Source organism: Sipha flava, unplaced genomic scaffold, assembly GCF_003268045.1.
Source record: "Sipha flava isolate LNK unplaced genomic scaffold, YSA_version1 76_pilon_pilon, whole genome shotgun sequence".
NCBI classification, from domain to species: Eukaryota; Metazoa; Arthropoda; class Insecta; order Hemiptera; family Aphididae; genus Sipha; species Sipha flava.
This window is the reverse complement of record NW_020273616.1, coordinates 3,434,750-3,578,928: the sequence shown is the minus strand read 5'-3', so window position 1 is coordinate 3,578,928 and position 144,179 is coordinate 3,434,750. Positions and strand designations below refer to the sequence as shown.

At 35.0% G+C, this 144,179-nt stretch overlaps 3 protein-coding genes across 4 annotated transcripts; 2 read left to right on the top strand and 1 right to left on the bottom strand.

Moving 5' to 3' along the window:
* The first annotated feature begins 34,652 nt into the window (after nt 1-34,652).
* Nucleotides 34,653-47,800, top strand: LOC112692787. The gene is made up of 3 exons (XM_025567574.1): nt 34,653-34,728; nt 37,299-37,516; nt 47,688-47,800. The coding sequence occupies exons 1-3, from the start codon at nt 34,653-34,655 to the stop codon at nt 47,760-47,762; spliced, it is 369 nt and encodes a 122-aa protein (XP_025423359.1). The 3' UTR covers nt 47,763-47,800.
* Nucleotides 47,801-61,021: 13,221 nt separating this feature from the next.
* LOC112692737 (headcase protein) lies at nt 61,022-110,364 on the bottom strand. Of its 2 annotated transcripts, none has more exons than XM_025567508.1 (5): nt 108,724-110,364; nt 97,930-98,029; nt 65,785-65,973; nt 61,958-62,146; nt 61,022-61,196 (listed from the first exon to the last, which is right to left on the bottom strand). In XM_025567508.1, the coding sequence occupies exons 1-5, from the start codon at nt 109,629-109,631 to the stop codon at nt 61,044-61,046; spliced, it is 1,539 nt and encodes a 512-aa protein (XP_025423293.1). In that variant the 5' UTR covers nt 109,632-110,364; the 3' UTR covers nt 61,022-61,043. The 2 variants fall into 2 exon arrangements, with proteins under 2 accessions (XP_025423293.1, XP_025423294.1); XM_025567509.1 differs by lacking the exon at nt 108,724-110,364 and adding an exon at nt 103,690-103,764.
* A 1,868-nt stretch (nt 110,365-112,232) lies between these two features.
* On the top strand, nt 112,233-113,178 carry LOC112692763. The gene is made up of 2 exons (XM_025567553.1): nt 112,233-113,047; nt 113,159-113,178. Exons 1-2 carry the CDS (start codon nt 112,291-112,293, stop codon nt 113,164-113,166), a joined length of 765 nt encoding a protein of 254 aa, XP_025423338.1. The 5' UTR covers nt 112,233-112,290; the 3' UTR covers nt 113,167-113,178.
* Nucleotides 113,179-144,179: the final 31,001 nt, after the last annotated feature.

The following is a 144,179-nucleotide window of genomic DNA, read 5'->3' as shown; positions in this document are numbered from 1 at the left end:
CGCGCGGGAGGACGTCTCTTTTCGACTCGTTTTACACGTTTTTTTTTTTTTTTTTGTTATCGCTCACTCGTCGTCATCGCCCGCGTCGATAAATAAACGATTCCCGCGCGGGTTGACGAGTGGCACGTGACGGACGGCGTAATGCGTCGATTTCCTCAGTGCTGCTGTTTTTGTATCTCGTTTTTTACTCGCGCCGCATATACCGTGTCCTGCAACGCGACGTGCATTGTTATTCAAAGTCCGATCAGGTGAAAGACGTTTGCCGATGTTTCGCCGTCAGTAATGAGCCCTGGGGACCCTTTTTACTGCGGCGGCGGCGACGACGTCCATTGTTTGAATTTCCAATGATTTCGCCGGCCGCGGAATACGACGACGCGGGAGAAAAAGGTCGTCGGCGCGCCAAATGCGTATTGCAAACGACGCGCGGCTGGCTTTACGCAAACGTATCGACGGGGAAAATACTGTAGGTACTCTGTACTCGGATGTCGAATGCGACGGTGAACGGGAAAAACGGTTTTGGGTGCGAGAGACGTGCCCGGCCCGAGAGATGATCGAAACGATATTCGCCTTTGAATATTTCATGCGTAAGCCCGTCCGTACAATAACACACGATGTGCCGTTACACTATTTACGTGTTTACGCGTACTTTTGCCCCGCTGCGAGAACGGTCGTGTAGCATATTACGCTCGTGCTATGAAGATTTTGCGATAAGAGATTAACTCTTAACCGAAAAATAGTTTTTAGTAGTAAAAAAATTTAAAAAAAATACATTTCTAGACTGTAAAATAAAAGTTTCTTTGATTTCTTGCAGTTGTTTATAACATGCGCGTATATAATAGTTCTTATTACATTTCTATAAAGTAATTAGTCCGTAAATTACCATGCATATGATATGTGTATGAAATGTGTAGTACTGTAGTTAATTGGGATAAGTGTTTATGTACGTGATTGTCGAAGATGTAAATTTTTAAAGATTTTTTGTCTGTAAAATATTAACGTATACGCTGTTATAAATATAAGTATTATTATAAGTATATAGTACAAAATTATATCCTGGACTGAGGGAATAAAACTTAAGTCGTTGTGGTATTTAATTCAGCAACTACGTTCTTTGTGACAATGACATGTATTATTGCGCTGTCAAATAACGTGATATTATACACCATATACGTTGCATGTTCCTATCAAATCTATTGAATCAATCATTTTTTTATAGAGTGAAAGTTACCCGGAGTACCTATAACATACATAATATTAGGATTAAACAGCTTGAAGCCAATTATTATACAAGGGTTGCATCAAAGACATAATGGACATCAAAGGAACCTATCAAACACAAACCTACAGTAAATATTTCATCCGTACATTAGATATCATAGCTAAAATATCAATAGTTATTATTAACTATATACAAATACCTATACGTATTTTGTGAATAGCCTAATTGGTTTCCTCTGGATGTTTCCAATTTAATTAACTCCAAAAATATGATTTACAATCAATCAGTATCCTTATTATTATGTATAGTAATATAATATTGATAATAGATACGTATTGGTATTTTCAGGCTTGACTGTGAATGAATAAAGTTTTGAAATCGCAAAAAAAATAAAAGGTTAAAAGAATTTTCAGCGTTATACATAGTGTTCGAAATTCAATTAGCATTTATCATCCTCATATCATTATTCAAAATCCATAGAGTGTGAAAATAATTATTCTATTCTAAGGCAGTTTAAAGAAACGAAATCAAACAGAAATTTACTATTGTAAATTTTCATCAATTTTTCTCAATTATTTAAAAAACGGTTGTCAAATTTAAAAATGACCAACTAAAATTATTAAAATTTAGATTTTCAATTCAAAGCCTTCCTCTCGTCTTGACGAGCACAGCAAATAATCTAGTCAGTATCATTTAAACACATTAAATCAAAAAAAAAATAATGAGAAACCCATCACGGTAGTAAAACCAATACATTCCTAGTTTCATCCATAATCTTTAAAAAATACACATTTAAAATTTATAATAAAGACGTTCAATCAGGTAAGAATAATTTATGAAAAACACAAATGCCTACAACAACAGTAATTAAAATATATGAACCGAAGCAAATGTGCAATATTTGTAGATAGTTAACGAACGAATTCGAGTGGAACATTTTGCCCTTTGCATAATGTAAACGTACGGCGGTTATTTCCCCCGGCGGAGGCGTACGAGGGAAATTTCCCAAAAGAAGATTGCATCAGATCAACTCGACGACAAAATTAACATCGTATCAAAATGCAATTTATATTAAAAAAAAATAAAAATAAACAAATAACATCTGCGTGTTGCGTCCCGGCGTGTCTTCCTCGTACTTAATATTATACGCCACTCTAAATCGTTCGGCCGTTTTCTCTCGAGCGGTGGTGTGCCGAAGCGTCGAAGTCTCCCCCTGAAGGACGAAAGAACGCCCCGTATTACTACATTTTCGGCATGTACAAATAAATAAGGTATACACCTTGCTGCTACCGGCGTCATTGGTATTCAAAACGTAACCAAAATTCATGGAAGGGACTTTTCAACAGGTCACCAGAGAATGTCTAATTTACATGTGCCCTTCCTTACGCAACTAAATCCCAATACGTATTATACACGTCCGATTGCATTGGAACACGCCCTCGCAATCGTCCGAGTATATGTACGTATTATATTCACCGTCGTTTCAAGAAAAATTAGTTTCGCCAAACAATGTTTACACTACTGTCGAGTATGATTTTAGTAGATTATAATATACAATATGAAGCAGAACGACAGAAAGTCAAATCTTATTTATCTAAACTTCTAAACAGTATTTTAATTGAATTTTTTTAACCGACCCCTTGAACTATGTATTAGATTGTATACGAATATAGTGGTTATTTACTTAGATTTTTAAATTTTACAATAATATGATTCAACTTCTTCGTTGATTATTATGAACTTTATTTATTTACTGTATGATTTTAATGTATTCATTTACAATTTATACCCAACCATTATAAACAATTTGTAAATTGGAACTTTTTGTTGACTATAAATACTCAATGTTAATAAATTACCATTTTCATAGGTTACATTAACTGAAATAACTTGTTATTAGCATAAAACAAAAGTAAGTAAATAAATAAAAAAATAATGGGTGTAAAAATTGTTAGTAAATAAAAGTATTTGAAAAAAAATTTTTCAATTGGAAGGATGACTGATAAAAAATTAAAACGCTACTGATCGACGCTCAAAAATCAAGAAAATGGTGCACTTTTCATTTAAAAACTTACATCAGCTATTTTGAAATTTTATGAAAATGAAAAATATTCAAAGTTATATTCTAAATCAGTTTAGGGACGAAAATATGTATTTGATGTTACCTTTTTTCATATGGACCTCACCATATAATTACAAGAAGAATTACGTAAATGAAAAAATACGCTGGTCTACTCTGCACATTAAATAGAGTTGGACGAATATTGTTATCTTGATATTCAGTTTAGTCGAGTCGAGTTTCAATTATTTCAAGTCAAGTAGAGTTCAAAATTTCGGTACTCTAAAAATGCCGAGTACGTGAGAAAAAAGTTGAGAACTCGAAAAAATTGAGTAGTTGAAAAATATTGAGTATTCCAGAAAATGTCATGATTACTAATCTGTATAATATGTCGTCATCATGATAATAAAATATTAAAGCAATAACAATCTACTTGTACTGTTATTAATGAAAACCATACGTTTTCCAGATATTTTCTATCAGATATTTGGATGCCAGCTATTTATAGTTTTATACATTTATTTTTCAACAAAGTTGTAAAATAAACGTGAGTACTTGATTCAAGTCGAGTAAAATCGAGTACTCGAACTCGATTTGAAAAAATGTATTAAGTCGAGTACTCGTCTCTAATATTAAGTTATTATCTTGTTCAAAAAAAGTAACTTGTAGTCATTTTTAGATTATTTTTCGTAACTGTAACATTTGTTCATAAAGAAACGAATTTATGGAAATCAGGAGAATAACTACTGATGCGTTTTAGCATTTTTTTAGTTCTCGATGAAATATATGATTTGCATCTATATTCCGTTGTCATACGCACATGGTTTCCCGATTATTTTAATAAAATATACGGCATAGTTCAGAGCTCTTGAATACGATGTAAAGACGCGTTTGTTAGATTATCATCGAATATTATAGTATTGAAAACGTATAGAATTTTGCCTCAAGTTTTTGTATTTATTATTTTGGTATTAAAATTCTTATTTTTTTTTCAGGCAAATAAAATAAAGAGTTGTTTTATTAAAGTGTGTACAAAAGAACAAAACAATACGATAACTATTCCGATCTTGTACGTAACATCTGTTTGATCTCAATACACATGTATAAGCATATTGTTTTTTTCTGTAAACGCATTAATAACACTCTATGTATGAAAATACGCTGTTCATATTGTGCCTCTTTGTTTTAACTAGAAATTCAAAATATTATATATATTTTTTTAACAAAGCAGAATGCTTAAGCACAAAACATCAAATACGGTACATCAATATAAATAATTATTACATATATATATACGTGTGTGTGTATAAGTTAGAAGTATATCAACATATTAATTCACCAAAAGAATTTGTATTTCAGTTTAATGAAAAATGTTATTTCTCACAACCAACACATGTCTTAACGGAACATATAAATCTTCGAGATAAACTACATCGCGTATAAGAAAACGAGTTGAATTATTTGATTTCATAGTCTTTTAGAACTCGTTCAATTTCTAATTTTTCGTTTTCTATATTTTATTATATTTTGAAAATGAATCGAAATATTTTATTAATAAATTAAATGTGCACCATGAACTGCTCTTAACCGCATAAGAACTGGACATGGCAGGTGCAATTATTTAATGTATATATAGGAAAAGGTAAACTCATTATTCTGCAGCTGTGGCCAGGACCCAAACCATCAGGAATACTGTTGAGGAAGGCTTGGAATCAAGTTTTAATGGAAGAATAACAGGACTGTACAAAGGCGATGGGGAAGCACTAGATTGGTTACGAAAAATTGTCATCAGTTTATGGCATTTTAGCACGTCAGCAATTCATAATTATTATAATTGTTATTACTAAGCTTGTAACCTACTGAATTAATTATTCATATTAATTTGTATTATTTTATCAATATTGACTTTAATTTTTTGTTATTATACACCAATATTATGCCATATGCAATAAAAATATAAATAAATAAATACATAATATTTATATAAATATTATTTTTTAGCATATATAATAATTGATATAGATAATAATTATTATACATCAATTATTATTCATGTAGTAGGTCATCAATAGCCGATGAGTTTTTTCGCGATTGCAAAAAAAAATATACCATTATGTTTATTGTAAAGCACGAGTAATTGCAATTTGTATAGCTGTTAGCATTATGGCGTCGAATCAAAATAAGCGTCGTCGACGAACCAATTTAGACAAGCACGCGATTGACATTCGAAAAAGGGAAATAAAAATAAAGAACGTCACAATGACGTCGTAGGGCCAAGTGGTGTATAGTGATCGATGTGACCGGATTAACGACGACGAGGATCTTTCGGTAAATTAAAAATAAACCGACCGATGATATCACCGCGGAAACTCGAGAGTCGATTCCGCACAAGACTTCAAAACGAATTATTATTATTATTATACATTTGTATCTATGTACCAAATTTTCAACGGTTATTTAACAGACACGGGCTTCGTTGGTCGACGCGCACATTCTTTTCGAAAATAACGAAAACAAAATGTATAAATATGTCCGTCAAATGCCCATGTGTGTACGTACGTGTGATCTCTATTATTTATCGGCTATTTATACTGCTGCGTGATACACACACACACACACACACACATACACACATGTACATACGTGTGGATAAGTTTTTCTCGTCGAAATCGTTACACGTATACATTATTGTTTTAGATAATATACGCGTGTATTTAATGGAAATATAGCGACATCTGTTCCTTTTGTTTCTATTTCGATCTACTATGATGACGGTATTATCCTTATTTATAAATTATAATACATGTATGTATACCGAGACCTTTTGGAATCGCGATTCAACGCGATATTTTACGACAGTAAGAATATAAGAACCTTAAAGGGTTTATTCAGATCAAACAGAAAAAAAATAGAAAACAATGAGTCTACATTACGTAGTCAAACGAACAGAATTAAAAAAAAAACCCATACGCATAAGTCTACGACAAAGTAAACATTATAGGAAAAAATAATGACTGGAGAAAAAAATATCCATACTATATTACACTGAGTACAATAAATATACGCTATAGGATTTGCTTAACTTTCGATATTATAGTCGCATTTGTATGTGAATAAATATAATATACCCCAGACAAAATGTCATAAAACCAATATGTTATTATTTATTTAACGTATACGTGTGCCTATACATATGTCTGTGTATGCGTGTACGTAGGTCTCGTTTTGAGTCGATCGAAAGTTATTAATTATTGTTAGGTAAATATGAAATATGTATGTATTCCTTGTTATTATACCGAAATGCTCCGAATGCCGGAAAGGGTTGTATCCATGCAACAGTACTGAATCCAGGTGAAAATACACATGTACATGGTACCAATTAAAATCGAAATGTGATCACCCTAATGTTACCTATTTCCATATTCAATTCTTGATCCAATGAAACACATCTAGACATTATTGGTGCAAAACTGATTACGGTATAAAAAAAAAGTACATCGCTTGTGATTCTAAAAATATAATATACATAATATTATTATGTTAACATGCATAGAAAAGTGTGTAGGGGCACGTTTCAAACCAATGCACGTAATGCACATTTCTGATTAAAGTTTTACATTTTGAAACATTATATTATTGTATCGTTTTTTGAGAACAATGACGGTCATTATTTAATAAACCATTTACTGCGGTCGCATAGGTATAGTCCGAACGGAAGGTTAATCCATAATAGATCCGTCAACACCGAACTCAACTGAAAATCGTTTTCTCAATTCGATATGGTTTATATTATTGCTTACAAATCTATTCGACCGCACGGAATTCGTCGGACTACTTAGTGATATTTTCATTTTCTACTCGACAGCATCATCACTTGACGTAGATTTAAAGGTATGTTTTGAATACCACGCCGTCCACTGGTTAAGCACCTACCCACGCGTGAAATCCAAGAAGAGTATGAGTAATGAGATTTTTGCGAACGCCGTAGCTCCCTTTCCGACCACTACTCATAGACAACTACAAGTACCGATCTCCAGGGCCCGTAGGTCCCGTCGCGGCGGTGCAAAAATATTCTTATTGTCGTTATGATCACCCGCCCTATGGGTTTCGAAATGTTCGCACGAAAAAATCACGCGTTTCGTCACACGTATATTAATTCGTCGGATTAATTTCGGCCGTGTACGCGATTTTGTGTATTATGCGGACACGCGGGGGTGGATCGACAGTACGGCAGCCGATTCAGCGCGAAGTATATACGAGTATTATACTAATATCTACACACGGCGCGTACGGTATAACAATATGTACACGGAAAGCGACGAGATTAATGATGTGCGATCGTTGAATTTGTCAACGCCATCGCAACATGGTGCTTTGCCGCCAGCGCGCATTAAAATCGTATTTGTAAAACGCTCTACACACGTTTATTCGTATACATTGGATACATGCGTGTGTGTGTGTGTGTGTGGCATTTTTTTTTTTTTTTTTTTTAATCTGCGTCCCCTATCAAAAGCACGCACGTATATTTTTTAATAACAATCGGACTAATATTCCCGTACAATATTACGAACAATTTGTCGTGTACAAAGCGTGTACACGCGTCCGTGTTTAAACGCACAGGATTTTTCCGATATTTACAATACGGGCGAGTGTATAACGACACACGCGCACCCACGCGCGTTCGGAACGACCAGCGATTATGATTGGTCACGAGAGGGGGTGCGAAATCTGAATGGAAAGTATATGTATTATAGGTAATATAAAACGCCAATATTTTTCATTAAACGCGTACGCTGCAGCAGCACACCCGCGGCTAATACACAGTATTACGCGTAGAGCCGTTTAAAATAATTGTAAAAAATAGCAATAATCCCCCTCGCGACAAAGTCGCGTATTTTATACGCACCACGCGTATAGTGTAATAACATAACTCTACACGTGCGATTTCGCTATTCGCTTTCATTGTAATTTCATTGTTATTATTAAAAATAAGCGGATCCGTGATTTTTTGAATATTTCAAATATTATTGCACATAAAAATACTTTTTTAATAACTGCTAAATTTTTATTTTATTTTTTTCGTTATACATTTAAACGTGCCTATGACGAGGAAATGTAAATAAAACAAATAATCGAAATAATTTCGGAATAATTAATTAAATGTAGGTACTATACATAAAATTCTAAAATGCACGAATAGTTATTTGGAGTTCCGCGTAGCGGTCATTTTAGTTTCAAATGAATTTTCCCCAGCCGACATTTTATAGTGAAAGTTGTATTGACATCAACGGGCATCGACTTTCAGTCCGCTTCAACACGACTAAAACAATATCATTCCTGTGCAGGCACAAAGCGACCCAAGTGGAAATTAACAACAGGCACAATACTGCGCCAGTACTGACTGATACTGGTGCTTTACTGGCAGTCAGTAATGGAACAGTACTGGCATATATCTGGGATGATAACGCTTTTCTGTACTAATTATCCACTACTGGCCCAGTACCAATAGTCGGTACCGACTATCATCTTGAGACAGTACTTCGCCTTTATTGTGTGCCAGCACTGATTATCAGTTAACTAGTAGTGGATAACCAGTACAGAAAAGTGTTAACATCCCAGACATATCCCAATACTGTCACTATTACTGACGGCCAGTAAAATGCCAGTTGTAAAAATGTGAAGGCATTACTACTCAATATTTGAAAGGCCAGTTCTGTTAGAAAATTAAAATGCTTCTAATTAATATTGCTTAAATTGTTAAACATATTAGGTATATCATAAAATATAAATAAATACATAAATATCTTAAAAAATTTAAGTTTATTTTCAGAATGAGAAAAAAATTATACAATATATTATATTCTGCAGTACTTAGCATAAACTCAAAAACATTAATAGTTGATAAACTTAGTTTGAAATTTTAACAAATGCATTTGTGTAAATCGTATATAACAAAATACGCTTATATCTATTTAAAAGAATAATAAAACATATTTTAACATGGAAGTAAATACCACTTATACCCCAAAACATTATTAATAATTAAATTTATAATTATTAAATTCCAAAATGATGGACATTTTAAACCTAATTAAGGAATGCAATTTTTTCCACATCAAAAAAATAAAGGCGTCTTAAGAAACTAAATTATGGAAAAGAGGGAAGTTGAAGTGGAAAAATACGGATTAAGAATTAAGAATACATACTAAGAAATAATATTAAAAAGTAAAATGTTGTTTATTTTTTAATTAATTAATTTGAAGGTATAACATAATTAAAATATGATCAATTTTTCTATTTAACAAATTAAAATAAATATATGAAATTAGGAAAAAATTGCATTCCTTAATCAGATTTAAAATGTCCATCATTTTGGAATTTAATAATTATAAATTTAATTATTAATGCCCTCTGTTCCATAATTTAGTTTCTTAAGACTCCTTTCTTTTTTTCCTCCTTCCCTATCTTTAGCACCAGAAAACTAACGACTAAGTGTGCTGCATATTTCTTTTTGGTTAGTATCTGGAAACTTGGTAGTAATAACATCTAAAGTAAAAATTAATATCATTCATTTGATGTGCATTTTGAGTAAGCTTGACTTTTTTATTTTGTTTTGGCAAACGGACGTGATATGTTGATGATGATGATGTGTTATTATCGTTTACTACTACATATAGGTACTTACAATAAATTAATAGTTGATTTGAATGTATACATACCTTTAACTTCTGAAAATCTTAAGACTTCGGAGATCTTGAGAACTTGAGGGTTGAGTTGTACAAAATACAAAATATAAATGTCAAACGCTCACTAATCACTGCGCTGTATAAAATATTAAAAATATACACTTGAAAAAGAAAAAAGAACTAATGAAAAAAACTCGAGCACGAACACAGTACACCACGGAAGAAAATACGAAAATACAAAGACGATTGATATTTGATATGATATTTCATTTGACGATAAAGACATCTATGGCGTTTAATGTATTGGTGGTGTGGCGATGTGGCGCAGGGACATGATCGCGTGAACTTTGTTGCCGGCGGATAGTATACATAGGAAAAACCCTATATTGTTGTGATATTCTATTATCGTTCTTCGTTACGGCTACACGATATCAGCACTACGAACGGACCGCGGCATTGCACGTGTTAAACATATTTTAGTTTAATATCAATGCATGATATTATGAAAATTGTTTAATCCCAGTGTAGATTGCAATTTCTTTTTATCTAGATGTTAACATTCAAATTACATATTTTTTTTACAATATTTCTAATATTGATTTGAAGACTTAAACTACTGTCACAGGGGATCTTAAATTTCTAACAAAGGGGCTAAAATAATATTTGGGGGCTAAGCCCCCTTAGCTCCTAGTCCCTCCCTAGTTACACCTATACGGCTATATGGGAACCGTAATTATTACGGCCGTAATAACTATTACGTATTTAATTATTATGTCTGTATTCCGCCAAAGTTGGCAGAACTACAAGAGTTATTTGCTGGCCTTTGCTCACAATTCTTACGAGGCACGTATAGAGCCAGTATTGAGCCAACCCTGGCAGCCAGTACTAGTTTTCCAGTACTAATGCAGTACTGGCTAATTAAAATAATCAGTACTATGCCCGTACGGGCTAGCCAACCGTTGGATGGCAATACTTGCGCAGTACTGCGCCTGTTGTGAGTATCGGCATAAGTAATAAATTTCCAATTGGGGAACATTGAATAAGTCTAATCGTATACGTGAAATGTATGGGATCGATGAAAGTTATCTGCCATCGGACGGGGGAACAAGTCGTCCGATGGTGCTACAGAAACGTGTGGCATACGAGCGAGTCGAGTGAACGAAAAATCGGTTTTTGATCGAATAATAATAAAAAAAAAAAAAAAAATGTAAAAATATATTCAAATATTATCCACGCGCGTGTATGCGAAACGGGGTCCGAAGTACCATCTCAAGTGGGACACGCGTGCGGAATACGATCCCGGTGACGATGACGACACACACCAAGGACCTTTGCACGCACTCACGACACTCACCGCCGCACCTGGTCGAATCGTTCGATTCGGATTCGATGGTGTCGACGGGCGTAAAACGCGGAGGCAACGATAGGTTGGTCGAACGAGATTTCGCGAAAAATCCGATTTGATATTCAAAGGTTGTGTGCACATTCCATACTGCGCGGACGAGCGGCGACGATGACACTTAAGCAACTCCGCGTGTATTCTTCGAAAACGTACAAATGTGTGTAGTACGTGTAGGCGGCGGACAACTGCGACCGTATCGCAAAAAGGGGTGCCGTTATTCCCGTTCGAAATGGATTTTCAGGAGTCCATGTGTGGAAAACGCGTTTCGACCTTTGCCGTAGATTAACCTCCGTTCCGTTAACGTCTTCTCTTGTTTTCTGTGACGTGACAATATGCCCGTACCCGAGCGTCCTGTGCACGTACACATGTTACTTTATGCCATTTTATACGGGGGAAAACGACTGCTATTCGTATACACCGAGTACGTTAGATTATTATTGTGGTTCGCTCGTAGTCTTAGTTCTAACTTCTAGTCGATTTTCAAACAAACGTTGTCATTGTTTACTCGAGAAACGGGAAATATTGCATTGATTCAAACTTTTAAATTAATATCGACACCAATTTTTATCAAATTTTTCAAACAGATTAAACATAATCTATTATAAAACTTTCTTAATTCGCTTAGACGCAGAATAATATTGAATAATAATATAATATTCCGGTTTCGACCGAGAACCGTTGATTTCTTTTCCTTTTTTTTTTTTTACTAACACGAGAAAGGAAAACGGTCGATAACTTATCGGCACATAAATGTCTATAAGCTTAAGTTTAATCGAATTCTCACTGGCACCCGTGCGCTTACCGTACCGAATCGGTATTATTATATTAGTGGTTCTCAAACCGTGCTCCGCGGAGCCCTAGGGTTAGGTTAGAAGTATAGGGGCTCCGTGGGCATATATTAACTATCTAAATTTAAATTTTATTATATTTCTTAGTTATTGAGGAAAAACACCGGTATGATTACTTGAATTGCGCAACGAATTTTACGTTTTAGTGACACCAATTTTATTTACAAGTAAGACTTCTGATAAAATTTGGTTATTATGATTTCATAACTTGGCTGGTATTTTTACAAAATTAAATGAAGTAAATTTATCGATGCAACGTAAAATGACGAAAGTTTTCACAGAAAACGTCAAAATCCGAACTTTAAAAAAAAATGAAATTTTGAACTGTATGTTTTTCTCAATATGAAATATAAATAATTATTGTTGTCTTGAATATAAATTCCTGATTTTAGGGGCTCCGTTATTATATAATGTAGTACATATATATATAAATGTTTTGATTTCGACAATTGTAAGACGATGATGATAATGATAATAGTACGAATTACAGGAAACCCGTCTTTTGCCAGTCGTAAAATATCAAGAAAATTGTTGAAATCGCGTCGGCCGCAGCCGGCATATAATAATATTGCGCCATCGCGTTTCCCCGAAGATATTTTAATTAAATTTACGTTAACGAGCACGACGGCGGCGGCGGAACCGGTGTGCAACTCTATATACTATTAAATTATAATATACGTATAGTGTTGTGTGTATACACGTAGCCGGGTATAAAACTGGGCTTGCACGTTTATATATTTACGGCGGTGTACGTACGCGTTTGATGTGTTTCCGAATCGAAAAGCAAAGGCGCTTTTAGACTTTTCGAGAGCTCCCCGTCACGGCCGCGTATTATATTTTGATTATTAAATTACGTTTAAAGCTTATTATAATTACCATTCTTTTGTGCCGCCACCGCCGACAAATTGCAACGAACTGTACACCGTTGTACGCGCACACTTCCTTGTCCCTCTCGTTCTCTCTAACTCTGTCTCTCGTTCCTTGGTCTTCCACGCGCGCGTCCGCTTTCGATTTCAAAACGTGTCCTCTGCAATAAATCGTATACATTTGCGCGTTGTGTTCCGCGGGCGGACCACTTGACGATTTTTAATTATTATTTTTTTATTTTTCTCGTGCTGCGAATAACCCCGCACGGAACGATTGACTATCACTGTGCAGCATAGCGCGCGTATAAATTATTATTATTTATTTACTATTTTACACCCTTTGCTCTCGCGTTTCAACGCTGAAGCTGCCGCCGTCACTCGCTCCGATGTACAAATACTTCGGTGATGTTTGAATAATAATCATTTCAAGTACCGCGGTACGGGTTACGACACGTGAATTAATTTCTTTCGTTTTTATTATAATTAATTCCGCTTATTCGTAAAATATATCAAGTCGGAAATCGGCGAACTTATTTCCGTAGCAAATCAATTTGTCTTTGTCCTCGCGCACCGCGTGTGTTGGAACGCTTTATCCCCGTGCAAATGGAATAAAAATAAATATTTTTACTCCGTTCATAATAAGCGTACATAATTTATTATTTCAGATAACAAGAAATAATCATTCCGTGAAATATTTAATATTCACTTATTCATATTGGTAATTCGATTGGCTGTCGAGTACGGCTTCAAAAACCGTAGTAAATCCACCACGTGTTTAAAACGACTACGCTCTTTGGAATAAAAGCTGACACTTATAAATGATTGAATGAGCATCTGTTAATTCGCTTTGATTCGCTTGGAAACCTTGTATCATGAACATACAATGCAGTTGATGATTATTAGTACATCGGCTTCACATGTTTTTTTTTTTTTTTTTTATAATACATCGACAACACAGAATTAAATATGTATTCACGAGAAAAATGCACCCAATACACGTTGATGGAAATCGTGTTCAACAACGACGGTGTTTTTATTGTGATTTCGTGCTGATAATATTATATTTCTAGTATCGAAATCAAACAGCATGGATTAATTTTTTAAAACGCAATAAGAAAAAAAAAAAACATTCCTATAAAATCCTCCCCTACGAAGTGCACGTAATGAAATAAAACTCGATTTATTATATATTTATGTATATATTGTACTGTATATTATTTAAAAAAGGTATTTTTTGTTTATATATAATTTTAAATACATACATCAAGATATTTTTACACAGATACGCTTGTACTTAAACAGATAATAAGATTAAAAAAATAATAATAATAGTAATATTTATGAAAAAAAAATCCCGTTGTGTTTAATTTGCTCAGCTCGTTTAATCTCCCTCTTTCTAGTAATAAATTTCGTTTTCGCTAATTAATGCTCACTTTTTTAAAAAATATATACAACTTTTAAAATGGCCGCAGGGGCACCAAACGACCGCATTTTACATCTGTATAAAATATGTTATACCACTTAAGGGTACTTTAGGGAAATAGGAAGGTGAGACAATTTTTTCAGCTTTACTGTTTATTTTCATCTTGTCACCGAGCGTTTGTCACAAGATTTCTCAAACAGAACATAGTATAGATATACACTCGCTACGAACTATGGAGAATATGGTTATATTTTTAATCAAAACCCGAAGCAAACATCAAAGCTGGGAAGCAGCATCAGTATCCGGTCACTAATCCGCTAGTCGACTTTAGGTTTTTGCCTTTTTTTCTTTCCGAACAAAATAAAATTAAAAAGAAAAAAATATCTTTTGAAAAAGACGCACGTTATTATTTATTTCCGTACTTATCGAATTCGCCAATAGAAAGTTGTATGAAATGTAAAAATATAATTAATTAATTATTGCCATGGCGTTATTTGTCCAAGAAACTTCGATTATATATATAGAATATTAATTAGTAATAGAACGCTTGAAAAAAAAAAAAAAACATTTATCCTTTACATATAAAAGTATCATTTTGTCTTCGTCTCTCATTTGTGCCCTTAAGTTTTTATTCTCATTATTTCAGTAACATGAAAATTGTTGATTCGCAATATGTTTAACAAAATATATGGATATTTTGTACATGTTACTTTGCAAAAACCATTGTACGGTGCCTTAGAATTTCTAGTAGAGTAGGAGATAATAACAAATTATTATCAATATCAAATGTCCTGTTTTTTTTTCTTAGATTCTGAGAGAAACTAACATTGTGCTGGTTTTACCATAATGCGTATTTTTTAATTATATTTATTATTCTATGAATACGATTTTGACTAGAAGTAGTGTTCTGATCATCACTTAATAAGAATTTCAAGATCGGTAACAGATTTTAATGTTGGTACTTTTGGGAAGTAATTTTATTGAACTTCTCAATAGTTCCTCGATAGTTTTCTTAATAAATGGGACAAATTGACGAAATGTTTTCAAAGTCTTTTCGAGAGCATTAGCAAATGCGTTTCAAGTTCAAAATATCAATACAGCAATGCGATGTACATGTTAGGTTATAGTTATGATATATTACGTCTGTATGTATTATGACGTATACGGGTATATGTATATATTATATGCATGCGTACAGATCGTTCGAATGAGGATTTAGATAAATGCAATAATAATACATCATTTCGCCGATAACGGACATAATAAACACGTATTGTTATAATAATTATTACAACAAGCACAATACACAATCATAATACGCGATGTGCGGTGTATGTGTAACGGAGGCCAAAAGAGCGAACTGTACTGGGTGCGGGTGTTCAACCACCACGAAAAGAATCACCTCCAGTGCGTTCGACAAAAGGACCCGAAACTGAAAACGCGCGCACAAGTGTACGGCCGCGACGGACAAGAGCAATAAAACTTTTCGCGCCGATAAATCTGAACACGTATACCTACACTTTATCAACGGACACCGCGGCCACATTGTAATAGCAAAACGTAATATTATTACACGAATCAGATATTTAAACCGCTGCCACACCGGTACGCATCCCTCGTGTGCGTTTCCGCGAGCCTTTAGGCCGATTATGTTCGGTTCGCCGATGGACATAAAGCATATCGGCTCGTATATTATACGGAAACGCTAAATTCGTACACGAATTATATTATTATTATTATTATTACACCGATAACGGCCGGGCGTGATATGTTTGCAATACACATGGGAAAAAAGCTCTGTGGGATCGATCGACCGCCGTCGTCGTCGCGTGTCGTTTCGATTGCAGTGCCCAACAATCGACAGTATTATATTACGATCGAAGGGATGCATAATATACTATTATCTGAACGCGCAGGGCGGTGCGCCACCGTGATTTTTAAAAGTGAATATTGCTATAGATATTGTACGCAAGATATGGAGTGGGTGTATTGAGAAGGGGTCGTTAAAAAATGTACTACTGTCGAATCTTTGTAACCGCCAGATCACACAATCATAAAACGACTCCGCTTGACGATGAAACCGAGAAAATGGTCTAAGATGTTACTTTACAACAATAAACCAAATTCAATTTAAAGATTGACAGGATTATTAAGATTATTAAAATACGAGTTTATATATATTATTATTAAGGTTGTTTAGTTATTTGCGTTCTATCCTGGCGTACCGTAGAGTAAAATAGAATGAATGTTTTTTTAAAACTGCGAATTAGAGAGCGTAGACTATATAGACTGTAGCCTAACATTTATGTTCGCATGTTTATGGACCCTTTGGTTGTGCTGAAATATAAAATTAATAAAAATATAAAACCTAACACGTTTATAACAATAACAGCTTTTTTTACATCGGGAAATCATGATCGATTAGGCTGTACACACATAAGTATGAGTGTAATCATTAAAAACAACATACGCACATCACAGATATATTAAAATAGCGGTTCCCAAAACTTTTTTTTCCACGGTGACTTTTTTTGGACTCAATTTAACCACAGTGCCCAGCTGTGAATAACATGAAAGACAAGACAAAAAAAATACTCATTGATAACTAATTTTATTAAAATTTAACTTCATTATAAATTAATGCATTTTTAAACCTAAAAATTAAATAAATAAAATTATTGTTATCATTATTATAATTATTACATAAAAATATTATAAGGTTAAAATGAAAATTTCCGAATATACAATAGAAAATATTTCATTATTTGATATAAAGTTTTTACTAGGGCACCGCGGTGCACAGTTTGGGAGCCGCTGTATTAAAACAACTAAATTGCCAACTGTGTCTACCGTTCTATAGTAACTAATGAAATTGGCTACCATTTGTCCACAGGGCAATATTTACATTTTGAAAGGTAGTGATAATAATTATGACAATTCAACAATTTACCAAAATCTATTCTGTATAAAATACGTTTAAGCACCGGCATTTCTTATACGAATTTACTATCCTAGCTTCACCTTTTTTTATGACTTTAAACAAACTAGAACTTCTTATTTCTAATAGTTAAACATGATATTTTGTACTATCTTACTGTATGTACTGTGAAAAATATTGATTTAGATTGTTCCTCTTGCACTAATAATTTATTAATTTAAATTTGTTGACATGAAAAATAGAGGTGGATATATTTCAGATTTAAAATCATTATTATTAATATTTTGGAAATGGAAAAAATGTTTTTACATTTAATTAACCATTTTAAATCTCTTCGTGTTCCTCAATTAATAACATATTTCCAATATTAAATTGTAATAATATAACTTTAACTTACTGACTACTTGAATTAATTACTCTGATAAAAATATTTTTTTTTTTTAAATTATGAGCCTATTATTATAAGATTTAAATAATTTGGAAATATATATATTGTCGCGAGCACAACACATACACTTATAATACTAAGCAATAATAAAAAAAAACAATATACGGTTTATTAATAATAATAATATCCATTATTATTAATAATAATAATTAGGGCTAGTTTATATTATATTTTCATGAATATTGATGGGTAGTTGTATAGAGGTGAGCCATGCATGTGTTAAGTAAAATATTTTCAATAATATAAATATCGTACACAGTTGTGTGCATTTTTATATTATTTTAAAATTTATATTGATTGCAAAATGCATATGCATGCAGTTGCATACAATAGTGTATAGCTCAATAGAGGCAGTCCGTAATAATCTACGGTAATTACCAACACAAATTTGTAAGTAGTTAAGATACCAGCTTGTAGTACTTTGTAGATATATCTTGTTTTCAAGCATAGGAGTTAATAAGTTAATAGTTAAGTTAAATAAACTTATTAATCTAACTTATTTCATTACTAATAAATTTACTTAACTTATTAACTTAACTTATTTCCTTACAAATTAACTTGAAATTAACGTATTATTTTTTCGTTTATTCCAATTAAGTTAATTGTGATTTTCAAGACCAGAAAAATATTTTTGTAAAATATAGCATTCGATAATAAATTCATGAAATTTTAAAAAATATAAAAATAAAAATGTCGAAGAATTTTTGATGAGACCATAATATTTATTTCGGTATTAACTATTGATTAGTTACTATTGGGGTCCCACCGTTCTCGGGAAAAGTATTCAACCGTCTTCAGACTATTGAGTAAAAATAGTCATGCCACCCATGAACTATAATATTACATTAACATTGTCATGAAAAGTGGTCGTAAATCTATATAATAAAAATAGGTACATATTATCATTGACTAAATAATTCTTAATAATAATTGTACTCTATTATTATTAAAATTATTCTATAATCTATGATATTATTAAATATTATTTAATATGAGAAGAAATTAAAGAATTTTTGTATGACATAAACCGTTTAATTATTTGTAAAGGAAATGTTATTTAGACATTAGCCATATGCATCTGGATAATGTTAAATATTGATGGATAAAGTCCGAAATTTAGATATTAGCCAAACGCAGTAGCTAAACTTGTGATTAGCCGGCTAAACTTGAGTTTAGCCATACTCCTAATACTAGCCGTAACATATATATCAGTACACAAAATAAATCCAGGAAACTAAAGTTAAAAAAAAAATAAATATTTTCAAATCAATAATACTACAACACAATCGTTGTAGATACTATATGATTAAAAATGAAAATATTCTTTTATTTTTAGTATATATAAATACATATTGTGATTTGTTTAATATACTATAGACTTACTTTGTATTTATAATCATTATTTGTATGGAACAACACTGTAATAATATACGAATATATCATACCTGAATAATTTAAATGTACTGTTGCGTCCCTGTTCGCGTAAAATGCAAAATATAAAAACACATTTTTCTCAAAATTGTTTTCTGTGACTACTATACTATTATAAATTAATTACATTTTATCACTATGCCGTGGAAATTCATGTACTAAAAACTATCAAAATATGCATACAAATATGTGCTTGAAATGATTAAATTAAACATTAAATTTTTTTTTTTTACGTTTATTCGTTTTAATAATAATAATTAATAATTAAAACATGGAGAAAAATATGCATAATTTAATTAATATGACATATGTTGTATTTACCTCAAGAATTATAATTTACAACTCAGGATTTTGACAGGTTTTCAAATAAAAATGAACGGTTATTATCAGCCAACATTTTTTTGTAAAGAGAATAACTCCGATCTACATCAAGAAAAAAAATTGGCGTATGCGTGAAATGTTTGATCATTAATTTTAAGATCTTTTATAGAGAATTTTATTGTTTTTTCTTCTCCTTACATGATTTTTTAAATATTTGTCGATGTAAAGCCTATACCCTGTTTTTTCTCGTTAAAAGGTTCCAAATTGCTGTAAATTATAATGCCTTTTAGAATTTTAATTTCTATATGATATTAATTAAAATTTGAATCACTTCGACTAAGAGTGTTCCACGATTTTCTAAACAGGTAATGGTTGAAAATAAAAACCATAGTTTGTGACATCATGTGTGAATAAAAATTAAATTTGACTGTACATTCTTATCAACTATTATTTTTTATTTTCAAAATAATGTTGTAGAAACATCACCGAAATATTCCATTGCACAGTGAGCATTGCCTTGTTACGATATGCTCAATTTTGCTTTATTCATATTACGGAGCTTTTCAGTTGATTTTGCATTTATGTGATGCATATCAATACCAATATTGTGTATTACTAGAGAGCCTTGCTTTCCAGACAGTTTTATCACTAACTTTATTATTATAATTATAATTATTAAAATGCTTAATAAACAGTTGGTTATGAGTGCGTCCCAGCGTGTGACGAAATTATGTATCCTAAAAAATAATAATCATTCCCAGATTTCAGTATATTATACGTGATTTTTGAAAGCCCGAGATTACAGTGAAGATATAAAGTTTACCGTTAAAGTTATCTTTTTTCGAAAAATATTTTTAATTTTATTACCCGTTTAATCTTATATAAGACATGCTCCATAAAATACGAAAATGTAGCAGCGTTTGACTGTAATAGGTATAAGTTTAAACTTTGTGTATTATTTATTTTTCGATGATTTTCAAAATACTTTATTTTTATTTGTACTGCTGTACGATATGAATATTTGCCTATACAATAGTCCTTAAAAACCAAAACGACATTCCGACGTGCAAAGAGTTAAATTATAAATTAATTTTAATCAGTGATTCTCGACAAGAATATTTTTAATTTTAAGCGATTATTTTATTCTAGGAGGTGCTAATTGAATGATTCTTCGACCATTTGAGTTTTTGTTATGAGTTTTTTTGTTTCGAACAAAAATATCTTTACCCGAAATGTTTGAAAGTGAAGTTACTAATCATGACTTTTCCGTCGACGTACTTCTTCGAAAAAAGCTTAAGGGCGGTTGAAAATGTTTTCAAAAAATTGATTAGAAATGTATGAAAAAGAAGATTTAAGACTAATTCAGACAACCGTTGATCAGATATAATTTAATTAGAAGAAAATCATCATGCTTTGCATCACATATACATATGTACAAAAATGCATGTATTTTTTGTACAGTATTTTATAATACAAAATTTGAAATCATATTCTCAATATATTTTTATAATTATAAATACAAATTGTGTAAATTAGCTTAAAATGAACTTTTTCAACTTTATTTGAATGGTCGATTGTAAATATTAAGCTGTCAGTTTCTTTTAAAAAAAAATGTCGTGTGGAGAGAACGAAATATTTTTGAAAGTCTGAAAGCATCTTAAAGTAAATTAAGGTCGTAGAGACCATTGTTCTACATCATCCGTGGCACAAACTTTACAAATGACTATTACGACCAATATTTAAATTGGATGCTTACCCAGAGAAGTCGCATACTGCATTTTTATCGGCCTAACTTAACGCGCGTTATCGGTTAAACATCAATTATTGTTCGTCGTATCGGCGACAAACAGGAAGAGCGCCTCGGCCGGAGCTCGTACAAATGAACGCATTGTCATTATAATTCGTTGATAGACCCGTATGGTTCGTCAACGGTACGCGCGTGGCCGTTCACAGTCGGTTGACTCTTTTGTCCAGACCTCACGGCTTTCGAAGGCCGTGGGCGTCGCGATTAAACAATCTGAAGTCTGCTGATCTCCACGGCGGCAGCAGGACTACCCTTGCAGGACGACCGAAAACGAATTAGACCCGCCGAAAATGTTAATGTCTCAACCCCAACGTGCCCGCGCGCCGCCGAGTGAACGTGCACTGACGAATGTGATACGGTCGCAAGCTCGTACACATGTGAACCGGAATGCGTACGATAAACATCTCTTGATTAACACTAACTAACTGTGCACGCTTGAGTGTATTGTATTACGGCTGCACGTGAAATCCGACACGTAAAATTGTTAAAACAGTCGCGGGCGCACGTGTAAAACGGGGTCGAAAAGGGTTACCCGGAATCGGGTGGACCCGGAGGTGAAACTAGGAATTTTTACGCCCGGAGAAAATGTTAAAATAACGCCTGATCATAGACCAATAATCAAATACTCTTCTCGAGAATTTTTTCCTAATAACTAATATACAATCATATTTTTGTATTAGTAATAGTCTTAACCTAATATCAGTATTTAATTAAGTTAAAAATATCAAATTAGTTGATAATAATTACAAAAATTACACCACCCTTCTAAAATTTTACGCCGGGGATGAATCCCCGTCTTCCACCCCCTAGTTCCGCCGCAGGGTGAATCACGGGCTCGGGTATCTTATCGCGAACGTACCGTCGTAAGCGCAGCACCGTTGGCGATCAATTGTCGTTGTTCGGGCTGGCGCGTTCGAGTTCGATCAACATCGATCTCGTCGTCTCGCGCGCGAACGCAGAAACAAAAGCCAACCGTAGTCGTACACCGTGACACGCATGACCGGTTGTAAAGCGCTTGGTGTTCATGAAAAAATTAACATTTCAACGACGACCGAATGAACAACCGTTAAAAGCACTAGAACTAATAGTGCTAAACATCGTAGACGCAATTAGAGCCCAAATATTGGGGGTACTGAAATCGCTGAAAATAAAATTAAATGATATTTAACTATAATCACTATGGATTATATAGATCTGAAAAAAAAACAGGAGTGCAACATTTGAACTTAGGGATGCTAAAAACCCTAGCACCTATGCTAAACATAAAAAAAACCAACAGAAATATTCGAACCCGACGTTGCTGTAATGAATTCAATCACATCAAATCGAAAGCAATCAAATCGACTAAACGGAATACAATGATACCCAGCGTTTATGTAGAATACGAAACTGATATCTTAAATTCTCGTAAACATCCTATTCCTGATGTCGGTGTCCAATACATTAAACGGGTGTCTACACCGATTTTCCGTGTGCGATTTCATTCGGAATACAAGAAATCAAACACCCGTGATAAATAATATTGTTTGTATCACGTATTATACGCTTGACTGCAATCTGCAACGCGAACTATATAATACGATATCAGTATAATAAATACTTTAACGCACGGTGACTCACTATATTATGATCCTTTAGGTTTCAGAACATTCGTTCTTTTGTACAAATTATTATGGTACAGTAACAAAAAAAACATTTCTTACATGTTTTTAATCGTACAGTAGAGGAATTGAACTGTTATAAGAAAACTGATATTCTTGTTCAAATAGTTTTATGTATTAGACGCATTATTGCGTTGACATTACATTTAATACAAATTTAAAGACAATAAATATACACTTATCGGAGTAAAACACATAAACATATACTTCTGATAGCCATTCATATTTTTTAATAATCATAACCCTGCGAAAAAATATACTTTCATATGTCAATGACTCAAGGCTCTAATTTAACAAAAAAAAAAACTTTCGATAAATACAATCGTGATAAGTCGAAACGTGGAAAATGCTATCAAAATAACAACATTTATAAGCATTCAAAATTACAAAACTGGATTATTGAACACGTTTGACATATTGTGGGCTGATACTACGATGAATAAATAAATATTTACAAAGATGTATTAAACACAATATAAACTGCAGATTATTACTATTTTTTCGTTAGTTTTGAAAATCAAAATCAATGTCGTACACGAGATCGAATACAAACCTGTTGAACACAACGAACAATTTGCACTTCAATTTAATATATGTGCTCACGTATTACTGTTATTATGTATTATGTATTATAATGTACACGACGTGTCGAAAATTCATAATTTATTTACACGTGAATCCTATAACATTGTATTGCATTGAGAGTGCGTTCGAGATCTGTATTACGTATGTATAATATGTTTTGCCGACCGACTCTATTTGCCAGCCGAACGAACCCTAAATTATGCAAATCCATGAATGCATCTGTACATATATACACAGCGTACACTCCGACGAAACAACTCTAAATCCATTTAATATCCATCTGACACGCCGAACATTATTTTATGTGTTTACAGACCGTAAAAAGTTGTAATAAAATATCATAGAGCACAATATAGAATACATTAATATAATGCGTTTTGTATAATCTCGTTTAACCGAAATAATAATGCATAAAATATAGAACGTAATCACACGACATAAAACCAAACGTGTGATAATCGCCGTGTTTAAAAATAAACTCTGATATTAAAACGGAACGCGTTACAGGACTCAAAGGGGCGCATCAACGGGTGACGACTAGCATGGAGGGAAAATTCTTACTGAAAATACAGAACACTTATCTACACGTCCGTACGTAAAACATATGATACATATTTCATTATGTGTAATGTTGAAATCGTATTATATTTATATTTGATCGCCCTAAAAATTATGTCAAATTGTAAACCTCAATTTGCATGAATTTGCGACTTACTAAGGGAAGCATTGAAAGAACACAATAAACGTATTTCTTATTTATCGACTTTCAGGTTATAACCTTTTCCCGGAAATCCTAATGACTCGTATATTTTTAGATTAAATTTTGTTCACGTAGAAATTATAATTCCCTATGAAAATATGTACATCATCATAGAACGTAGTCAATAACTGGATACGACCGCAGTCGTCCGAGTAAGGTGCATAATATTATAATATGCATTTTGGCGTTCCTCGCGCCGGGCGTACACAATAATAGTAATTATATACCCGAAGACACGAAGGGTTGAGGTGGAGAGGATAATTGATACATAAATTATTATTAAGCGACAATCCGCGGGTGTCTCGCAGACGGTTGCGATTTAAATGGCCACACGTCGATGACTATCGGTGGTGCGTAGGAGACGTGATTTAATGAATTTACGGTCGTAGCACCTCCCTAGGGTCGTGCTCTCGGTCCAGTCCGAGTTCCTAGTCCGATAATAATTACCATCATTATTATACATGTATTTGTCTAATGATTATATTTATAACGGCGGCGATAAATGTACACGTATACATTATTTGCGATATAAATCCGTATTTATACCGACGGCGGCACAGCGCCCCGCAACCACGATAGGGCTGCAGCGGCCATCATCCCCTCGCGGTCGTTACGTAATGATGGTGGTGGCGGTGGCAGGCAAGCCGGTCGTCGCGCGCGCATTGCAAATCGCTGATACGAGGATTATATCGTATTTATATTATATATACAGACACACACACGCACACGCATACATATATCCAAGCACACACAAACACGAACACGTGTACATGAAGAGACGAGGAAGTAATAATATTACAGGCGCGCTGCGTTGCACGAATTATTGTTAATATAACTTTTGTTATTGTGTATAAGAGCGTGATTTATAAATTATATGTATATATTATTGTGATGCGTTTACCAACAGTAGCGTGGCCGGAATGGAGATGAATTTCCCTCCTCGCGATACATCAGTCATTGTTTTTGATTCTGAGCACAATCGTAAAACGTATCGGTTTAGATCGATTCAAATGTCTACGATTCGTGTTGCAACGACGACTCGTGTTTTTACCGAATCAATTAAAAAGAAGATGTTACATAATCGTCTTACGTGTACATCTGCTAGGTTAATGGAGGTGATCAGATAGGTAAAAATAATTGATACCGTATAAACCTATACGGATAAAAATACTATGACTAATGATACGATTGACATGAAAGCACATGCGTGCGCGAAAAGAAAACCGTCCAATAAAAATAACTATCTCAGCATTTAAGCTTACACAATTATTGTAATTTTTTTTTTTTTAATTTCAGAATATCTCTAGCCTAGTGTTACTTTTTAATCGACGGACAACAATATTTTGTGGCGATACGAAAGAGCACGTGTTGTCTATGAAGGAGTTAGTATGGTTGATTAGTTAAGAACGGAATATTTTATAATGATCAGCTATTATTAACACAATCTGTACACCTTAGGATGAACTACACAATCGTGTTTTTAGTTTAAGTTCAAATAGAATTATGATTTGTAGCTTTTACCAAGTAAAAATAGTAAATCTTAGCATGAACCAGTAAAAAAATGCTTTACCTTGAGATCGGGCTTTTACGATAACACGTGCTTTTACCGTGTTAAAACTTTGTTATTCCGAATCTCACGTGAAAGGTATAATAAAGTTCACGAACAGGACGACTCGAATGAGGGCGGTAAGTGGTATTTCTTGCAGAGTATTTATCCCTCCGCACGAGCAGTTTAATGAATGGTCACTGCGCACGTCGTTTAGGCCCGACTTGCTGGCCACGGGTCGTTAAACATTTAGCCGCAGTCCGATTTGCACGGTCAGTGTCCAGTAAAGTTTTAACGGCGATCCCGTTGGTTTTATCTTCTTAATTTAAAGGCCGCACAACGTTTAAGCGTAAATCTACACTCCACATTATACTCGGACAACACGACCGGAATTAGTCGTGAACCAACGAGTCAACGTAAATCAATCTCGACAAGGTACGAGGATATTTATAATAAATACGGTATCCGTGCAATGACACATGGAGCGGACAGGTATTAGGAAAACGAAAAGTTTTTTTTGATAGAAGAAATACGAGTAATATTTCCTTAAGTTGCGCTTCGATTATACCAGTGGTATATTCCTTTGGTATTCAGTATTCCGTGCTAATCAGACTTTGGTCAGTTTTCGCTGTACATCACTTCAAGTTGTTGCCGTTTATTTGTTTATTTTTATTTATTTTGTTGTATCCGCGCTGCAGCACTCGACGTTCATCGTATTCGCTATGGTATGTGTTTCAATTATTTACCCGATTGTGTTGCATTCGAAACGGGAAACGTGGTAGGCAATAGCCGCGCTTGTTGACTCGTTCTGTTGACTAATAAACCAACTCGCCGTCCCTTCAAATAAACTTGGTAATATAGAAATAATATACCTGTATACACGAGGGTACGACGTGAAACAACGAGGACCGATGCCGACGACCGCTACGCTCCGATTATATTGTGTAACTCGACTCGTCCGTCTCCGACGTGTATCCGCCGTAGACCCGGCGAGGAGTTTGAGTTTCACTTAATTTTATTTGCCATCAAATACAGTACTCCGCGGCGGCTCCGGATCGATGGCGGAAAAACGATTTCGGAAGGGTAACAAGAAGGTATATACATTGCATAAGATGAGTGTATTTCTTATAAATTACATCACCGATATTCGGTATTGCTCTGGAAGAAGACCGGCCGCTATATACTGTCGTCGTTTTCGCGGTCCAGTGGACGCGCATCTTCTCTTTAAGCATACAAAACAAAATAGTTGAAACCACGTGTAAATAATAGGAAAAATGTTCATGTTATATTATACCGACGGCCACGGAACAAGCAGTTACCGGACAAATGATCAAAGAGTTTATGTATATACAGTAGACTTTTGACAATTCTAAAACCACTGTAAATCGAAATAACTGCTCTGAAAAACTTCTATAACTCGAAGATCAAAATGTATTTCGGATACACGTATGCTATAACTAAAAAAACAAGTATATATTAATAAGTAACTGTCAAAGCGTACAAAGGAGTGCCTATAATGTACATATATTAGACCCATAATGATGTACGCATTCGAAATGTGGTCTAGTACGCAAACAGACGAAGAAAAACTACAGTGTTTCGGGAGAAATATACTGAGAAAAATATGTGGACCAGTATACAATAATTACTTAAATAGTTTAAAAAAAAAAAAACAAATAAAAATCTATGTATGCTAGATAATAAGCCGAGTTTACGTAATTTCTTAGTTAGAAAGAGGTTGGAATGGGTGGGACACGTCTGGCAAGCAGAAGACTCACTCATTAAAAAAATTACCACTATAAGCCCTAGAAGAATAAAATAAAAGATGTATCTAGTGCATCTGTTGTAAATAATAAATTTAATTAAATTTAATATTAATTATGAACTGTAATTGAAATGTTCAACCCTCTTTAATTCGAATTGTTTTTCTTTTCTCTTGGTAACTCGAACTTTCGTTAAACTAAAAACATCTTTTTAAATCTCATCAAATTTTTAACTAGGTCTACTGAATTTCGAATTATCTGGAGTCTATTGTCTGTATATTTTCCGTGTCAAATAAAATATTTTCTTTGGTATACTTCCAATGAATATTAAATATATTTACTACCACGGACGCTCCAAGCGATTTCACTGTTTTCCCAAATCTTTCTTATGTTTTAAGTGGAAGTACGCTGTTACCGTCACCGTGATGGATACGTGCGATTATAATTACAAAATAAGCGCCGCGGTGGTCTGGCTCCGCCACCCGGTCCCTGTTTGGCCGTGGCAGACTGCGGTTCACGAAATTGGGATACTCGTCGCGACGTGCAGGCGACGCGCGAATAATATACATTTACATAAGTTATTACACACCGTAATAACTCGTGTGAATAATTCATGACAAATTTCAATAACTTCGTATCGAACGAGTAGACAATAATTAAAAGTTTTCTCAGTCGTCATCTCATCGTCATCTCGTATTTATGTATAGGTGCCTGTACATAATACACGCGTTATAATAATAACCGAGATGTTTCGCCGTGCCATAACTTTAATGGTAAGAAATGTCCCTGTCGCCGATTTAACTAATTTCCTCCTCCGACGTGCACGCGCATATTATAAATAAGTACACATATACATGGTGTGTGTATAAATTAATATTTACGTTGAAGTTTAATTTAAACAATAACTTCCTGCGTGTTCGCGCCCTTGCATCGTTTCAACAGCATAAAATATATAGTCACAAAAGTCTGCAGCCGCATCATTCATTTGTATACGTCCTTTTTCGTGTAACTTCATGCGGTTTTGTGTTGCTTAATTATAATACAAATTCTCGAAGACCACAAGAGCAACGATTATATTTTTATCCGCGAGTGCAATCAAAATTTATATTATAGAAACCGTCATCATTATTCAGGATCATCACCAGTAGGGGGGGGGGAGTAACGGAACTATTTAATGCCGGAGTGCGAAGAATGACAAAAATGCTATCCAAATTTACGTAAAAATTTGTTATCACAAGTATCGACGCGACAACATCCAAGTTCTAATTTTCTATGGTTGTTTATAAATTATCTAGGAATAAATGATTTTTTAAATTCAGTAATTGGTAGTAGGTACATTGTTGAAAAGTTATTAAAAATGTAATTCATTATATCGTTGCATTTAAATGACCTTGATTGGTCGATGTTAGAAATCAATTTTTACCAACAGTTTGCAAACTTAGAGTGAATTTTTTTATTATACTCGTATAATATTGAGACGATTGAAGGGACTCCGAGTTAATTTATCCCAGGCCCTAAAAATCCTAAGGACAACTCTGTAACTATTAAATTGATCGTAATAGGATGCACTGATCTGAATGTATTTAATCCACAGAGTCCATCATTTATATCCATTTTTCGAAAGGAGTTGTGATTCCTCCATTTCAGGTAATTACGCGATTTGGATAACATTTTATGAAACAGAGACAGACCCGTACTTGCCCACTGGGCAGATGCACGACGCGCCCATGAAAATTACGATGCATGATGCGCCCATAAAAATTACTGCTACATTAAGATTTTGGAGAGATATCCATTGTTTCTCATTAACAAGTAATAACCCGATGGTCTTCAGTAATACGTTATTAAAAAACGTTTACATTTTTGTGAAGACAAGCATTAAACCTTAATTATGGTTCTTTAATCTGTAATCTATTGGGCCATAGTTAATCTGAAGGATTAAATAACAAAAAATAAGACGCCCTTAAATATTTTCGTAACCACCCCATAAGAGCAGCCAGTACGGGCTTGAAAGGAGAGCTATACTATAAACGATGGAATTTGTTTTGTCATATGGATATCCAAATAACAAAATAAGTTTTCTGTTTTATGATAAATGCTTAAACGATGCAATATTTTATATTTCAATCACAATGACACTATGTCGTTTGACGAAAAAAATTAATTTTATAAAAAACTTGATTTGTATCATACAAAAAAAAAAAAAAACCAAGTAAAAACCCGTTGTACAATAGTATAGTAACAATTGTAAATTAATTGTATTCTGTTATTATTTATTTAGTATAATATTATTTTATATTTATATATTTCATTAAATTATTAAGAATATAATTGAAATACATTAAAAAAAAAAAAAATGTTAAATAAATTAAATAGGTAGTGAACAAAGAATTTTTTTTTAAAAAGTAAAGTTTATTTTTTCGTTATTTGGACATCCACATGACGGAACAAATTTCGTCGCCTATAGTTTAGGTATTCGTTTCGGGAAATGTTATTCACATCGTGTAATTACCTGAAGTGGAGGAATCGCGATTCCATTTGGCGAAATGGATATAAAAATTGTCCATTTCGTGAAAGGGACAATAACGCGATATCGACTACGCTATATACATACTAGTTATTATATTAATTATATATTTATATACTAGTTATAATAGTTATATACAATAACAATTGTACATGGCATACGTCCGAACATTACAGATAAAAAAAGTGTTTTTTTCTATTTAAAATGCGCACATGTCGGTGGGCTGCGCATTTCGATTGGTCGGACTTACACTGCGTAACAATGCGAATTTTCGCTTTGACACCTCATCAATATTCGCATGTATATATAAAGTATTTCGGTCGACCTCCGTCGTCATCCGCTCTCGTGGCCGTAATTTCGCGTCCGTAACAACTTCTCGCGACAGGAAAAAAAATAGTCCCTTCCTGTATTCCCGGAAAATCAGCGTCCCTTTGGCAGCCGCTCTCGGTTTTCACGGTCCTTTGAAGCCGTATGCGCGCGCGTATCTATACATGTATACGCGCACCAACGCGACGAGCTCGGCGTAATGAACGTGTCCGTCGTCCCTTTTGCGCGAACACAAGTAAAGGTGACACAAAGGGACGTGAGCGAACAGATAATGATAGTAATAATAATAATAATAATAATAGTAGTAGTAAAAAAGAGTAAAGGAAAAAAATAAAACAACAAACTACATCAAATTGACCCGCGGCCAGTAAACAACGAGCTGACGAACAGCGGTCGAGGGACCACCGAATTTACCCGACCCGAGGGCAAATGAGATTTGCCGATTTTCAGTTTGCGACCTGCACCGAGAACGATAACGGGCGAAAAATAAAACCTAGCCCCCGGCCGACATACTCATTAACGCGCTTCCGGTGCTCGAGCACCGTTTTTCAAACCACGTATGCATGCATATTTTGTTCATATACCTAATATATATTTGCAATGGAATATTTTCAAATTTATGTGAGGAAGTTTAACATTTTTCTAAGTTTAATAAATGATTCTATAATATTATAAAGAATGCGTATAAGGTATGAATTAATAATTATATTACTGTGTAAATATTTTTATGCAAACATTACAACCAGATGATATAAATTAATTTTCTCTTTTTTTTGTACCTTCGTAGCGAATCATTTATGACTTTTCAACCTTTTTTTCTTCTGGATAAGGGGGAGGTCAAGACCCGGGATCCTCCCTCCTCCTCGAAAATACGCCACTATATTTAATATATTATATGCGAGTGTGTATTGCACATGATTTGCATTGAAAAATTCATTTTCATTAGTAAAGCGACAAATATCCTATAGTATATACATAGTGATCCTGTCAACGCAATTGATCATGCTATTCGACAACGGGAAGGCAGCAGCGGCTGTATATATATATACTTTTTTTCTTAGATTTTATGTAATATATAGTATAATACAATCTATATTTCATTCTTTCTTCCGAACGCCAATGACAGCGGCGAAACAAATATGCGAATTTTTTGTTAAAGAGAATATGTCAATTAAGTTATGGTTTACTAGAAAAGCGGTTCCTTTTTTAACGGCCGTAATGTAACGGTTAGGTTATCCTATACTTATCACTTAATTCATCAAAATCAGTACGTTCGTGAAGTTGGGCCACCTGAGTATTGCAATTTTTTTCCAATCTGTGCCATTATTTTGCAAGTTATTTGCAAGTATTTGCAAATAAATTTTTAGCATTGGCGAGTCCAAATTTGGACTTTAACTTTCACCGTGAAACAAAAAAATTAAAAGTTGGGTTAAATTTCACGTAGCCCGTCTGTTTTGACCTAGAACTTTGAAATAAGTACCAAACGAAAACTATCGATTAGCAAGAATTTACAAGTCTATTTTTAGAATTGTAAGTTGTTCAACTGGCCACTAACTTTTAAAGTTGGTGTGATGTTTTGACCTGAAACCGTGAAGCGGGTATCAACAAAAGCTAATGATTCGTATGAATTCGTAAATCAAATGGTTAAAGAAACAACAAGAAACTTTTAACGGCATTTCGACGACGAACCGGTACGTTTTCCGTCGCGGTCAATTCTAACCGCGGTACATAATACATGCCACGCGTAAACGACGAGTTGACGAAACGGGTGGCTGGTAGGTATACAGTACACGTGCCCGGGCAATGATCGATGGGCATAATTAGATTGCCGACGACGGTGCGGCTAATCACCTTTTATAAAGAGCTGTTGTGTAGTGCACGCGCATAATGAAACCCGAGTCGTCCTGTATACACGTGTAAGTACGTGAACAGAGATGAGCTGCGAAACGGATTTGTCTGTCGGTTGTTCGCGCCTCGTTGCCCGTTAGGATTTCTACCAAAGGTGCACTTCGCCGCCGGCCTTTAACCATCAATATACGAGCCATGTAGTGTTTACCACTGTTGCGTCGCACTGCAAATCACCCGGAAGAGTGTGTTAACGACGGCTTAATGAATATCTTCGCCGGTCGATTATGCCCGTACACGCGTATAGTAATACAATATATGGCCGAGCGTACTGCCATCGTCGTCGGAAACAATCAGTTGCACGCACTGTTCTCTCTCCGTTCATTCGGTTGTACATGTACGTAAGACGTAGAACGCGCCCGTGTTCTTGTCTCCCGCGCTCCGTTACTGGAAATACGGGAGAGTACAAAAAAAAAAAATTAAATTAAAAAACATAAAATTATCGGTCGGAAAAAAAAACTCGCCCCTCCAGCGGTACAACAACCCTTTTGGCGGCCGCGTTTAATCGTACAACGGTTGTACATCCGCGATACACTCCCCCGTTCTCGAAATCCTATCGACTCTACGTATTAGAAACACGCGCGTACAGGCGCACACGTGACCACCGGTACCGCTGAGACTCGTCGAGTATTATAATGCACACGTTACGCTAAAACGCGATGTATTTCATAAATCCAAGACCAACACCGGTGGTCTATTATAGGAATATTTTCCGACACGTGCCGGCGGCATCTGCACGCGATGCGTCGACCGTATGATTTTGCAACTTTTTCTCATATCCACAACGAGTGAAATGTATTAATGAAATGAAGTATATCATAAATGAAGTATATTATATTTTTGTTCGAAGTTCGAGTGCGTGCAGACATGGGTGTTTCGGTTTGAGCGGCTAATCGAATGTTTTCGCCACGTGCGATATTAGAAAACCTACAGCATCATCCTTTGGGGCAACAAACACTCCAAAGCAACCGCCATTGAATAGTGCACGATGTACTGATTACTACTGAAAAGTTTGATAGGAGGATTTTAATCAACAATAAACTAGAATCAGTGGGAATAGTATAGGGAAGTAGCAAAATAAATGCGAGACGGGGGAGAAGGGGTTTTTACTTTTACGTTTTTTCTGTGAATAATAATTAACCGTTGTTATTGAATTATTTTTTATTTCAATAGTATGATTTTATGAGACTTTACGCATCAATATTATGCATATAGGTATAAATTAAGGAATATAAATAAAAATAATACCAAATTAAATCCTTGCCCGATTTTTTTATCAAGCTGTACATACGAGTATGTGTACATAATACACAAATCTAAAGAATAAATGAATATTCACTATACATGTAAATACGAGTATGTCTTTATAACATGTCAACATTTTCACAATTCTCGCGTTACAGACTTAACTGTCCAGTCGAATCAATAGATAATACTAAGTAACTGAAAAACTAAATACGATATTAAGTCATGACACAAATTTCCGTGGCATGGAATACTTTAATCAATAAAACGTACAAACGTCAAACATTACATACATAAAAATGTTACTTAAAATTCAACCTTGACAATATAATCGTTGATATCTGTCCGTCGTTTACGGTCACTTTTGATCGTAATGCTTTTCTCAACCTTTTATTAATACATCACTTCGCAAAAAACAAAAAACCCATAGGGCGCACATGTTAAATACCTCTGAATTTAAGTAAAACTAAAAATATAATTATAACTTTATTTCAATAATATTCGCGGTTTTTTTTTTTTTTTTTTGTACGAGTCGATTACATGGTATCAGCTAGTATTTAATTATAAGTTGTCGACGTTTAAATATATATATATATATATATATATCAGAGGCGGAATGGCCAAGGGAATTAAAAGATAAATCTCTCTGGGCCAGTGAAATCATCAAATTATGTGTCAGCCTAGAAGTATTAGAATAATAATATGAGTATATTATATAAATGTCTAACTGTTAGGTACATTTTAATATTATACTAAAAATACGTACTGACAATTATGTTAATTTACTCAGCAATATTATGATAGTTGATAATTAAAGATACGAGTATTATTGTATGTGCTTCGATCGATGCGGCGAGCACGTCGGCATAATATCGTACACAATACAATATGAATGAAAAAAGATCATTATGGGAACGATTCGAGATTTTGCATAGTGTAGAAGTTCAAAAAAGAGAAAGGAATAGTAACGATGAACAATTATTGATACAAAAAAAAAAAAATACTTAAATATAATAAAAACAAAATATGAATAGATAAAAAAAATCTAAGTACGTATGCTGCGAGCGCGTCACAAAAATATAATAATAATTACAATAATAACAAGCATGTGCTTAAAGGTGGTGGATTAAAATAAAAAAATAATACATAAAAGTTCGCGGCGGCACGGTGCAAATAAAAAACAAATAATACAGCAGAACGCTGTAAAATAAGACCGTTTACCTCGAACGGTGTTCGAATGGTTACACCCACGCGACCGTGCCAAAAACGCGCGATGAACATAAAGACCGACAGGTCTTCGTCGGCGGTGCGCAGGAAACTATTGAGAATATTCACACCACGGCCAGAACCAGGGCCGTATTTAGGAATTTGACACCAGGGGGCAACAATAAAAAACGCTTCATTATACCAAATATACATTTCTGCGGATTGAAAAAGATCTTTCTGAAGAACAATTCGTAACTGGTGTACACAAAAACATTCTAAGTGCAATGCAACATAAAGATAGATTGTTTATAAATCTTTGGATTTATCGATAGTACTCAACCGTTACCGAGTATGTGTGTGTGTGTGTGTGTGTGTGTCGTGACGCTGTGATTGGCGATATATATATTTTTTTGAGACACACTTTTTATTTTGTAAAGAAGTTTCACTTCAAAAATATTAGATCATTAAATATTGAAAATATAAAAAATTAGCCGCCTTCTCATATTCAGCCGTCTGGGGCAACAGCACCCTGTAGCTCCCCCCTAAATACGGCCCTGGCCAGAACGACGTTGTCTAAGAGCCGGGACGACTACGTCGAAAGTTGTGAATATAGTCGCACAGCAATCAAAAAGACGTTAACAGAGCCCATCCGGCTATATCGAAAGTTGTGGACGTGTTCACCAAGGGCGGAACTAGGGGGTGGAAGACGGGTTTTCATCCCTGGGCAAAAAATTTTAGAGGGTGTAATTTTCGTAGTAAATAATAATCTACTATTGACTGCTAGTTTGATATTTTTAACTTTGTTACTGATAATGTATTTAAAACTCTATAAGTGTTTGTATGCTAATAGGTGATATAGATATTTTATTCTTGGTCTATATTAGGGTGTAATTTTAATATTTTCCCTAGGCATAAAAATGACTAGTTCCGTACCTGGTGCTCGCACAATGTCAGAGCGACGTTCAAATGAGGAGCATTCGACAACGTCGTGAGTTGCTGACGAACTGTCAGGTATTTGAATAACATACTAGCTTTTCCGGTCCAGCGATAATCATAGAGGCGACGAGGCATCAAAATATCTCCAAAATGATGAGATGTCTACACTGCTCGTTGGACCGGTCTTCGCACGATGATCTCTTATGGTACGGACAATACCAATTTGTATCATTTCTGCGAACAAGAATTGTGTAATGTTGTTCAAGACTGAATGTGATCTACCAAAAGTTAATGTATAGATGTAAGTAAAATTTGTCGATTTAGTTTTCGAAAACTGTACAGAACCAAAGTTACTTTATAAATTATATGTTATTATAAGTTTGTCTCATGAAAATTATAAAACGGACCAATAGATTATTCTGAGTCGTTCTGTTCCCAGTTCGCTTCTGATATATATACCGTATATATATATATGTATATTTTTATATGTCATTTTTATATATGAACATACGAATACGTACGAAAACCTTAATTTATAATTTATGTATGCATAATGTATTGCATTGCACATACTTGAAAGAATAGTATTTAAACTTCCACATCCATAAACATACGAACTCATAATTTATTCATTTTTCGAATTCTGAATAGTTATATTTTACGTGCATGTATGCTTAACATACATGACTAAGTATAAACGAACTTCCTATTCATTCTCGACTCGAATGATTGATATAATTATTGTGGACAGAGCCGTGATAAAATTAAGACGCCGTCCATTTGTGCAGCCGCCAACCATAAGTATATATCTTGTTTTAAGGAGAAATTAAGCTTTATGGGTACGATAGGAACAAAATAAACGAAAGATTTTAACTTATAAAATATAATCTTCTTATCAACCAATAATATATTAATCTTAAACGATAACGTGATAAATAATAAGTAATATTCAGCTATGTAAATTAATAAAAAGGGAATGACCATGAAGATATTACATAAAAAATGTACGTGCGTTGTAAGAATCACGCCGGGTTTCGATTATTCTTACCTAACGTAACCTATAAGATTTGAATTGTATATACAATACCGTAAACCATAATATACGGTGTAAACCAAGTTGTATCCTCGGATCTGAATAATTGTCGGTTATCGCAGGATAAAAAATAACAATAATTTTAACGCTGCAAACGAACGTTACGTTTATTGTTACCGTGATGAATATTTTCGCACCAGGACAAACATTTTAAATATACAAGCAATATTTACTCTACGGCTCGTCTACATCCGTCTCGACGGCTGTAGTACTGCAAACAAATATTACGATTACGCGTACACGTACACGGGTGCACGTCGGATCAATTTAATTTAATTTTTTTTTTTTTTTTATTCCAGTTAAACTAACCCTTGCAGCAGTCGGTATCACGGGCGAATTTCATTCTTCCGGTCCACGTGCTGTCACGATTGCCCGTCGGAGGCAGCGGTCGTGGCGATTGCGTTTCAACAGCGCGTTTAAACCCGGAAGTCCGCAGGACCGAAATAACGCGAAGCGACGAGGCGGGACGGGCGTATATCCGAGGAGACGGCGAAGAGGACGTACGAGCTTAGATATGGTATTTCCTATTTAGAATGTAATATATACATTTGTATGTAACTGCGTATTATGCAATATATACGACGATGAATCTTTTGACCACCACGCCGAGTGCGAGAGAAATTAGTGGTGCCAAAGGGGTGCGAGTTTGGTTCGGAAGTGTATGCGAACAAACGCGAGGGTGGAGGTGATGGGAAATCGTCCATCTGGAAAATCCACCGGACACGGTTTCGCCTCCGCGAACCCCGTTGACCATTCTCACTGCATTTATTCGTAAAGGCGTGTGTGTGGACCATATACCCTTACATGCATGCATGCATTTATACGTGTTGTATATTTAAATATTTATACGAATTTAATATAACAATAATTAAATCCCAGTTTTTCCGGAACGACGGTTACGCTACCAACAGTAGCGCCGAGTACGTACTTTAGGCGGTTCAAATGAATCACTCAAATTGGGTGGGTGGGTGTTTGTTGGCCTAGAGTGGTACATAAAGTTATAATTAAATAGGTCTAATTAAAATTCGTATGAAATTTACATTCCGTTGAATGACTAATTGATTTATGCATAGTAAAAACTTGAAATAAATATACATAATAATATAATAATTAGCATGGAGTTATGTTTATTATATTTTTGATAATTTGTGTAATTATATAAAATATTCCGACCTTTCAAATAATTTTGAATTTCAATCGAATGTGCATGATAAAGGTTCCGTTTTTCGTATCTTTGTTGCGTTGTCTCCCGGGGAATTATCGGGACACTAAAATGTCCAGTTTTCAGAAAGTGGTAGAACATAACGACGGTCAATTTAAATTTGTCGATGAATTATTTTTTCAATTATATTTAACTAGTACCTATATGTGTATGTGACATGTTTATACTGCATTACTGCATGGTGGACGGTGACGAGTGACGATGGCAAATGGCAGAGGCTGTTCGTGGTGTATCGGGATAGATAACTACACTCATCAAATATATAAACACCGCAATATCAGTGCGAACACAAAACTATAAATCATATTTCATTATTTCGGTGTTACACTAACCGTTTTCTTTACGTAGACGCTTTTTGTTTTATATGTATATGAAAATAAAGTTGTTTATAATAAAAATAATTTACTTAAAAACAAGTGTAATTCATTAATTACGTATTTTTTGTTCCATATAACCATAATGGCACTTAATCATGTTAATAATTATTAAATAAAAAAAAAATCTTTTGTTATTAAAACTATGAAGAAATTTTTATTTTTTTGTGCCGTTTGTTCAGCTTAAGTATGATCATCAAGCGCGTAAAAATATATAATTGTATTTACGATTCGGCAATAACTAACCTAGTGAGTACCACTGCCTGAAGATGATTCTATGGTTCTTTCGATATGAATGTATTTATTTTTTTATTTTACGAATTTTCAGACCGAACCTTCAAAAATTATAAAATATCCACTAAAAAATTGTAATACCAAGAGATTTTTTTCGTAACTTCTTGGAATGAATTTTTAGCTCACTTAGCAATAAATCCAATGGTGCAAAAAACCCATGCAAATGCAATAACTTCCGAGCCCTAATTAATTACATTATTTAAACTGGTTTTCGATAAAATATGTTTTTTTTCTGGTCAATTAGTGCAAGAATAAAATATCCAGAGCGAATTCGACTGTTGCACGTTTTCTGACAAAAAGTGTTGGGGATCGTACGTTTGTATGTAATTTATTACATTCTAGTCTATTTCGAACGGATCTACATAGCTATTCTCCACAAAACCGTTTTTCTGGGTTGTAAACTTACTGGACGACCTTTGAAAAAAACCACAAAAGTAAAAATAAAAAAACCGGACAGCGATAAACAACGGTAAAGATGTTATGATAAAAGATACGGTTAGGACATCATGTTGCGCTCAGTTGTTGATTCGATTCGGGTTTACGTATCAAAACTCGCGTTTCGATGGTACGTCCTACGCCGGGGACAGACTATTATCAAATCACATACGTAACATGTTAAGTAACACTTAAATAATCACGCAAACATACCATAATAGAAGGCTAATTTTAGTGCAAAATAAATATTCAACAATAAATAGTAACATATTTAAAAAATAATAATAATAACGATAAATACTAAAAATGTTAATACGCAATAATTATTGTTTTATAGTACAAAATGAAGCAACGCGTAATCCACTACATTAATATATTAACATAAGCCCCGTATTTAGGAGGGGGGCACGGGTAGGAACATGCCCGGGGGCCTCAAGCTCAGGGGCGGCAAAATGTTTTAGCAAAATTAATTTTAAAAATGATTTATCTAATGAAAAAAAAATAAATAAAATAATAAAAAAAAGAAAATAGTATGTTTTATTCTGTTGTAATTTGTTTAATTTGTTAATTAAAAAAAGTATTAAACGATTATCATTTATAAGTTATATTTTAATATTAAAGAATCTCGATTAGGGAAAAAATTATTAAGTGTTATATTGTTATTATTTATTATTTTTTTTTTTTTTTTGAGAGGGAGGGTCATAAATTATATTCCCGGGAACGTCAAATTTTTAAATATGGGCCTGATTAACATTTTATAAAAATAGAGTAATACTGTTCAATAATATTCTTATCTTTATGACAAATGGATCCGTGGTACAACGATAGGAATGTATAATTATGTAAATATATTAAACGTCAGTGGTGTACTGCTGTAACGATATTTACCGTTTTAAACCGAATGAAATTCAAAATAAAATAGCATAACATAGCGATTGTCGATTGGAATAACCGTTTATTTTTGGATTACCGGGAATAATGTTGCACGTCGATTTTTGTCGATTTCGTGATTGGTTGTCTTAAAATAGAAATGTAAGAAAATACTCAAATAATTTTCAAAACCATATCACGTGTACGTGTTGATTTGTATCCGTATTATTTACCTATTATCTGAATTCTTCCGGGCCGACATAAAAAATATTTTTGGGCGGAATTCCCTAATACGTCGAAATACATTTTTCCTTGAAATCGCATGTGCGTTGTCGCCGGGTCGGTTACTTTTGACCCGTTTCCGATCCGATCCGATAATCCGACTCGTCGGAAGAAAAACAAATAAATTTATTTTTATAACCGACTAATTCGACAAGTGAATACTTTGGAAACGGACGAAACATGGCCACTTACCTATGATATACACGGTTTAGTTTTTCTTCCGATTAGTCGGATCGAGTCGGATCGGATCGGATCAAATCGGGTCCAATGTAGTTAGTCCAATTTAATAATTTCAATTAGTTTTTATTCTATTAACTTCTTTAGTAAGACTTTTTACCTTACTTTTAAGTTCTACAGGCATAACAATTTCAAGTGTCTAAATTGACTTATGAATAAACATAAAATAAAAAATATAAAAATAGTTTTAAATACGTATTGTATTTTAATGTTAAAAATGTACTGCAATTATTAAGGCTTAATTTATTAAAAAATAAAAACAAAATAAAACCTATGTTCCACGTCAAATCCTCTTATATTTTATTAATATAATTGAAAGGGCTATTTAAAAATTAAAAACCGACAACTGCGCTAAATATAAATATCGAAATCACAATTTCTTGAGAACCCCTGTTGTTTAAAATAAAACAGAAATAAAATATTTAAAAATATATTTGTTTTAACTATACTTCTCAAATTCTGCTGTAAAAACGATAATAAATTGGATTCAACGTGGAAAATGTGGAATGCTACACCTAATACACAATGATGATTTCGTACTTTTATTTAATCGAAAAGTTGTAATTAATGAAATAGTTTGACCCTGCAAAAAACTTTAAAACTGAAGTACTAATTTCCCTAATGAACATACTACAAATGTTCGTTGCAGTTTTTCATGATTGTTATATTCATATACATTACACTTTTCATACGTTTCGAAACTTTGGTATTATTGTTTTGAAACTTTAAATTGAGCAGGCTAGTGCATTGTGAATTTCATTTTAATTAACGTCAATTACTCGTATACAGTATACACTCAAACCGAAGTTCGGGTACGGATAATTGATATTTTATTAATATCGCAACAATAATTAATTAATTTAAAAATAAAAAATAAAATAAAAATTACTAATATAATACATAAATAAATAATTTATATATAGAAATAAATTAATAAATAAATGCTTAGTCCGGAGTAATATTTTATTTTCATTTCGAAACAGGTCGTTCATTACAAATATAATGATAGGCACTTAGCATTAATTTATTAAATTCTATACATAAACTATTTTTTTTTTATTTATTAATTACTGATTGCCTAACGGTGTCCGCTATTCGGTACGAAAACGGTTTTACTTTTCAGAAACGAATAATGCATCATTATTTTGATGTGTTCTTAATATCTTTTGGTTATAAACGTATTTGCTGAAAACCAATTTTTTTCTTCAAATTTATTTGGGTTTTAAAAAAGCATATAGAACAAATGATAAATAACAATAAAATCGTTACAGACGACGCAGATCGCTTTAACTGTGGTGCGAGATGTTAAAAACAACAATCCTTGTTTGGCGCTAATATGGTTTTAATAATCACGCTGAATCGTAATCAAGTATTGGCGTCACAGATCGACAAACATCTCTGTGGTGTCAAAACTCCGGGAAGCCAATCGATTTCTAAATTGTCAACAACAATATCCACCATTGTAAGACGGACACCGGATACGAAATTACCGCGGAGCGAACGGTGAAAAAGTCGAGAGAAAAAAATGATTGCTTTAAAGTTCAAGGAATTGATACGAACAATAGCGATACGTACCGCGGTTGTGGACAATATTTGCATGTATTATTATACCGTACATTCGGTGTTTATCTCAGACTTTCTAACCTGTGGGGGGGGGGGTATCTATAATTTTCGAAGGGGGATACACTTCCGATCGATCCTCATGTAGGGCCGTTCAAAGAGTGGGCAACGGGACCGTTTTGCCCCAGGTCCCATTATTGGAACATTTTTTAGGATGTCCCCATAAAGTCTTGATTTACAGTGATTAATAATAAAGTCTGGATTGCACTGAGCAGTTTTACACGCTGCGTGTCGGCGATTAATGTCGCGCGCGTGTGTAGCGACCTGTCCAATTACATTGAACGATTAAATTATAAATAATTTGAATAATATTCAATTCCATTATATAAGTATGTAATGCGCTACATGAAATTTAAATGAACTTGATTGGTTAAGGTTTGGAAAAATACGTTTGCACGAATTTTGTTATCCTCAGTGAGTACTTTGTTAATCATATCTTATTATTATGGTTGAAGGGCCTCCAAATTAATTTGCCCCTGGCCCCGAAAAACCATAAGATGGCCCTACCGCCATGAAAGGCCGCATTTAAGATTTAGCCGCTCCGTGCAATCAAATTCTGCTACCCCCATTCGTTTCAGTTTACATGAATATTAATAATTTCTTTAAAAAAAAATAACAAATGACGTTTACAAACAGCTTGCAGATAAATAAATTAAGAATCAAGAATTAACCAATTGAAAAAAGAAGACCTATAATATATTTTGATTTTTTTTTTCGATCAATATTTGTAACATATAGTAATTAGTAAATTTAGGTCACTATATTTATATAAATACGTTTAAATGGTTATATTCTGTGGACATTATCTTGTTAACATTTTTTCTTCATTTTATTGAAGCAAATTGTTCAATTACACCGTAGTAATCAATTTTTGATGTTAAATCCGCTTCTATGGTCATCATTGCCAAACTGTTCTATTCTCTTTAGAACATGATCTAAGATACGATTTTACTCTCTTTAGAGCTGAGAATATGTTCCGTTGAACAGTTGATAATAGATGTGCATAGCAACATTCTCAAAGAAATATCAATATAAGGATAAATATTTACCACATTTTTTTGCCTCATGAATGCACACATATCTTGTATGGTATTTGGAGCATCAGTACCAATACTTTTTAAATGGTTATAAAATGCAGGCATTCATTTATAAAAAACAGTTCCAAATCATTGAGATATTCATTTTATAATCTAGCTTATATATAAACGTCAGCAACTGACAAAGTAGTCAGTTTAAAAATGACATCTGACATATTAAGCTGCCTTTGTTCTACAAACAAATATCCTCTTCCCTACACTCTCTTGATTACTCAATACCATACCTGAACACAGCTCAAAGATGAATTAAATTTTAAAAAAAATGTCTTTGAAAATAGTGTTAATACATTTTTCATTGTTGTTTAAATTATGTGTTATATTATGTTAACAATAAAAGCCCAAGTTTCTTAAAATTAAATGTTACATCAAATACTTACCTAATTTTACAACAGAATTTATAACTATGAGCTTGACTGAATAAAAATTGTATTTGCATATTTATGAGGATTGTAGCATGTAAGCACCTATATCAAATGTTTTTAGCTGTCTTCCAATAAATTTAAATTAAATTTAAACATAAAAACATGATATATTATTTTAAAATATTAAATAACTTTACCAAAATAAATTTGATAAAAATCAACTATGTTTTTCTTACATAAAAACCTATAGACTGGGTATATACAGGATACATATGGACTGGTACACAATCACCCAGTAATATGAACTAGTAAAGATGAACTTTAAAATAATTATAAGGACAAAACATTAAATTAAAGACGAAAAAAAAATTAAACTTTTTCAGTTAACAAAAAAAAAAAAAAAAAAAAGAACAGTTACATATCATTATTATATAGTATTTTATAATTACATAGAATATATTATAATTTAACAAAATAGCTTATTATATAAATGTATAATTTTTTAACTTAAACAAAATTAACTTTTCTAGCTTTTACAGTTGAAAACTTTTCTATTATTAATAATATATTTTTCTTTTTGGTAGTTATTTATTAAAGTGAAAAATTGAATATCTTAGAATACCTCTCATGAAACTGCACGAGTAGAATAATGATACGCAGGATTCTAAAAATCTGGACTATTAACTATAAAGTAGATATCTATGTAATGGTTTGAACGACTGATAAAAAAAAGCAAAAAAATGATTCATTTTACCCAACTTATGTTTTTTAAGTACAAAAAGTATAAATATTATACACAAATTAACATATCAAAAATTAATTTAGTGAACTGCTCATAAAATTAAATTAAATATTAATTAAATTAAAATTTATATATCTAAATTTGCTACAACGCACTAGTATTTAATTATTTTACAACTTGTATACGTGTAAAAGAACACAAAAATAGGCCCTAGTAACAATTCGCATTTAAAACTTAAGAATTAAAAATTGTTATCCTCAAGCAAAATCTTACTCAGATCGGTCAGATTAACCCCAGTTTCTGGGTTAGCATTCGAGAAAAAAAATCATTAACTTTTTTAGTTTTGGAAAGCACATCCTCCAACATCTGTGCTTTCTCTTGAGATATTTTTCGATGACCAGCACCACTTAATCGCTTGCGGTTCATAGTAAATTAAGTGATAATACTGAAACACATGAGAATACACAATACACGTAGGTAACATTGGTATAAAATATTATAATAAGTACGAAAAAAGTTAACGTTTACCTATACTTTAACAAATGAATAATGATTAAACATTAAACATAGATAGTTCGATCGCTGAAAACACTGATGCACAGTACACGAGTGCACCACAAAAATAATTATTTATATATAGACATTTATATATTTATACATTTATTTGAATCAATAACCATTGATTCATATTTAATTGTGCTGTTTACTCACTATCGAGAGCATTGAATACTAGTGTACGGCTTATCTCGGGTAATCCCCGTGGACTCACGAATTTTTAGATTTAAAAGTTGTTTAAATAACTCTCTACAGCCACTCTTTTGAAGCTATATATCGTTAGTTACTATCCAGTTATTAATCATTGTTTTTATTTGTTATTGTATTATATTGTATATTTATTATGAATTTCATGTCAAAAATCTGTATCCATCTATGCTGAATGATAATTAGAATCTAAAGACATAATTATTAATTGCAATAATAACAAAAAAAAAATGAAAGAAAAACGAAATATAAAACTCTTCAGTTTAAATTAAAATACTCCCAGGACAATTACACATTGGCACTTTTTCTAGGACCACGACCGCCCCTTGAAATCTGCCGCCCGGTGCAATCGCACCCATTGCACCCCCCTAAATGCGGCCCTGCCATCATGAAATATACTACGTACATTCGTCGCTGTGTGGGGAGAGGAAATGCACTCGTATTGTTCGGGATGTCAGCATAGTTTGCGCGTCGAATACCAGATAGCGCTATGCTTATGAACGCACCCGTTCGCCCATTCGCTGAATGTTATACGGGGTAAAAAGATTTTCCCTTGAGCTCGTGGACGTCAAACTGCCGGTTTCCCTTTTGGTCTAAAACGTTCGTTTTTCTAGCTGGTTGTAATTATAAGTTATAAATATATATTATATTAACCAATAAGGGAAAAATATTGTTTTTAATGTTAAATGGAAATTTGAAAAATATAATACAAGAATATCAAGAAAATTTTCTCAATATGAATGTATTAATTTTTTTATTTTTCGAATTTTCATACTGAATCTTCAAAAATCATAAAATATGTTCTAAAAAAATGTAAAATCAAGATTTATGCTCTAAAATCTAAAAATCACTAAATATGCAAAAATATGTACTTAAAACTTTTGATATGTTTTTCGTAATGTATTGGAATTAATTTCTAACTCTCTTAGCAATAAATCCAATGGTGGAAAAAGACATGCAAATGCAACAACTTTCGAGCCCTATTCATAAGTATGCAAAAAAAATAATAATGATAAAAAACGATTATTATTTAAAAAATATTTTCAACATTTTATGTAGATATATAAATATACATATTACAATATTACACATAATATATAACATTTTTTTTTTATAGATACAGTGTACACTTTTTAATATAATACCTATATATTAAAATTAACTCTAAAAGTAATTTATTTTTTACACAAATAGGTTTTTTTTTCATAACTTCACTTGGTTCCCCAATTCTGTCGATTCAAATATCGTAAAACTATATTTTTAATTTTTAAAATATTATCAGGCCATTTAATATATTACTGTAACGGGCTACCAGGATTTGTCCCAATGTCCCGCCAGGCCAGTCCACCCTTGGCTAATAATATTCGTTTATAACAAAAAAAAAAATTCCGAAAAACAAATTAAAACTATCTCTTATGATTTTTTTAACAATAGGAAGGGTGACCCCTACATACATTTTGTTATAAATAAATACATTAATCATAGGAATCATCTAATTATTTGTTTTTAATTATAATTTATACTAGTTTTGAGTATCAAATATTGTGAGTAACTGTGAAGAAAATTAAATTTTACACGGAGGCCAAATGTAATTTTAGCTACCAAATATTTACAAAGAATTTGTGTAACAAACATCATATATTTAATTTTGTGATATGATAATTGTTAACATGAGTTTTCTCGCTCTTCCCCAAATTAATACCAATGTAAATTACAAGTATAAGTATTGTTAAAATGTCCCGCATTTTTAAAAATTAAATCTGGGATCCCTAGATCGCGTTCAATCTGTTTACAACCGCTTGTTACTGTGTTCGTATCGTAATGTATTGCATCACTAGTGGCAAAGCGGAAATAACACGGTCAAACCCTATGAGAAAAAAAAAGAATTAAAAAACAAACACTCAAGTTCAAATCTAAAGCAATGTCAATCGTCATATTTATTATCTGTGCGTGCAAGTACAAGGTGTTCGCGTGGTAAATAACAACGTAAACACACCGGTCGTGGTTGTTATGTAACGACTCGGCAGCATGTATTTATCTGAAGGCCGGCAAACGGTAAGTCGCTACGGTGGCGAATCGAACGTCATGTTAGGGGATAAATGGGCCAATGCGCAGGGCGACGGTTTTGAGGTGTGTTTTTTTTTTTTTTTGAACCAATATTGTTCGTACTGACTTTTAATTTTTGTACGGCAAAATTATTAGGGAACATCATTGCAGAAAAAAAAACGTTATACTCATGAATAACGCGATTTGTGTTGTGTACCGTGATTGTGTTAGCTCTATATTGTATACTAGCTTAATCAGACTAAATAAAAAATTTAATTAAATCACTAACCTTTATTACGTTTAAAGATTACTATGATTTGTCTAAGTTTTTGCTTCTGATTTCAGAAAATTCTGCAAGAATACATAAAACGGCACCGTCTTGAAGATTGCCCCATTACATCTACTGTAATACAACATTGATATAGTCAGGGCTGGAGAGTATCATAGATACTGGTATTTAAAATACGTGTCTGAGATAAAATTGTATCTTATATCTTGTATCGAGATACATTATTTTAATGTATCTAGTATCTTTTTATGATTAAAGATACTAGATACTCGTACAATCTAATGTTATGTAATAATAATTATTAATAATTTAGATTAAAGTTTTTTACGTCGAAGGCATTCACTTGATAGATGAACAATATGTACAATAATTACTCATAATAAAGATTATTTTTAATATAACCTTTATTATAAGCAAATTATGTAATCAATAAGTTATATAAATCCAGTTTATCGGCTGAATGTTTTCTTAATATTATCGCGCTAAAGATTTATTTTGGACTGTGTGATGATCGGTTACTTTTACTATAATTCTTTTAAATTTAAACATGTAATAGTAAATAAATAAACATTGTAATTTATAAATATATTTATATTCAAATTCATTGTATTTAATGTAAATGAATAAACAAATAAATAAATATTAATAAATGTTTAAAGTATCTTGTATCTTATATGTATCTCAGCTACCTGTATCTTGTATATAGTATCTTTAAAAATATCGAAGTATCTTGTATCTTGTATTTAGATAATTTTTTTTAAGTATCCTGCTCAGCCCTAGATATAGTGATCCTAGAGTTCAGGAAAAACGTTAAATATTATAAGTTGTCAATTACACGGTTATAAAAGACAATATTGTGCATACCTATTAAACAGAAAATTAATAATCCATCCCTGTACTAGTGATTATTATTTATACGCTATTTAAAATATTAAAATATAATTTAATTATTGAATTTTTCAAATTAAATATTTATCTTTTATTATTCAAATTACTTAAAATTATTAATTTGCATTCAAATCCTAGTCCTAATTATACTAAGACGTATTATATTAAATACTCCACTACAATCTGATAATAACGAACATGGTATTTCCAATACGCATACGAATGCGGCAGTATTACCGTTTGATAAATACGATGGATTTGAATCATAAATTGAAGAATTAAATATTATGAATATAACTATTTACTTTGAAAACAATATAATTACTATGCAAATTCATTTAATGCACCAATTTCACAATTAGTCACCTTAATTACTTTATTCTTGGTAATTTTTGTAGCTAATAAAAGGAAGTCCATTAAACTGTATATTTACTCACAAAAATTAACATTTTCTTCGAGTACGTTTACGATTTATTATTTTATTGTTTAGACAAAGGCTTCTGAAAATTATTTCGACTTACATTGTTCATTTTCTTTAAAATTTTCTTTTGATGTTATAATAGAGATCCATTCGTATAGGTGTTTAAAAAGAATATAATAAATTATGGTAGAACAAATTTCCGCGTACTACAGAAATGAATTCAACCCTAAAATATTATTAATCTATTGTATCTATTATCTATATTTATAAAAAAAAAACCATTTTTTAACTGACATTGTTGTTCTTCTCATGGTCAATCACACGTTGGTGCTTCTAGAGTCAGTTTTTTGAGTACTTTAGAAATGTTAACACGTCAAGATAAAACCCCAAATATAACTTATAAATAAATTCTTAGTACAATAAAATTATTTTTAAAGAACTCGAACATATAATATAGTATTTATCAGTGATATAGTTTTGATATAGATATTTCTTATTGTTGTTTCTATTACGATATTTTCTATAAAATAACAATTAACCCATTACTTGATTTTTCAAAATCCATATAAAATATATAAGTATTGGGCTATTTTTATGATGGTTTTCGAGGGTCTAACATTTTTTTCCATAAAATAATATTTCTCTTGGTATAAAATTCAGCAGAAATGTTCATCATAAAATAATATACATATTTTCATACATTTTTCTCATTTTTTCTATTCTTTCTAGATCTTAGTACTCTCTAAGAGATTTTACCACCAACCAGGGCCGCATTTAGGGGGGGGGCTGACTACAACTGTCCCGGGTACCAGTATTTTGGGGACGCTAAAATTTTGTAGTCGGACATTGCTCACTTGTGAATTATTGAACTTTTAAAATTATTTTGAAATTATCGCGTGCAGCGTGCCTACTACATAAAAAGAGCATTGATTTTAGAATATCTAAAAGATTCATGAGGATCTATCTCCTATATTTTCCGTGGGTAAGTCCCTTAAAGGGATGCTATATTTTTTTTTTTTTTGCGCCGGGGTGCAAAATTAATGAAGATATGGTTGCATTACTTTTAGTCTCATAGTTTGAAACATACATTTTATTGGTTGAACATATTATTAAAAACAATTAAAAAAACAAACAAAAAAGTTCTAAAGTAGATATCAAAAAGATTGCTGCATCTTTGACACAGCATTACAATCAAAAGTCAAGTTTGGTTTGGCCTTTTAGCCGTATTTTCTTCGAGTTCTGAACCAAGTTCCAGTCTTGCAAAGTTCAACCTGAGCCTTGCCCGTTTTCGATCCAACCTCACTCCACGAAAAATTCACGCCCGTTCACCATTTCTCAACAGATTTCCATACTCCCGTCATATCCATAATTTCTATTTCGTCCTTCAATCGGTTTCGTCGTCTAAATCCATATCGGTCAATCCTTCTGATCCCGTCATTAATCTTTCTAGTTCTAATTTTCTTTGGTCGTTCATGTCAGAACAGTCCTTCTTGTCGTCCAAACCAACCTCCATCGTTTCCAAACTAGCGTCCTCGTCGACGACTTCCATTCGTGCGGTCCATCCGTCGCAACCTTAACCCTCGTCGACCTCCATCGGTTCGTTACCGGTCGACCTCCATCGACTCGGAGACGTCGCCGAAGTCGATCTCCATCGGCTCGGAGACGTTGCCGGTCGACCTCCATCGGCTTGGGAGCGTCGTTGAAGTCGATCTCCATCGGCTCGGGGACATCACCGAAGTTGACCTCCATCGGCTCGGAGACGTCACCGAAGTTCACCTCCATCGTCTTGGAGACATCTTCTCCAATTTCCATATCCGTCGAGCCATCAAAGTGGCACCGACGGTAGTATGGACACGGCCAGCAGCAAGGAATGCCGTACAAACCGTAAGCGGTCGTCTGATTTCTGTGAAAACACGCAAGAGAACACAGAACGGTTAGTGCGCGAGTCGAATGAACGTCGAACGTGTGACTTGCAATCGAGATGATGTGATCCGATAGATCAGCGAACACTGTTACTTACCCAAGCGCCGGTGTCGCGTTCGTCAGATCCGATGACTCGTATGTCGTGGGGCGTTGGACGCAGTAACCACTAACGTAGGAATACATCGTAAAAATGTAAATCGGAAAATACGGTAAATACAACAAAAAAACTGTAATCTCAAGAAAATTAACGATTGTTAATCGATAGCAGCTCGCAGTAGAGTGAATATTTGCATTTGCAACAACAAATCGGTAACCGTTTTCCCGTGGTTACCGTGGTTGTACCGAATAAATGAACCCATATTGCTTATTTTCTTTGTGACCACGTATTATTGTTTACGAACGTACTTGTTAACACACATCAATTGATTGTTGTTAAAATTTTCGGAATTAATCTAAATCAAAATTGCAAACACATATTGAATGCTTTTTTTAGACTTCCGGACATTATATTTTTTAGTCGACTATATGATCACCGACTGACTATAGTACACGTCAGTGGCATAATTGAGAATGTTTCATGGGAGGGAGTGATCAAAATACATTTGTGGGGGCAATGCTTGTGAAATTTAGTATCACAATTTAGTCTGATAATTTTTAATATAAAGATATTATCTTCAGCAAGGCTTACTGCTTCTCTTAAATCAATTTTTTCTTTTTGTAGCAACTACGCAATGGTAATCCAAAAGAAAAAACCAATTGGAAAAATATTTTATAATAAAATAAAATAAATTATATTTATTAATTACTATTTACTTGTATAACTTCTAAGGATACAAGAAATTCTGAATCAATAGTTTTTAATAGTATATTAGCTTACGTTTCAGTGGAATCATTCTAATTAAGAATATTTTCTGTACCTATGATTCAACTACGAATCCAAATGTTCAATGAAATTTGTTACCGCATCATAATGCTGCACCCATTGTGTAGCACACAATCTTTTTAAAGTTTTAACCTTAGGATCCTCATTACTATTTTCAATGTTGGTTAAAAGAACATTTTTACAATTTGGTGTATTAAAGGATAAATATTAATAACCTGATTTTTTTTTTAGTTTCGTAATAATTTATAAGTTTGTATTTGAGCTATTTGTAGGTTTAAGACAATATATAATTACACCTCATGGGGGGATCTATCCCCCATATCCCCCACCATAATTACGCTCCTGGTGCACGTTGATCGTCTTTAGATTTTCAGAACATAAAAAAGGTCCACGATTTTTTGGTAAAATCAAAACAATCATATATTATGATCTAAATAAAATATTACGAAAACAATACGTGCTGAATGTTGTACGTCACTGTTGTTCTAAACATAATAAGTATTACTTTAGAAAAATGTATTTAAAAAAATGGTGGACGAGAGGAATAAACGATAAACATGGACTTTGTGTACATTATTCGGCCGAAAAGAAAGTTTTACTTAATTTTGTAAATCATCACGTATTTTAATTCACTGACGTTAAAACGTTTGGACATTTTTGGATAGTATTGTTTTATGTTTAGGTTATAAGCATACGCGAAATTGAATTCTTCGTCGTTCCCTAAAAAATAAAATGTGGTTCAATTGCCGATTCATATTTATGGTCGGTGAAGAAAAAAATACTCCGTAAAACACGTAAATTGCAATTTATCACATAAATGTATACACAAATGTGTCACAATAGTTTTTAGTCGTTTATGAACAACTAATGATAATTATTTCTTAGCGTTTTACAAGTGCTCAATACGAAATGAATACGTGTATACATGACGATAGAATCGTGCGATATTATGGTATAATCGTAGGACCAATGTAGGTTGTACGTTTTTGTTGTGTATTCATAAAGTTGGGGCGAAAAGGTAAAATTTTAGAATTGAATTTTTTTTTTTTTTTGTTAAAAAACGACAATGAAATACTACAACGGCACTCGTACAACAACACAGTTTAGTCCCAGGAACTCCTATTGTATTTTGTTTCGGTCGACCCGTGCAACACAATTATCTGGATTTCAATCAGCAGAAGAGGAGAAGAATTTTTTTTTTTACCCAACGACGTACGAACGCAGAAGGGCTAAATCCCTTCCGAAACCCTTTACGTGTGTTTGCATAACTTTTTCTCAACAACGCAGAACTCGGCGTCAAGAGCGTTTTGTATTGTTTCGGACGTGGGTGTAGGCACAACCGTCGCTCGTTACAACAACGGAAAGTGCTTCAGTACGAGAAGAAATTCGGTTGATTATCGTTGGAAATGGTTTAGTTAAGTTCTGTTGCGAAACATCAACAAACGCGGAAAAACAGTAAGCCTATATGCGAGCGTACAAAGTGATTCGGAAAACGGTAAAAATGCGCTCCTCCGGAAACGATTGGAAATGTGTGGACACAGTCGTCCATCGTCTGGAAGAACGTGTTCACGTAATCAATTGAGACCGTTCGGGTTTTTCGAAAACATTCGGTCGGTCGTGGCTCTCGGCGGGGGAGTTGAGAAGCTCCGCCGGCGTAATACGGTCGTCGGTTTTCGCGACTTTGTCCCGTCGGTCTCGCGGGTGCGATTTTCACGCGTCCGGGGGCGGCGCCGCGGGTAATAATTCTCGGCGGGTGCATTTCGCCCCGGGCGCACGGTACACGTACGACCCCGGTAAGAAACGGCGACGGATACGGTTGATTGCGATCTCGTTCCAGACGGTCGGAAATCGTTGTTAACGCTCGACGTGCTTAAACGTTTTAAATTTCAAGACTTGGCCGATAACAGTGCACGCGTGGTATATTTTATTTTACGGTGCAACATTACTGTATCCACGTAATATGTCCATAATACTCGGGGTGCTTGTTGCGACCAGTGCAAACATTTCCGCTTACAAACATTATTTATAAATCAATTTAAGCGCACTAGTACATAGTATAATATGTATACTTTGAATAGATTCCGACAGGGGCGGACTGGCCTGGCGAGACATCGAGACAAATCCCGGTGGCCCGTTACAATAATAGATTAAATGGCCTGATAATATTTTAGAAATTAAAAATATAGTTTTACGATATTTGAATCGACAGAATTGGGGAACCAAGTGAAGTTATGAAAAAAAAACCTATTTGTGTAAAAAATAAATTACTTTTAGAGTTAATTTTAATATATAGGTATTATATTAAAAAGTGTACACTGTATCTATAAAAAAAATATCTTATATATTATGTGTAATTTTATATAACAACATAAAATGTTGAAAATATTTTTTAAATAAAAGTTTTTTATAATTATTTTTTTTCCAACTAAATCGTTGGTCCCCTGGTAATTTTTGGCATAGCAAAAAAATTTCCCGGCCTGAAATGTTAACCCAGTCCGCCCCTGGATTCCGACGGGCACCGTGAGAACATTGTTCGCTCGAACGTTTTGTCGTGTCGTCACGGAATTTTCCGGATCGATGTAAATCACAAAAAATAAATTATATGGATAGAATGTTTCGTCGTGTCCAGCGAATCGGGCAGGCTACTATAGTGATGGTACGACGCGAGAGCTGTTGGCGGCCGACTGTTTTTACAGGTCCCCACAGTACTCGTTATACCGGGAAACCCTGCCGACGCATACACGGGGGTGTCAGAGTGGTGCTTGGCAGCGTCCTCCTCGAGTGGGGTTGCCGTCCGTCCCGATACGTCGGGACATTTCGACAAAACACCGAAATGTCCCGATTGAAATCGCCCGCGTTGTAAACTTCGCGAACTTTGCTATACCGCGTGCGAATACGCGATCGAAAATAAAATATTACGTCTTTCAAAATTGTACGGCAAAACGTATGCGTAATAGTTGACTTCACGAGTTTGGTCTCGCGCCGTCAATACCGTAGAGATGATCGCGTTACGTTTTCGTGACGTAATAACGATTTAACGTTGCGATCGATAAAAGGTTTTACCTTATCGTTACAGCAGATTTAGACCGAATGTGCTCTGCACGCCAACGGGCACGTTCTTTTTTCCTGACGGTGTCCTTTGTGTACCTTATTGGGCCTTCTCGTCCGAGCTAGCTTATCCCGGGGAACAATAACGCAACACAAAACCGACGTCGCGCAGCAGCTCGAGTTTCTATTTCTATTTTTTTTTTTTTTTTTTTTTACCAACATTTCCTCCGTTTCCGCTGGACGCGACCCCATTCGCTGTCGCATAGTATAATAATAATCGCATTCGCGTCGTCCCTCGTTCAAACAAACACGTACGACGCGATCACAACTACTTGTATCTCATACGTCGTTCGCACCTGCACGTTCTCGTCCTTGGACACGAGTGCATATAGGTTGCATCGTTTTAGACAGGTGTGTACGATTGCGATTTAAGCCGTAAGAATACTTATCGAGTGCAACACCGACCGAACAGTCGACCCTTTATTCGACAACGCTTTACTTACCGGACCTGTCCGCGTCGCCCACGGTTATATTTTATTGAACGTTTATAACTTTTTCTTTTTTGTCACATTTTTGCTGTTGCTCTACTTGCCCGTCGAATGTTAGTATTATACACTCGCGTTCGCGGCGAAAACACGGATTAACGGATTTAGAGAGCGGGTGCAGAAAACAAAAACACAACGTACATAAATAATAAACTGTTTTTATTCTAACATTGTAATCGTTTGATACATAATGATAGCAAATTATTATTGTTATTATTATTGTGATATATTAATGATTATAATCGTTATTATTATAAAATATTATTATTACGTAACTTAGTGCGATCTCCAGTGCCCACGTAAATATAATATAATCAATCCACACTCTATAAGTTAACTAAAAAAAATAATAATTATAATAATAAATAATAATAATCATATTAATAAAACAACTAAACATCAAACATATTAAAAAATATTAATCCATGGGAGGAAAAAATAATATACACGTATATTACATGTATTACGTAGTGTAATATACATACCTAAAAAAAAAGTTATATGCAATGAATAATAACAATATTTAAACAATATAATACATAAATTGTCCAAATTTTACATTGTCATATAAGCTGTTAGGGACCAAAAAACATACATTTTTATTTTTCAGGAAAGTAAACAATTTAGGAACATTTTTTTTTCTAGGTATTTATTCACAGTAAAGTAAAACCAAACACCGGAGATGTTGTAGTATTTCATCATCATATTATACAAAAACAACGATAAGTTTTTATTTTCAAGTTTATTAAAATTATATATTGAAAGAAAAAAAAAAGTACTTCTTGAGAAAATCTCTACAATGAATTGGTAATATAAAAACGAATACGTAACAAATTATCTAAAATAATATTAATATAAATAATAATGATAATAATAATAATAATAATAATAATAATAATAAAAAAAACAAACAATAAACATAGGATGTTTCCTACCAGACTTTATAAACTTCTTGTTGAAACTTTACCGTTTATATAAACATAAATATAATATGTATCTGTATAATTTGATATAATAATAATAAAAATGGGGATGGGCAACCTATAAGTCTTAAATCTTCTATGAGAAAATAAAAACAATTTTTAAAAAAAAAACTCATCATTAGGCCTTAAATTTATTAACACTAATCCGTTCTACACCAACACTTTTACACTTCTGAATAAATTTCAACATTTTTTATAATATATAATAAATACAATATAATAGGCGTCTAACACATAGTGGACAGGTGATTTTTTTTGTACTTTGAACCGACGAATTTTTAATACTTTAATACACATATAATATAATTATAATATACTGTACCTATTTATTAGTTAAAATTAATTTTATTTTTTATATTGGATTTGTTAGTCGAATGACTTTCTTATATTATTATTTTAAAATATCATACAAGTATTAAAATTATTTTTTAAGTAATACATTATATAAGTATTATCGTTACGAAACATAATTCACTCTCTATAATCTAAACACCCTACTGTTTATGTGTATATATATTTATAAAAAACTATACTCGTATTTTACTACTTTAAAAAAATAAAAATAAAATAATATTAAAAACAACGGTAACACACGATGCGTTTACGGATTTGAATTAAAACGAAAAACTCTGAAAGAATTATACCGAAAAATGAGAGTTTTGTGAAAATAACGAACGGAAATATAAACGGCACAAGATTAGTTGAAGAATCGGAAGGAATCAGGGTGAGAATGGATACAAGAAGGGAGTTAAATTGTTTTGATGTTAAAATGAAAAATAATGATTATAGACTTTTATTTTAAGTACAATATTGCGCTGTAAAAGTATGAAATATATTATAAAAATAAAAAGTTTAGGTTAGAAATCGTTCCGAGTATACGTTATGATATATTATAATTAAATTGAACCGACAACACGGCGAGAGAGGTAAGAAATATAGTATCCACAGAAAATATACGGTAAGATCTGTATATGTTGAATTAATAACATGAACCACATTATCCCGAATACGATTGTTCCTACATTAATCGTGAGCCAGAATTGCAAAAGTTTTATTCTTTTTTTCATCATTACATATTTTACTGTAAATTAATGTATTAAACACGAATTGTGTTTAAAACATACTTAGAAATCTGATTTATTATAATATACTAATTAAATACACCCTGGGCAGCAGCTAATCGACGTGAACCACTGCACTGCACGAAAACAGGACAAATATTTTCGTTTGCGCGGGTTTTGCACAACCAGGAAATACGATTTTAATAATTAATAATTTTGAACACATTTTTGGGTCATATTGTTTTTCCGTGAAAGTTTCATCGCCATGCAAGAACATGGCTCGAATCACGCAATATACGAAGCGCTAAACTGATTATTCTTGTCTTTTATTCTCCTTTATTTTTTGTATATTATTACTATCCTTTCTTCCTCTCTACACGCATATGTCACCCGATCCACTTAGAAAACATCTCGTTCGCCAGACGGTGTATAATGAAAATAAAATTACAAAAAAAAAAAAATCCTCAAAACAAAACGAGACGCCCGCGGCGTCACACTGTCGTCTCCCTACAGCCAGACACCTAATACTTAGCGAGTTAAAATAAAATTAAGGAAAAAAAAACCGTGACACCGTCACCAAAATTTAAACTATTGCTATAGATACACGCACAAGAAAAAAAATTAACTAAATTGTAAAAATGCTAACAAAAAAAAGTGCTAAAGGAAATATAAAAACAAAATGTGTAAAAACTATAAAATAGGTAGTTTGAATTGTTTTTTTTTTTATACATAAATATTCAAATACATTTTATTACTTTATTTAATATTTAAAAATTATTTATTTTCGCTTTAATGTTAATTTAGACACTGACTAGATAAAAAAAAACTAAGTTTTGAGTTCTTTTCTCGTAATCGAACAAAAAAAAAATATATGTATATGATCAGACAATTTAAAGGTTATTTAAAAATAAACTACTTATTTTATAGCAGGTATCTCTAATGTTCTCCTATGACGAGAAACGAAATTAAAAAAAAAAAAAAAAACTCTTAACAATTACACAAAAATCACAAACCACTCTAAATCTCTACGAAATACTTAAAACCTTACTAATAACATGGTTCGCACCCAATCAGAAAAAAGAAAAAAAAAGGAAAATCCTTTACACATACATAATAATAATAATAAAAAATATTAATGATGATGATAATACTCAATATAATAACTGTACACGAGTTAAAATCTAGTAGCAATTACAGCCATACCAATTGAAATATTCAATTATTCAAAAAGTATAGGTTTGATCATTTTGTAACACTATCTATACACTAACAAATGCGCTGTAACGAGTTAAACATATGTTTTTGAACAGGTACAGACAAAATATTATGTCGAAAATAATAATAATAATAATAATAATAATAATCACGGCGATAAATTAAAAACATCAAAAACTCTCCTAGAATTATGATTTAATTTGTTTAAAATAGTTAATTTCACGCCGATAATAAAAAATCCATATATTATAGATATAATATTGCTAATAATATTAATAAAATGAAGTATTCCCATTTGTACGATCCGTTCCGTTTTTTTTTTTTTTTACTTTTTTTTTTTTAATTTATAATCCTACTTATTTAGACTATATAAATAATCATTAATTAAAAACATAATTTGTTTAATGTTGTACTATTAGTGCATAATAACAAAACATAAAGCATAAAAAATCACGATTCACGATATATTTAACAATATAAAATAATATATAAAGGAAAGAAGTAAAAAAAAAAATCAACTTGGACTAAAATAAATTTAAAAATTAACTAAAAGAGTATTCACGTCCACATTATAATAAGATAATGTGAACACCCGAGGTAGCTGAGGTATATGTTTTCAAAAGATTTGTAATTTTTTTTTTGTTTTTATATGTATATTTGGCGTCCCCGAAGGATATAGAAACCAACAAAATCATACTGGTAATAATAATAATAAAAATCGAAGAAAGAAAAAAAATCCCCCCCCCCAAAAAAAAAAAAAAACAAAAATCCGTATACTATTATTCTTTGTTTAAATTAATTTTTTTTTCATATATAATATTAACACACGTTAAAAACTGTTCCTTCTTTGTTGCTTCGTTAATTAACATATAGTACGATTGGTAAACAAAACAAGAGGTAGCGCGTAATTGAGCATAAGAGCAAGAGTAATATATATATATAGTTTCTAAACCACACATTTCACGGACGTGCACGAGTACAAACCGCATTACAATAATGATAATAATAGTTTCACCGTTGTTGCTAGTGTCCAGTCGCCAAAGCTCGAGCGGCATAACAACCGCGGGCACGAGAACGAAGTCGACTAATATTATTATTACAAAACGCAATAGTAGTATTCATCAACATCGATCCGTGCGCGCGCAGGTACGTGTCGTATATAGACAAAATCGTTGGACACATTATTATATATATATATATATCGGTTTTACAGCTCAAATATAATTTCGATTTACTTCGTTATTTTAATATTGTACTCTACGTATTTAATTATGTTGTACTGTTGTTCTAAGGATACACGTGATTTTATACACAACCAGCAGTAGTCACGTAAATTTATTGAAAATCTACAAATCGACACCGATAATATCACACACACCACCGCGCGTATAACATACATTACGGTGTATAATAATAATAGTAACACTAGCTAAATACTCGCGCGGTCTTCTTAAAAACGCCGACGCTTTTTTCTTTTCACTCACTCGAAATCGAAAGAAACGCAAAACTACTCCTGATTCCGAGAACGATGTAAAAATTTTGTTAGAGAGCGACAAAGACGTGATAAGAGAACCACGTGGTATACTGAGCATGAAAGAAAGAAAAAAAAATGATAAACTAGGAGAACACAATATTCTACTCTACGTGTATAATCAACTACTGAAGAAGAAAAAAATAATCATATTCGTACAGTGCGAAGACATGTTGTTATACTATACCGTCGTCGTTCCGCAAAAAAATTGTCAACCGATACGGAAATTTTTTTTTCCCTCGGAGGAGCAGCCGATAGGGTCATGTTTTCACGTGAAAACCTGACCGAAAAACGTAATCGTCTTAATTGTACAATAATGATTATTGTTAAATATTTTCTCAACGGTGACCGCTGTACAAAACATCAACGAAAAAAAATACTTATACATTACTCGTCTTTTTTTTTTTAGAAAATCACTATGTACCTAATAATATTTTCAATCTTAATAAATATTAAATGTTTTTTTTTGTTTTTTAAATTTTTTTTTTTGATTTTCAAAAAACCACAAACGTAATAATGATAGAACAACTACAAAAAAAGAATAAGAAATACATATTTATATATAAATAACTATGAACACCTTATTTGTTTTGGAAAAAAGAAAAATCATTTTTTTATACTTGTCTGCATATTTAAAAAGGTGAGTAAAGCAGTTAAACTAAACCCAAATGATTGATAGCGGCCATGATGTCGTTTACTTTAGTGTCCCATATGGAATGGAGTAGTTTTTCGATGGCCACCGACGTGTAATCGGGTGCTACGTGTTGTTGCTGTTGTTGTTGCTGCTGTTGTTGTTGAAGCACTATTTCCGGTGGGCTCGCGATTGCGGCGGCAGAAGTCACTGAAGCACTGGCGGCGGCTGCCTGTTGGCGGCTACCGGCCCCGGCCATAACGGTCGGGGCCGAGGCCGTATGTTATGGCCACTGCCTGGTGTAGTGCAACGCGAGCGGCTTGACAAAGTGATACTCGACGGAAGCGCAGTGCGGGCAAGTGACTTTGCGACTGTAATCGCTATAGTAGTTCAGTCGCTGGTGCGGCATCATCAACGCTTTTTGGCAGCTGTTGCACTGCGAATGCAAAAAAAAAAAAAAATGGTTATAAAAAATAAATTTCAACGACGATGGAAAAATCATCCTTACGGTGGAAGCAAAAATGTTATTTGCTCCGACGTTCAAAAAAATAATTACTTACCCTCGTTTGTTTCCAGAACAATAACGATTAATAAGTGTTAAGACGAGATTATTGTATATACATGCAACTGATGCAGAGACTCGACGAAATCACACCTTTGGGGAAAACGGAATCTCAAGGAGAACTAGAGGAGCGCGGCACGCGATTATTTTTGGACTTCAAAGGCGTAAGAGTCTTAAAAATCCGTCAGAATTTTGCAGCCACGTGCATTTTGGTGACGCAAATTAATTAGCCGAATGACGAGAAATCGCGAGAGTTTTAATGCTGCGAAATTACTTTTACAATCCTTTTCGCTCGGGGGTTGTGTAACACCCGCTGCTTGCTGTAACATCATCCGCTGGCTTACGACAACGAACAAGGGCGCGGTCGCCCGTTTTCGATGAAAAGAGAATTTTCGGTCTTCGCTTAATTAGTCGAGTGCCATTCAATGATGTTCGGATGTTGTTCGCTAGACGTCTAACACTTGCCCAAGAACACGTCAGAAAAAGTCAACCGATACATACACACACACATACACCGAATGCTTCGAACAAAAGTCGGTACAAACACACACACATACAACGGATTAATCCGGTCAAACGAGCGAATAACGTGGTAACGATACGTTCAATAACGGAGTGAATAAAAGGGTACACACCTTGAGCCGTTCGTTGCAACACGGCATGGCGGCGAACACGTCATACGCGTACATGGTGCCCATGATGAGCGAAGAGCCGTCCCATTGGGTGGCGCAGAACCGACAGCAGAGTTTTCGGTCGGCGTCCTTGCCGTCCAGACATTTCATACAGACCGCGTTAAGGAACAAAACTCTTCCTTCGTTTTTCACCTGGCGAAACAGAGTAAAAAAAAAAAAAAAAAATAATAAAAAAATCTGCGCGTAAGACGGACAATATTATAATATATATAATAAACAATAACATAAGGAAAACAATGACGACGGTGTGCAGCGGTGTTCTCTCTTATCCCGGAGAACCAACGATTGTTTTACATTATTATTTGCCTGAAAACCACTAGATCGTTCACCTCCGCTACACACCCCCGCGTTCAACGGAAAGACTATTGGAAATGACGGCGGCGATTGCCGTCGAAAACGAAAAAGAGCCTGCGGCTTTAGCGTCGGTTTTTAAGAGACCTGGTAATAATAAACGCCCTTCTCACGCATCGCAGCCGTCGCCAGGGGATTTTTTTTCTCTTTTTTTTTTTTTTATAATAACGATTTCCGAGCGGCTTGATTTCTGTGTACGATTCTTCTCGGTCTATGTGAACTGCAAGCGTGTGCCGCGTACAAGCGATGCGTATACTACACACGGTTACACGCGATTCACGGCCTCGGGCGAAATCATTAAAAACGTACTCGTCGCGAAGGTGCGCAGGGCTTCGGGTGAGGCGGAAAGGATAAAAACCGGAAGATTTCCTAAGGTTGTTTTCCTAAGAAACGCGGTGTGCGGCACGCACCGCGAAGCGGAAATATCACGACGTTTAATGGGAAATCCGAAATCGACATGTTCGGAGAGCACAACGGTGGAAAGTACAAGAGGGGGAGGGGACAAGAAAAAAAGTCGCTGCCACCGTCTTTTCGTCCGTCCTCGTACGGAATCTCCCGTCCTCCCTTAGTCTGGGGAGGTTGCGCCGCGGCGATAGAAGGTCCATTAGACAAATAACGAAAGCGATTTTCAATGTTTAAGGGGGAAACCACGTTCGACTGTAATTACGATGTCCAGAGAAAAGCTATAACACACGCATACACGTACACCCGGTTCACAAAAACTTCTTCTCGTAATGAAACCACGGCGCGTTGTTAAAAAAAAAAAAAATAACCCGGCTTCGTAAGATATAATCATTTTATCTTTAATAACGTAAATTTAAACGAATATAATCAAAACAATAAAGCAGTATTGAACAGAGAAAACAATAGCTCAATTATAAAAAATGTATTAACCAGATGCGCGTTGTCCGTTCTTTTAAATCAGACGACAGTATAGGTCGTCGATGAATAAATTAATAAGAAAATCATCACGAAATTACTCAAGTATAACGGACAACTAATTGGCAAAGGAACGTTTTTTTTACTTAAGACGAGCAGCACAGTTTTAGGTTCCAATAAATTAATACCATTTAAACGGTTGGACATCCCAAGTGGAATGTGAAAACGAAATTCGATTACTTATCAAATTCAATCGATAATGAAGGGGAAAAACATAATAACTGTTCACCGTTGACCGATACAGAAATATTAATCAGTCAGCAAACTTCTCATGAATACCGGAGTCGAGTCTGATTCGTATCTAGTGCATACGATTTGGATGTATTTAAAAAAAAAAAATCGGTACAAGAAAAGGACCGATGCTATTAACGTTATTACTGGTCCACCGTTTCAGGCTAAGTAGCACCATTAAAAAATTCCACAGAAAACCTTTCCATCTTGGCTCGATGACCATTCCTAGGTCTATCTCTGTCTCTTTCCCGAGTTGTCGTCGATAATTGATATTAACGAGGTGTACGCGGCCAAAATACTAAAATAATTTCTTCCGCGCTGACTGAATGCAACGGGCACAGTGTTGCTCGTGGAATAACCGTTAACGAAAACGTGTCGACAAAATGAATACGAAAATAAAACGACATCGTTTCTTCGGTAACGGTGGAATGGAGCATGTTCATTTCAAAATCGTGATTTGGCCGAAGGAAGAGTGTATGCAAACACAACACTAAACTCGGAAGGGGTAGGTTTTAATTATAAACCTGGTAGATGTTTGCCTTTTTACCTCGTGTTTACTCGTGTGGCAGCCGCAGAACACCTTCACACGAATACACACACACACACACACACACACACGAACACACACACACACACTGATGGATTGTGTATTTTATCTCCTTCGCAGTAAACACCAAAATACGTCCAAAAAAGGCCGAAAATCGTATATTTATGCGCAACAACAATTTTAATATATATATATATATATATGTATGTATGTATGTACGAGAGAACTTTTTAATTGGAACTCGGCAAGCAAGGAGAAATGGCGTCTTTTTCGAAATCCTCTCGTTTCGCTCGCCCACGAACCGATGCCAACACTCAGTGGATCGCGGTGGCGAAGGTTGCAGGGCGTATATGATGACGATGATGATGATGTCGTTATTTGCATTTAGAAAAAGCCAACCGGGGCGTAATTAATTAGAAAAGCGCGCGTGGCTTAAAAGAAACAACCCTCGGAGTAAAAACTTGTTTGTTCGAAATACACACCACTCGATGCAACACTACCGACACACAAAAAAGTCTAGATATCACATAATTCGAAAGAAAGATAGGGAAGGATAGAATGAGAGAGAAAAATAATACAAAGTTTAAATACTTATGTATACGGGAAACGATAAACATTTACTTTGTCCAAACACCCCCTCTCCGTTTTCAACAACTGAATACCGCCTACGAGACGACTTTATTATAATATGCGTATACGCGTGTGATTAGCAACTGAATATAATAAAACGCGAACAGCGTTCGTGGCGTCGGTTGACTTTTAGATCGGTGTAACGTGAAAAGGAAAAATAGAAATATCATGACAACATCATGACGTTTAAACGTGTTTTTTCTTTTTTCCGACAACATAATGCACATGGGGAATACGTGGAGGGTGGCTGTAAGAAAAATGATATAACCTCCATTGTACGGCATTAAAATTTATACGCAAGAATATTGTCTTACGGCTTTCGAGAATTTGTGCGCGTACTCTGCAATATCCAAGAAAAACATGACGCACGTCACAGCTGAGGATTATCCCTCGCGGACACAGCTTTTTATCGGGAACTTTTCGAAAGCGTTCGTGTTTACCAGACGTCCGAACGAAAAGTAACTGGAGGGGTCAGATGTCTGGTCGGTAATCTCAACACTTCCTGCCCGACTAACATTGTGTGTGAGTTTACTGGGGTAAAAAGACCACGGATTCGACGAGGGTACGCGGTGAGAGTGCGAGGATACCACCGTTGTAGTAGTATGGAGTCGTGCACACCGTGCGTGAAATATGCTTTGACAAATATTACCTCGTCGTGTATATACAATAAGTACGTGTATGTATGTGTTTGTGTGTCAACATTCACGCGGCGCATACAAAAAAAAGTCCTTTTTACGGTCAAACGATCACGCACACATGTTTATAAGTCTTATTTATATCGGGTCCTTAGCGAGGGAAGAATGTATACATGTATATATATATATATATATATATGTACTTCAGTTTGGGTATTTTTCAGTAGCATATTTTTCCGGATTCCAACGAGCGGCCGCTAAAGGGTAGAAGAAATACCGAAGAATGAGACTTTATGCATACAGAAAATGAAAGGGTCGCACGTGAAAGTCGTTGAAGGATAAAACGTATATCAAAAGCGATCCGCAAGGACCGATTCGATATTATTGTTGACGAGTAAATCGCGCGTACCAATATTATTCATTGATAAGATATTTACCTCGACGGCATTTTTATTGTACTGTTTGGGGCTGAGGAAGAAAGTGCCATCCACCAACGGATAACGGTCGAACACCAACATTACATCCGAGCACAATACGCAGTTGACACGCGATTGATTTTGAGCCGCCAAAGACGACAGAATGAATGATCTAGTCTCGTCGTTGCCGTGGTTGCCTTCGTCTTCGATCTGCGACAAAAAAAAAAAAAAAAAAAAATCAGACGTTAATACAATATAAAATTTATAAACGAAGATAATTTCTCCGAGTAAGTTCGTTCACGGTAAAAGAAAAATAATTGGATAGAAATACGTTCAGAGAAAATTGCGAACGTATTAATAAAATATACAAAGGGCAAAAGTTATTATTACACCGCTCGTACACGTGCACAAAGAATAACAATACGCGTGTTTATCGAAATTGGTTTGGATTTCAATCAAGATGGATTGCATTCAATCCTCTTGCTCTCGGGACACGACTTTCATTGTTTTCTCAATATATATAATATATATATATATATACCGTGGGTATACTTGTCAATTGTCCACTGCTCTATATCCACAGACGAGTGTAGAGTGACTACAATACGTCCGGAGCTGCCCATTGTGAAAAACTTTTGCCAGCGCGTAAACCTAAGAGTTTTTTGATTAAACCGATTACTTTTACCTCTGACCTGCACACGCACACACACACACACACACACACACACATCCGATCCATCCGAGTCACTATAGACCGGTCGAATCGAATAAAAGCAGTCCATTACTCTTAGCCGTTTTTTTCTTCTCCGAACGAGATTTTCATCCAAAGGATATTTGTTCAAGACCCACCACCTCCGTCGATGAGCTGAGCGCAATTAGTCGGCCAGTAAATGGACCCGATCGGGAAGGAAAAGAGAAACTAGTGACGGGGGAACGGGGAAAAAGTGTATAAATGGAAAAAGAGATTGCCACTGGCAGACCTATTACAGCCCACGGGACAGGCGGGACGTGTAAAACCAACGAAGTGCTCACACAGGCCGTTTTCAGACGTATATTATTATCCGGGCGGGGTATAGCAAATAGTGTATCAAAACTTTTGTACTTTCGAATTAAAAAGCTTTTATAACATCAAGACACGAACAATAAAACCATATATATATATATATATATATATACACGGAGAGGGAGGTCTAAATCGAAACAAGATAAAGATTATTTTTCAAACTAATTTAATCGTTAGGAGATCGCGGTGAACAACAATCGAAAAATTACATAAACCTACATCATGAAAACTTGTCTATCTGACGTGTCGGAAGAAGCAAGTAAATACGCCTACGAAACAGTTATGAGTGGAAAAACTGCACGAATAGAGCGTTGCATTTTTTTTTTTTTTTTTTTTTTATAAGGCTTTAAAGGCGTTTTTGAAAATTGCATTATACCGCGCGTATGTAACGTTTCACTCTCTTATACGTAATCGTTTCCAATTACCACGGGACGGGGGAGGGACTTGGTATATAGCTGCTTCCCAAGCGTTTCGTTCACGTGTCGATTTCGTCATCTCGCGTACGTATGTAAAAACAACGACGAGAAATGAAAAAAAAAAAATGAAAAAAAAAAAAACCAATAAAATAATAAACGTTCCCGTGAAAAACACACGCTTTTGACGTGCGAAAACGAGGAAAACGATATTACGGCACTGCGACATTCTCGATATTAAACTCCGGAGTTGTTTATTTTACAACCGTACGCAACAACCGGGTGCATGGTACGTAACGATTATATACGCGCACGCAGATGAACAAATAAGGGTGAGCGTGGCGCATTGAGTGTGTGGCGTCGGGGCGGCGGTCCAATTTCATAACTGCGAGCGAAGAAGATACGTCGAGTGAAACTCTTTAAAAGACGCTAATAAACAACGCGACGTCGCTGCTGAGTCTTTTGCACCCGGAGACCTATAAACATGCGTTTCCTCTCCCCCGTCCCCTAGGTTTCCGAGCGCGCACTCGCTGTACTATAGACGTTGCCGAAATACTTATATCCTTCTCGTCTTATATATTTTCTCTCGGTTCTATTATTATTAACTCGGCGGCAAAGACGCGCGTGTAGTTTATATAGATATTTTTTTTTTTCTATGCCTCGCGTATATAACACCGGAGGGAATACACAATTTTCCGGATACATATTGGATTAACGGTGTGCAGCGCACCGTCGTCGTCATCGTCGTGGAAGGAGTGTCGGTGGTACGCCTGAGAGGGCGAACGATTGGGGAAAAAAAAAATTCACACCCGCCGCCGCGCGCCGTTTGATTTACAGTCGACGAGCGGTAGGTAGTGGTTAGTGAGTGAGAGGGTGTAGGCTCCCAATTGCGCACAGACTAGTACGTAAATTGTGTACACATAATACGTAAATATTCTACGGAAGAACCGCGTAAATCGACCGAAAAGCGCGAACAATGCAACGCGCTGCCAGCGATTAATACTTAAGCTCCGGCATCGTCTTAACGAACGCGTATTGTCAGTGCACTAGCGGTCGTGCACAATGCACCGAAAAACGAAAGGAGAATGCGTCGCGCGTCTCGTCTCACCGCAAAGTTCATCGGGGGTGGGAATGGAGGAAGAGTAGGAGAATCTTGCGGGTTCGGAATGTCTATGTGCGGTGAGACCTGTTCCGTTCAATATAATTCTGAAATGAAATTGGAAGAGAAAAAAAGAAAAATACCTAGACCGATTGTTGAAAAAGTTCAAGGTTTCTCGTCGGTAAACTGTGACCGGGTGTTGGCATGGTCCGCCGGTCCTGTGCCCGTTTGGACGCGTGAATTGCGCAGGAGAGTTTTCACATAAATATATATGTGACCGGTCGAACGGTTTTCCATGAATAAAAGAATAACATTAATTAAAATTTGACTAAAAGGGAATTAAACCCTTTCATAGAATCCCTCCGATCGAAACCACTCGAAACTTATACGTGCAGTGTTATGTACACGTAACACTCATTTCCAATTTAAATTTATATATATTTAATATACATACGTTTATACACGACATTATACGTATACGCATGACGAGGATACGAGGTGTATGATATATTCAATTTGTAGATTGAAAGTTTATAAGCGCCGAGTCCGTGTTGACTTTAAACTTTGCCCGTGTGTTTGCTTATCCATTTTATAAAATACGCGTTTGCGTGCAAATTTTCACCGCTCGCTCACGGCTCCGTTAGACGAGAGACTTAAGTGCGTCGATCCCGCCGGTGTGGGTTATGATCTGCTCTGCGACGACGACCGACTCGACCGAAGGGGTAAACACGCATGCACGTCGTACACGAAAACGTTCGATTTCGACAAACAACGACGATAACCCATTAAGTATATTAAAACGTAATACGTTAATGCGTCGTACAGTCAGTCGGCCGGTTCGGTTTCCCCGTCGGCGGTGGTCTGGGGCCATGGAGAGGAAGATGTAGCGAGGGAAGGAGGGACAAAGAGGGAGAGAGACCCCTCGACGGACTGCCCGGCGTGCCAGTACGTAAAATATATGTGTAAATGCGAGTGCCTGAGCGCGCGTGTATAATATATGTACACATAATACAACCACTAATTTGACCGACGAAAATTTATTCATTCGAATATTGTACGCGCACAGCGCGTGCGCACACACAAAGCGACGTCAAATTATTACCGTCGGCCGCGCGGCAGCTATGGGAAATTATTCATGTGCTGACCCAAACCCTCCCTCTACCCGGTCGTGTTCGTCCTGTACGTGCATGCACGGCCTTTGGGGCATTATGAATTCTGATCTCTGTTACGTTCGGTTTTTTTTATTTTTTTTATCTCTGTCCGTCGTTCGTCACTCTTTTTCTCCCTTCCACAACCTCGCTCGTTCCGTGCGCAGTAATTTTAACTACGTATACACAAAGTCAACCTTTAGGCCGCCACCGAAGATCATCGGTTCCGTGTGTACGGTCATTTAAATTGCAAAACGGCTTTTTAACCTTTTTAACAAAAAAAATGAAATAAAATTGCGGATGGTGTAATTTATATTGAAAAGCGAACAAAAAAAGTACAATTACCATTGTCGTTCGCTTCTTCGTCCAAATGCGTGCAGTACGATACACATTTGTAAATATTATAAATATATTTATAATACATTTATATATTTTTGTTATACACACGGTAAATGACGAGTAGGAAATGTCATACACAGCTTGTACATTTTTAATATGTCGGTGTTAAAACCGTAACGTAATTTGTGTTGTTGGTAATTTTAGCGTCGAATTTTTTTTTTAAACCGAAAATTCAAAACTTGCACTATTTGGCGACACATGCAGCATTCGATAGAGTTATTAAATTGTTGGTAATCTCAAATTATTTATTGACTATCGAGCTGTTCATCACTTAATGCACACAGGGAGAGAAAACTTATATATATATATATATATATACATTTATGTGTGTACATAAAAACAGTTAACAGTGGCAGGGGCAATATAGGCTCCGTAAACCATATAGTAAATCAACCTTTTTCGGTGCGCGGTAATCTCTCTTCTTTTTACACAAACGCACCGTCGTACCCGCAAGCTCCTTGAGAACGAACATAAAAACGACCGATGCCGTACACGAATAATGCGCACGAGAAGAAAAAACGGTTTTTCTAATCCGGAAAATAAGCAAAAACCCGGTCACAAATTACCGATCGTAAAGAAAACGATCATGCCCGTGCCGTGCGGTGTGGAGTGGAAAAATTGGAAAGAAAAAAAGTTTAACTGCGTTTTTATTGGACCGACAGGGTTTTATCGCGCACGACACACACTAACAGGCGCCCCAGCCCGTGCATACCGCACACGAACACGCATACAAGACTCCTCGGGACAGAAGTGGATAGAGAGGGTGGGGGAGGAAAAAATAAAAATCCCGAAAAACGCATAAAAATCCCGAAAACCCGACTGTATCGTGTACACGGCGAAACGTGTGCCGGGGGGCACTTAAGAGAATGACCCTTTATGGCAATAATATGTGCCATTGTGCAGCGCCGTTCCAATATATATTAAGTTTATGTCTCCTGTGCCACGAGTATTTTACGGGCTCTGGACCAATGACGTGCACTACTACACGGAGGACCGAAGCTTTCAATTTCTCAAAAACCCTAATCCCGGAAATAGGCCCGGAGATCGTTGGCCGGTGTTTGGACGACAACGACAAACGACACTGAAAATATCACATTAAATAAAAATCCGCAATATTAACAAAGCTTACGCACACTTTCGATTACAAGAAAACTTGAAATCATACATTACGTGGCAGTTAGATGACAGCTCAACCCTAAGTTTGCAAGTTTTTGCTAAAAATGAACACTTAACTCTCAAAGTCTGAAATTGTTTTCATTTTTCCAATTTTTACAACGGACAACAAATCGCACCGTAAGAAAACTTGAAAACTATAATATTTTCAAATAAATAATTCTGACAAATAAGTATAGCGTTTACCAATCAACTGCAACAACTACCCGGATTCAAATGGTTTACTTTATATCCGACCGACTTTGTTGATGGGTTTTCAAATATCATTTTAAAAGCATTGCACGTACCTGCGCCTAGAGGATAATGATTCCGAAGTTCCCGAGAGGCGCTCCGAGGCGAGAAAACGCGTTAAAGTGACGGTTAAACCTAGTCGTAAACTTAAACGTCCCTTCAATGCGAATGATATTAATTATTATGTATTTAATCGGTAAAGCAATTAGTTGAGGTTATAATAAGTTAATAATTAGATTGCCATATAACGTGACGTTATAAATTACATACACATGTAATATGAACATTGAATTGGTATATATGTACAGATCAAAATTCTTCTGAAAGTTCGCCTCCAACGCACGATTTTCTCGGGTCTGGTCGTCATGATTTTTATTGTTATCGGTACACGCGACGAAGACCGGACCCGATTAAAAATATATTCTCGAACGGAAAATATTCAATTGAAGACAATCAGCGGCGGGCGAATAGAGAAGACGTAAAACCTTATCAGCCAGCGGAGCTTATGTGCATTTGTCTCGAGAATTTCGGTAGCTGAATCAATTAAACGTTATTAAACGTAATTAATGGGCGGCACACGCAGCAATTGATTGTACGTACTCGCGGGAATACGGCGGCGGATGGCCTCCGTGAAACAAACTAACGAAATTTGTTCGTCTTCAATTGACATAATAACAATAAAAATAATAATAATGACTACGGAGACAGTAACGGATTCGATTTTATCGAATAAGCGTTCGTTTAATTTTTTCTTTTTTTTCATCGTTATTAAATTAAAAATTTGCAAACGAAATCGAACAATTTATAAAAGCGTTTATAATAAGTTTATGACACGAATGACCGTCGTAGAGTAATGTAGTATGTGCAAAAATAAAAACAGGACGATGAAATGGAAGGTCTGAAAAGAATTTTATAATACCAACCAGTATAGAGAGCTAGCTGCAGGAGGCGAGACAAAAGAGGGCTAAAGGGATTATAAATTAAATCAGTACTGCACAGGTACCAGCCGAAATAAAATGCGATTGTCGAATACCAAAATGACTTCAAAAGAATCGGTCGAATTTGCGTTTAAATTTACAAAGTGGAAATGTAGGGTAGCTTTTCCATTTACAGATACTTTCGTACTAGTGCAGAGAAACGGCGACGACATAAGGCGAACGTTCAAAATTATTTCTAAATCAAATTATCAACCCCATTGCACATGGAAGAAATTCCTCTCTTCTCTTTTTCGTGAAACACTTGAATTCGACGAATCTGCTTATGAAACACTGTACAAATACTGTGCAATATTATATATATATATATATAAAACAAGCGTATACTACCTGCGCCGCTGCTACAGATAACGAGGAATTGTTTTTGAAATATTTTGTGCAGATAGGAGGCAAAATTAATATGGAAGTTTTTCTTTTTTTTTTTTTCACAAAACGGTATAAATTCACAATTTAAAACCCATTTTTTTTAGAACAGAAAGAGAAAAAAAAACCACACAGGCATTATATTATATATTGTAATGGAAGTAGTCGGATGAAACGTTTCGGATCCGGTTACTCGATGGACGATCATCTGATTTCCATAACTGGCCAACTTTTACGAAAAAAAAATAATAACGGCACGAAACCGATGATAAAAAGCGATAGCGCGCGGCACGGAAAACAAATCGGAAGCGCCATCAAAATCGATGACACGGGTCGTTAGTTCGACGCGCATGTTCCACCCGCCCACCGGATCGGCCGAGACTTTTTTTTTCTCGCCACCGTGTAATCTCACATGCAATATCAATATATAATACGCGTACGTACACGGTGTATATACGTGCACACACGCTCGCGCGGACTGCAAATATTCCGCATAAATATTTCGGCGAGATGGAGAATGATAATAATAATATAACCGACGCCGGAGGAGAGCGCGGATTTAGCGGTTCATTCGGCACGGATATTGGCAGGGGCCGAAATCTGGTAAAGCCTTGTTGCACGCACCGCGGCCAGAAGCAATACAGTCCCTCTCTCTCTCTCTCTCACTCTCTCTCTCTTTCTCACTCTTTTTCTATACACGTATATATTAGACGCCGCGTAAAAGAGTTACATATATTACGTACGTAATATGTTCCCCTCTGCACACGTATACATACGCGCGTGATATACGTATGATAAAATGTATACACGCGCACGGAGAAAAAGTATCAAATTTGTTTCACCCGGACGGTTTTTATTCGATAAATATAAAGCGCGTATATATATGTATTTTGAAATATACGCGTGCGCGCGGGACACGGGCACGCTTCGTACAGCAGAATCCGAGACGCGCCGAGAGGAATAACTCTCGCGTATTACGAACTGTGTCTTCTTGGGAAAAAATAAAAAACACGCAATCGCGCAGGGGATGATGAAGGATCGAATACGTTTCGAGCACGATACACATAAACGCAGAAGAGATAGGACGGGGGAGGACATTAAATCACTCGTGCGGCCGTTGAATTGCCGGGGGGGGGGGGCATGGGGACTGAGAATAATTTTTTGCCGAGGGACCGAGCAAGTACTGTTTACGACGACCAGAGCCCGGTGCATTTTAATAACGCGATGGAAGATATATTTGGCGTCGTTGTCGTCGGCCGTGACAAACACGCAGGCGACGATATTATTCATTCGATAAACATTATTATGAAAAAAAAGTACGCACGACGAACACAATAACATTTGCATATAAACAACTTTAAACGGTATCCGGCCGAATTACATCCATGGTCAGCCGCTACAAATCTCATAATAATAATATGTTTTGTCGCTTTTCTCCGGTTGGCGGCGACTGCGGAATAATGACGCCGCTGCTAGTACCCTAGACACAAGGGTAACAATAACGATATTTAACCAACACTGGTTCCCGTCGACGTATAGGCGTAATAGATCACTATGGGGTAGCAGCGGTTCCAATTCGTTTTTCAACCGATTGGTCATATTTTACCCCCCCCCCCCCCCGTGCGCGGGGGTTCCGTGTGACCATGGCAAAAAACCTTGTCCAAGAGATGGGCGAAACAAAAAAATAAACAGCACCACGAAAGAAGGGATTTTCAGTAAAGAAAAAGAAATTCTCGAAAATCTATACGCGTAGCAAGTTTTCTGCGCCGCGTATTCACGCACGTCTTAGAAACTTTATGCTAAGTGATTTTTTGCGTAATCCAAAACTACTTTGTCGGGGGAGCGAGCAGTACATCGAACCTAGCAAAATCACGCATTGTGTGTTTTCAGAATTTGTATTCCAAAGCGGATCGTCAGTACACGGCGAGCGTTTTTATTTTATTCGCGGTTGAGAATAAAACTCGCTGCTACGTACTGCTACGCGTGCACTGTATAATATGTGTATTTCACATACCGACACACAAAAAAAAATATTGGTAATACCTAATCTCGAAGTTCCTCTTTAACTTCTCCTTCCCTCCCTCAGTAACACACTTTATTATAATACTGTGTACACACACTCGCGGCGGATATGTCATCGAAAGCCTAACGTGCAGAGTGTACGCGACACAAGCAATTGTTGTATCAGGTTAGAACCACAAGAGTAAAAAAAAAAAAAAAAAAAAAAAATAACGCGCACCGAAAACCGCAAAAGCTTGTTAGAAGCACGAAAAAGAAATCAGTCGAAAGTTCCATTGTCAAACCTAAACGCGTGTCCCGTGCAGGCTCTTTCTGATTGTAGTATGTTTTTTTTTTTTTATATATATTTATTTTTTAGTTTAGTTTGTTACCGTTTTCGGGCTAAAGGACATATCACCCCACCCCCCATCATGCGTACATAGATCACGATCGACAATCAGCCGGCAAACATACAAAAAAAAACGCACTAAAAAAAATCCCATATATATACATAATAAAAATAAACCGCCCGCAGCGAACAAATCAAACAACCGGCCGGGATTGATATTCTGTCAGTTACACGAAAAACGCGTGCGTGCGCGCGTGGGTAGAAAATATAATAACACTCGTACGACGAATGTAGTACATTTTTTTATTTATTTTTTATTATTATCTGACTTAGGGCGCTACCCCTCTCTCTACGTTCTTCGGCGGGTCGCGTACCGTCATACTTTTCTCGTATGTGCGGTACCTATACAACAGTAGTATCACAGACGTTTCAAGTAAATTTCAAAAGCTTATCTGCATAGATAAAAAAAAAAATACACGTGTGCATTGAACGACATTTATATTTATACATTAAACAAGTATATAATATTCGACAATACTACCGGTGGTACAACAAATCATTAAATGTTTGGAGGAGGAGGTGAGAAGAAAATTACAACAGAATTACACTATATGCATAATACGGTTACAAATCGAAAACAGTTGAATAGTTCAAGACATATTTATTCGAGCGCATATATCACATAGGTGAGGCCGCGACTCGAGATCATATAAAACAATTTTATCTTTCTCTCTCCGCGTGCGTTGAAATTTCGTTGCGGTTTTTTTTAAAGTAAAAAGAGGTTGTAAAGAAGTTCCTAGTGCTGCGCTTGAACTACGGAACAACGATGTTATTACGTGGTGTACTATCGTTGCACTTGGTTAAAAATAATGAATTATCCACTGCAACTCGTGGTCACTTCTACGAGAAAAATGTTTGAACGTATGAACAACGTCGCGCGCGAAATTAAATATTTATAATATCTCACCTTCGACGAAAGCATTATTTTTATTACTGCGCGTTCGTTCGGGTGGGCAGCAGAAAACACGAGCGTGAGAATTACTTTTTTTGCCTGACTAGAGAAAATTTTACCCACACACGTAAACGTTCGTTTTCGGAGTTGAATTTCAAAAAAAAAAAAAAATGAATTAGATGAAAAATAAATAACACGATAGTAAGAGAATTATATTTTATTGATGCGCAAATATAAAGATATAAAAAATAATTATATTCTAAATATCACCCAGCACCAGAGCGAAAAAAACACAGCTAACGATTGTTTTATGATTATCTACAACACCGACACAGCGATATCGTAGAAACGGGTTTCTATTATTGAATTACTGTGCGAAAGTAAAAAAAAAAACGATTATTTCCATAATGATACCCCGGAGAGTGCAACAGCTGATGAAAAAAATAAAAAACTCAAGTCAGATAGTACGCCGATACGCACGTGGCACCTGCGAAATAGCGAACGCACATGGAACGAGAGAGGTGTAAGGAAGAGAAAAATAGGTTTATGGAACTTAGTGACGAAGGGGAAAAAATTATTTAACGACCGTTATGCACCGGAGGGTTGATAACAACGTTATCGACGACGTTATTTACACACGTTTTGGACGATATTCTCAGGGAAAAAATAAAAAAAAGAGCGTCTGGTCGGTGGGCGCACGCGCGCGGTAAGGGGTTGTCGCATAATTTAATTGCACGGTAATTTTGCCTGCCACGCTGAGGGTCACATAAGATTTCCCCGTCCGACCATTTCCACCTAACCGCCGTCTTCACGTCGTTTTCCACGTCTTATCTCTCACGCAGGGGGATTCGGTTTATGCGTGTTGTTTACTTTTCGGACGTATATTGCTCGGGCTGTATATCGTTATAACGGCGAAACACCCTCGTCGTCCACCTTATCCCGTGCGAGCGCGAGCCATCATTGTTATTATTGTGCTATCTATTATCATAACGACGACCACGATGTTATTGTATTATTATTTATTTTATTATGAAACGCCATTATTCGACGGTGTGGCGAAAACTCGAAAGAAAGCAAAACTACGCCACCAGTATCGCAAACATTGTTAATGTTGTATATTATTATTATTATTGTATATGATACGTCCACGAATAACATTATTCAGAAAAAAAAAATCCTATTGACAGTCTACCACTATGGGACCGACGTAACGCGCGCGCTTCGTAAAATCATAGATAAGATCGAGAATCTATCTCTGCACACGATGACTAGGTACAATTTTGTGCACTATACCGGTGGTCGGTTTTCTCGTTTCCATACAAGTGTTATTTATTCTTTTTTCTATCCACGCGCGATTCGCATCATAATAACTAAGCTTAGGTACTTATAACTATAAAAAATACACACATATGCATGCAAATATGCTTCTTAAATCATTAAAATATGCATTATAATATACATTTATATGCATTGAAAAAAAAAAATTACTACATGGTACACAAAATAAAACATGTCCATCGGATGTAAATGTATCTTTAAACTCCGAAACGAAACTTTGTAGTCGGCTCTAATCGTAGATTGTTGTATTATCGGCATTACACAACATTAAAAAATATAAGCATACGACGTTTTACGTATGATTTGATGTGTGGTTGCGAGACACAAAAACAACCACGGATAATAATCGACTGAACTGAACACTAAACAAATAATGATAATAAAATAAAACAATAATAATCTATTATTCTATATCGAATATTATCTTTATCGACATAAGGTCGATACGGGTTTATAGTATTTTTTACACAAAAATTATAATGAGATATGAGAGGTAGTTTACAGATGGCATATTACTGGAAGTACTCTCAATTATATTATCATTCTACTAAATGTCCTCTTAATAAATTTTTTTTTCGATTAGTTGAAATATGTATATATGTATATGTATCTATAGTTTTTAATTTTAAATTTGAAAAATTTGTCAAAACATGCAAAATAAGCATAACAATTTTAAAATATGCACATTCAAATTTTAGATTTGATATCATGACACCGAGAAACGAATTTATTTCGCACTCTGCTATATTTAGCAATAATTAAAAAAAGTATATAAATGCTAGAAGTCCCTAAGCCTAATAATAACTTTCATTAAATGTAATGGCGATAAGGCGTTATTTACATGGCACCGCTTTATTAACATGCACAATCAAGGGGACGGAGAACTCTTTCTTTTCTTGTGCACTCCGGATCCTTAACAGTATTCTACGAGGTTACCAGGCTTTGAAACAAACATATAACTCGGAAAATCGTCACCGTCCTACGTTAGACGTTTGTTATTGGATCAAGCGAAATTTTCGTGTAGTCCGGAGTCGTGTTACATTCGATTCACGACGAAAACACCACGCACTCGAAAGTTCATAGAGCAGTGAGTCGTGAGTACAACGTTATTTCGAACAGGTCGTCGATTCTCTGATAGTATCCTTTGAACCTTATAAAAATTTTTTTCTAAAAGTTTCGATGCATACGCGTGCTACACAGTGTACGCGTGTGTACAATGGGAACCCGTTGACGGGACCGCGATTAGAAATACGGGCGGTCTCGATGTTGACCAAAGATAAACAAACGCAATACACAAACTATACGCGCGCGCAACAGACACATACGTTATTATTTCAGATAATACAATAACACTCCTTTTCTTTGGTGCACGGTTGTGCTTTCTGCTACTTTGAACCGCGGTCGCGTTATGTTTATTTAATTCAAATCGTCACCATCGTCGTTGAACGACAACAAAAATCACGTGCAAGAAATCCTTGTCTTAAATAGTAATAATGCAGACGAAAAGAAGTTTCGCGACCGTCCGCAAACAGACTACTACCACCGGTTCTTTGAATATTTAAAAAAAAAAAAATTCTGACGTTCATTGCGCTACAGTGTTAAAACAAATAATCGATTATTTCGATACACAAAAAAATAAAGAACAAGCCACACATTGCATCGGGCGACAACTTCTCGCCTCGTTGTGGAATTCGTAACACACAAAGAGCGATTAAAGAATTCGTCCTCTATCGCGCGCATTAAGGATACGACGACGTCACCGCGTAAACACGCCATATTGGCACGAGCGTAATGCCCGCTGTAAGTAGTATAAGTATAGTCATCGCCGACGTAGTTAGTAGCAGTCGTTATGGTAATAGAGTGTAATAATAGCTCCAGGGAAAATCTAAAAAAAAAAAAACTTCACTTTCTTTGCGCAACGATATACGTAGCGCATCGCCGGCAATTCAGTATGTACAACGACGGTACCGAGCGAACGGTTTTAATTACAATTATTCGTTTATATATATGCTAGAAGGAGCGGCTTTTCTTCTCTCGGCGATCGGGTCGTCTCGCACCGAAGGTCAGATCTTACGCACCTTACGACAATCGTGTAACGATGTGAAACGCACACAGGCCAATTCCACTGAACGCGTTTACTGTTGTAAACGCACTGTGAGTGCATCTTCCGTTTATATTGGAACACGTAAATGGTGAATCTGCAACTCGATCTAGCCAGAGACAATAATAAATCGGAGCTCAAATTTCCAAAAAACCTTTTATTTGGTAATCAATAGAGCCCGGATTTATATGCATTTGCGTGTTTATACTAAGTATATGCACGTCTATGGAGGTTTAAAATGTCCACGATTAATATAAAATTGAATTGAAACACCAATTTTAATATGGCAAATTATGCATATTTCGAGGGTTATTGCATATTTGTTCATAAATGGACATAACATGTATACATGGGTTTTTAATCAATTAAAATTTTTTGTATTTTTTTAAAGTTTTTTTTTGATTTGTATTCTCGTTTTTAAGTTTCTTAAAAGTTTTATATTGATTTAAATGATTTGAAATATAAAGCAGTAGATATTATCATTTTTTTTTTGTTTTTAATAAAATATTTAGAATTTTATAAAGTGTAATATAATGCATATAATTTATATATAATTACCTATAATTGCATATTTAGGCAGTTTTTTTTGGCATATTTGCATCATATTTGACATTTTTTAAATGTATATAAATCCGGGCTCTAGTTATCAATATCGTCAAAACTGATACGTGCGATCAAATTTATATCGGACAGTTCCATTATATTATTTGATTCACTTAATACAAATTAAAAAAAAAAAAATGTGATACGCAATAATTAAGGATAATCACTAATTTCCAAAGGCTGATGTTAGTAATTCGCCCCATCTCATTATCCGCTACTAAGATACACGCCCAAAGCAAGGACGCGGTAAAAGAAGGGTCGAGAAGCGAATAGTCGACCTTTAGAGAAAATACCGAAAGAAGACGTTGACAAGTCATAATAACGTCTACCGTTTCCGCCATTCCGAGTGTAAAACGTTCAGCGTCATCTTGACGCTCAAAATCATAAGTCGTTATTCCATTCCAACGATTTCATTTTTATTTAACTTCAACACGCCACGTTCGATAATTGCACACACCTGAGATACAAGAACATTACAATATATTCAATTTTATACGAACGCACAAACTACTCCATAGAGTACAGATATTATATACCTGTAAAAATTAAAATCGGTTTATTTGTAAAAAAAAAATACAAACAATTGTTTATGTTAAAATTATAAATGAATTTTACTACGATTAATTTCAAACATATAACAACAATAATTAAATATAATGAACGTTTGGCCGACACATATAGCTGATATGTATCGGACGTATGCATTTAAAAGTGAATAATAATAAAAACAAAGTTACGTTTTATATTTCTGTACTGTACGCATGACATATACTCGTATATTGTACTTGTTTTAAATAGATATTCATCAATCAAATGCACCACCATTCAGTTAATTAGGTAATATATTCTAAAATGATGAAAAAATATACACAAACACAATTAATTCACTTAACGCGTTTCCTGGTAGACATTTTTAGCAAATAATAGAATAATTTATATATGATATATCCAATGAATACATTGCCTTAACATTACATACAGTAACGGAACAAAAATCCATCGATTACACGCAATCCGTAAGTGAAGAAAATTAGAATATGAGTGTTGGATTAAGGATGAAAAAATTCAATCGACTGTGAGGGGTAAATTCGGGTTTTTAACGAGTTTCGACGTAATACAGAAAACTGGTGGGTGAATGATAAAAAAAAATGTAAAATCGGATTTTGTCTTTTATGTTATATATATCAGCGGCGTGCACACGATAAAGTAACGCAAAGATTATCCTTTAACTTCAACAAAGAGGACGGATGGAGCACGATCGGAGTGAACCAGAAAATACAAAATAAAAAATAACGTACAAATTGGTGCAGATTATTAAAACTTATTTTAATGAACCCGTAAACACCTGATCCCTTACCAAAAAAAAAAAAAACCTTTCGCACACAAAAGAAAGTCACATCCGGCCAAAAAAAGTACAAAACACGACGCATAATATTCTCTATCCTCGTGTCGCAACCGACGTGATCGCGCATGCACTTGCAGCTGTCTTCCCGTTACGAAATTACCAGATGGCCGTACTAGAAATGTATTTTTTTATTCCGCTTGTTGCCATTAAAATAATTTTTTTAATAAGACGATTTAAATAAACACACACTTATATAATAAATAAATATATTTATATATATGTATGCAAGTGTCTACGAACTGAGAGACCCAAAAAGAGCAATGCCGAATGGATTTAAACGAGTTTACTGATATACTTAACGATACGACCGGAGTAGAAAGAATATAATTCTAGTGATGCAGATAAGATGATGACGGGCATGTGCGTAGTGCTTTTTTAGATCGTCTAATAACCAGAGGTTATCTATGTGTAGACGCCATTATTATAGACCAACACACGTTGTCAGAAGAAAATAATCGAAGGAAAAAAAAATTAAATACATAGAACACACGCAGCAGCAGCACACATCGTGTAAACAAAATTACTGCGGCAATAATATTGCTTACTAAAAAGGGTTTTTTTCTCTGAATTCCGTGTACACGTAGTGTACGCAATAACAATCGACGTTTATTGTGTGTATGTGATATAACCAACGATGTATTAAAAAGAAAAAAAAATCGTATTAAATATAAAAGCTATCATATAATAAATGGATCGCAGTTGCAATAAAAAAAAAAGGGGGGCCGAGATACAGTGTTCGGGTAATATACAGATACGGGTGACTGTTGCATAGGTGCATAGTTCTGAAAAAATAATTGATATCAACGATTTGGAAAAACGAATCCAACCGATGAAGGACGGATAAATCATCATCGAACGTCCAAATATAGTTGACAACACGAAAATAATTAACAAATTATTTCGTAATTAGGTTGATTGAACGAACTTTTACGAGACGAAAAGATCATATATTAATATATTCTTTTTGATTTCGTTTTAACTTATTTAATAAAAACTGTAAAAATTATTATAATCGTATAAACACAATGCTAAATATCAAGTTTATATGTCAATTGATTTCTAAAATATGTATAAATATTCATATAATTTAACGAATTTCAGAGATATATAATATCTTATTACTTTTTTTTTTTTTTTTTCGTAAACTTTACATACAAATTAAACTTGTGAAGAATACTCTTGTTGGAACAATTTAAAAGTAGAACGCATCAACTAGACAAAAAAAACACATACCATGGTACAACCAATACATTCCTGGATTCACTCAGAATCTAAAAATTCAAATCACTATATTACCTACGTACGATGTTTCTATGGGTCCAATTTAGGCTTCGGAGTATGTGTGATAAACGATGTACGCGCACCGCACATACACACCTTATTGTATACTGGTATTGATTATTAATTTAATAGAATGTATGTGTGTGTGTGGTTACGTGACGATGTATATAATTATTAAATTTATATTTTGTAATATAACCCGTTACCAAGAAATACTGCTATAGTACTAATACTGCAACTACTATCAAACAGTCGCGTTACGGTTTTGTTGTTTTTTTTTTCAGAGATGGTAATATCGTTTTTCAAAGTCCTTGTATAATACTGTCGTCTAATTATAAATACAACGCGTAAAAGGACGATAGCCGAGGATAGATCCGTTTGTTAAATCAAATTACAATACATATTCGCGTAACGCAACAAATTGGTTTTCACTTTTACCTAAGCCAGAAGCTCCGCAGGCGGTATTCTGTTTTTTTATTTTTTTATATAATAATAGTTATTACTTATTGCCCGTGCGTGGTTATTATTTATAGGTTAAGTGTACATTATTACTGAATTACTATTTTATTTTTATTTTTACGACTCCGATAAAAACAAACGATTATATCTTTTTAGCATTATACACGTGTTACACGAACACTTCGTAAATTGGTCACTTATCGACGGGAAGACGGTCGGCTAAGAAAAAATTATAAAGGTATAAAGAATAACGTATTTCATTCATACAAAATTTATATTGCAGTACAGAAATTTCATAGAGTTAAAAGTAACAACAGTTTTTAAGTCATACATATACTCGTACATACAATAACGAACGAAAAGAAGAAGGGCTATTTTTTCCTGCTTTTAATTCATTTCCATTTTTTTTTTTTTTTCGAAACGATAATTTAATGATTGTATACAGTATTATCATCATAAACGTAACTAGTAGGCGGAAACAAAGGGACTCGTAGGATTTAAAGGGATTCGAATGCAGATTTGACGACGGTCGTTACCGAATTATTGTTTTAATCTTCAGTGGGAAACAATTGGCTTAGTAACAAAAAAGAAATAATATAATAACGAGAAAAAAAAATTGAGAAAATAATCAAATCCGCGAGCAGAGTGTCGTAACCGTTGCGCGAAGCAGTAGAGAGTGACAGAGGAGTGGATGGCGGCGCTCAGTTAATTTTTATGATTCCGGTGTAATATCTCGGCGTCTGGAATTAAAAACGCTGTTTTATATAATTAAACCGACCCCTCTTTGCGCAAGACGAACCCCTTCAAAGAAAAAAAACAGCCGCTGAAGACGACGTCATCATAAAACCCCCAAAAGTTAAAACGACGAAGCAACAATTAAGGTTTTGATGAGGCAGTGGCGGCGGCGAGTTAACGACCGTAAACGAGCGCTCTACTCCTGCGTTTCTGGTGCAGCTTTTAGGCCGATGTAATTAAAGAAAAACGGTAAAGTCCAAATTGTCACATTCCGTCGACGCGACAAACGGTCCGAGAAATTTGCCGATAAAATCTTTTTCACTATTTCCCATGATGCAACCATACTGAATACATGTACGCAAGAGGACGAGAGACCAAAATAATAACGATAATAATAACACCAAGACCACTCGAGTAGACGACGTTTTAAGCACATTAAAACAGATTATTATAATAATCAGATTTTCAGAGCTCCGAATCTACCCCTCCCCAACGTGCTCCCACAAGCTGTAGGCAAACTTACGAATTTCAAAAAGCGAAATAACACCAGCCTACCCCTGCCTTCACATTTCGAAACCGTTAACGACCGCAACGACGACCACACGCGACAACACCGAAGAACTGTAAACGCGTCGATTAAACGCACACCGGTACTCTTTGTTTAACTGTTGTACAATATACGATGCTGTCTGAACACCACTTGAGTCGTGCCACTGAACAATTTTTTCACTCGATATTTACTAAACATTGCATAACCTACAATTATAAAATCGAAACGGTTTTGCGAACACTGTTAACGCGGCTCTTCACTCCCACTGGAAACGGCATAGAAATCAATTTCTGAATAAAAATAATATGAACGCCCGCCCAGAGTGATATTGTACAAGTCGAATGTAATTCGCTGGATGTTGTACTACACACGCGCGCGCCACGTTGAACGTATCGTCCTCCGAAAAAATAATTTCATTCCGTTACAAGTAGGTTAGGCGTGTTACTATAAGTTAAAGCCCACGTTCGCGTAGATAACTGAATATCGTGTTCGCAATGTTCACGGACAAATTCGATTTTATCACGTGAATCAACCGGTCGGGGTAACGATCAAGTTTCAATAAATCCGTCCAAACGCCCGTGATCTGTTCCGTACGGATAGGTTTTCGGTTAATTTTTGGCGTGCATATCGTTATACTTAAGCGCATCACATCATATGACCGAAAAGTGCGCTGAAAAAAAAAACGCAAAGAAATTTTTTTCCCGAGCTTGTGAACGGAGTTTGTTTTATTTTTTTCGAAACAATATATTATTCTAAAACGAAATCTCGGTCACAGACGTTTTATTATTGTGATTCGCTCGGACGAAGGTCGATTGTCGTTAATAAATCACACACGTGGTGTCTACTATGTAAACGACCCGGTCACCTCGTAACGCCCGTGATCAACATGCTGCACGTGGACGGGGGAGGGGGGAAAGCTCAATCCGAAAAATTAGAAACAGAATTATTCGTCGTTAACATGTGATCGGTACGATACGGTTTTGAATACACATTATTACTGTACGTAACGTCACCGCCGGCGATATTTCGAGAGTGTGTATCACGCGAAATAATGAAATATTCGAACACCGAAATACTGCCTGATCGCAATATCCAATGCATTGGCAAACATTACGTGAATGAACGACACTATATTACAAAAGCGTATTATACACCGTGTATACAATACACACACACACACACACACACACACACACACACAACATTTGCATTGTATTTTAACGCAATCCATATTTTTATTTTATTTAAGGACACAAAAGAGTGTTCGGTGAAAATTAAGGTGTGCGTCGAAGACAGACGGTGGTGACCGATTACGTGAGTCTTGAACGTGTGTTCGTTTGTTAACAAGGTTTTTTACTATCAATGTGTAGATATTTGTTTATGCGAGCGTCGAGTAAAAACTTGAAACGGATATTTTACTATTAGTTATTGTTATAAACGTGTTATACAAAATCCAAAGAAAAAAAAACGAGAAACAAACAAATTTTGTACAAACGCACGCGCGAGTATTATTATTTATCACATGGTCCATATAATAACATATAACGTAATATTAATATAATAATTTAATGTATTAGCATTATTGTTTTTGATTTGTTTAAAAATCGAATAAAAGCTCGTGAACGTGTGTCAAGGTATATACTACCAAATGCAACGGACTAAAACAGAATCGTATGCGACTTGTTATCGTTGGCCAGCAATACACATAAATCGAAGCCGAAATCTAAATCTTTAACGGAACGACTTTTCACACGATTAATCACTCGCCGAGAACGCTCCGCCGGCCCCGCCATATCCGCCGTCCACCGAACGAAAATAACAGTGAAACCGTAACGTACTTAATGAAATCACCATCGTCAGACTACATAACTACCGAATATTGGCGGATTTTTTTTTTTTCAAGTATTTTTATTATCATATTCCTTTCTCGTCATTTCTCGAGCCTCTCAGTTGCCTGGTTGGCATATGTGTTAAAACAGTACAGAGAGCACTCGTGGGAACGCGCGATACTTATTTTTATATCGCACGTGTTAGTATAGCCATGACCCGGTCCGACACGTATGTAATAATATGAATTCAACTCCATCACCGTGTAGCACAGCGAGAGGGTCAAGCGACGGCTTTTGACGAATTTTTCTGGGGGGCCATTTCTCATTCCTCTTCTCGTCTTCTACGAAAACAACGATAATAATAATAACAACAAGCGCACGCACGTCCTTCAGCCGTGGTTTTCGTCAAAAATAATAAAATCTCTGGTTATTGTTGTTTGTTTTTAATAACACGAGAGAAACGTGCACGTCCACCACCGTCGCCGCGCCCTTTCATGACTGTAATAAAAACAACTTCACCCTCGGCCCGGAGACACACGCTCGCCGTATAATCCGACGACTACGGTACGCAGCCAGCCGGTTCACGGAGATTCGTACACGTATATATACGATATGTAGTAAGGACCGAGTGGTACTAGCTGCATTATTACTATTATTATTATTATTATTATTATTATTATTATTATTATGTATATTGCTTCCGGACAACGACGTGTGGAAAGGAAAAACTCATATCGCCCAAAAAGATCGTAAATTGGCCTTTTGAAATGCGGAACGTGTACGCCGAATACGAAATTCGCACGACTCGTGCAGTTCACAGTTCAAACAAAAAAAATGTACCTCGAAACATCGTCCGGACGAAGCAATTTTATATTTTAATGGAATCTCGGTCGCGTTTTCGCTTTTTGATTGATTTGATGAAAATACAATACTTGCATCCGCGAATACGTGGCATTTTAGTGCACGGTCTTTAGGTAATTTAGCTATACGATTAGACATTTAAAAATGCTTATGAATATGGACATATGTACATTGTATGATGAAAAAAACCAACAAAATATGATAAAACAATAATATAAAAAAAAAAAAACCATCAACCCCATGTGGTGATTATGACTGCGAAGTTAATTTTCAACAAGTGTCGACACGACGACCCACTTTAATACGTGTATCAATTATGAATATAAACGTTATAATAATGTCCAATACAAAACTATTTATCTTCCGAACGAAACCGACGACTGTAATAATTTTTTTTTTTTTACACACTCAAACATACATTACACTCAAAGGAGTTTCTTCGACATAGAATATAATTGTTTTCGGTCCGGTTTTACTTAAATAATATCTTTTCACTGAGGAAATTATTTGACAGACTTCGTGAAAAAAAAATAATAATAATAAGGTACATTAACAAATCCACAAGCAACGCGAGGCCACATCGTTTTAATCCAATTAGTGCCATGCCTTATTACCTAATTATGTAGAAAATGTGTGTGCTTAAACAGTGGTATGTCGAACAATAAAATTCGGTACCACACTGTGTACTGCACGACGTAAACGAAATAATTGTTTAACGTTAATTACTTGATTTTATTCGAGAAACCGATTAAAATTCAGTTACACAATAAAATCGTTTGAAAATATGGTTCGGAACACAACATGGATTAAAAATACGTGTATCACCACCTACTTTCGAAAAACAAACAACGTATAAAAACTAACCCCCCACCTTCTCTCGAGGAGCCGAGCTCTTATCCATTATTGTTTTAAGAAAAGAGAAGATAATCCTTCTCCTGCTCGTGAAACTGGTTCAGGCGACATCGTCAGAGCATAGTGGAGGTGGCCATCATCGTCGTCGTCGGATGCTTGGTCGCAATAATCTGCGAACAAAAGCTTTCGATCCGGATGAACCGGTTTTGTTAAGGCATGAATCGCATGAAATTCACCAAATTCGATCATCAGGAAAATCGTCCGATTGGGTTACTAGAATGGTCTAGGGGGGGAAAAATCCTAATAATAAACTGGTCTCCGTCGATTATGTGGGCGTAAACAGGTCGTGTATGTATGTTATTTAATTTAAACGCACATTTATAAGATTTCCACGCGGCGATCGAGGAAAATGGAGACGGTGGCATTATGTGCAAAGTGTTATGCATTGTATAAGTGTCATATTGTTACAGAGTAAAACACATTTGAATACAATAAGGATGAAAATCAGAAGACGAATTTTTGTACTTTTTTGAAAACGAAACACGTAGGGGTCATCATATATATATATATAATTGAATACATTTTATCGTTTTAATAGCTGTAGTAAAATGTTGCACCGGTTCTGCAGAATTAACCACCAGAAACAACCAAACTTGTTAAAAGTAGGTATTAATGTATTTTTCAACAAGTACGCGAAAAGCGTTACACAATATGTGTGTAATAATATAATATAATATTATATACAAGTTGACCCTCGCCACTTCGCTTATTTTATTTAATATTTTTAAACTATTATTATTATTAATAAAAATAGAATACATTTTTTAAGGTTTTACAGTTCGTGACAGTAATTTTATAGCTTTTTTTAAATAGCAAAATATAAAATCAAATTTCGGCTTATATTATTGAAGTTTTTGTAGATAGATAAGTATCCCTAATTTGTTTCTAGTAAAAAATATAGTCTATGTTACTCAGGGATAATGTAGAATTTTAATGGTGAAAGAATTTTTAAAATCCGTCCAGTAGTTTTTGAAATTTTTACGAACAAATAAACGCTGTCTATATAATAGTAAAGAATAAATAAATATATATATATATATATATATATATATATATAATTTACGTAATTAAGTACCTCGTTTGTTGTCATCGTCGAAGAAAAAATTAAATAAAAAAAAACCTAACGGATTAACGAAAAATCGATATACAACAGCAGCTGCACGTTTCGAACATCCAATTACCTTTTTATACGTATTATTTTCGCGCGCAAACATTATGGTTTTTGAACAAACGTCTGGTATCCTAATGTAAATACGAAAAGATTTGAAAGTACGACACGTAACACTCTGTACAATACCGCACGACGTGAATTCTTCGTCCCTCTTTCGTTCCCCATCAACTCTTTTACTCTTCTCTGTCCGTCTATACTTCGCAAAAGCGCATTCGGAAACGATTGGCACGTCTTCAATTTTCTGTAACCACTTATTATTGTCGTCGACACGCTATTCGACTGGAAAGCAATTCTCGGGGAAAAAAAAAACCGAAGTAAATAATAATAATAAAAATAAAACGAGGAAGCTATTTTTGTGACAATGGTTCGACCACCACCATACGTACTAAACACATGTGATCGCCCCAAATAATATTCGATCCTAATGCCGCGTATAATGCATTTACTCTTAACATTAAAGGGGAAAAAAGTACTACACTTATTATAGGCGCTTGTGCGTGAAGGGGCCCAATACACTGTATGTACGCAATGTATAAGAAGTGAACATGTAGAGCATATGTATCGCGAAGGACAATGCAAGAAATAAAAAATAAAATTCGTTTCTCGGGTGCGCGAGGCGCGTTTTAAACGCACTCAAGAAGTCAAGACCCGGTGCACGCGATCATTAAATTTAAACAGGAAGGCGATTTGCCCGAACGGTATAAAATAAATGTATGAATTTCATGGTAAGCGTACACTATTCAAAAGATCCATAACTGAGAAAATGTCGTCTTACGACCCCGCGACCTATTGAACGGTGGCGATGACGACTACGGGGGAGGAAAAAACTTTCTTTGGAATTCTTTCTTGCTTCCGTGACACACCCTTTGCCGCAAAAAAAACTTGGAGGAGAGTGGTTCGGTTTTTAATGTTGACACGTTCTTTCAGTAGAGAGTGCAAGGCGTTTCGTTTTTCTATATACACACGGAAATGAAGAAGTGGAAAACTCGCGAGGATGACGTGTAAAAGCCGCGGGTAGAAAAATAAATAAAAAATAAAAATGTTCACGCATATCTGATGACGATTATACACAACGGTGACAAATATTTGTTCGCGAACGTTGGAAATGTGACATTGCCAGATTGAAATCTGCGTCACGTACGAAACGAGGACACGCGCATTTATTCACAAAACCCTTAGGGTGGTAGTGGAAAAATAATAAGAAGAATACGTTCGGAAAGATTTTTTCGGGTGAATGAATGTACAACTAAAGTGCAAAAATCGTATTGTTTGACTAACTCACCTGATCCCGGCGTTTTATTTTTCGAATGATGGTTAGTTATCAACATATAGTGTTTGCTGCTGATCCCACGACAACTTACCGCACCATGTACACACTTACGTACACCATGTATAGGATGGATTATTGAAAATCAAATTAACCGTAACACAAAAATAACAATGTCACGATAACGAATTAAACTTTTTAAAATATCATAAAATATTACGTCGCGAGACGTGTAATGAAGAATTGACAACAGTCACATACGTCCTCGTGCACATGTATACCTACACAATTATATTACAATACAATGTTAAATCATACGTACAGGTAGCATTTTCCAATCGCGTCGGTTTCCATGCGGGTCGTCGTTAACTCACAAACATACATATTATTATTGTCTTTTCATTGGCGGTCATAAATACATATTCATATTCAATCGAGGGTGAAAAAATGTGAAAACCACGAAAAATACCGTCATTTCAAAAACGATCAATTTAAAATATTTATGTACGACATATATTGGAATATTTAAATGACGAAACTAACTCGAATCAAACAAATCGTTTTATAATAAGTCTAATAAAAATAAACGATAAAAACACGAACCAAACGATATTGTTGTTAATTATTACCTTTGTAAATGAAAATATTTGGATAAAGTGTGCGCACAATTTGTTAACGCTATTTTATCGTACATGTAACACGATTATTCACATCGTGAAACAACAATGTTTATCTTCGGTGTAAGAGTATTTAAAAATAAATGAAAAGTATAAAAAAATACTGGGAACATCTATATTTAAATGTGTAAACAATGATAGTATCGTTTTTATATAGTTTATAATAAACCGACCGTAGAACATGTATACACGGAAAAAAAAGATAAGCTTTAAAAAAATGTATAAATTATGGAAACCTCGACTTTTACACTTTCAAAATAACATCACAATTCAATGAACGGATCATTATATTATTTAAACGAGACGGAGGAACGCACGAAAAATATTCGACGTCAATATAACAAAGGTTACACCGAAACGTTATACACGATACGTGAAATATTATACCGCACGAGAACACGACAACGACATATTGTATTTGGTATCATCGTGATATTGTTGATGAATACCCGATAACAACAATTCAGCGAGATTCAAGAGCAGTTGGTGAGTGAGCCTCTCCGCTCCGACTCATATATAGTTAAATTTTACATTAACGGTATGCTAAAAATTTTTTAATTCGTTTCGTATAGTGAAAATTCGAGTTTTAAATGTAAAATGTTCACTCCAGAGAGACGAAAACGAAATCCGTATTCGCGTAGGAAAAAATAATATATACTACTTTACAGTGTAGTGTTTTAGTAAAAAAAATTGGAATAACAACCATCACTCCCTTTGTTTCGTGCGGAAAATGAGAACTTTTGAACGTGACACCGCAAGCACTTGAAATTACATAAAAGAACAAAACATACACCGCGGATCGGGAAAAACAACAACAAATAATTCACGCTTGCATTCCTCGATTCGATCGGCTAAAGAATCCGGAATGAATATGCGACGACGGGAAGAGTTAGTGGATAAGCAATGAAAAAAGTTGGCAACAAAATAAAATTAAAAAAAAAAAAAAATCACGCGCGGGAAGACGACAAAAACCGTCGAGAACAACATGCAACGCAGGACGAAAATGGCAATACCGCGACCAAGCGGCTGCAATGTCGGGCATGCGGGTCACGTGGCTCCGGAGCGGGATGAGAAATGCTGCTGCCGTGCATTTCGCGTGCAACCCCAAAATGTGTAAGGGAGGAAAAAAGGAGTTTCGCCCAGCACCGACGAGACACAACCGCAGCGCGCGCGCGATCGATAACGCACGACCCGCGCGGAAAGTGGATGATCGCGGGCGGGAGCGGCAAACACCGCGAATGCACGTTTGAAATACACACGGACAAACATACCGCACACCGCCACCGTTGGTTCTGCACGACCTGCGCGCGCTTACGAGAACGCGTACGCCGCGCGCGATCGTTCGGAAAACACGAATATCTTTGAATTTTCAACGGGTCAGCACGTGGTTTACGTGACGGAGAAAGGAAGTGTACGTAATGCGCAAACGATGAACGATTTAACAACGATATACGCGCAAACGGAAAAATAAGTGAGTGTACGGATATAACAACGTTCACGCGTTCGATGGCAACAGCGGAGTCGATGGACGCCATCATCATTTTTAACGACGGTACGGGCGAGTAAAAAAACCAACGGACTACGCGGTGTTTTCACAGGATTCGTTCATGGTTGTACGGAACGTGCGGGCAAACTTTACAGCGACCCTCAGAAAACGAAAACGGTTGTTTTGACGGGCGAAAACCCGAAGGAATACGTTTTCCGGGTTACCGTCGACGTCGCCGCAGCCGTCTGTCTCCCCCTAACCTGCCTTAACGGCGGTGGCGGCGGCGACTGTCTCGACGGGCTAATGGGGACACGGACCCTCCGAAAACGACGACCCGGTACCGAAAATACATTCGTCGGCGCAGCAAAGCGCAGGGGGAAATGATACGCGTTCAATGTCGACAAACGACTCGCGATGATCCACGAACACATCACATTATAATAAGAAGCGACAGGTTCGCATCCGTATTGCATTGGACGCATCACGTTACGGCGACCAAACGCGAAATCCATAACAATTCATACCCGTCGACGACGTGACTGCTGTTTATTGACATTTATCGGCGGTGCATACACGCAGCACGCGCCGTCTCCGTTCCGATGCTTTTAACGGGAAATTTACATACAATTGTGCACAGTCACACCTATGTCGCACTCCGCACACACAGCAGGGCCACACCCGTGCTTCGTACACAACTGATAAACGACGACGATCGTTCCCAAGGTCCACACATCGATAATTATATTATATATTATATTATTATATTATAATAATTATCGCAATCGTTTCTCGTCGTATCAATTACGCCGACCGAGTGCAACAGACGGAGACACGGTCGGCGAGGAGAGTTGAACGATGATCAGAAATTCGGCCAGTGTGCACGGGTATCCGCGGCGGAGCCGAAAATCGTGAAATTTTCCCTCTCGCCCCATGCCCGGTCCGATTTTCCGGGCTCGGGGAAGTGCAACGTGTCCGACACCGCGCGTGCAAGAGGCGTTCACGGTAGAAAGGCGTAAGGCACGGCGCGCGCCATTATTGATCGCGGACGTGCAGCGGCGGCGGCAGTCGGGTGTCGGCGCACAATCGCAACAGCGGCGGGAACGCTCAACCGGCAGACAAGTGCGTGGGACCGGCGGCGGCGGCGGTAGTGGCGGCGGTGGTGGCGGCGGAGGTGACGGCGACGGCAACGGCGGCATCGATGCACATTTCACTCGCGCAGTAGGGTGGAAAAAAAAAGACGACCGACCGGCCGGCAGCGATCAATAATTTGGTCATAGCGGCGGCGGTTCGGCGGTGCAACGGTCGTGTAACGAAACGACAGGGCGGAGAACACGGACAGAGATAACGGCCCAACTTTTAAGGTTGACGAGTGGTTGCGGGAGATTTTTTTTCGAGCGATGGGGTGAGGAGAGGAGATGAGAGGAGCGAAAAATTCGTCGACGTGCGACCACCGGGTGGCGCAATCGAGGAACGTCGGAAGAGCACGAGAGGGTTATGTGTCAACGTCGCGCAGCGGAGAAGAGGGAAAACGTTTCCGAGGGCTAAAATGAAACGAGCGATTTTTTTTTTACCGTCCGTCCGAAAAGTTTAACTTCGGTCCGACCGGGCGAACGGGTGGTCTGTTGATAGTGGTGCGTTCGCGCGCATGCGTGGGAGGGGGGACCTTTTCCGCGGAGTGGTTCGCGGCGGGCGCACGGGGGACGGTCGCTTTTCGCGGTTGGCGCGACCCGGGCGTGGGGCGGACGGGCAAGCGCGAGAGCTTTGGGCGCCCAACACGCAACTCTCCGCGACAACCGGGGGGTCGGCGGGCGGTACCCTAACCGCCCGGTTGGGCGGCGGCTCGCCAGCGCCGAAAAACGGTGGCGCGGAGTACACTCGCGCCGGCGCGTTCACCGCCGCCTACTCCGTCAACCGAAAGAATAACGCCAAAACGAGACGGACTGAAAAAACAAATCGAATTTCGGACACGTGAAGAACACCGAGTAAAGGCGTACCATAGTACTGTAGTAAAGTATACACGTTTTGTTAAAAAAAAAAAAAATTCAAAACCGCGTACACTCCCGATTATGAAAACCGATTTTGAACCCGCAGCTCACCGCCTACAGGATATCTATGTCAATCTCGCGAACGGTCAGCACGTGGCGACGCGGCGGTACACAATACCACAATAACGATTGCAAAAATAAGGGTAACGAACGATATCGTACACAGCATGCCGTCAACATCACCACGCGAAAAAACCAAAATATATTACAAGCAGTGGCGTTATTATCGCTGATCTTCGCGCGGCTGTTCTTGTTTTGCAAACACACACACACACACACACGAACCTGTACTTTGATTCGTACGAAATAATACGTTTTCGTCGAAATCCGGAAGCGCGTACACGGACCAAGATGGACCACAACGTGTCGTTGTGTTATCGTACGCCTACGTTGTGCGGTGACAGATCGCCATTATGACGATTCGTGTGCACGTTATAACATCGTATGGCAATGAGTCGCGTACTTTCACCGAAATTTGTTCGGTTGCCCGAGGCGGAGGAGGAGGCTGTAAATCCACCGAATCGCGAGTCCGCGTCAACCGCGTACGACAATCATCGCGGCGACTACGTGCACGAGTGCGTCAAGTTCGTCGTTTTTACGATTCGTATAACTGCCAGCGGAGGTTTTTGAGCAGTCATAAGAGGGGGGCGAAAATATTTTGCAAACATATTCTTATTGCTCGACACATGAGAAGTAATTTTAAGTTCTATAAAATTCATACCACAATGTGGCATAACATAAAAATATAAGTATCGATGGAAAAATTAAAACAAACATTATATTTTATTCAAACTTATAGGAGCAAATATTTTTGTAAACAGTAAACAGTTTTGACATATAATTATCATCAAAACGATTATTAGTAAACCGTTTGCTCGTTCATATTTATAGTTTTTACGCGGCTTAAGGAGGGTCCACTCCTCCTCACTGATAACCGCATAAGCACACACGGATCTACACGCTCACGTTGCGCGTGTGTCTAAGAGCGCACTAGCGTTTGCGACGAACAGCGAACCTGAACCGAACCAGTACTCTGCTAGTGCAAAGCGCGCGAAAACGTCGAACACACATGCACACAGGGCCGGGTTTTATCACTCACCAAGGGAGGAGCTAATGGAAGTTCCAACATTTAGTTAGTTGTTTTTAAATATCTATGCAATTTTAAATTATAGAATAAGTTTTTGAGTCCCTCATAGGTAAGTAATTTTTTTCACAAAAGTGACAAATTTTAAATAGTTACGTTATTTGTATCGATTTTCATCTGAAACCATTTGAAAGATATAGGTATACACATACTGTTAACAATAAAAATGAGATATTTATTTATAAAATAAATATATAAAATGGGTACTATTTCATCAATGACGATTAACGATATTCTACAATAATTATTAACATATCAATGCATCATAATACTTGGCTTTGTAAAGTAGTTAGCTTAGTCCCAAGGAGGGGGAAGGACTAATAATTCCCCCTTAGCCACCTCCTTAAACCCTCCCCTGCATACGCAGAGGTCTGGTGTGGACGCGGCTTATTGCGACGGGTGATGGCAGAGTCACGTCACCCAATTAGATTGGTACGCAAGCGGTGTCTAAAACGTAATAAATTACTTCCAAGCCCCGACCAATTAAACACGTTTAGGTGTTCGGCGCGACGGACTAGTACGCGGCTGCGGGACGTCTGGGTTCGTGAATTGAACGCCGTTCTCGCAGTGGAAAAACATAATAAAAACGTTGAGGAATTACGTTGCATCGTTAAAAAAACTTAACGTTCGAAAATGATCTGTCGTGTCTCTTTTCCTAATCCGCCGACTTGCACGACAACCGTGCGCGTCCTTGACCGTCGACCAGACGGAAAGTGAATTTATTCGAGGGGCCGTTCACAAGACCTAATAAAAATAATTGACTACATCGACCACGGAGTGGGTAATAAAAGAATAAAACCGTATACACTCGATACGCTAATATTTCTTTTATAATAAATATAATCCACGCTAAAAACCATATATCGTTGTTAATTCTCTTTCGAAGTCTACGATATTTGGTATTCGATAAAATTATTCGAACACTACAACTGTACTTCCGTTACGAGATTACAAATAATAATCTAAAAACGTTGTCGTTTAAAATGTGCTCGGCGTAGCTTTATAGCAGATACATATCGATAAAAAACATAAAAACGATTTGACAGAATTATAAAATAGTAGTCACTTATATCAACTTAATACACATTACGTATAATTCGACTAATTTAATTTATAATCGTGACAAATAATATAATTAGTACACCTTCGACAGGAAAATGAAATTTCAAGTAGTAGTATACATTTCGTATAGTAGCAGTATAATAATATTGCGCAAGTAAATTGCAGTACACACTGTGTTCACCGTCGTTTCAATCGTTCCGACATTACGAAGGCGGTTGTTTGAGTAACACTGCGGATCAATTCCTACTTGTCTTTATTGAAATAATAATTATGATTGTCGAAACCATAATTGACAGGAAATGTAAAAAAAAAACAATCTTTACATACATCCTGCGCAGAGGATTACGACGTGTATTTAAATAAATTATTTTATAAATACGCTCGACCTTGGGTAAATTTTTTATCAATTTGTTTCTGGTGTAGGTGGTGGTGGCGGTATCGGTGGCGGTGTCTCATAAATAATTCAATACGATTGATGTGGTCAACAATGTGAAATGCTTGCCACGTTGTGTTTTTGTTATTGTGGCGGCAACCGAAATATATTATTCTATCTATCTATCTATTCTATATGTTTACCCAGAAGTCGTTCTTAACCAACAGGAAACAACGAAACGAAAAAATAAATAATAATCGGTACGAATGCACGCAATTTTTTAATGTAACTCGTGTCGACTACGAGAATGAACACGTAAAAAATAAAACAATATTCGCTTATTCCATGTTGTGCGCGCGCGCGCGATGATCATCCATCCAAATGGAAGACGAACAGAAAGACTCGACACATTTTTTTTCGATACGTCAAGTTATAAATTTGACAAGTTCGAGTGAGCACTCATACTCGTACACGCGTACCGGGTGGTTGATAGAAAACAAAACAGACCACCGGAAACGGTGCATTAACGGAAACCAGTGAAAAGGCAAAAAAAACACTTTTCTGCCTCCACGTAACGGCTCGGTGTTACTGGGAGAGGAGGGAAACTAGTCTGTGTACACTCCACAGAAAACGTGTAACTTAAATGTTATAGTAATGTATAATATTATCGTTGTTTTTATTTACCTTTACGTGATAGGAGTTGAGCATGTTCCGAGGTAGCCGGTTAAATGTACTGAAGTCCAGACGGCGACAAAATATTCCATTGCCATTCATGGACGATTGCCTATTTGACAAAAAAATAAAACAACAGTATTAAACAATCAGTGGAAGAAAAAAAAAATAATAATAATAATAATAATGTATCATTGTGTGTACGCGTGCTTGTTTTGACGGCATAATATAGCGCGGTGATAGTCTGTAACGAATTATGATAACGGACGGCACGGAAACGTACACAACGATGACTTGCGGTCAATCTCGATTAACACCACCGTGGACATGGATTCTCGTAGAAAACCAGTAGAATAATAATAATCACTAAGACGATAGTAATAATAATAAAAAGCAGCTGAAGAAGAGAAAAAATAAGCCTTAACCTAACCCAACGGAGCGCGCGTTGTCAGGTGTGGGAGTGACCCGACCACCGGACGTGCGTTTTCGTTTTCATAGACTACCCCTCCACAGTATTAATCACACGCAATGCACCGCAGGACCCTTCCACACCGGGTTTTTAATTACCCTATACGGTACATAGATATGCCATCGTTCTAAAAGTGACTATATTTACCTCGGAGCACAGGAAAAAAAATAAAATACCGTCTTTGACGCCTACGAGACTTTGTTCACAACCGCGACACGGTCACGGTTTCGCCGGAGAGTGTTTTATTATTATAGACGTAAAAATAAACTCGTACCACACACACAGACTACGATCCTTATCGGCCACATTCGAGTGTGCTCATTTCGGGTCGTCGGTCGGTGCGCGGTCGGTAGGTCAGGTCTTGCAGCCAGACGAGCAGCCCGCGTAACACAACGTCGTGCGTACTCGAGGAACGAAACATTATAATACCATCCTGCACACAGGACATTGAGAGACGTGTGGAATAAATGAGATAAAATTATTAATATTATATTGTTCGACTTGGCCTGCACGGGAGCAAACGCGTATACGTCGAGAACCGATCAAACTTGTATTGGTGTGTGCGGACGCAGGACGACCGACGAAAACGCAAGTGATCCATCCAGGATGCAATAAAGAAACATCGTAGCGAATCCTAACGTGGATTTACAACATCCGTTACCGAACCGCAAACGTAAACTCAATACGTTTGTTTGTAAACAGAAATTAAAGAGAGATAAAAAAAATACTAATTACAGCATAAATACAAACAATAAAACAGAGCTGGTGACAGCTGCAAGCATTATTCATTATTGTTATTATTTTTTTTTAATTAACATATCAAATGTTTCATTATTATTATCATGGTAAACATAATACGAGTACAGAAGATTATCAAGTCGTTTGGATCGCGAAGAATTACAAAACGTATTTAAGCGGCGTTTCTCACTTTATTTGAAACGCACATTATTACATATTTACCACGACGTATTAACAAGTCAATAATATTGTTATCACAGAAACGTTTTTCGTAGAACTGTTTTTTTTCGTACACATATTATTTAATGAGATTTTTAATTATTACGAAACGCAAGCACCGTGCACTATTAATTCATAATGTTTTCAGCAACATTATGGTAACAAGAAATTAAGAGACTAACCGTCTCTCGGATGTGATAACGAAAAACATATATAATTTTATTTTTATTATTTCTATTACTGTAACATAAATATGTGTACTCGATATAATGTATCATTATTATTACTACTATGATATAATTTGTATTATATTACAGTCAGTCGGGCGAACGTTCTCTGGTAGTATTAGTTTTGAAGTACCCGCCTGTCGACTGAAATGTATAAACACATCGATGGAGAACCGTCGCGCCGACCGCACGGTTATTGAGTTAGAAATAATATTTGTGGATCGGCCGGACGGGAATGCAGAAGAAACCTTTTCCGGACAATTCACATTCACGTATATATCCCAATCGCCCAATCAAATAAAAACGTACTTTAAAGTGTAGCGATTTTATGGGTTCCATTCGTGCAATATATACGTTACGATGGTCGAATATTATAACAGACGTCGTTATAATCGGCATTTCAAGGATGACGTGTAATCATCGCCGTTACTGCACATGTATTAGGCGCAATATATCACAGACTCTTAGGATATCGCATTAATGAACTATAATATATGGATAAATAATAAAAAAAAAACAAGAACACGACTCCGCGAGGGAGGAAGGAAAGAAAAATCGAAGGTTACCTCTGTCATCAAAAAATCTAGCGCAACGCATGAGAAACGATTGTTGGAATGCGCAGTGGTTGATGATTTGATAATAGGACATACATAATATGTCTTTGGTGGCCGGTCACACGGCTACCGCAGTAACAATACGGTAGGAGGTAGTCGTCAACCGAAGATGGTCGGAAAGGAGTCGGTTCAGAACGAGTGCTGGTGGTAAAAACAAAAGAAATGTAACAAAATGCATAAATACGCTCAAGAATAAATGGACCTAAATTACGTGTAATCGGAAAAAGGGGGGAAAAAACTCTCTCTCTCTCTCTCTCTCGGGACTCATATGCGACACAGGTCTTGAAAACGTATTCGCGTGCTGCAACACAAAACCCTAACCTAGCCCAATCGGGACGGTAGCGGTGGCGGCGGTGGCGATATTTTGCGCAGTAGATAAAAACTAACGTGTGCCGCACGGCCAAAGAACCGGATATGCATGTACATCTGCTGCACAACCCTCGTGCGTAGAAAAAAATAAATAAATAACAATAACAACCCAGTGTTACCGTGTACTGTGACGGAGTGCAGGTAAAATCGTGCCGCGGGACCTAAGAGAAAATACGACGGATAAGTCGAACTTAATTTTTCGAATTGTTATACACGCTCATCAGGTAAATATCGATGTAAATACCGTAAAGGATTGTTTGTCGTGGTCGTCGATCGATCATCGGCCTATTTTATTTCTCTCGAACGACGCGGCAACACTGCGCACGCATCGGGTCCTTTTGTACGCGCACTGTTTGGGGTCGAGAGAGCGAATACATGTAGACACGTTTTAAAAGCACGCAACGTTACGCCGGATGTGCCACACGGGTGTACGACGGCTGCCAGCAGAGAAAAACCGACCGACGTCCAAAAACCATAAAAAAAAAAAATAAATAAATATTTAAAAAAAAAACCAACAACACCAACAGAAACACACGATAACGCGGTGCTTAAACTATGCGCTATTATCGTAGGTCAACAAAAAATATAATCTAGCGGTTGGAAACGCACAGAATGCACGCGACTTGCGTGCATTGTTATCACCGTTGTTTTCCCCGGTACACATAGTGTTATAATTATTGGTGCACGCGAAGACCATCGCATTTTCACGCGCCAAACCAAACCGTGCGAATTTTGACGTGCAACGTATAGCAAAGGCGCACATCTCGAACGCACGTTGTAACCACGGTGTACGGCGGTGCCCCAACACACGTTTACCGCGTAAACAGGTTAATAAATCAACCCCACAATAAAAGAGAACCCCCAGAGATGTCGAGGTTTCGGGGTGCGTGCGTGCGTGTGTGTGTAAAGGACAACGCCGCATAAGAAAGACAACGAAAATCAAAAGTGTGACTTAATATTATTATTAATAGGGGTGTGCGGCGAAATGCAGTAGTTCGATATGTGTGTTTCGTGTTAGCATAGTTTGAGCGTACGGATTCCAAAAATATAAATGTATGTTTTTGGAACGTAAAATGTGTGAAATAAATTTACAAAACAACGATTAAAATAGGAAGAGAAAAGACGCTGAGAGCTTTATAAATATATATATATATATATATATATATATATATATATATGTGTGTGTGTGTGTGTGTGTGTGTGATAAAAAATTACATTTTGATAGTTGCATTCCAAAGCGTTTACAATCAATTTTAATTGAAATAATAATTCGCGTAAAAAAAAAAGATTTAAACTACCGATTACACGAAGATAATTTCAACTAGACACGGGGTAAATTAAAAACTGATAATATTTTTTAGACCGTTTCAGTAAAGCAATTTTTTTCTTACGAAAAACATGATATGAACCTTATTTTTTATCAATATTATTAATATGGTTTGAATAACTATTAGTTAAGACACACGCCGTCGTATCATGTATTTTTTTTTTCAATCGTTCCACATTCAGAGAACAATAAAAATTTATGGACATATCAATCAAATGTATGTACAATAATGCTCTTGAATAAATTATTATAAAACGGTAAAGTGACTGAGAAGAGATCTAAAAATATTTAGTACAAAAGAGACGATTTTATATTAGTATGAAAATATTGATGATCTAACGCGTCCTATCTAATCGTAAATTTATAAATAAATCTTGGCCAACTTCTATAGGCCAACTGGTTTGACAAAACTTAATCGCACAACACTCATTTAAATTATATATTCGTCACGTATTAAAAATGTTATGAATAAGTGCATTCTTATACACTTTAAAGTCATTGACGAATATTGAACGAACCGAATGCGTGATGAGCGGAGAAAAAAAAGATTCAGGTAATTCGCAGTAATTTTGTATATATATATATATGCGTATTTTAATGAATGCAGTAAGATAAGATGCTACAATAGAAGTCTAAACTTTTTAACAAGGTATCCAAAGACGAGACGTCCTCGTTTAGGGCTCATCCTTGTTATACCTCGGAAATATGAACGAATAAATACAATTTTAATTTTATTTTAAATTAAAATATTAAAATAATAACCACGGGTTATTTATGACGGAGAAATATTATCAAAATAAATTATGATTTTTTCCGATTAATCCGAATGCAAGAAATTTTTCGAAACATTTACCAAATAAAAATCTAGACTTTTCCAACTTCCAAAAAATCAGTAGATACATGTCTCGCATTCGACATCCAAATAATCACATTGTATTACACTTTTACAGTTGGTCGTAGATACGAGATGTGTGTGTGTGTGTGTATGAGTATGCGAGATCGTGTAACGACATGTGGGTGAGTTCGAGGCCTAGTTCAATGTTACTGGCCAATTCGAATTTCGAACGAAGGTATTATAAAAGCGCACACCAACGAATCGTCTGGAACGCGTGTGCACTCACGTCACACATATATAACGTTAATATAATCGCTATTGTTGACGAGGAGAGTCGAGCTTGAAATAAAATATGGTGCACGACGAAAAGGTTAAAATTTGCATACGCGGGTCGGGGCCCCACACATGAAAGAACGTACGGCAATAAGAACGAAGGCTGCAAATAAATGAACCTTGAAAAGAACTTAAAACATGACGGGAGCGTTTGATGCCAGTACTATTTATTTATCTTGAAACTACTCGAACATATTATTTCCATCTAATACACTTATACAACACGTTCGATTCATTACAATGACAATATCAACGTAGGGATTTCTACAGGGCAACTTCATGGTCGGCAAAGTGTAACCAAAAAACCGACAGATTTTTTTTGTGCATTATAGTGTTTTTTTATTGTGATATAAAAAAATCCCGTTGGAAATTAGTGTACCACGTAACACACGTTATGTGAACACTGAGATAGAATTTCATCTTGATTACGGAATCAATAATAAAATTAACATATCATACCACAAAACCAGGGAAATATGTTCTACACGCGCAGAATTTGTTTGACAATATCGAATAGTATCGGACAAACAGCATAATACGACGACATCGTACATGGTCTGTACAATGCTACGTGTACAACACCCGCGCCCCGGTGTATTTACATCCCTTACTACCACTGCTCCCGCCAAAAGAATTTTTACCGAAGCGAGTGAACACATTAGGCCACCTGGTAAGAGTTCGGGAGGTGAAAACCGGCACCGGTTCGTTAAACACGCATTTTAATTGGACTGCGGACAACACAAACCTAGAAAAGAAAATATAACAAAAAATAATAACACCAATACTAATAATAATAAACAATTAATTAAGTTAAAAAAAAAACAAATAAAACAAGGATAACCGGTTGGGCTAACTGCATTGTCCGTTAAGTCTCTGATAAAAACAAAAAAACGTACGCGCAGCCAAGCCTACATCGGACCACTACAACAGACGACGTACAAGACCAACAACACTAGCACAACGCGAGAACGAAACGAACAGTATCTTTTTTCCCCGCTGCAGTACAATAATGGTACAGGTGGCGCAGTACCATTAGTGGTAATAAATAGTGGTGGTGGTGGCGGCGACGGCGATCGTTTGTAGTCCGAAGTCAGTTTTCCCGAAAATAAAACTAGACCGTAACGGAGACGCGACGACCAGAATAATAATGTACAATACATACACGTTATTATTGTAATATCGTTGTTGTTGTATAATACACATTATGCCGTGGTGGCCGATAATGAAACTACGGTTGTCTCCACAGAGTGTATATTATGGTGACGGGTCAGCGTGCTGTAAACATTCCGAAGACTGTTCGGCCGTACAAACGGAGACGGTCCAGAGTACATTAATATGATGATATGTTTATTGTTATTATTGTAGTGGTGGGCACGAAGATTTTATTTTATTTCATTTTATTTATTTTTTTTATGGTCTTTGGAACGTCTTCAAAGGAATCCGAAGGGAAGACGCGCCGCGACCACAAACGACGACCGTTCGGAGGCTGAACAACGGTCGGTTTTCTACGACTTTACCGGTCGTATCGAGTCCAGAACCCGAAAACCACGTCGTCCGTGTCACTACTGTCGTGCCGTGCACATCGGTACGTGAACGGACAGGCTGCTGGGGTGGTGTACGACGAAACGAATCCGACTTACCTCCAATCGTGGAGCAGAAAAACGTAAAGAAAATCAAACAAATCGGTGGGAATAGCAAATCCGTCGAGCTATGGGTTTGAAAAGAAAAGAACGAGCTGCTCCGAAACGATGACAAATCTATAACGAAAACCACACCGCAATTATATCGCGTTCGCACGCGGCGATCCCCTAATAAGGTAATCGATCGGTGTACCGTAAACAGTCCACCGCCGCCGCCACCGACTGGGAACTACGGGACGAGGAGAAATAACACAACGATAATGATTGCGAATCGGAAACGTTTATTTACGTATCGCGTATACCGCAAACGCGGTGACTCGATGTTGCAACGCCGTGTTTTATCGTGCACAGCTGCGCTCCGCTACCGAACTACTGCCTATTGTTGCGGTGTTAGGTGTCGGCAACTCGGACCGAGCAAAGCGGTGCGTGACGGATATTTCAAGGTTGTCGGAAGGCGGTACGGATTGAATTTTTTTTTTTTTTAATTGCCGGATAAACATTTTACTACGAACGCATCCGAAACACGTTGCACGTGGACGATACGCGCGTATAATTTTTTTTTTTTTTTCATATCAACATCGACCAACAATCGAAATAGCGCACTACCAACGAAAACGGGGAACGCACTTCTATTCGAACGGGAATCGATTGTAAAGCGGAAAATCATGAAGCTTCTGACGAAACGGCGGCGCACGGCTGACGATTTCGAAAGATCGATTTCGGACCAAGACGAAAACTCGGCTGGCGAAACGTTATTCTGAGAGCGCAAAAGCGGTTGGTAACGCGCGCGTCATCGTTTGTTCAACGCGATTATCAGTCCGGGAAAACGAACGCGATACGCACAAATGAACACCGTACGAAACGAAAACACGAGAGTACTGTGTTAATATTACCCGTGCGCATTTTATCGACGATCATGAAACGTTACACTCCCCGAATATGTTCCGCGCAAGGCAACCGACATTCATAGGATGGTAACCCCCATCCACACCTCCGTAACGATGAAGATAATAATAATAATAATAATAATGTCTGTCGATGACGATAATGATAATAAATATACAAACGTCACGCGGCAGCAGTCAGTAGTCGCGCTCTCGTAAATTGAACTATTCGTTGTCAAGATAGAACTAACTGTTACAGTACAAAGCAGTCGTGGTAAGTACCAGCAGCGGTATTGCGGTAGTGTAGTAAACACCCGACGAGCCGGCGCGGACACGTTTTTGTTTCAATAGGGTGGGCGGGAGAAAAATAACAACATACCACGGTCTGCTATTATTCTGAAAGCATTTTTCGTTACACACACGCGCATATGTATGTCCGCGGTGAAAAAACCCGGTAGAATTCATTGTCGGATCAACGAAACAACGAACCGGGCGAAAACAACAAATTTCGGGTTTATTAAATTGCAATATTTTACACGCGGAACCCACTGCGCTTGTCGGTCGGAAACTCGACGACGTACGGCTTCAACAACGGTGTCCTCCGCCCGAAAAGGGTTCTCGTTTTCCCTGCGACCGGGATAATAAAAATGTAACCGGTATGCCGCGCGCAACCCTCTCTCTACCGGACACACGCTGGTGTAAGTTTTCGGGTTTTTTTTTTTTTTGACCCTTACTTTGACTAAAAATAAAATACTACATTGGCGACACGACGCTGTATTACGTGTCATGCACAGCAGCAACAGCGACAACGCGACGTTCCACGAGTGTTTATGAACACGCTTAATTAAATTTTTTCCGAAAAGTTTTTTTTTTTTCGTTCGTTTTAATGACTACGGGGGTGGCCGAACATTCCTCCCGCGATTTCAGAATATATCACATTCCATGTAAAACGATCATAAAACAATGCATTTAAAACAACGGCGTGAAAATCTTCCGCGAGGACAACACCGCTAATCAAATACAATAGCTACCTATTCAAAAGATAATTATACATAATTTTTTTTTAATTTTTTTTTCGGAAAACCTTTATACTAGTTACGACAAAACAAATATAACACGTACATACGATTACGGTGTGGGGTTGGCCGTCATTTCAGAAATCGATAAGTTTTCGAAAACGGTACTGAAAAACACGGATAATGGCATGATAGCAGTGGCGATGACATTTGGTAAAACGACCTTACGGGTTTGAGAAACGAGTCGAGTAAAAACACCGGAAACAGAACACCGGAAGAATATTTGGGTTGTTCAAACAGGCGCGCGCGGCGTCTAATTGCAAAACATTTTGGCCAACAACCAAAATAATATTTATCAACGGCAATAACGCTTAGGAAATTCACAATCGCATTGGTAGTTAAATAACATTAATAAATACTAACAACTAATAATAATAATAATAATTTGCGTTGTTAATTCTCTGGCATCAAACTGTATTTGGAGAAAATGTTTTTGGTTATTTTTGGTTTTAATACTATTACGGTAAATAAACACATACATATTATTAAAACGGACATCTTTTTCTTATAGGCCGAAAACATGCAACGGCTGTGAAATGTGCCGATGTGCGTGTGTGTGGGTAGATATTGGTCTTGAACACGTAACGAGAAAAATATGATGATTCGGAATAAAAACTACTCAAAATAGCAACCCGCGAGGACAATTTCGAGGAGAGAAACAAGTTTCAGATATAATGATATAAATACACGGAGTGATATTTTTACGTCACATATTATTGTTGTTATTGTAATTATTATACACATAGATTTGTGATGATTTCGATAATATCTCCACCACATACAACACACGCCGGCGGCTACTCAGCAATAACAACCGGCGAAAGGATTATTATAATCGCGGCTAGTGATTTATCGTCTAGTAGTATTCGTATTAGTTTCATAATGTATTCCTTTATGAATAACTAGACCTGGACGCGCATATTCGGAACACAAAGAAACGTTAGGTATATTATTTACATTCTTACGGCCCCGTCTGAACAACAAAACGCAAAGCGTTAATAGTTATGGAGTTACGTTCGATGTCACGTGATAGACGTCCTTCGACTGATTTTTTGACGAGATGACGAGAAGACCACGTGGCGAATCAAAATTGTATTAATTTGCTAAAAGATGAGTAATACAAATCTTTTTGCAGTATCGATCTTTTCGGGGATTGTTCGGGCGACGGTGTAAAGTAGTCGGTGTGGTTATTCGGGACGGTGCACGAGACAGAAACTTTAGGAAAAGAGGGTCGGAATCCCCTAATAAAAAAAAAAAACAAAAGGAACGAGAGAAGAAGGGGACAACAGAAAAGGACACGCGTTTTTCGCCCCATTCTTACTAGAAATATATTTGCAGACGGCCAGCGGGGGAAGGAAAAGGGAAGTTTGGAAAAAGCGTTGGCGGTGGTTACTCACGCGCGCGCCGACAGTCTGACTAGGGCAACAATATTAAATTCGTATGTTCACGACGCGACGGCCGCCGAGGCACACACGATAATACGCCGGCCGGTGTTTACTGTTGACACGCACACGCGGGCCGCATACCAACTTAATCACGAAAAAGCCTAAGAATGCATCGTGTATTCACACGATAATCATAATAATACAAATTGTAGTAGCGTTAGAAATAATGTTTATTAAACGCAATTGGTAAACCATTCGTTGCACCCCGAACCCGAGAAATGTTCGAAGGGAATCGTAAAAATGTAAAACCGAAAAACTTTCGAATCCTAAAAAAGCGTACAAAAAACATAATATGTATAATTAATGTAACGGAAAATATAGTGTTTAATTTAACGAAATATGATAAAATCTACACTTATATCCTACGCTAAGCGTTCGTGATGTACACAGCAAGTATAAACTTAGACAACCCGATCTCGAAAAAATAGCAATTAAATCAGTAGTTCAATGAACAAAATTGAAAAGGATTATTGAAATTAATAAAACATTTTTTTTCTCGTAAAGCGAAAAATATTTCCGAACATCGTGAGTTTTACCAAAGCAGTTCTTTGTTGATTTCTCTGACAATGATCCCGGGAAAGATTGTGTGAAACGCATAAAGAAAAAAGGTGAACCGGATGAAAATCTTACCTTTCGAAAACGTCTTTGAAGCCAGCGGCGGCAGCGGTGGTGGCGGTAGACGCGCCGCTTCGCCTCTTGGACGAGGAGGAGCCACCGGAGCCGGAGGTGCTGGTGCCGGAGCCGAACGATCCGGAGTGGGCCGGTGACACGCTGCTGCTGGTGGAATTGGTGCCGCCAGTCAGGGGTGAACTGGATCCGTTTGAAGAGCCGGACAGGCTGCCCGCGCGCAACCGCAGCTCCGCGTAATCGGCCATGGTCATCAACGGTTGGACGAGGGCCGCGGGCTTGGGCTGTTGCCGGCGCTTCTTCTTCTTGCCGGTGACGGCCGCGTGCGCCTGGACGACGTTGCCGTCCACGACGTCATCGGCCGTGCAACCACCGCTGCCGGACGACTGGCGGCGCGCGGCTGACGACGGCCACTCCGAGTCCTTCTTGAGGTATCCGCGGCCGCACCGGCAGCCGCACGCCTTGAATGCCATCTCGTAGCCCTTCTGGTTCATGTTGACCACGTTGTTGTTGTTCACGTTAACCGTCCACAGGTCCTTGATGCGCCTGCCGCCGTTGCCGTTGGCGTACGAGGCCGCCGCGTTCTTCATGTACGCCAGCACCAGGCGTTCCCACGCATCGAAGCACTCGCGGTGCATGTACCGGCCCGCGGTGCAGCCACCGTCGCTGCACACCACGCGGGCGTACAGGTCGGCGGCCCGCGGGTCTTCGGGCCTGATGGGCGCGGACCGCATGACGCAGTCGCTCGTGGGCACGCAGCACTCCTGGTAGAGCTGCTGTTGCTGGTGATGCAGCTGGAACGGCGTCTGGTGCTGGAACAGCTGTTCGACGGCCGTGGTGGTGGTTGGCCCGAACAGGTCGACGAAGTGCCCGATACCGTTGAAACCCATTGCGTTCCTGCGCGGAGCCATTCAATGACGACGACGACGGCCACTGGGTGCAACGGACGGCGATGGTCGCATGCCGCGCGTCCGCGGACCGACGGGTGGGCGAGACGGTAGCAGAAACAGTTGCTTTGGGTCGGTATTAGTAGTAGTAGTAGCAGTAGTAGCGGTAAGCGGTTACGTGTTGTAAACGCACTCGAGGAGTCTTACGTGGACGTATCTCGCGTTTTCGATTGGTGTTCCGTCGACAAAACACGCGACAGATCTGCTGCGTACTTGCGACGATCGTTCGTACGGATAGGAGAAAACGCGTGGACGATTTTTTTTTTCTTAAATCGTAGAGATTCGAAAAAAAAAAAACAACGAAAAATAAATTTAAACAATAATAAATTTAATAACGATTTGTACTTCGTCACAGGTGTGCGAGGAGTGTGTGTGTGTGTATGTGTATGTGTGTGTGTGTGTGTGTAGTGTGTTTGAATTTTGTACGGCGTAGCGCGTGCGGCACGGACGACGTACGGCCACTTTCTATTTCGTTGACCGACTGTGCGCGCGCCGGCGGTAAGACGCGAACGCGCGAAACACCCGCGCGGTGGCGGCGGCGTCGACGGCGACGATACGCGGCGGTAACGCGCGCGCGCCCTCTTCGTCGCCCGGCCCCCCACTCGTTCTGTCTCGTTTGCGCGCGCCCGTCGTCGCCCCGATGTTCCCGCCCGGTTTCGCGCGTGCGTCCGGTACGTTCGCGTGCGTGCGCGTTCGGGTCCCGTGAACGAGTGTAACCGGCGTGCGTGCGCGACGGTCACAGTCAAGGGCAGCGGTGGTGGCGCGCACCGCGGCGGCGGCGCCGAGACCACTTCTCCCCGCCGCGCGCCCGGGGGTAGCAGCGGCGTGCGCGTCACGTGATCACGTATCGACACCACGGGGGAACGCGGTAACTGCGCAGTCCAGGTCCGGCCGACCGCCGTCCGTTAAATTTTTAAATTTTCCGACCCCCCCTTCTTCCGGAGAAGCGGAGTCCACGCGGAAAACCCGGTCGTGTTCGGTCTTGTTTTCGTTTTTTTTCCCCCCGGCCCTGCGTGCTCGTTCAACGCAAAATCGACGACCGTTAGATGAGTTCGGTGTGGAAATCGTTTCGTGAAATTTTACGAAACAAACGATTGCTACGGATTCTATGATAATCGGTTTCGGCGAAACCATCCGATACCAAACCTGAAATAAGTATTGACCTTCCCCCGTACCCCAAAAAAAACACGTTACGTTCGAAAACTCCGAAATTAATTGGGTAAATGTAAAATGTGGTCTTATATATTATATGTTATCATTAGGGCTCGGAAGTTGTTGCATTTGCATGATTTTTTTGAACCATTAGATTTATTGCTAAGCAAGCTAGAAATTCATTCCAAGACACTACGAAAAACATATCAAAAGTTTTTAGTGCATATTTTTGCATATTTAGTGATTTTTAGATTTTAGAGCATATTTCTTAATTTTACAATTTTTTAAAGCATATTTTATAATTTATGGAGATTAGGAGATTCAACATGAAAATTTGTAAATAAAAAAATAAATACATTCATATTCAGAGACCTTACTAAATATTCTTGTATCGTATTATTCAAATTTCCATTTGACATTAAAAACTGTTTTTCCCCTATGGGTTAATATGATATAATATTAATATATATACATAAATTACAACTACAGATAGCTTTATCTAAAATAGAATATTATACAAATCTAAAATAGAAACAGCTGCTATCAAAGTACGACGATTTTCTATAAATACTTTTATAGGAAAATAACTCAATGATTATTGACTATTGTTAATGGCATTTATAGACCTACCGCTTAGATATTTTTGTCAGTTCCGGCTTATACGTCCGTGTTATCTGTTGTAGTTAGTAGTTCTATGCGTCATTCTTGTTTCAATTACCTACTTATATTATTTTTATTTCATAATGCCGAAAACCAAACAATCTGCGAAAAATCGTTTGAATAGTTTTTTTTTGGAATATGGTACGGATATATTCAAAACCGACGGAAGTATTTTATTCTGTAAGTTATGTGAAGTGAAAGTTAACAGTGATCGAAAATTTGTGGTCAACACGTTAACACTGAGAAACATAAACGAGCAATTATTAGTAAAAACGTAAAAAACACAAATTCTGAAATTCAACAGCTAGTAACTAATACTTCGAAAAAGTGTCTTTTTTCACACGATTTGTGTAAAGCATTATTGTCAGCAAATATACCACTTTACAAAATAAGTAATCCTCAATTAAAATCATTTTTAGAAAAGTATACGTCAAGAGAAATTCCTAGTGACTCGACACTACGCAAAACTTATGTCGACGACATATACGAAGAAACTATAAAAAATATAAGAGAACAAATTAAAGGAAATAAAATATGGGTGTCTATCGACGAAACAACAGACTCTGAAGGCAGATATGTAGCTAACGTTATAATAGGAACTTTAAATACTGACGCACCGGGAAAAACTTATTTGCTAACAACCGAAGTTTTGGAAAAAGCAAATAATTCAACGATAGTTAAACTTTTTGATCATTCAATGTTCGTCCTCTGGCCAAACGGAATTCGTCATGATAACGTCCTATTGTTTGTGACCGATGCCGCACCATACATGGTGAAAGCTGGGCGAATACTTCAATCACTGTAATCTAAAATGATACACTTAACATGTCTCGCACACGGTATCCATAGAGTAGCCGAAAGTATACGGGAAAAGTTTAAGAAAGTTGATAAACTTATTTCCAGGGTTAAACAGGTGTTCTTAAAAGCGCCTTCACGTGTTTTAGTGTTTAAAAGTGAAGCACCAGCCATACCACTTCCACCAGAGCCAATAATAACTAGATGGGGTACATGGATAATGGCAGCTTCCTATTACTGCAAATATTACAAGGATATACGTAGAGTATTACTAAGTATAAATTCTGAAGATGCAATTTCTGTTAAAGAAGCTCAACAGTTAATTCAAGATCCCAATATGGAAGCTAAATTAGTATACATACATTCAAATTTTGGATTTATACCGGAATATATTACGAAACTTGAAACACAATATATTTCACTATCCGAAGCATTATCTGCAGTTAAATATGTCCAAAATAAATTAAACGACTGTGAGGGTGAAATTGGTTTTGTGGTATTTCAAAAATTCAATAATGTATTGGAGAAAAATTGTGGATTTAAAACGATACTTAATATTTCAAAAATATTAAGTGGACAAGAAAGTTCAATGGAAGGTCTTCCTGATGATTTGACCGGTGACGATATTACTTACTTCAAATATGCGCCGATTACGTCAACTGATGTTGAACGTAGTTTTTCAAGGTACAAAACTTTGCTCGTGGATAATCGGCGATCTTTCAATTTTAAAAACATTAAAAAAAGTTTAGTGGTCCAATGTAACACTTTGGAAGGTAAGAACAAAATTATATCCAATGCATTTTAATTATTAATTAAAATACTTTTTAATTAGGCATGTACCTGGTGGTTTTTTCTAATTTAGTAATTTGTGTTATGTATTTCAGGTATATAAATATAACTCGACAGAAGTGCATTTTTTTACTCAAGGAACATTTTTAATTTTTAAAGCGACTTTTTTATTATTTTTTTATTTAAATTATGATTAATAAATATAAATAAAAATAACTTTTATTACTTTGTTTTTTTTTTTATTAACAAATTTAAAAAAATATTTGTGCTAATGAAAATGTTGTGTAAAATAATTAAATATAAGTGCATATTTTTAGAGCATATTTTTACTTTTTTAAGCGCATAAGTGCATACATATTTAGTACTTTTTAAGTGCATTAAGTTCCGAGCCCTAGTTATCATCCACTTTTTCATGTCTAACAGAACGGTCTCCTTATTCATTCGTGTTCGTGATGAAAACATTTATGCAATTATTTGTAAAATACAATTTGTAATAATTTGAATAACTTGCATCGTAGTGTGATGTATAACTTCTTAGTCTTCAGAGGAAGTACTTAAGTTATTGCTGAAAAAGAACAATTTTTAATTTATTCCCTTTACCGATTACGGAATATTGTTCGTGTTCATGATGGTTAATTACCAACAGATTCTCAAGAATTAACCATATCTCCACAAATTAATTTATATCGACAGTTTCACTTATTGAAAAAATTGCTGTCGAAAAAAAAATGTTAAAAGGTAGCTTAGATTCTGCCGAAGTGAGGTCTCGGCAGGTCTACTCTGTTTTTAAATAGTAATAATTAATTAATAGTTGAATTTTTAAACAAACGAAATTTTAATATTAATTATTGTTTTTATATATTATTATAGAAAAATACTAGCTATATTTGGCATTCATACTTCGTACACGTTCATAACTCCTCCATTTGCCACCGTTTATTGTTGAGGTTATGGTATCGCTACTCGTTAGACGACTAAAATGGGATAGATTATTTCTAAAATAATTGTTGCGTTTACTGCAGTTTATGGTATACTTGACGATAAACATTTGAGATAATGAGTACATACAATTAGTTATTTAGTACCGAATTATTAAGAGTATTTTATAAATAGAATTTTAAATGACAAATAATTAAATTAAAATTTTCAATTGAAAAGAATAAATTTGCACACATTATACTTACAACCGGGTGTACCCTAAATGTTGATCCTCGACATGTACTGTCATACACTTCGTAATTATTAGGCCTCTACTTCCACCCTCCCTACCGGTTGTTCCTCTATGTTAATGAAGAAAATATATAAAACGACGGTGAGCCCCGCGAGAGTAATATAAATATTATTTCGTTCGTGAGCTGAATAAAAAATGGAATTACGTTAATTATAGGTAGTAAAAAATAATCTACTCGACACGAAATGCTGGGTAGAGTTTGATAATCGATGAGAGATTTCGATTTTTACATGTCCGAGAGGCTTATGTGCGCAACGATGGCGTGTAAATTAAGAATATGGTCTCAAAATACATTGGTTGAATGGCAAATGGTTTTTTTCGCGGTTGTGCACTGAAAACGATAACATACATGAAATAATTTGAACCGTGATTTATGAGGAGAAGAAAAATTTCCTATAAAAATCTACTCGCGGCAGTGATACTTTCGGATTCTAAAATACAACTACATCGGTTACTGCACATAAATAACACTGTGAAACATTAAAATTGTACATAGGAACACGTTAATTATGATTTATGCGACGAAAAAATTGTAAATTACAATGGATAGTGTCAGTTCTGGCGGTAAAGATTTTGGCACGGTATGTCACCGTGTTTGTCGAATCGCAAACCAAGAATCAACGACGATCAGTCGCGACGGGTGTTCTCGATAAGGCGTCTTCTTCGCTATAGACGGTCAAGGAGATCAACGATGGAGATTTCGGCCGAATTTGTTCGTAAATCGTTACTAAACGACACGATATAAGCCCACCAGTAAACAGCCGTAGCCAGAGACGCGATATCCTAAAAGTACCATGTTTTACTGTATCTCTTTTTGGTATTTTTTTTTCTAGTTGTTCAGGTTGTTTTTTCTTCTACCGAAAAACAGTATGATAAACGGTAAACGTGATAATGATTAATTTTGTTATTTATTATTATTATTATTTTTTTTTTATCCCACAATTTGCATGAACCGACAAATTTTTTTTTCATTAAAATCTCAATAGTATTTATTTAATAGGAAAACGTGTTAAATAATAATCATTTGTGATAATCCGAAGTTCTATTAATGAGAATTTGAAAAAAATAATAAGATTCTTAAACTGCATCATCACTTAGCTGAAAAAACGCGTGTTTGCGTAAAATCAAAAATACCTTCTCTTTACCAATTTTTTCAAACTACAATTATTTCAGTTATACATACAAATTAGAGATGGTTCGGTCGCGACTGAATCAATATAAACGAGTCAGTCGATTGACCGAATTGCGACTGAACGATGTACTCTGTCCAATCGATCTTTAGGTCTTTTTATGGTTTTGAATGAAACTTTTATTTCAGTCTTGATAGAACTAATAGTAAATTATGACTGACTGAAACTAAATAAAAATTTTGATTTCTCGTACATATGGTAATACTGTCTACGGCAGAGGTTCCCAAACTTTTTATAGTACAACCCATTTTGGAAATTATTTCAGTTTTGACGACCCAAAATAATATCATTGACCTTTTTTTTTTTTTGCTATTTTTATCATTTTGAATTAAAGAAAAATATTACATTTATAAAACAAAGTTTACACTGTTTTTTTTTTTGCTGTTTTCATCATTTTAAATTGAAGAAAAGTATTATATTTATAAAAAAAAAGTTTATTCTATGTAATTTAATTAGTAAGTATATAATTTTAATGTGAAGGATATAATTGTTTCCTATTTTTCATAGCTGGATTGATATCCATTTTTTTATTTTGATTGCAAAGAACTTGTTGTAAGCTCATCATCAATAAATATTAATAATTATATCAATAAATCAATTAATTTTCTCTTTTAACCGCTGACTCAGATATTATCTCTGTTTCTTCAATTTTTGTAGAACTTTGAGTTATTGACTTTTTATTTAACCATTTGTCCATAGTAACTGTACAAAATCACAAAAAAAAAAACGAATTTATTGGTTATTTGAAAAATAGCAAGATTTAAACTGCGTGCATGTATCGTATTCAATGTACCGTTTGTTACTGAAAATAATCAATTTATTTGAACGTCATACAGGTACTAATTTGTTTCAAATATATTGCTATATTTTCAATTATCATTAATTCGATTGCGTTGTGTTGACACAGTCGAGCATAGACATATAAAAAAATATTATTATGTCTATTAGTCGCAGTAAATTTGTAATTGTCACAAACGTAGATAACAGTTTATAATAAAACTAAATAAATAATTAAACATCAACCATAAGTAATAGAAACACATGAAAAATATAATTGCGACCCCCTTATGGGTCATGACCCACAGGTTGGGAACCTCTGGTCTACGGCATAGGCACAATTAGAGTAAAAATTTGGGGGCTACAACCCTTCCCATATATTTTTAAATCACTACCTGCTTGTTGAAAGGCAAGTAAAACTTAATAATAAAAAATAAAACATTAATTCACTTTGGAGTATAGGTAACAAATTTAATATAGTTTTTAAATTTTATATTTTTATTATTCAAATTTTGTTTAGCAAATGAATTCAATATAATTTCAGTATCTACAATAATATCTCTCTCAATATCAAGTAATGCCAATTTCGAAAACCATTCCTGTGACATATTAGACCTGAGATAATTATTAATTCTTCTCATTGCAGAAAGTGATCTTTCACAAGTAGCCGAACTGACCGGACGAGTGATAGCCAATTGAATCATTTTATAAAGATTTGAAAATATATCTTTAGATATATTTTCTTTAATGGTTAAATAGTTAGGAACTCTTTTTATTCAATTTTTCAAAACAATCATCTCACATTTCAAATCATTAGGGATGACTTCAAATAAATTCTGTAGAGTAAAATACAAAGATACAATTTTTGAATGTAAAACAGTAATTATATAAAAAAAATAACCTTATACTGATTTATAAGTTATGATGATCCTTCAAAGTTTAATTTTAATAAGTTATCTAAACAAGTCACAATTTGAATGATCTCTTCAGAAAATATTTTTTTCATTTGACATAATATTGTATCTAATACTGGATTAATAGAGCAACGTATCTAAGACCGTGGTTATAATATTGATACTAAAAATAAATAATAAAAATGTATTTTATTCATTTTTTCAGTAGTAATCACCTATTTTTTTTTATTTATCAGTATAATAATATAAAATTCTGCATGAATTTTGGGGGGCTTTGAATGTTTTTGGACTGGCTTAGCCTCTTCAGCTCCCCACTTTAATTGCGTCTATGATCTACGGCTTATTTTCTGTTTACGAGTTTGAGCTCTAACCTATCCTTTATCCTGATAGTTTTCTTACGTTTAAGAATATGTCTCTAATCAATTTCTGTTACTGATTTAACTGATTTAAAAGAAAATTTATTGACCTAATGATAAGAAAAATATTGGATGATTGACCAAAATTACTGAAAGAACCGAATCATTCGATCGAATCACTAGACTGACCCGATTTAAATGATACGAATTATTCGAACGACCAAAAATTCCCATCTCTAATAAAAATAGTCTTGATTTTATCGGAATTCGTATTGAAACAAGAATACGAATTTGATAAATATTTTAGAACTGTATATAACTGGTAGAGATAATTGAATTTTATGATGAAAATACTTCGTCTAGTCTGGTTTAAAAATTAATAACAATCGTTTTATTTATAGAATTGTTCATATTTTTCTCGGAATATGTATCATACAGGAAATCCGGTTTTATTAAAATAATTTGATTCGAATAACTGGCGTTCGCGGACAAATGTGACTTATTTACAAAATGTATAAAAATAACTATAATAGCGTGTAGCAAAGATTCATATGGAATAACGTCCATTGATCGGTTTCTAAAAAAATAGTGCCATGTTTGCCTGTTCATAGCTATAAGTAAAAATAAAATAACAATATTTATTTCTTTCTTCATAGCTTCAATTAATGATCTTTATGGCTTTCAGTGCAGTCCATTGTCTGTCCCTACCACAGATACATAATAGTGAACTATTCGTTCGTGAACTTAACATCTTTACGTTGTAAAGTTATACAACTCGGTATGAGTTCTTATAAGCTCAATTAATTGTTCGTTGTTAATGGTGAAATTTGTAAGTGTCGTAAAAACAATTACATACAAGTTGTATGATACAACGACAACGGTGTATAAAATAAAGATGTTAAGTTCATGAAAGAATAGTTCAAATGAATCTTGATAAATTATTCTGACCTGTTCCAGTACCTATAACAGTTCACAGTTCAAAAAATAAATTGATAGAATTGTGTATTGTAAACTGTAGTAGAGTTCGTGAACTGTTTATGGTGTTTTTATTATTTATGTATGTTTATGTTGTAATTATTGATAATAGATATATTAATTTACTACTTGTAGGACCTACTAACAGTGATAAGAAAAATCGTTCATATCGTTTGTGAAATCAAATTGTATGAATTATTTAAACTCGTGAACTTGATGAACTATGTGAACTAATGAACTTTTCCTTAAATGGGACTGGAAATTCCTTTTTTTTTTTTGCCTTTAACATTCAGAATAAAAACATAACACGTAAATTGTTTCCTCTTTATAAATCAACTGATCGATTGTATGTCTACAGCTGACACAACGTACTGTACCGAATCTACGGGAATGGGAGTGATGTTTTCGATAAATAGCTCGGGCGTAAAATTTATTACGTTTAAAAAATTCCATATTCATTAAGATTTATAAAAATGTAAATGATTTCGAATCGGTCAATATAATTATAAATGTATTGCCAATGGTCGATGAGTATTAGCGTTGATAATGAATTATAGCATTTATAATCAACGGTATTAGGTAAGAATTTATTTTTAAACTATTTATTTTTTTAATAATAAATAACAATTATATCCGAAGAGACGATAATAACACGGTTCCACGAAACTACTTTGTATGGTAAAGGCTCAGTTTAACAGAACGCGGGCTGACCGCACTACTGACCTGCGGTGTCTGCGATGTTAAACAACGCAAGGGCAATTTCAGGATCGGACGCTGACAGTCGCATCACTTCGCTGGGGCAGCCACGCTATTTTTAATCACCATAATGTAATCCTTGGTAATACAACGCCGGCGTTCTGCTTGACCCAGTCTTTTAGAGGATAATTCCCGACAAAATAATCAAATTTATTGTAGTGACAGTATCTTCTAAATCTATATATATATATATTAGTGAAATACGAATTCTAATTAGTGTTCTTTTTCAATAAAAAGATAAGAAAAATACCTACCAAAAATAGGACGTATTTTAATTTCTTTATTGAGTGTAAAAATATCTATATGTAAATTGGTTTAGGAATAAATGGATAATGTGTTTCGAAACGGTGCACAACCACTACCTAATCGTATGTAAACAACAGTTGTTTAACAATAGTTACTATTGCTCGAACACCTGAAGGCAGAAGCAAATCTCAAGAATCAACGGTTATTAAAAAAAAAATTCATACGATTATCGACGTGAATTTAGAAGCACGAACTCCAACAATCAAGAAAACCAAGTTTCCATCTATTTGCCACGGTGGAAACTGTATAGCGAACAAATACTCGGAGATTTTTCTCAGTTTCAATGGCGTTCTTGCTGTGCACGAATCTCGGACAACGAAATTCAGAAAATATATTGATTACAAAAGTTATTATTACCTGTTTATACCGGAAGCTCTAAACATATGAATACGAAAATAAGTTACAAACCGCAGACCGTTTTTTCATATTTTGTCCCCTCCCCCAAAAGAACAAAGTGTTTTGAAATCGGACGTTTTACATTCACTCCACTTGTACACGCAACTGACGAACACGCTCGGACGTACCCGTTTTATCGCAAACACCGTACGGACGAAATAAAACGTTTGCAAAAACACGAGTCGGAGACGTATGCCGCTAGGAGCTGGGCCGCGAGCAGAGGGATGCGGAATCGTTTATGAATCAATCGTTATCACTAGTGAACAGACTTTAATGTCATAAAATTAAGATAAATGTCCAAAAAAAATACGACTTCATTCTTTAAAAAAATGTGCTAAAAATTTTTAAAAACACAATTTACAATTACAGATTTGTGTATTATAATTTATTAATATTGTTATTAGAACTTAAAATTTTAATTTATTATTATTTAGTTTTATATTAGTTATTGGTCGTTATTGCGTATCGTAGGTAGTAAAAATAATAAATTTATGAAACAAAACGAACAATTTTAAACAATTTACGTTTAATATATATTTTTAAAAATTTCATAATATCAACCATTTTATAACCATTATATAATACTAACCATGCAACAAATATATATAAAAATGACTTAATTAAGATAAAAATATGCTAAAAATGCAAAACAAAAGGCACATTTTTTAATTCCTCAATGTACGAGAAATGAACTTTGTGCTTGGAAAGCAATGTTTCCGGACATTCGGGAAAAAATGCAATTTGCATTCAAACCCGTTCCCTGATTATCGCTATTATTACCGACCGCGGAGGGACCGTGGCTGGAACCGTTCCAATCGCCGTACCGAGGCCGCCGGCAGAAGTCCAACAATTACGCAGTGGTCGCGAGCACGTCTTTGGTACACGTTTCCACGTAGCAAAGAACAACGACGGCAACGGAAGTGCATGACGAAGAAACAAACGAAGAACGCCGTGGGGGAGAGGAAATTTATGAAAATCTCTCCGTCAAGACGGTCTTGGCCGGAGCTATGCGCATAACTTGTCGATCGGTTAACTTGTCGTGCCAACCGTGCGGCTGCGATCGGACATTTTTTTCCTCGTTAAACGTTTGCCAATTCTTACGTTTTTCGGTAACGGCTGACATACGCTTTTACCATCAGTATTTTTAAACATTTACGCATTCACGATCCTTAGATGCATTTGTGTTACTGAACTGATAACTTCCAACTTCGTGGTTCCCAATAGGGCCCCGTCCAAACTTCCATTACCCATTCCAGCTCGATGTACCGCAAAGTAGTAATCACAGTGACTAGGATTTATACGCAAACGCTTACCTACAGATTACGTGGAATAATTTCGATTGTAAATATCGACGTTTTGCAATGCGTAGAATCTACGCCGTAGATTATATGGTTAAATTATTTTTTTTAATTTTTTTTTTGCACATTTCAATTAAAATGCACGTCGATTACATTTCTGGGTAGTTGCATAAATTTTGTATGCGTTAAAATGACAATGGTAATCTTTATGATTCTATCTTTATTGAAATTGGTTGTAACACACAGCACATTTGAAAAAACCAATTGTTTTGACGTTTTGGGGAACGGATTGTCTGACGCAATCCATCGACGAACCTACCCGCAGACCATATGGTTAATAATGTATTCACGGTTACCGCCGTACGCACGAGGTTGCCAGAATGTGTCCAGGCACTCCCCAAAATTTTGTTAACAAGACCCTACGATTTAGGTCTAATAATAAGGGACCCGTATTTTAACCGGTGTTGCTCAAATTGAATGTAATTTATTAGAAAATATTTGGTAAAAAATAGACTACGTTTCGTAATTGAAAAAATAGAAGCTAAATGTTCTAAATATTCATACAACAATATCTCGTTAATAATAGAGCAGTTACAATTTTCTGGAGAGGTACAAATCATAAACAAGTGAAGCTTCCCGAGCGAAATATCAATATTCGAGGAAACAAAATATTAAATAAAGCGTTGGGGTTACGTTTATTTAATTATTTGTACATTATAATTTATTAAATATACTTACTCGTTATGTTCAGATAGGGCCCAAAAGTACTGTAGGTCGTCCCTAAAACACGAGTGTGCTAAAGCCTATTTTCGCATTGTAATATTACTTGATATTCAAACGGTATATACATGCACGCAGACCACAACCAACGGTGTTTTTGTCTCAGTTCTGTCTACGAGCAACGATAAAGATCGCTATGAATACTCTTTGCATCGTGCGCGTTCTGAGTAAAAACGAATTATCAAGGTTCAAGGTTTGATCTGTAAAACGCATACTTACCGTGGCATAGTCGTTGCTTTTGCGATTATGCAAATATGTTTCGTTTCAGCAACGTGCGCGTAAGGTAGGTTAGGCACGGTCTTGTTTTGATGTTTTTCGTCTCGATGCGAAATTACGTAACACTGCAAATCGGTTGCTTGTTACGTGATTCCTGTTCCGAATTGATTTGGACGGTTCATCAACGAACGGCTTAAAAAAAATCTTTTTTTTTTCCTTAAAAATTGATCTCGCTTACGCCGCAACGTGAGTTTCATTGGGGGGGGGGGGGGCTCGAATGCACAGGTTTCAGATTTTCCGAACGATTCAAATGTTTGGCATTATAATGTCGATTGAACACTGAATAATGATTCAACTAATACTGCAAATATTAAATAAAATAATAAAATCGAACGTCGGAGTCAAAACCAAAATTGTATTCGTTTGAATTTAATTCATTCGTTTCAGATAGGATTAATGCAAATGGAATAAATTAATGATTTCGATTTAGTGCTATACATAGTGCTCAGTGCCGTTCACCGTTGATAAGTCGAAAGATTTACGTTGACTGTAAGTACTGGAATGTAGGGGACACATCATACCGGCGGCGTTCGAACAAATGGTGTTCGAAAAGTTGCCTAACCGTTGCTCCTCAGAAAAGAAAACTACTGAAAATAATTGGACGACACATTTCCTCGGTCACTCTTTTTACGTCGTTAATTGCCTCTTGAAAATCTTAAGTCTATCTGCTCCAATCAAAACGGCGCAATTCGTTTTCACAATTTTTCGATTCGTTTCGCGACTTACGATTTATTTTTTAATTCACGGCCGTCTTCAGGACTTTATTTTAAATTAAAAAGAATATTGGTCGTATTTACGTTAAAAAGAAATTATGTCTACCCCGGATTTTACTGTCGACAAAATTATAGAGGAAGAAGTTGATTTTAAGCGCATTACAGATAAATATTAAAATTACTGTTGTAGCTGTGACGTTACTCTTTTGAGTTATTTTCTATTTTAAGAGTGGGTGAAAAGATTATTCCCTCCCATCCCAATAGAAATATAAAGGTACGCCATTGGCTGAACTATAATAAAATCTTAAATGAAATATAATGTAAAATATGATACAAAAATAAGGCATTATGTCGTTTAAAATATAATATAATATTTCAATATGAAAAATATATAACCATACAAAAATGATACATAGTTTCTTTATACCATTACAAAAAATTTTGATTTATCTGGAAAGAAATTGTAGTAGAATGATAAAGAAAAAAGTTATTTTCTTACTTTCAAACTTAACATAAAAAATATAATCATTTTTATAATGATTCCGAAGAGAATTCACGCGAAACAAATTAATTTTAGTTATTTTTGTATTCTATCAATATTGAACTACATTTCAATTACTTTATTCAACTATTTTAAAATTATTATTATAGGAACCGATTCATGGCCATGGAATTTAAACTGTTTTGATCTCATAAAAAAGTATAATAATTATAATAGTATAACTTTATAAGGTAAGAACAATTTCTATTATACTATAAAGTTTTCTATGAGTATTTCTAAAATAATTTAAAATTTTGATTGATTAGATACCTATTGAAAAGTTTAAAAGATAATACAGTCAGTATACACTGAGTGTGGCAAAACTATTTAACCAATGTAATACCTTTTTTTACAATGAATATTTAAAAAAAGTTTTATTTAAATTATTATTTTATCTTGGCGCATCATTTTTTTTACATTTATCATTTAAATAATTTTTATATATTTTTGTAATGTTTAAAAATAAGAAATGAAAAATTAAAATTTTTAAAAAAATTTTTAAGAAACGATATTAAAACTTTAGACATCTACATTTTTCTAAAAAAAATGGATTTATCAAATATTATATTTTATTATTGTATTTAAATGATAGCGCCAAGACATAATAATAATTAAAAAAAGTTATTACATTTGTTATATAGTCCTGTCACACAATGTATATACATATATATAAATATTACAATAAATTTAGTACATGTACTTAAATGTCATAAAGTATCGTAATATATACACATAATATTTTAAAATTTGAGAAAAAAAAGTCGATAGCATTTTTTTATTTTCTATTTTTCGTGTATAGTAAATTGATATCTGATTTAGAGTTACATTATTTACAAATATTGTGAATATAATTCTTATAAAATCTGCATCGAGAAATGGAAAATACATACTGAATTCGTAATAAATCACTGTCAATTAAATAGGAATCGGTGTCTCAACAATCTCAACTACCAACGCAATGATTTTTAACCACTGACCATTAGCACATATTATTGTATATTTTATAATTTGTACTGGCAATAAGCTGAAGTACGGTATTTTTTATGTAACATTAAAACAAAGTCGAAACGTTAGGAGAACCTGTACAGTTTGAAATAAAAATTAAAAATCACATATATTTTAAAAACTATAAACATCCATTAACCAGGTTTATAACACGAAAACATGAGTGTTACTGGAGAGTAATGTCAATTACCCAAGAGCTTCTTGGAAAAGAATATCTAATTGTTGTAAAATCTGGTCTAATAGTTCGAAATTGTAATCATTATCAAGTATTAAAAAAAAAAAAAAAATGTTTTGACAATTCACTGTTCGGACGAACAAATAATTCAATAACACGGACAACGCAAAACCATTATACGAGAAAAAAAATCGTTTTGTCCTTTGGTCGACGACGACAAAAAAATCGTTTCTATTCCAAACTAGTTATGGTAATCAGCTCATCAACCTACATTCGGTCGTTTCAAGAACAATTTGAGTGCATGAACACAACACTGTTATTATTGAACATTATTACCATTATTATTAGTCGGGGAAGACGACCGTTTCGAAAATTTTAACGCCATATTACGCGTGATAAATAAAATAATATATTGAACGCCGTGTTATTGTCGTTCGATCTAAGAACAATAAGTGTCTCTAACCATAGATTAAATATACCTGTATATATATATATATATATACGTATATTTAATCTACGCTCTAACAGACGTAATACATTTTCGTACAAATTTGGAAAACAGTCAAGACCCTGGAGCCTAGTGTTTGTCTTTAGTCGTGGACGCCGTATTTGATTTTGAATAAACGCCTAGAATTTTTATTTTAATATAGAATTCGAAATATAATTGTTAGTAGTATGCAATACGTTGTAACTCGTTTACCCTGCCACAACCACGATGTTTAAAGGAGTAAATTAATCAAAATATTTATGCGTTGTAATGTATGAACGATAAAAATATATAATGAAATGTGTAATGTATACATATGGAAATACATATTCAAATGCACTACGTGTAACACAAATTCTACAAGCTTGCATCAGTTTTCGAACTTAATTATCCAAACGAATTTTAGGCCAAAAAATCACACAAATGGGAGTGGTGAACAATCAGAAACTATTGGGTATACCAATCCAATTCCTTTTTCCGCTGTACCAAACGGAAATCGGAGCAAGTATTATTTTTCCAACGCGACGAATCTCTTCGACGTATTTCTATTTAATTTCACACATTTCGGGTCGGCGAGAGCGTACAACGTATTGTAGAGAATGGACTCCATAGTGAGTAGCAGTAGTGGTAGGACAATATTTACTTGTGGTATAATATATTATATTGGTTTTTCGCAATCGTGCGCTTTATCCGTTCTTTGTCCCCCGGCCCAAACACATTTATTCGAACACACACATACACGCGCAGGTATTCCAATCATCTAGTCCTTCTTCTCCGCCTCGTTCTTATATATTATATTTTATTTATGGTGTCGAGAGATCGGAAATTTCGTAATAATAATGTCTTGTGTTTGAAGTCAAGAGATTCCTCTTTCGATCCGAAGATACCGCGAGAATAGAGTTGAAAATTAAAGAGGAGCTCTTCAAGAAAGTCCCTCCTCTCCTTGATCCACGTAAAACGTTTTTTCACCGGAAGGTTTGACGGTACTGTTTCTCAGTCATGTCGGCGCCGCACAGTTTCTTAAGTTCTCGTGTTTCAGTTTTAGTGTGGTGGCACCGAGGCATTTCATCTTAATTTTGATGTCCGGCGGCCGTAGCCTTCGCGGTGAATGCCGTCTCCACCCATTTGTCGTCATCTCTTTGTCAGGGACTAAAATTGTGTAATATGAAATGTTAAGCGTGTAGTACAAAATTAAAAAGTGTGTTGTGGTTTTATTTTCCATATTATGGTACTTGTTTACAATTTACATTTTTATAATTAAATTATTTTACATATTTTTTAAATTCCAAGATGTATCATCGGCAAAATCTAAAACACCAACTATTTTAACTGTGTTACTCGTTACTGTTAACACCGAAAAGGGAGTATGACAAAATCTTTAAGCGTGTAGTACGAAAAAGTATATATTTTAGCCTCTGGTTTTGTGTCTTCGTGGTGTGCACATCAAGATCCGTTTTTGTCGTTGTCCGCAGTCGATTTCTCGTGAAAACCGCGTCGTTTTGTGTTCCGTTTTTGTTCGATCGCGCGGTATTTACCGTTCTAGTAACTATTGCGTTGCGTTGTTTACTGGTATCGGTTTTTTGGGCGTATCTACCAACGGTCATTGCGAGTAATTGAATTGTGTTGTGTTTCGCAGCAGACACGTGAATTCATCTTCGTCGGTGACTGTGCACGTACCAAGTGTTGTGACTTTTATTTTGTATTTGTTTTATAACTGCGGTGCGCAGTCGTAGGCAATCGTCAAAGTTGCAGTGCTGGTTCGTGGGATTAAATTCACCATCGAATGCAGTCACATCCGAGCAATGGTCGCATGTTCTCATTTACATAAAGTCCGACGTTAAGGCAAACTGTATAATTTTATTGTTCAACTATTGTATTTTGTATGTATAAAATACTGCGGCGTGCCGTCGAAGGCGAATTATATCATTTTATTGTTGTATTAATTATTATTGTACGTTTAGCAATACGAGGAAAATTGTTTAATTTAATTTATTTATATTTATTATCACATGTGCCAAACAAGCAACATATTTATATTTATATATCGTACTCTTCACTAATTATTATTACTCATATCTTTTGTTTTATTTAAATTATGCAATTCACTTTTTTGTTTAACTGATTTGTTTGTTTATTATTATTTTTTACTCATTCTTATTACAAAACTGGCGAATAACATTGCTTCTTACCATTGATAGGCACTTGCTAGGCTGACATAAGTTACATTTAGTAAGCGGATGATTATTTAAAAACTTTTTTAACCTTAAGATTTAAAAATAAAAGATCAACGTGTTGTTAATTTTTATTATGCGCTAAAATAACATTTAATTTATAATTATATGCCATTTTGCCATGCGTTAAATGATTTAAAATATAAACTAATAAGAAATTAATATCAATAATTTATCTAAATATTTTGAATAATAAAAACCAAGGACTCGTGCCATGATAGGAATTTCTATATATATATATGTGTTTGTGTGTGTGTTTAAAATCATTTTTCGTCTTATACATTTCGAGCATCAGCTTAAGTGTATCAACAGCAAGCTAAATAAGGTGGACCCCGGGGAGATTTTTATTTCGTTAAAATTCGCTCTACTCACAGTCTCAATTAAAAGGGTCGGTGATTAAAAAATTACCTAAGGGTAGTAGATTAATGAATGTCCTTGTCCTACGGCATGTATAGTTTATGAATGCTTTAAAATTACGAAATTGAAAGCGACGATAACTCTTTAGCCGAAATGTCTCCCAAAGCGATTTTTACACTCAAGCCCCGGAAGAGTCGTTACATGCATTCAAATGCGTTTCTTTTCAAAACATTTCTCACTAATGTTTCCGAACTGGTCAACTCCGGTAAATTGACCGAAAACCATAAATATGTCCCTCATATATTACGGACTTCTATTGTGTAGTGAATTTTTAAATTTATGTTAATACCTTATAATAGCGGTTGCCAAACTTTTTACTTGATGAACTACGGTGCCATTTTTGGAACAGTTTTAACCCCGATGCTCTTCTCTGAATATCGTGAGAAGCATACGAAATAAATTAACATTAGTTCACCTATCACTAGTAGCGTAGTTGAGATTGGGACGATGAGTGGATCGCCCATTCCCTTCTTGGTATTTTTTATTGATGATTTTTTAATCACAGTTAAAGAGTTATAGTCTATAGGTAATAAAATAAATTATTATTTATACCCGTAATAATAAAATGCGTTAGAGCGGTTTTTTTTCACAACACATCCGAGTTTTGCTCACGGTTTTTCGACCACAGCTTGCGACGTTGTGTCCGCAATAATGATTGTAATTTAATTTAAATTTGTGTAAAAGGGTCTAATATTAACCGGTCCTATCTTGGTATTTTAAATTTTTTGTCCGATTTGGTTTAAAAGAAAAAATTAGCAATCTGTTCGGGCCGACTTATTTTATCATCAAAGTTTCGTGATCTACAAATGGTTAAGAATCGCTGATTTATAACATATTATCTAAATTAATATATAGTTAATATTCATAGTTTAATTAGTTAATATTATATAAATGATGATTAGTAGGAATGACTAAAAAAAAAAGGTTTAATATATAATGTTAACTGAAGAGTATTGAATCCAATACCTAGTTGATAGTCTGCATTGAATATCATGGGTATAATTACTATATTTTTTACTGTATTAAACGATTGTTTTTTTCTTATAATACTGCGAAATAACTAATGTTTTATACTATTAACATTAATATCCAATTCAATTAAAATAGTGAAATATATTACATAAATTAAAAGCATACATAAAAATAAAAATGTGTAAGTGCAAAAATTACAGGTCATAAAAGTATTTCAAGGTACATAAATATAGTGTATGTTACAATGTGTGAAAAAAATTATATTTTCTCTACAAACTATATTATTTGAGAGACATCCAGTGTGTCAGTCTGGCCTACACGGAAAACTGGCAATCGTCGGGGGCCCTGAAATTTATTCCTAAAATAGGGGTCAACCAGGGATGGATCTACAGTCAGAAAATTATGGATCAGGCTATTTCAAGAGGTCACTTATTAGAGCTGAAAGTGGATTATAAATGTATTCCTTGCAACAAAAAAACAATATGATCATATAATGTTTATTTTTTACGTTTATTCATAATTAACATTGTAAAAGTTTATCTAATATTATGGAATCTTACATGGGATTTGGCCTAAAGATATTTTATTTTACTGTATGAAAAACTATAACAAGGAACTAGGAAATTTGCTAGTTTAGTTGTAACTTCAACTTACATCATAATTAGCACAATTAAAAAATATAAGAAGTCTTTAGAGGGCTAATATTGTCAACAAATATTAATTGTAGGTTAGCTGACCTCCTGAACCTCTCCTAAATTCACCTCTGGACTCAAAGTAACAACTCTAATATGAAAAATCGTAGTAATTATTTTCCTAAAATTATGTTATTCTTATCTTAATCCTAAAACATTGTTGACGTGATTTAATAAAACTAGGTATAACCGCTATAGTTTATACATTTTTGTTCTCTTGATCATATATAAATATAAATACTTTGAAAAATTGAGATACGTGCTTCACATACCCGAACCTAATGATAATTCGATAATATTGGCTTTGGAAAAATATAAAAACAAAAATAAATTAAAATTTGTAGTAAAGTTCGAGCACGGCAAGAAAAAACATTTTTAGTAGGCATTTATTGAATCTTATTCCAATATTATGTTATTCAATGGTATATTGTAAATGTTTTGCCGGCAGCTCAATCATGAGCCAAACCGATAATTGAGATGTCGATTTTGATCCGTACTTTTTGTTCGATTATTAAATTGTATACGTTTTGAGTATTATTAAGTTTTTCTTAAAATCAATCGTTAAAGGTATAAAAATTATGGTCTTTTGAGAAACATTCGATGCGATCGACGCAACAGCGTCAGATTGCTCTACGAAAACTTCAACACGTCTTATCGAACTTATACAAACTGTTTGAATAATATACAGTTTTGCTTTATAAGATACCTAATCTTATACCATATACTATAAATTAATTGCTCTAAGTAGGAAGTTGCTTTGAAGTTAGGTATTTATTCGCTTTCATCTAAAGATAAGTTTAATGATACATAATTTATTTTTAAAATTCTGAATAGTAGTGATGTTTGTTCCCAAATCTTTAAAAATATAGGTTAATTGGCCCCCATATTTTATACTAGGCCCAAAAATTTTTTTTATGAGTTATTTCACGTTCAACCATATAGTTTCAATGGGCCTGTTATTTTGACGATGGATTTAACCTTCGGAATTTATCAGTATGCTTGGAGTTTTAATTAATAATTTGTGTATTTAGTTACACTAGAAATTGTGTTTATATTTTAACTAATAACCTATTGTAAATTACGCTAAGTGTAATTATTATATCATATTATACTCCTTGAGCACTCTATTACCCTTTATTTGAATATTACTAAATATATTATTATTGTATAAAACTATCCAGTATTCATATCCAAACTGATATTTTCTACTTTAACTATTCAATTATTATCTAAAATAATGTTACAAAATTAATCATCGTATTCAAAGCTCGATAGCGTTTATGTATTATATAGCCTAGGTATAAAATAAAATAGAAATTATTAATTTCCCAACAGAAAAGAAAATCGATATGTTTAAATTTATTTTACCATCGCAGAACTATGCTGGGGGGGGGGGGGAATTGAAGAGTATAGCTTTTGTCTGTTAATCTATGAATATCAGGTAAAAAGTGACTTTGATTAAACTCACTATTCTTGTTCTGAAAATTCGTATGAAAAAAGCCAAATTAAAAGTAGCAACAAAAGCTATAAATGTAATACGAACAATACTTCTTTAAAGCTTTGATCAAAAAATAAGTTGACCGCTTTTATGATCAAAACATTTTAATTTTAATGTCTCCAGTCAAGGACTGTATTTTTCAATTTGATTTCTAGAATTCAGTGCATATAGTAGTATTTAATAGAAACGAAATGTTTTCTACGAATAAAAATAATTAAAAAATACATAAGAATGTTAGATTATAAATATAACAAACGAACAATGCGAGTTTTTAATGTTATGGAATTTTAAAACAAAAAATGTATAAACTTGTTTTTCGTTTCATGTTCATAATTTTTTATTCATTATAGAAAAAATAGTAATAGAATATAGCTATTTAATGTAGATCTGCGTGTAGCTTTGTGTATCGAGTAGAAATATGTACAATGACATTTTTTTTTTACCGATTCTAGTTCTCAATTTAATGTCCTTATATAAAACGAGTGTATAGTAAAAAAAAAAAGACTACTTGCTATCTATAAAAATTACGAATTGCGCTTCTCGTCAAAAAAAAAAAAAAAATAAATAAAAATAGTAGACTTTATATTGTTGTTATATCTTTATGAGAACTGGTGAGTATCAGAAACTGGTATTTTATAAGAAACAAACAGATTCTAGAGGACAATTTTGTTTGTGAATTGAAGACGAACTTTTTTAGGTAACGATTCCTCGTGTCAATCGAGTAATTTTATTCTTCTGATTGATTATAGCAGCATCAATACTTGGAAAATTGGAATTTTTTTCCTCTGCCAACAACTTTTTGGATTTTTTTCTTCAATTTATAATACGCTAAACTCGTTAAAAACTTTTTAAAGAATATTCAACAAATTTATATTCTTGCGTGTTATGGGCAATAAAAATGCATATTAAATATCAAAAAGAAACTTTTTGTATTCAATTTTAGGTCATTATGAATGAAAAAAACCGGATCTATGTTTGACTATCAAATTGAGGAGAAAAATAAACTATAAAAAAAACAAAACAATATATCTATTGGTTTTAAAAATTCTTAATTAATAATTTTCGCCATCTTATACATAAGTATTGTTTATAATTATAGAAGTATTTTTGACTTCGAAAGCTGGTCATTTTAAGTCGGTCTACATAAACCATCAGTAACCCTCCAGTCTCAAAAAAACAGAAGAAAACCGTCGTCAGAAAATCCCAGTTCGATAAAACTACAAAAACGGTCGGTTGCAATCAAGTGCAGAATGTTACTATATGGACCAAACATAGAAACTACAGTATTATACTTCGGTAAACGAGTTTTCAACCAAAGAGGCCGCGAATTACACGTGATCACGCGCGCACATATCTTCGAATAAAGTAAAGTAGTAAAAACATAATAATAATAATATACATCTTGAATATAGGTTTATTATGATTATTATTTTATTTTTATTTTTATAATATTACTTTCCAGTATATGCTTATACCAAAAACTGGATATATGACCAAAGCCCACTGGCAGTGAGAATATCAAAGTCATGTTTCATATTTTGAAGGATCGTTGACTACATGGACGAAATGCTTCAAGAAAGGAACAGAAATCCGAATTTCAACTTTGAACTTTGATAGTACCTACTTATAGTCTCGAATTGCGTTTGAAATGTAAGGAAGTTACGGAGACTCGAATAAAAATATTATTAGACACAATTAGAAGGCAATAAAATGATATTATGTAAAAGAAAAACTAATTAATTTATTCAGTCTTCACGTATTGTTTTCAAGTATATCTGGGAAAGGAGCTAGGTATTGTGGTTTTTAGGAACACTTAAACCAGTGGCTTTTATAAGGAGGATAGGTAGATCACTCCCCCTTGGGATTTGGTTTTTTTAAATTTAGTATATCGCTGGTCCGTTGTCATCTATTTGCAAATTTTATATAATTACTAGCTGACCCGACAAACGTTGTTTTGTCATATAAATTATTTCTAGAGAATATTTTGTTAGAAAAAAAATAACTAATTTAATAAAGATGTTTAAGGATATGGTATATAAGTGGAAGAGGTATGGAGTGCTGTGAACGGTGACGAAATATAAAAATGAAAAAAAATCAAATATTTATTTTTTTTAATAATTTATTAAAATTGATCCTTTAAAATTATATACATCACTAATCATGACAATATTAGTAAAAAATAATATCAATCCCTCAATGCAACAGAGGGTAAAATATATTTTGTTATCCAATCTTTCGCTAACACAAACTGGTTCGAGAGCATGCCACGTATAATTGTCCGTGTGAAATACATGATGTGCTCAAATCTAAGCCACAGACAGACATCGTTTGGTATTAAAACTTATTGATAGTCATTGCAAATACCAATCTAATTGGAAATTGAAGGCGTTTAAATTGTATTGGCACATCCGTGGGTATAATAGGGATTCGCGATAATAATATAATTTCACCTCGGAATTTGTCATTTAAAATGATAGCTTCGATAAAATTTTTCATTATTTTTTTAATGACTAATCGCGTGCCGTTACACAACCGTGGTGGGTTCAAATTACGAAGTAAAATAACCGGAAATCCAACCTTCAGTTGTTAATTATGTGGTGGCATGCCTGATAAATCCAATGAGTTTAAAAACTCTGTTGGATAATTTATAGCTTCAGTAGCATCGCAAACTGTATCAATAGATTTGTATGACACCAAGTCTCCAGGTAACAAATGTTGTATCTTGAGATACAACAGTCAATTGGTTGACGTCCACATTTTTTGCTGCTAAAATTACTGTTTCTGCCAGCCACTTATAATTTGTGTATTGTCTGTGTACATTGGAAAATATTTGGTCAATGAGAACATCTTGAGAATCAATGATTTTGCAGAAATCGGTCGGTAATTGTATGCATCCCGTTTTATCTGTTGTAACTTTCCCATCACCGATATTTAACAATTGTTTTGTGAATCTTCCGCACGCAGCTTTTTTTGATTGGATCGCAAGTAACGTAATCGTTTGCTCTCTATCTTTACACACATGTCGACCACGAATTGTTGACAAAGCTCACAACATCGTAGAATAACGTTGTCCTGGTCGTATCTAATCATCAACCGATATGTATGAAAATCCTTCGAACTAACATTCTTGTTCGTTTTGGCACCTGTTGCGGGATTTTGTTGTTTAATATTTATGCAATACCCGTCATTTAATACCAAAAATAAAATTAATAGTTTTTTAATAGTTACTGCAATTGAAGTAATCAGTAATTGCAATAATAATTTATATCTCAACGTTTACAAGTTACTGAAAATTCTTTTAATGTTACCCGTGACATCTTGTGAAGCCGAGAGGTCATTTTCAACTTTGAAGCGAATCAAAACGTACCAAAGAAACTTAATAGCTGACTATAGACTAAATGACTTAGCAGCATTGAATATTCATCGTGAATTAAAGTTGATATAAATGACGTTATTAAAGAGTTAGCTCAGAAAAAAAGACGATTAGACTTTGTAATTTAAAATTCATAAATATTGTTGTATGTATAATAATTTTGTAAACTTTTTTAACATTTGACAATTAATAAAATTATGTAATATTTATCTAAATAAACGCGATTTATGTTTTTCAGTTAATCAAATGCTGGATGTCAGTAGTGTACTCAGAAATAATTATGGCGGTAGGTTTGATTCAAATTGTTTGAATAATATAATATATTAAATATTAAATAATAGTCATCTGAAATTGTCTAGTCATTAACTTTACGAAAAATAATTTTGAGAGATCGTGGCGCAACCAGGGGGAGATTCAGGAATTATAACACCCACTGAATTTTTTTATTTTGCCCAAAAACTATTTTATAAATATACATTTATATATGAAAATACGTATATTTGTAACTATGCGACCCCCCCCCCTCCCGAAATAATTATCTAGTTGCGTCACTGACAAGAGACTGTATACGCTACTGGCGGACACCTCCCTTGAAAAAATCCTAGTTGCGCCACTGAATAGTATCATTTAGTAATTCATTTTCAATTGCACAGTTATCGACCAGGTCAAAAATTATTAAATTAAACTACGATTTATTAAACAGTAGCACATAGAAGTATAAAAAATAGATAAAAACCTAATGGCAGACATACCAAATGTATACAAAAAATTTTATTAAGATCGGTTAAGCTGTTTTGGAGGAGTATGGTCACAAACACTGTGACACAAGATTTTTATATATATATAATATATATATATATAAAAGATAAATTTTCTAAGTCGATACATTTATCTTTTTTTCAATACATTTTAATGTTAAAGCGTATTAATATTATTAATAAATAAACATTATTGTACATTTATACCCATAATCCGTATATTTCATATTATGTATATAAAAATGCTATGGTGTGGGGGAGGGTTGACTTTATTTTCGTCACCCCCTTGAACAACATGTAAAACAGCCACTGCTTCAAACGCCTCAGAAAAATACCGTCTTCTACACGGAAGTACAAAAATACCTGTATTCGTGATGCGCTATATCGACGATAGTCTTAGCTTCTCTTATCCGAGGATTGTGTTTTCCCGTCAAACGGAACTGGTGCGATTTACGTGTACATTATATTACGCGGATGTCTTGCGCGGGTCTCCTTTGATCTTCGATCATTGTGGACCGGATGCATAATTCGTGTGTCGTCACCCGCGGAGGAGAAGGAGTAGAACGAGGACGAGGATGACGGCAACGACGATTTTGCATGGGAAACGCGCGGAAACTGTTTCGGGCGGAGGCGGTACGAGAGAGCGTGCACACAATGCGGATTTAAAACCTATAACACGCACTGCTGCAGTCTCTTTGAGAAAAAAAAGGGCGAGGGGGGGGAAATGTGCACCCGTTTATTTTAGCTATTTTTTTCCCTCCGTTCTCTTCTGGTTACTTATGCAACGACTGGCATGGCATCGTTATATTAGAATGGGATATTATTTCCGGTTCGTTCGTTTTTTTCGCGCACAGCCGAGCCGTATTTTCGCAGACGCCCCGGAGCCCGAGCACATTAAACCTGTCACGCGAAACGATACCCTCGGTGGCCAGTTTGGTTTCTTACAATGATAATAATAGTTGTGCGAATTTTTTTTCTCCTCCTTTATTCCTAGGCCCACCGCAGCAACGTTATACGCCGCCGACGTAAACGCGGTTCGACCAGAGACCGGTGCGTTATTATATTACACACGAACCGTGTATACCGTTGAATGCGTTTAATGCACAACCCCGTGTAGGTACAAACAACGACCCATGTGCAATGCGTTGAGAAAAAAGACGAAAAAACGTGCACGTATGACTACAATATAAAATTATATTATATTATGTACCGCATATGCGTGTGCGTACTTGTGTCTGTGCGTTTATTGAAGTTTACGAACAATATTTGCTTCTTATATTCCGGAATAACAATGCTTCCTAGTCAGTGCCGCGACTACACCGATTTGGACCCGTGTGTAAATAAAGCGAATGCCCTCCTCCCCACAAGTCTGGAGCCGGCAGGGAAACCATACCCTTTAATCAATCGTGACCAAACTATTTTGGATTTTGATTGTACAGGCCGTAAAAGAAAAGATGATGTACGATGGTATGTACAAAACGAAATCAATCAATTATTGTTCAATCTCCAATAGTTGTTGCTACAAAATAGTTTTATTTCTCGCTTTTTACATGTTTTTCAAATTATTATCATGTGTTTGACATACGCATCCGGTTATTGCGGCATTGCGGTTAACGTCTTCTCTCGAAAACATCTTTGGCCGTCCACGTTATAATGACGAGGCCATAATACGCGCGTGCATAAATTATTATCAATCGTGTTCCATGGTTTTGTCGGAAGCGGTTCGTGAAACGCGTCCGGCTCTTTTGTTGCGAACGTACTTTTGTCGATGCGTACAACAATACATTATTTTTCGCGATCAAATCGATTTGATAATATTGCAATATGATGTATCCATGTACAACATATAACATAACATAACACGTATATCTAATGGTCGCAAGAGGTCCACGTCAGGCGCGTAGAGTCACGTAATACTATTTTTACAATGGCGTCCGCGCGAAAAACATTTAGATTCGGCAAAATAAAAACGTGCCAAATGGACGCGCTTTTACGTTATTATTATTAGTATTATTTTAACTATATCATGCACGCAATAGCACGAAGGAATTTTTATTTTAATAATAGTCTCGTCAGACGGTAATCATTTTAACCGTCCTGCTCAAGACCGCCGAGCCGTGCGGCTTAATTCCGTTTTAACAGTTTTTTTTTTTTAGTATTCTCCGTAGAAAATTATCGACATTTTCAAAACAGTATTGAATTTGATCAAGTCTTAGGCAAAAGAAACGCGCCCGATCGTGTTGTGTGGTGTTACGGAAGGCCGACACCGAATAGCATCGTCGCCAAACGGGTGTCATCGGAATAGAACAGCACCTTTTTAGCCACGATTCGTAGTACGAATTTCGCGTGCATTCCTGGCGGTTCTCTCCCTTTTGGGATGATCTTGTTTTTACATTTTCTTTTTTTTTTCTTTCTATTATGCGCGCGAATAATAAAAACGAGACGTTTTTTCGTTTGTTTTTTACGATTTTTTTCTTCCGTTTCCGTTCTACTTACACATACACACACACACACACACACACACATGTACACGTCATTGTCGGTCGGTCTCGTTCAGTCGGTCGTGAAAAATTCATATCTCTACCGCGGCGACTTCGGTTGGGCGATAAAAGCCTTTTCTTTTTACGACGCGATCCGTTTACGACGACCGAGCAACGTTAAACGCCGGTTCGGGTTCCCCGCGCGAAAAAACGTCGTTGTCAGTACAGTTGCACGGTACGAGACGGACAATCGGAAATCGCTCATCACCCCCCTCCCACCCCTATAACAGACCTGAACCGTATTCGTTTTCCGTAAAAAACCACCCGCGTTAAAGTCGTGGTTTAATTAAATATTACGGGTCACGCGGATTCTATCCCTGCTGCAGTTCGCTTCTCGCAACCGTGTTTATAAATTCTCCTTAATAATATGATTATTATTATTCGTAATCGAATAATGCACAAAGTCTGGAAACAGAAGACGGCTGAAGTTAATTTTAAAATAATATCATTGAAAATATAAAAAACATAACTCGTATAACAGGTGGGAAAGTTGGTCGCTAGAGGAGACCATTTGTCTTGTCAGGTTTACCGTAATATCATCCACGTAATAAATGGTAATGAGCTATGGGAAAAAACGGAAGAAACAATACATTCAACGGTTTTTACGTGGCATTGGAATTTCCATGATGTTATCCGTCTTTTTTTTTACATACACCGTAAATAGAGAAGAATGCATGCATATAACAATAATAATTACTAACTTCATTCGTGAGAAAACATATATTTTTTTGATCAAACAACCCATTTTATATGATTATATTTTGAAATTAATAAACTAAAATTATTTGTTTAAATATCTTATATATACTATTTAGAGATCTACGGATATTTCATTATTTATAGAATTTATTATAATTCATTACTTCGTCGTTCACGACATGCCCTTTTAACTTTTAGTAGATACATATAGTTATTGCCTATATGTAGATGTGTACTTTTAAAGCATTGGTACATGAAAGCTTTGATTATCTACTTAGTAAGCATAAAGTTAAATATTAAAATATCTTTATTTTTAATTCAATCAACGTTAGAATTATAAAATAAGATATAACTGTATTTGAAAAAATCAGAATCATTTTACTAGAATCCAAAGATTCATCACATTGCTGTCTTAAACGCTAATGATAATAACTATTTCATAGAAAGACTATATATCGGTTTTAGTATCTTACTGATATATTTTTATAATATTTTTTATAATACATATATTTAGAACAAAGTTATTTCCTCTTAATTTTAGGTAGTTATTAAACATATGTAAAGCAAAAAAAAAAACATACATAAAATATTTTGAGACCGATTCTTATATTTAATTAAAATTAATAAATAGTTTAGTCACACTATTTAACTCGATTATAATACTTTGATAAAATCCATTCTAATGATTTTATCGGAACATTTTCGTTATTGATACATTATAATATTCGTTATATTACAGTGAATTCAGTGTATTCACTTATACATATATCTACTCGTATATCTATAAGTGTATAAAATTAAAAATAAGATTTAAAATACGATTTTTTTTGTTTGTTATTCTTTCAAGTTACTGAAATATTGATCTCCTACACTTATAATTAACTCTAGACAGAAAAAAAAAAATTATGAAATTTATGCTGTAAAAATAAATTTTAAAAACGGTTTCATTTCGCATATGGTAACTATACTTGTCACTTCTTGGGTGGGCATACTGTCCCGAATGTGTTATAACTTATTTGTTTTTAAGGTTGTGCATGTGTTATTTCGAAGGCAATTATTAACTCATTTAAAAAAACAATTCTAAGACAGTTATTTTTGTTTTTTTTTATAAAATCAACAATACAATTTTAAAATTTTCGAAAATGAAATTTAGTGTAAATATATAATATTTGCTGATTTTTAAATTTCAAATAATTTAAGTTAAAAGTATTTTTTTATATATATTTATAGATTTTCGCTAGTACTTAATTTGGACGAATTGGTTTGCTCATTTAGGATATCCAAATCACGAGTTTTGAATTTAAACGTTTCTCTAGAACTGAAAATTAAAAATTACATAGTACAAGTTGTAATTGTTATTTAATTTTTTTTTTTTTTATTGGGTGTTTTTTTACAAGTTTTAATAATTATTTTTTCCGTAGCATAGACGTTTCTACTCTAAGAGAAAAACTAGGTGAATTAGCTTGGTAGATGGAATTCACATAATTGACAAGCTCATTAAAAACGGATAAACGTATGCCTCGGACTGAACTCTATCAGATATTTAGATTCTATCTATTGCTACTGCTTCGAATTACAGTATACGGTATAATAGACAACTGACAAGAACGACTACATGATTGCAATAATTCGTTACACCAAACTCGTTGGATTTCATGCAGAAATAAACGTCTCGACCGTATTTATTACACTAATATATATTAAGTGCTATAGCATATTTTAACACTATTAGCGTTGATTGTATATTACCTAAGTGGTGAAATGGTTAAGAAAATAGAGAACACGGTAATATTCGATCATTAAAATTTGCCATTATTATTATCATAAAGTTATTTTTTTTATATAAATTTAATTTTTATCATTAAAGTTGTGTTTTGTGTATTTATAAAACAAAAGTATATGAAATTCCATATCTAATTTGTTTTGAGTAAATAAAAGTTATAAATTTGTAGTTTTTTTTTTCTTTATGGTATATCAATTATTGTAGTCCATTGTGTTGGTCGCTAAATATTTCAAGTCTGTATATTCTGGTTAAATACACTTAAGAAATAATACGAAAACACCTCTAAGAATATATTTGTACTAGTTACTTGAAATAATATTAACTTGAAACTAACAAAATATATTTAGTTTGTTTCCCAATAATGATTTAGACCGATACTTTGTTAAATATTATTTAAGATATAATTGGCTGGATGAGTATCAGATTTAATAAGTTCAATTTATTAGTGTCAGTATAATTTATTATCTGCTCAGTAGTAGTAGCCATAATAGTGTTAAGTAATGAGGAACATATCATTATAATTAATAATTAGCACAGGCGAAAAAAAAAAATCTTCGTTATTAGTTTATATTCTTCCTTTTAAACACTTTCGTAACCTCGTGCCCCATGAAATTGATATTTTTTATTATTTTTTTCGGTAGACACTAATTTTATTATTATGCATTTTCATTAACATTTTCAGACCTATTCTCTCGGTCTGACGCAGTGCTGCCTGTAATTAGCCATTTAGATTGCAATAGAGCTTCAGTCACCGTAGTTTGCATAGGATCAATATAATTATAGGTACAAAGAAAACGAACCACAATTCGAACAATTGCGCAGTTCTATCTATAGGTCTACGAAATAATGTTAAAATTCGTCATTACACAATAGTAAAATACTAATAAGCACAAACTACATTTTACAATGTCTTTCAATTAAGATTTATGATTTAATTTTTATGAGTAAACTCATCGAACAAATGGAAACTGTCATTCAACCACTTGAAAATTAAGCCTTCGCGGAGACACCATGATAAAAAATAAACACGCCACGTATAATATCTCATGAATTTGATTGACGCAAAAAACTTGTTCAGTATCGTCGACTAATAATAATCAAGTGTGCAGAATGAAATTTGTGCCGTTTTATTTATGCATATGAGTTCAAAAAAACTACGTGTTGTACACAATTATTTCATAAAAAATAAAATATATTAGTTTTATTTACAATAACTAATTTGTGCACTTAAAATGACTGTAACATTCGCGCACTAAGAAACAATCAAATATGCACAAAAACACAGTATTATATTATGTATATTTATAAAAAAAAAAATAAAAAAAAAAATATACAGAGTAAAATGTATTTTACCTTTATTTATAAAAATTAAAAATGTAATATATTTTAAAGCATTTAGTTTATTAGCATTTAGTTGTTATTAACGTATTTGATGTTTTTTTTATATTGTATACTAATTTACAATATTAGCGTTACAGTGTGGTACAATAGTTTTTTTTATCAATTTTAATCAAACATGAATTTAAATATATTTGGGAAAACACAATTAAACGGATCGATAATTTATCATTTATCTATCCGTTCATTTAAATTATTGATAAAATTTAAAAAAAAACTAAAGTATGCATTTTTATTCTTAAAATTCCGAAAATATGCATATAAAATATAAAACGATAAAATATACAAAAATATGCAGAGTAAAAATAGTATTATTTGATTTAAACACATGATTAAATTTAAATTTATAATAAGTCCGCATTAAATTGAATCAATGGGAAAAATATGCAATTTCATATACATCTGAGCCTTAAATATTTCTATTATTATAATTATGCTCGTATATATTTATGGTTGTGTATATGTACAAAAATGTTATTTAATTTTAAAATGGAATATTTTCTTCAGAAATCATTAGATGGACGGAAGGCGATAAACAATTTATGTTTGGATTTTGTTCGTTTACATTAACTTTATCGGGGAATAATATTAAGTCACCAGTAGGCGGCAACGACGTAAAAGAAAAAAAAATTGAATAAAAATATTTTTAAAAGCATTAATAATATAGCTGTTGAATGTAATTTCATAGATTACGCGTAAAAACGCTCATAACAGTTGACGATAAGGATATTTGTTTTGGAAAATGTCACGTGGTGAAAATAATAATTCCTCGAGCGTTTACAATAAAAACGTTTTATCGGGGTTATTATTGCAGTCGGTTAATGTAAACGTAAAAAAATATAGTAATAATACGACCGAGACTTCAGCCCTCCTGATGTAGTTATTTAATTTCTCAATTTGCGTGTTGCCAGCATGTACACGATGTTTCTTTTCTAAATTTATACATACACACACCTTGGCAATGTCGCCGATAAGGTTTTTTTGTGATGTTTTTTTAATTCAATTTTAAGTCTGCCAACGTGAAATCCAACTATGAAGTACACGGGATACGAATCTGCAATTTAATAAATGTTATACATTGAATTCAAAGAGAAATCGAACTTTTTGTTGTTTCGGCTACGTTAAAATGCATCTGTTCACGTGGCTACGGAACAAATAAAATAGCACCAATAGCGGGCGTTAAAATTACTTTTACATGTAAAAAATATATTTATATAGTCTTATCTTTTTATTTTTTACTAAGCTGTACTATATTAAAATATCACTTTATAATATATATGTACATCCGTTGAAATAACTTATATAGTCTGGGGATCACTTTGATCGAACAAAATGTATAAAAATCAAAATATGTACAATTTCAAAAGTGACCTGGCAGTAGGGAGCTTTGTTAATATTCTATAACAAAAGTTTTATCAACAAATAACATTAAATAGTAATATATACATTATAGAGTCTTTTTAAACTACTTTAGTGTCTGAAATCATTCTAAAAAATTAATCAAATATTAAAAACCTTAGGGCTGCATACGTTTCTAATTATCATTTATCTAAAATCGTATTGATATAAAAAATTAACATTTTATGTCCAGTTTTTATTGCTGACCGATATATAGATTACAAAATATACAATCATACCTGCATAATATACACTAAGTATTTAAAAGTACCTATTTATAATAAAAGTTTTCGGCTTCAACTTCTGATGATAACACATAACAACGAGTCGTCTTGTTTTATTGCATGGGATACGAAAACTTTCCATTCAAGAACATTATTTTTTACAGATATAAGAGCTTAAGAATTGTCTTAAATTCATGAATAATAAATACATAAGATCAGTGAAATTCTAATTACTAACAATGCGCCAAGGCACAACATTTGACAACCTATCTCCTCCCTCCAATTTAATTTTGTAAAATTGACTTCATATTTGTAGTGTATAATTTACCTCATTCTTTAAATATGTTGTGTTATTTTTTTATCTATATTATTCTATCATTCGAAAATATTTATAAATTATTTTAGACATGTAACACACTATTTATATTATTTACTTAATTTCATATTTAATAGTATAATTGTAAATACGCGTAATATTATTATGTGTACAATTTGTTTGGTACTCATCTTAGATGTTTCAGTATAAAAAGAAAATTAATACCTATCTAAAATAAACTTATTATGATTAGTTTTTAAGAAAATTCTTATATTTTATATAAAATATTATAATATATATACAATTAATATCCTAAATTCCTTATACTTTAGTCGCCCTTGGGAACTTGCCCTATTTGACCCACCATCTTGGAATGGCAATGTGTATGATTATAATAAAAACCATTTTGTAATTGCTTCAACTCCCCAACACCTTAAGCGCATGCCACTGCGGAGTTTTGATAATGTTTATAATGGATAATAGTTATATAACACAATTTTTTCATGGTTACATCACACATCCGCTGTAAAATCGATGAAGATTACTTAGACGTCTGCTGTAAAAAATAAAAGGGTATAAAAGTTCACATTTGTGGCAGATACAGGAGCACATGGAATACATACTTATTGTAATACAATGCA

Excerpts from the sequence above, each read along its gene's own strand:
- LOC112692787 (XM_025567574.1), top strand. The coding sequence starts at position 34,653 with ATGAATGAAAAAAGATCATTATGGGAACGATTCGAGATTTTGCATAGT. Across the intron at positions 34,729-37,298 it reads TCAAAAAAGAGAAAGGAATA|TTAAACTAACCCTTGCAGCA; the intron begins GTAACGATGAAC and ends TTTTTATTCCAG. Across the intron at positions 37,517-47,687 it reads GACGTACGAGCTTAGATATG|AAAATTCTGCAAGAATACAT; the intron begins GTATTTCCTATT and ends TTCTGATTTCAG.
- LOC112692737 (XM_025567508.1), bottom strand. The coding sequence starts at position 109,631 with ATGGCTCCGCGCAGGAACGCAATGGGTTTCAACGGTATCGGGCACTTC. Across the intron at positions 98,030-108,723 it reads TTCAAAGACGTTTTCGAAAG|GCAATCGTCCATGAATGGCA; the intron begins GTAAGATTTTCA and ends TTTGTCAAATAG. Across the intron at positions 62,147-65,784 it reads ACAATAAAAATGCCGTCGAG|GTGAAAAACGAAGGAAGAGT; the intron begins GTAAATATCTTA and ends CTGTTTCGCCAG.
- LOC112692763 (XM_025567553.1), top strand. The coding sequence starts at position 112,291 with ATGATACACTTAACATGTCTCGCACACGGTATCCATAGAGTAGCCGAA.